This window comes from Mustela erminea, chromosome 3 (assembly GCF_009829155.1).
Source record: "Mustela erminea isolate mMusErm1 chromosome 3, mMusErm1.Pri, whole genome shotgun sequence".
Classification (NCBI taxonomy): domain Eukaryota; kingdom Metazoa; phylum Chordata; class Mammalia; order Carnivora; family Mustelidae; genus Mustela; species Mustela erminea.
This window is the reverse complement of record NC_045616.1, coordinates 100712008-100845024: the sequence shown is the minus strand read 5'-3', so window position 1 is coordinate 100845024 and position 133017 is coordinate 100712008. Positions and strand designations below refer to the sequence as shown.

The following is a 133017-nucleotide window of genomic DNA, read 5'->3' as shown; positions in this document are numbered from 1 at the left end:
ATCTCTTAGACATACCTTTTCTGGAGAAAAATCCTACATGAAGTGCAATGAGCTTATAAAGGTAAATGGAAACCCGGTTTCTATCAACATCCTGAGGAATTACAATCGTGCGTATTTACTGACCGCTAGTTTTTATTTCAGTATTAGCACAGCGTCTCGCCAGTGTTGGAATCAATGTATTATTTCAGTTCAACTGGATGAAATGTTAAATAAACTCAGAATGAAAATAAATTCTCTCTTTTATTTGTATGTAAAGGGTAATACAGTTTTATGGTGCAGCTGATGGTCCCTTTCGTTCATACTTAACATCTGGGTACCGGCAGTAACTCCCGACGAATGAGATTTTGTATTATGCGTTCAGCAGGAAATACTTTCCTGTCTTTGGCTCCCAGCCTTCCACCTTCAGGAACTCCGGAACCCCGTATGCGCCAAGCACATGCCCCCTCCCAGCCCCAAACAGTGTAATTACAGGAATATTTGTTATTATGAGCACAGGGAGGGACGTGTGATTCTGCTGTAGGTCCAGATAACAAACACCACTGCACCCAGTGGGGAGGTAAATTTGCTCTCGGGTTGTTTGTCAGATTCTAAGGTGGAAGTAGCCTAGGACATAGTTCACAAAGAAAAATCTAAATGAGTTCAACTGGGGAATGCGTACTTTATGACCAGACTAATAAAGGATTGAGCGTTTTAACCTTGTTCCAGTCTCTGCATCTGTTTTGCTATTGTAACTGTTCATCGCTTCAGTGAGTTAAGTATAGACAAGAGCTTGGGTCTGGAGGTCAGAGCTGATGTAATCTTGGTTGTACCCACTCTTAAAATACATGTGTTTGGGCGACTGACATTCTCCGTGACCTTCAGTTTTGTTCGTGTGCTCTGGTTTTGGAGAAAATCACTGAATGTACCTGAGAGAGTCGTTGTGAATGGACAAGAGCGCCCCTGTACAGCGGCAGTTAGCATGTTGCCTGGCACATAGTGAACTCAACGAATGCTTGCCCGGCGCAAATTTATTTGTTCTAGAGACACTGCTTGTCCATTCAGCATACCAGCTTATCGGTGTTCTTAGTAAGGTTTCAGAACCCCAGCAACTTCCCCACAGTTAACCCACAACCTCGCTAGAAATATACCAGTTTAAAATGGTGAAATGGAGACACTTGAATCCATCCCGTTAAAAGGTCCAACAACTAAGGTTTTGCCCAGATGCAACAAGGTAGGGAAAGTTTCTGCTCGCAGATGAGCAAACCGGGACTTCCAGTGGTGAAGTGCAAGCTCAAGACCACTCCCGGCTGCTTGAAAACTACAGTGGGAGCCAACATCTGACCCCCAGACCTTCGGCCCTCTCCAAAAATGTAAGCGACTGGAATACTCGAATAAAATTAATTTTTCCTTCATGTATGCAGAATTTCACGGAAAGCTGGAGAATAAGCTTATGTTTGGTAGTGATAACTATATGGTGTCCCTTCAAACATAGATACTCCAAGTGTGGTCCATAGACCGGAACAGCCAAGTCTGTTAGAATGCAAGTTCTGGGGCCTCACCCCCAGACCTCTACTGAACCAGAACCCGCAGGAGCCTTAGGAGCCCTGTTGCCGTCACAGTGTGAGAAGTTCTGGCTGTAGCCACATCTCGGGTGTGCCCAGAGATCTGAGCGTCATTGGGCTCATCTCAAGACCCACTTACAATTATCTAGGAATTTGCATATTTTGCCCCTCACAGGATTCTAAGGAAGTATCAAGGCTCAATGTTGACACACTTAGGGACACAGTATCAATAAGCTTACTAGGGCAGGGACGTCTGTTTTGTCCACTGAACTATCTCCAGCACCTAGAGCAGTTGGTGCCAGCCATGGGTCCACGTGTTACGGGGTTCACACTGGACCCTTTCCAGGAGTCTAAAAAAGCATCCTCTCGTTTCCTTGCAGAAAAGAATCCATTTTGTGTCACGAAGAGGAGGTCATCACCAGGATGTGGAAAGAACAAGGAAGGTGAGCTTTTCTGGGAACAGAGGCCGAAACAAACACTGTCCCTGGAAAGTGAGCAGGGAAATGGCAGCAAGCAAGCTGCAACCATCGTTACGGGGGCGCCCCTCCGTCCCTGCCCCTAAGGCCTCTGGAGCAGACAGGGCACTTGGGATGATACACGTGTAATCCTCAAGAAACCTGTTGTATCCCCAACTCTGAAGAGAGAAGGAATTTGAGGCTCAGGGAAGTGCACTAACTTGTCTCGTGCTGCACAGCAGCCCAACCACCATCTCAGTCCTGGCCTGTCAGACTCAAACTATTTCCCACTGCGTTTCATGGATCCAACGTGGCCTTCTTCTCCTCCCTCCTTCTTCCTCCTTCTTCTTTTTCCATAGGTCACTCCTTATAATTCCCCCAAGGGTTTTCTCTCCATTCAAAAGTCAGGAAACAGACTCGAAGAAGTGGAATCACTTGCCACAAACCTAACTTGGTTCATTCAAAAGGACTACGGGAGACGACTCACATTCCCACATACACACCCACACATACACAAGGTGTGTGGAACCTATAGGTCGGCAAGATCATTTCCGGGTGGAGCCCCGAATTAAAGTAAGAGTGGGGAGCCGTGGTTCTCAAAACGTGGTCCCTGGACCAGCAGCAGCTTGAAAACTAGAAATGCATATTCTCAGGCCCTTCCCATAAGTACTGAATCCGAAGCTCTGAAGTTGGTGGTTGGGGCGGGGGGCGGACCGGCCAACATTTAACAAGCCCTCTCTGAGTGATTCTGATCCATCCAAGGTTGGGCCGCTAGGCGGATGCTTGGATGCTCGCTGCAGCTGAATTTCATTCAGCTCCATGCACGGAGGCAGCAATCTCAATTTCCCCATCTGCACAATGGAAATAACCCTCCTTCCCTCACTGGGTACTTGCGAGGATTCGGGGAGTATTAATAAATAGGCAGCAGCCAGGCTGGTGCCTGGCACAGTGCACACTCGCCCAGCACATTGTAACTAAAATTCAAATGTGTGATCCCTGGGGCTGAAAGTTTGGCAACACTCTGGGGGTGATCTTGCTGGGAAACAGGCACTCTCATGGCTGCGGGGTGGGTGTGTGAGTTGCTAGGATTTCTCTGCAAGACAGTTTGGCAGTATCTATCAAAACTTACAAAAGCACATGCCCTCTTTTAAGCAATTCCACTGCTAAGAATTAATCCCACAGATAAACACAGTCGGGTTCATGGAAGGCCTGGCTACTTGCATGGGAGCCATATGGATGCAATGTGTCAGGCAGAAGTTGTAGGAAGGGGGAGGTTGGAGGGTGTTTCCAGAGAAATTGCTAGGCAGAAAAAAAAAAAAGGATGCTCAACTGTGGGATAATCTAAAATACAAGAACACATTTTCCCTTGGGAACTTTTAAAAATGTTTCTGATTTGGATTCTTCCAAGATGGATAGAAAAATGGATTAGTAAGAGCTGATTGTCACAAATAGAAACAAACTAAGTTGAGAAGAAAGACTATCTTACTATTTTCTGGGTGGTGGGATTATAAGTGATTTTTGAATTCTTTTAGGTTTTACTGATTTTTCAGACTTTCTTCTGCTTCAGAATTCAGGACATAATGAAAGCATTTTTAAAGCTTTTGTGTATGACAATCCCAATTGTCTAATAAACGCACGGATATGTATAAAAGACAGAAGGGTATAGACCAGAATGGTTAACCGTTGTCTCTGGGTTTACAGGTAATCTGTATTTTCTTTACGGTTTCCTGTGTTTTAGATTTTCTGGAATACATCTGTATTCATTTTATCATCAGATAAGCGTCAAGTTCAGGCTGAAGAGTAATGCCATGGCTTGACGCCTCCTGGGATCCTCTCCAGCTCCAAGCAGGTGCTCCCTGGTTTCCCAGCTCGCATTGGGGAGGGAGCTGCAGCTCTGGAGAGACGCCGCTAGGGTGCAGCATTGCCCGCAAGGTAGCGCGGCTGAGCCCCGTGCCCCCCCCCCCCCAGGGCAGCTGACCACAGGTGGTCCCGAGGCAACCGACCACAACTGGAGTGGATCTCTGAATTTCCGAGGCCACCCTCAGGTAGAGGGTAGAGGATAGAGGAAGCTAGGGAAAGATGAAGCGATGGCCGAGTTTGACATGCGACGGGCAGTAATGGATTTAACCAGGGAACCCCCTGATCCGGGCCGGCGGGGGTGGAGCGGGACACGGAACAAGGTGAGGCCGAAGCAGTCCGCATCCTCAGGCTCCTGAGTGCTGTGATCCAGGACAGTGACACCAGGGAGATGAACCCCGAACCCGGCTCGGAGAGGGGATCTGGGAATCAGGGAGGGCTTTGGGAGTGGCGTATCAGCAAGATGAGTAGGAATGACTGAAAGGGAGGAGAGAGGGGGCCCGAAGATCGCCAGGGCTTCTGGTTAGAAAAACAGTCCATGGGAAGATCTGGAAACCAGAGAAAGTGTGGCTAAGTATTGAGTGTGTGAGGGAAGGAGCTTTCAGAAAGATGTCGCCAGCTCCCAGAGGGGGTGGGGGGTGCAGGTAGCGAGAGCCTTTCAGTGCTCAGAGAAGAAGCAAGAGTTTTGTGCAAGGAGGAAGGGCAGTCAAATCCTAGCTCTGCCACTTATTTTCAGGATCTGGGAAAAGCCACTTCCCCTCCCTGAGCCTCAGTTTTCTCCTCTGTAAAATGGAGACAGTAATGCTCACTTTGGGGTCTTGTGAAGCTTAAAAGGGGTAAGCGGAGAAGCCTAAGTCACGACTTTACTTCCATTGTCTTTTTATTTGACTGCTATTTCTGCAGTAGCGTCCAAATGGAAAAGCCAGACAAGCAGGCCATTTCTAGATTTCTCATGGTGTCAGCTTTGCAAACATTAGTAGTCCGGAGCAGTCATCCCTGCTAGCTTCCAGGGTCAGGAAATCATTTCATCATGTGTGATTGCAATCAAGAACCCGTTCTGCCCTCTTATTCCCGTTTATAATGAGAATGTATTTTAATCATCTGCAATCTCCAGGAAAGAGGGTAACACAGGGAAGAGTTTTTTTTTTTTTTTAACATAATAAAAAGCTAAAAATAGAGATAAAACCATCCACTCTGTTGAAATGCTAAAGGCCGCCACCTCCTGGCACAGACTGAATAATAATGCTGGTTCAAAATGCAGGGGCAGGATGGGCCTGCCCACCCCCATCCCCTCCCTGCAGAGCTAGAGGCTGCCAGGTGAACTTTCCAGGGCAGATGCGGGCTTGGACAAGTGCAGGAAACACAGGAGCCCAGCGGACCACGTCTTCTTCTAGCCAGGGCTCCTCACCAGAAGAATGAATCCCATCGGAAAGTCCAGTGATGACCGCCCGAAAAGGAGAAAGAGAAACTGGAACCGGGTCCCACTCCCCCCCTACCGGGGAATTTTCAGCTTTGCGAGGGCAAAATCTGGGCAGTGAAAGAAAAAAAAACAAAGGTGTCACAAGCTGCTAGGTAAAGCCTGACAATAAAAAGTGGTGGGAAGAAGAGGAGGCAGAGGACAGAAAAATATGGATGGCCCCTCTAAGTCCGAGAGTGGAGAGTCAGTGAGAGAGGGTTTGGGGCACAGGGCACAGAGAGGGGTCGCTAGGCGGAAATGCATCCTTACAAGTCCACTGGGTATTAAGAGGGCATCCCACTTGAGCTGGGTTTCTCACGCTGGGTTTCACTCCAGAATCAGCTGAGGAGCAGTTCCCAATTCTTATCACTCAGGCATCATCCAAACCAATTACATCAGTACCTTGGAGTGACCTGGGGACTGGCATTTTAAGCTCCCTCTGTCATTGTGAGGTGCAGCCAGGATTGAGAACTACTGTTCTGAAGATCGATGAGTACTTTCATATAACTCAGTGACTCTAGGGGTGCTGGGTGGGGTTCTCAGTGCACTACAGGGCATGAATGCCCTGCACTGAGCTCACACTATGGACATGTGCAGTCATCAGAATCCAATTAACTGCAAGCCAGCTCCCATTTTCGGAGATGGCTACCATTCACTGAGCAGGTATTTTGCCTTTCACTTCAATCTCACAACACCTGGTGAAGTAACCACTTCCCGGATGAAACTGACATTTCAGGCACCGGCCGGAAGGAGCAGCCGGCCAAGATGCAAGGCAGGGGCAGACTGAGCTCCGGCATCTGGCTCTAGCCCCTCCTGGCTGGTACACCAGCTGCCGCTCGCGTCCTACCCAGGCCCACCCTCCCTTAAGCCTCTGCCCCCCACCTCACCCCCACTCCCAACACCAAGACCAAGACTCCCTGCGGGCGGCCTGGGCTCAGGAACCTGGGACAGCGCTGAACCTCGACAGCGCTGAACCTGAATGCCAACAGTAGATGGCCCCAAGACCGCAGCTTACCGGTTCTAGAGAGCAAGACTCTGCATAGACTCCAGCAGAAATGGAAGCTTAACTGAAACTAAAGGGAGATAAATATCCATGGTTGATTTTTTTGAGGGGAAAGAATGAGGTTACAGACAAAGCCAAGCCATATCCATTTACAGGGGGACATGGGGATTCGCATAAACTCTTAGAAGGTCTGGATAAACGCAGACCAAATCATTCCACAGTTGTCCCCAGCAGGGCACTGGTGTTGGGCGCCTCCCAGTTCTGGGCATGGACCTGTTTCTCTGTTCATTCACCTCCCAGCAGCTGCCCTGCCTCCAACTTGCTCCCCCCTCCTCACCCTGCTTTCTTTCAAGCCTCAGTGTCTCTGGCTTAACAAGCTCTTTACTTCTAAAAAAATTCTACATGCTTAGAAGAAGAAACCAAGAGAACAGAGAAGCCAGTAAAGTGATAGCTCCCTTCGTGTTTCCTAATCCCAGCCCCAACACCAGCACCTCCCAGGGACAACTGCGGAATAATTTGGTCTGCATTTATCCAGACCTTCTAAGTGTTTATGCGAACACCCACGTTCCCCTGTAAATGGATATGGCTTGGCTTTGTCTGTAACCTCATTCTTTCCCCTCAAAAAATCCACTATGGATATTTATCTCCCTTTAGTTTCAGTTAGTATTTATTTAAGTAATCTCTACACCCAATGTGGGTTTCAAACTCACAACCCCAAGATAAGAGTCACAGGCTCTCCCGACTGAGCCAGGCAGGTACCCCTACTGTGGATATTTTTCAAGGCACCATAGATCTTCCTCATTCTTGTTGAGAGCTGTACAGAATTTCAAAACATTAATTCCCATCATTCCCCTATCAGTGGACATTTCCATTATTTCCACGGTTTTGCTATTACAAAAAAAAAAAAAAAAAAAAGCTGTTGGGAATAAAAGAAGTTCCTCGAAGTGAGATCAGCTAGATCATCAGATGTGACCTTTTCAAAGTTTGATAACAATGGTGATGATGGTGACAATGAAAGCTGACTATATTTAACAATGATTTTAAGGCATTATAAATGCATTCTACTATTTCATTTAAGACTTTCATCAATTCTAGGGGCGCCTGGGTGGCTCAGTGGGTTAAGCCGCTGCCTTCGGCTCAGGTCATGATCTCAGGGTCCTGGGATCGAGTCCCGCATCGGGCTCTCTGCTCAGCAGGGAGCCTGCTTCCTTCTCTCTCTCTCTGCCTGCCTCTCAGTGTACTTGTAATTTCTCTCTGTCAAATAAATAAATAAAATCTTTAAAAAAAAAAATCTTTAAAAAAAAAAAAGACTTTCATCAATTCTATAAGATAAATTCTATCTTATCTTCATTTTTCATGCAATGACTTTGCAAGCCACAGAGATTGACTCCCTTGCCCCAAATTATACAGCTAGTAATCAGACTGTCCTCCAAAAAGGGAGTGCCAGTTTCCACTTTAGCAACGGGGCCCATTTCCTTGACTCTTCCCCAACAGAGGATATAATGGTCTTTATAAGAACTAACAATCGGTCGATTGAGAGCTCCTTCTCCAGGCTTGCTTCTAGCGCCTTCACTGGTACCACCCTGTTTCAGGCCATTGTGTCCTCCACTTCACTGGCTCCTGATGCCAAGCTTCCCCCTTCCAGTTCATCCTTCACACTATTGGAACAGGCATACCTTCTCCTGGAGCCCCCTGATGAAGTTCTGATTCCTCAATCTGACAGTTGAGACCTCATCAGCCTGTTCACATCGACATTCCTTCTCTGTCCCTCCTGTTCCTGTCCCATCCGCTTTCACAAACCATGTCCACGTACTGCCACATCTCTGGGCCTGTGTATGAGCCATTCCCTCTTTCTGGAAGGTTTTTTCCATCTTTGATATGCCTGGAAAACTCCTACTCATCCTTCAAAGCCCAGTAAAAAATGGCCCCCTCTTAAAACCAGGTGAAACCAAGAAAAAGAATACCAAAAAGTTAATAATGACAGTGGAGGTGGCAAATGATATTTCTTTCTCTTTTACTCTGTTTTCTAAATGCTTTGCAATGAGTAACTACTACTTTCAAAATTAGAAAAACAATTTTAATTTTTGAATATTTCACAGTTGAAATGTGTTTAGTCTGTGCTTTATAAAGTAGTGTTTGGGGGCCCAGATCCAATTTATTCTAAATTATTCCCTGAGATAAAGAGAGGAGCTTTGACCTTGACTCTCGTTATATTTGGGTCAAAGTCAGTCCTTTTCCTCTGAGAAAACTTCTAGCATGGCTATCATATAGTTGAACCCCAGGAAGTGGTTACTCAATGCATTAATGAAGCAACAAAGTCAGGCACATACACCTTGGCTGACTTCTAAAGTGTCAGCTCCTCAGGCATCCAGAACTCCTCCCTCATCTCCCCTTCCACAGAGAGCAGGGGTGCGCCTGACCTGCACCAGCCCTGACATGTGATCCTTTCAGGGCTCCTCAGAGGCTCGGCTGGCAGCGAGAGCAGACGTCACACATGTGACTCAGCAATGGGCCGGTGTCCCGCTCCCAAGTATGGGAGGCACAGTTCGAGAGCAAAGAGACAGAAGAGAGGCATCAACTCCGTTCTGCGCTGTGGCTGAAATTCTGACCCCTCCGGTCCCTGGTGGGACTCCTGGTGGAACCCCTGGTGGAACCGCTGGTGTGAGGGGCAGACTTACAAACTACGCAGCAGCTCAACCCTATCTGGTCCTCCTTGGGAGGAATGTTAGGGTTCCAGAGAATTCGCTTTTCTCCTTGGGAGGTGTTTGTATGGGTCCGTGGGTATCAACTCTTTATTGTTGCATAGTAAACCACTCTGAGCACTGTCTTTAAACAATGAGGATTTGTGACTTTGCCTGATTCTGTGGCCTGGCAGGTGATTTTCTGCGGGTTCATCTGGCCTCACTCCCGTAGCCGCGTTGGTTGCCGGAAGGTCTGAGATGCCCTCTGTCGCTGCCTGGTAGTTCATGCTGGCCATTGACTGGGACACCTTATGGCCTCTCCTCTTCCAGCAGGCTAGACTGGCTTCCTTGCACGGCCTCCGAATGGTGTTCCCAGAGAGAAAAGCCCCAGGGCACAAGCACTCATGAAGACTCTGTTTACACCGCGTCTGCTTGGTGTTCCACCGGCCAAAGCAAGTCACCTGGCCAAGACCAGCATCAGCTGCGAGAAGGCTTAGCACCTGTCTCTCGACGGGAGCTGGGCAGAACTAGACCCTCACTTGGCTGCTGGACCCGAGAACTCACATAGCTGGGGGATGTCCGACAGTGCGGATGAGGATGGTACCCGTGCCCGCTCCAGAAGCTGGAGAGAGACCAGGAGAAAGACCAACCACCTCCCTCAGGAAGCTGCAGACCAGAGCGCCGTGAGGGCCCGGGTGTGCTTGGGAGGAGATCGCCAGTGGCAGCCACAGAATTGCGTGCTCCCGGCGTTCCCTCCAAAAACTTGCCTTTCAGTCACAAATAGGGCATTCTGCTGCTGGTGTCTTGCCGCGACAGCTCTCGGGACCCAGCTCTATCTGAGGCCGCACTCTTCCTGGGAAGTCCCTGCCAGGAACAGCACATGGCAGGGCACTCGGGCCTGTCCGGCGTGAATCTTCTAAAAAATGATCTCGGCTCTACAACTCCCCAGTGCTCTGGCCACACGTCAGGTCCGTACCAGTGGCTGAGGGTTTCCTGACTCCTCCCCATCTCCATTTTTCATGGGTGCTATCCCCCAGGGGCCCTTGGCTCTGCTACAATTATTGGAGCATTTCCCACGCCTCAGACACTGCTAAGTGATCTGTGTGTGTTGCCATTCACGGGGCAGGAGCCGGGAGCTTCTATGGCTGGCCTGGAGGCTATCTGCCAGCAAGAGGCGGAGCCCAGCTGGGACTCGGACTTTGGGTCTGGGTCTCTGGAGGGCAGGTTCATGAAGCAGTGAATCTTCCTTCTCCCTTCTATGGCCTCTCACTGGGAGGGTTTTCCAGACTTTCATTCCTTCCATATTAAAAACAAACAAACAAACAAACAGAAAAACCCCTACACATTTCTTCTTGGAATTTGTCTAATTTTGGAATGAAGTTTCCTGGTAGTCTAGTCACACATTTGTTAGCAAGAGCTAAAATTAAAGGCTTCTCCCCAGTCCCCTTGCCTCAGAAGTGCCATGGCAGACACTTGGGTCTGATCAGAAGGTAAGCACTCCGGGCACAGGGAGCACAGGGCTCCGCTTCCCCAAGCTCAGCAGGTCCTCAGAGGCCAAAGACCTGAGTTTGGTGGATGCTATAGCAGTGAGGAAGAGGAGGACTTGGGACCCCTCGCCCTAGAAATGTGTCCCGACCCACAAATGACCATTTCCTCCGCATCGTACCTGCCTCACCGCAGAGACACGGGGTAACCTGCCCCTCTCACCTGGGGGAGGGCTCCTGTTGCCATGAGAATGGCTCTGTTAGAGACCGGAGCCTTTATGTCTCCAGGAATAACATCACAGCACATTGGCCTCCTCCCCCTGAGGCCCCTCTAGACTCTTCTATGCAACAGAACCCTAATTTCCTCTGTAACTCCTTTCCCATCCATCTCTCTGATCTAGATAGCCGCCAACCCACTACCACCCCCAAGGAGTCAGTCTTCAAAATCCCCCAGAGATTTCCCACATCAAATGAATGAAATAGACATATCAGAACAGGATTAAAAGGGAGCAGACTGTGCCATCCCTCCAAGGTGCCACTTGGACATGGGGATGACTTTTGAGCTGACGGCAATCAAGACCCAGCAGACTCAGAGAAACCTTCACTTCTCCCTTAAATGCCTGCAAGAATGTAGATAGGGGTCCTATGCCGGAAAGAAAGCGGGTGCCAGAGGAACCTTCAGCTGAAAGACTTCTCTGCATGGAGGGCGAACGCCTGATCTCACACACCCGCTCTTCTCACCTGCCTGTGAATTGCTCTTCTCTGCTCTGAAGCCCCAGTCCCCTAAGTCACCTGAGTGTCCCCGCCCCGCGCCACCTCCGCTTGCCAGCCCACCCCAGCCCTCGACCTAGGTCCCGCCACAAGACCCCGCACCCACAGCCAACATGGATATCGAGCTGAGATGCCAGACTTTGCTGTGAAAGTGAAGCCGCAGCCAAAGACGCGGATTCTAAGGCCCCACCCAGAGCTAGGACCCTTCTCCCGGAAGGAAGTGCCTGCACCGGGGCGGTCTGAGTGAGATCCCCACTACTCCCTGCGCCATGCACGTTGGGGCCCCCCTCCATGCCCTCTGCCCATAGAACCAGCATGTGCTGTGGATGCCACTGACTCTTGATGCTCACGACTGCCCACCCTGGACAGACAAATACCTAGATCTGTGGACCCGCGGCTGCTGCCTGCTGGCCTTTCCATTGGAGGCCACCACTGCTTTTGTGGCCCACCAGAAGTTGGACTGCCAGCTTTTCAGAAGTCCCAGCTCCTGCCTGGGTGCAGAATGCAAAAACCCCAAGGCCTTGAGCTGCCTCCCTGGCGGGAGACAATCTGCAGGGGCCTGGAAACCCATGTGCCATGCCCAGTGGGACCGTGAACTGTCCATCTCCCAGACAGAACCTGAGGCCCCGGAGGACCCACTGGCAGAGGTGGCTGCTGCTGTGTCGGCAGTGGTGGGGTTGGAAACTGAGGCCAAGGGCCCCTGGGTGACCATCGGCCAGAAGCAGAGCGCCCTGTGCCCAGTCCATAGAAAACCCTTGGTTCCTTTAGTAATCTCGAAGTGCACATGGGCCGGCTTCCAGGATGGCAGCCTTCTGCCAGCGATCAGCATCCCTATACCTGGACCCGGAGCAGCAAGGAGGACCACAGGAAGACCCACCAGCAGATGTACCCTTGGAGCCCCCGCAGGGCCAAAGCCAGCAAAGTCCCTGCCACCAACTCTGACTCTCTGGAACCAGCTGCCCAGGCCACTGCCCCATCAGCAGCCTCCCTCCCGTGCAGCCGTGGGCGGGTGCTGGAGCTGCCGCCGAAGAGAGTGCGGGGCTCCGGCAACAGAGAAATGAACCTGCAAAGAGCCAGATGTCCACCAAGAAGATGCCAGAGCCCGTGGGCAAGAGTCGTGGGCCTGGGGGCATCTGTGAGTTCTGTGGGAAGCATTTCACCAGCAGCAGCGACCAGATGACGGGCCAGCAGCCTTACACCTGCCGAGCTCTGCTCCTACACCTGTGCCCAGAGCAGCAAGCTCGACCCCCACCACTGCCTGCATGGACTGGAGCCCATCAGCGCCTGCTTCTAAGGGCCCCATTGCTGTTTGTCCTTCCGCCCGTGGCCCGCCCAGGACAAACACCCACAGCAGAAACACCCCGAGGTGGGCAGGGACACCTGAGCTGCAGGAATGCCCTCTCTTCTGCCCTTGGTACCACTATTCCCACTTCTATCGACCTCCTTGTCCTCCCTCTGCTGTGAGTAAATCGGTCATGCCTGGTTACAAAACAAAACAAAACATAAAAACCAACAACAAAAAAAGTGGCCTATAAGCCTCCGTTGTCTGATTGCCTTTGGGTCTCCTATGTCTATGAGGCAGGCTCCTGTATGTACAAATTAAATTTGTTTTTCTCCTGTTAATCTGTCTATGTCAATTTAATTATTAGATCAGCCAAAGAACCTAGAAGGGAAGAGGGGAAAAATTTTCCACCCCTATAAATCAACCAGTGCTGACTTGGCTTCTGGCCCAGGTACTATGTCTTGGAAAATTCCCAAGCCACTGTGTGAACCTGGGGAAATCACTTATCTCTTTGAGCCTCAGTTTTCTCATCTGTAGAAGGTAATACCCATCTCCTAACATTTTGATGAGGATTTATTTTGCACAAAGTGGTGCTTGTACAGTGCTCGGCACAGCACCGGACACACAGCCAGCACTTACATGTCAGTTACTGACTTAGTCTATTGGGGCCGCTCTAACGATACTATAGACTATGCAGCTTGTAAACAATAGAAATTGATTTTTTATAGCTTTGGAGGCTAGGATCAAGGTACCTGTAGCTTTGGTGTCTGGAGACAGCGTGCTTCAGCACTGGTGGCCATCCTCACAGGGGCTTTCAGAAGTCTCCTTTATAACGGAGATTATCCCAATCAAGAGGGCTAAACCCTCAAGACAGGATCTGCATCCCAAAGGTCTCCCTCCTACCACCGTCACCTTGGGAGTTAGGGTTTCAGCATATGGATCTGGAGGGCGCACAAACACCCAGACTAACAGTCACCAGTTACCCTCTCACTTTCGGTTCTTCAAAGAATAAGACTTGGGTTTCTGGTTTATTTATAAGTGACCCCAGGAAGTACAGTGGGGAACTGGGAGAATGAAGGGAGAAAGGCCAGTACAAGGTATTGCCCGAGTGGGCTCCTGCTGTTAGCACCTGGAGATGAGGCCCTCAGGAGACCCTCTGAGAAATACTGTAGAAACACCAGGATCTTTCCCCCAGAGGCTGGGAGGCTGGGCCTTTATCCAGACTCTCCTCCCTGGCCCTCTAAGGGTTGCCCTGGGAGGCAGTGACCAGCCCCCCTGTACATCTGAGCACATCTGCCCGAGGAGAGAATCCTCAGCAGAGAAGAGAGAGGTGGGTGCTTGAGGAAGAGGTGAGCCCAAGGGCCGACTCTAGAGGGCCACAGGGCTGCAGAGCGCACCATGCCTCGTGTCTGCTCTGGTTCTGTGTTTTCACAGGACCGTGCAATCTAATTTCACTGTTCTCTACGCTGCTCAAATTTCAATACTCAAACTGGCCCCATGGTTCACTCAAAGGGAAGAACAGAAACTCTAGCTATCAAGGGCTTCTGTGTGCTAGGGACTGAGCTCAACACCCAATCCTTGAAGGACTCAAAAGCTTGGAGATTAATGTGCCCATTTTGCAGGGAACAAAACTGAGGCAAAAAGAGATTTTTGTAACTTATCCAAGATCATACAGCCTGTAAGAGGCATAAATGGGGCTCTGATACACAAAATAAGACCTAACGTCAATCATCTAGACTTCTGCCGAATTAAATTGAAACCGCATTAAAAAAAGAAAAAATAAATAAACTAAAAACCTGAAACAGCACGATTCTGTGAAGTGGCCCTGAGCCTGGTGAGTGGCTAGGACAGAGCCAGGTACTCAAAGTCAGGTGCCAAGAAGGCTAAGTTAATGACTTCACCGAACACTTCCCAAATCTCCTCCTCCAGAGACATCGCTCTTCTTAGGGAAGCCCAAGTAGCAATTTGCACATTTAGAAGGAGAATGGCTCTGGATTCATATGGACTAGATGTCATTTTTCATAACACCCTCTCTGGTTCCCAGAATCCCAGGTGTTTTGTTCAAAACGTGCTCAGAGACTGAGATTGTCTTTGCCAATATTTTATTTAACACGGGTTCATTGTGGGAATTATAGCTTATCATAATAACATTTCACAACCAGTAGCACGTGGGAAAACATCTCTTAATAAGCCAGGGGGAAATAATACACCGCCACGGTAGATCCATTACACTATTGTTCCAGGCAAAGGGGAGATGAAAGAAATAAAGTCCAAGTTGAGCTAGGTATAGCTTTCTAAGAGGTAGTTCTTGGAAGAGCAGGCTTAGCCAGCCAAGAGCTGATGTCCAGATACCAACACGAATTGGGAGCCCCTTGTGGCTAGAGCACGGTGCTTTCGTGAAACCCAGGCTCAGGTGTTGGCAGGCATGGTGATCTACTTCATGGGGCCACTGAATGGTCTTCACCACTGCCAGGAGAGTATCTTTGCTGTGGAGGCATCTAACATCCCAAGGTCTTCGGAGAGCTATGTAGATCAGCAGACTGAACACTCTCGGCACGTGCTCATGAATTCTCGGTATGTAAAGTTTAAATGTCTGTGATGTCCTAGTAGTTCCCCCATACTTTCATATGGTTAAGCACTCAGTAGGACAACAGTTGTGGTGATGTCGTCTTGCCACAGCTTCCCCAGTGTAACACACAAGTCCCACCTTCAGAACCAAACAGCTCCAATGAAGCCGTAAACAAGTTGATCTGAAATCACAGCCAGCCAATACACAATTCCTGGTTTGAATATTAAATTGTACGTCTCCCTCTACAAACTGTTATTAGTAACACAGCGCTTCCCTGCGGATTTTTAAATTTGATCCTCCTTACAACCTCAAGATAGGGCTGTTTCTGGCCCCATTTGACGGGTGAGCAGATTGAGACCCAAGGAGACTAGATAACTGTACAAAATCCCAGTGCAAGCCTAGGGCATGGCTGGGACTGGCACCTGTAGAGGCGGTGCTCCAAAGCCCCTGCTCTTTCCGCTCTTCTGCCCTGCGCCTGCGTGGTTCTCAGATGGGTTCCCATTCATGCGCTCATGCATCCACTCCTTCGTTCTTCCCCTTCCTTTTGACTACATGATGCCAGTCCACCTGTTTGGTTCTGTTTCTGCCAACTCGGGGTCCAGAATGACACCAAAACCCAAGCTGGGGCTCCCGTCCCTGTGCCTGTTGTGGAGTCCCCTGGCACTGGGGACTCCACCTGAGTAAGTCTTGGGCTGTCTGTGTGTGCACACCACGAGCTCATCAGGGGATGTGCCCACCTCACGCAGCTGTGGGGCGTGAACGGAGACAGGGGTTGGAGAAAGTGCTTGGCGCTGTGTCTAGCGCTCAGAAAGCACTCGGTGGAAATGTAAACCTGATGTCCTCTGTCACAGGCAGGAAGCACCACCCAGATCTGCACCTGGATGGTAAAGACAGCTCTGGGCCACAGGAGGATGGGGGTTGGGGGCTTGTGGTTAGCTCTGAGCCAGGAACAAATAATTCAACATTTATGTCCCCACCGGGAACAGGGGCCCCGGCTGGGACTGTGGGAGGAGACTCTTTCTTGAAAGGGGACTTGAGAAATGGGGAACCTTCATTTCTGCATCTGGGCCCCATTTATCCTGAGAGTCTCCACTGAATCCCACACGAAAGGCAGAATCCAAGGGGGCCGTATTTGCATCATAAAAGAGGTGATTGAATTCAAATGCAGAGTCTTTACCTTTCAGAGTCCCCAGTCCTTTTGTTCTCCTTTCTAATCATTTCAGGCAGTTTGTTAAAAGGCTAAAAAAATGTGGCCTGGGGAGATATCAATTCAGAAGGAAAAAAAATATGGTCAGAAGAAGGGTTAATTTGAATTGTGGGCAGAAAGCCTTTTTCTTTTTCTCTTCCTGTGAGCAGCCCTGACGGGTGGCGGGTGGAGGGGGAAGCAGAGACTGACTGACAGGGCAGAAGAAAAAAGATTCTGAATTCCTGGTTCCCTTCTTTTTCTTTTTCTTTTTTTTTTTTTCTTCCCAGCGGGGATCTTTCTTCAAAGAGAAATTTTAAAACATTCTGTATACACATCTGTTTTTAAAAACAAAACAAACTGTACAACTATTTGATACATGCAAGCAGGACACTTGGCAATGTGCAGGACACTTGGCTGCGTTCTGTCCTTTCTGAGACACAGACAAGCACGGGCCAACAAGGACCCACTTAACACATGGGCTTACCCTCCTCGAGATCTCTGATGTGCATATATTGTTTCCATTTCACAGATGAGGAAGCAGATTCTGGAGAGTTCAAGAAAGTGCCTGGAAAGGGCCTGAGAGAGAGACGGAATCTCATCCTTTTTAATACAAAGCAAACAGTGTAGAAAAAGACAAAAAGAGATGAAAGAAAGGGAAAATAAAAAGGAAGAAAGAAGAAAAAAAGGCACAGAGAAAAGAACGACTCCTTCGATATTATAAAGAAAAAAATGTAAAATATTTTTAAAAATGTATAAACAGCTAGGTTCTGGGAGAATGCACTGAGCCAGATGCCTCGGTATGGGAAGTAGGCCCAGAGCAGATAGACTCTGTGGAAACAGACCTCTGGGGCCACTCTGGGGCTGTATATCCTGAGTAAGAAAGTGAAGCCACCTGCTAGGGACCCTCCCTGGCACTGGGGACAGTACCTGTCCTGCCTAGAAGGTGCGACCATAGCCGGTGGTCGAGACAGTGACAGTGTCATGTCTTAGCATCCCCATGTCCTCCTACAGCCATGGACAGAATCAGTAGGGGAGCAAAAGGAAAGAAGCTGCAGAGGACACTTTCATACACCCTGGTGACCACATACCCCAGGAGATGGGAGGCTGGAGCCAAGCCACTGATGGTGACAGAGGAGCCTGGGTCCCAGCTCTGTGGGAGTGGACGGAGGAAGACGAGACTTCTAGAAGTCCCAAGAGCTGGAACTGCAGCGATTGTCTATAGTCAGTCACCTGGAGAAGGTGGTCTGGAGGACCCGGGAGTAAATACGAATGCAGGACTGGTGGGGGCCTAGACGCTGTGATTGGAGAGTGAGTGCAAGGGGACAGAGGGGGCCTGGGCCCTTGGGGTTCTCCAGAATGCAGGGGTGTGGGGGAGGATGGGGAATAGACGGAGCTGCAGTGGGGAAACCTGCTGAGAACAGCATGTAGAATGACCTGTCCCCGCACAGGAAGGCTGTGGGCAAAGGTGGGAAAAGGTCTAGCTGCTTGTGGGGGAGGGGCCCGAGGAGCTAGGGCTCTACAGGGCGCCAGTCACACTGAGAGATTACCGTTTTCAGTGCTTTGTGGGAACAGCAGAAGAGAGCCCTGGAACAGTACTGGACCCATGTCGGAGGCAGCGAGACAGAGTTTACTGAGACCAGGGCCGTGGGGCAGGTCGTTTTGGGCAGAAATGGAGCCCAGCTTTGATAGGGAGCCAAGGTGACATAGGATCCTGAAGGAAGAACAAAGGGGGAATTAAAAGGAGCCAGGAGGAAAGGGGAGGAAGGTGGTGAAAAGAGAATGGAATGGTTTGGCAGTGTGGGCCCTGTGGGTGGGGGCAACGGACATTTTGTGGTTTGGCCATATCGTGTTTTCTTGAGCCAAGACTCAGCCCAGAGCCTGGGGTCACATTCAGAGACCTGGCCTAATTTAGGTGGACGCCTGGCAACAGCTAGTTTAAGTCTTGTAGCACAGTGAGGGCAAGTCCTCTGTGCCAGGCTGGAGTCCACCGTTCGGTGCAGCAGCTTGGAGCACTGCCCCCCCGACCCCCCAACCTTCTGCCCAGGGAAGCTGTAAGGGCCTATTTAGCCAGAGCAGCCCCACCCCGGTTGAACTGCCATTTTGTTGTAAAACTTAAATTGATTCTGCCTGCCCCCCGCCCCAAGGGGAACTTACTTAAAAACAAGTCCCGGAAACCAGCCCTAGGTAACAAAGTCCAAACATGAGGGTGGGTCAGGCCAGGTGGAGGTATTCAATCGGGGAGGGGGGGGCACACTGTCTCCCTAGTTACCAAGGAGTATGGGCCCCACCCTTTGGGCACCTTTTGGGTGCCAGTTCTGACCAAGGTGATAGGCTGGTTCAAATGTCTACTAGGGTAAATTGTAATTCAGTTGGTCACCTAGCATGACTGTGCAGCTTTCTCTGTGAGTTACAATTTCATTGGCCACCTGTGTGTGGCCAGGCCCAACCACATGGCCTTTGCTCTATTAAAGTTTGTGAAACAGAGAGAGGTCGCCCTCTCTGTAAGAGTTGCGTCCCCGAACATTCAGTCTGATTCTTGATGATTGGCGCGGAATAAAGCTTTGCTTTACCTTCTTTTTATATCAGTCTTGCTCCTTTAATCACGGACTCATTTTTGGGGGGACCTAGCAAAGCCACCATCCTGTACTTCCCTGGAAAACTGCATTATCTGTAGCTCACCCTAGGCCTTATTAGACTCTGAGTCTGTGGGGGCTCTTTTCCAGCTCTTTTCCAACTAGCATATAACTGGCAGATATGCAGGTTGTAACTAGTATGTAACTGACAGACATGTAACTTGTAACTAGCATGTAACTAACAGACGGTAAGTTCTGTCCTGTCTTGCCCCCTCCCTGCCCACACAGTTTGCCTTCATTCACAATTATTTGGACATGCCTTTACTCCATATAAATGTGTGCTTTTCTGGCTTTTTCTCGGAGCTAGTTAAAACATCTGCCTGGTTCCCCTGGTGATTAACAACCAGAATACAGTTTTTAACGTGTGTTCGTATTTGTATCTGTATGAGACCTGTGATCTTACCTATTTCCAAAAATTATCTCTTAGCCACAGGTATTTCCTCCAGAAAGTTCGGGGAAACCCACTGAGCTTAAATATAACTAAACATAGAAAGATAGTGATCATAGAATTTTTTTTTTAAGATTTTATTTGTTTATTTGACAGATAGAGATCACAAGTAGGCAGAGAGGCAGGCAGAGCGAGACGGGGAAGCAGGCTCCCTGCTGAGTAGAGAGCCAGATGGAAGGCTTGATTCCAGGACCCTGAGATCATGACCTGAGCCAAAGGCAGATGCCCAACACACTGAGCTACCCAGGTGCCCCGATCAAATAGTTTTTTTAAAAAACAGGATAATTATCATAGTAATAGATCTGTGAAGGATAAAAAAGACATTAAAAACCTATCACTCCAAGCAAAGGAAAACTCTAACCTATTATTTCAAAATGATCTAGAAGAAAAAAAGGATAAAAAGATTGCGGCTAGCGGTTAAGAATAACATAAAACAGAATCAGAAAAGCTCGGGAACAAATTAGAGATAAAATTAATAAACACCATAGAAAAATCACTGTGAGAGAATGACAGGGCCAAAAAGGGAAAAGCGCCACAGACATGAACACGCCCCTAAGGAAAGATTTTGCAGAGAATGATAGACACAAAAGATAAACTATCCAATGTGTATAATAGTTCCCAAGGAGGGGAAAATGCAACATAAGGAAGTAAATAGCAAAATCTATAACCTGAGAAATTTTCTAGAAAAAAGAATCACTTGAATTTGAATTATACAATCTGAGAAAAGCAACCCCAAATGGCCAACCCCAAGACATATTTTAGTAGAAATTCAAACCTTAAAAGAAAACAGTACATTGGATATCTACATAAAATGAACAAGTTATTTGAGCGGGAAAGAGAATCAGTTTCATCAGATATCAAACTAGCCATCAGACATACTTTATGTCAGAACTCTAAAGAGTGACATATTTAAGAAGTTCAAGGAAAGGAAATAAGAGTCAAGGGTTTCATCTCCAGTCAAAGAGATCAAGTTAAAAAGGCACAGCACAAACTGCTACAGGCTTCAAAGAACTGTGGAGAATATTGTTCCCCTGATCATTTTCTGAGAAACTTACTAACGAGCAAGCTTCAGATGGAAAACAAAAAAGACCCAATGCAAGGGCTTGGGGGAGCCCTGAGTATGTCTAACGAGAGAAGCAGCCCTGGGTGATGGGGACAGGAGTGACAGACTAGTATGTAACCGTTCTGTGTTCTGACAACTACATCTGAGCCAAGTTTCAACACATGGGGAGAGAAGAGAGTGTATAATGTGTCCAATAACCTCATTGATGACCTTGTTGGTATTCACTGGAAGTAAAAAGATGTTACTTTAAAATAGATGCTGAGGAAGGAGGGGAGCATTTGAAAAGGTCTTGGGTAATTTCAGTATTTCTCATGGTCGGAAACCAATAGACAAACTAATAAAGAAAGGGCTACAAATATCACACAGAGCTATTACTATAAAGGTAGCCATTAGAACGAAAGTAAAAATGTTGTACTACGGTTCCTTTCCCGCACCCCCATTCCCACAGTTTTGCCTTGGCGGTTTGGGTTGCCTGTGGTCAACCATGACCCAAAGGCAGATGACCCTCCTTCTGCTTTATCGTCCGATCATTAGTAGTAACCCAATGTCCTGTCACAACACCTGTGTCATCCACTTCACTTTCTTTCATCCCTTACGCATTGTATCATCTCATAGTCTCACAAGAAGGCTGAGTATAGGGCAGTAAGATATTTTGAGAAAGAGAGAGACCGCATTCAAATAACTTTCGTGCCTTACAGCATTATAATTGTTCTGTTTTATTATTAGTGTTGTTGCTCTCTTATGTGCCTAATTTATAAATTAAGCTTTATCATAGGTATGCTTGTACAGGAAAAGCAGTATATATGGTGTCCAGTTCTAATTGTGATTGTAGACACCCACCGAGGGTCTTGGAACATGTTCCTTGCAGATGAGGGGGGCTATTGCACCAAAAGAAAGGCAGGGGCCGAAGTTTTGCCTCTCAGAATGTACATGTGTTATAGCTTTTATTTCCGAAGGACATCTATGTTTTACATGATTTTTAAAAATCAAAGCAAAAAGAGGACGTGAGGTCGATCTGGCTGTAATATCTGCCACCCCACCCCACTGATCACCGGGGTTGCATAGGCAGATCTGGCTGGCTAGGCAGGTGGACCCTTCCTCCCTCATGGCCCTGTGGGCTTCCCTCCTGAGGCTGTGTGCTCAGTTAAGAGGACAGATCAGTAGTCAAGCTTCCAAGAGCCAGACATATTAAAAAAAAAAAAAAAAAAAAATCAAAGCAATAAGGAAAAAACAAAACCCAGCTGCATAGGAAGATAGTGGCACAACTACTCACAGAAGAATTATTTCAAGTTACTTTTTAAAAGTCACACACACACACAAAAAGATATTTTAAACTGCTTTCAGCTGTCAAATATTTAGTAAACAATTAGTGCAGTTATGTTAAGCCTCTGTATGTATTTATATATATATAAGCACACATATTTATATCTTATATATGTATATACAGTCAGATAAAGCAAATAATTATATTAACTTCATTAGAAACCAAGATAATGAACCTAATTTAAGGAATGAAAATATATCAAAACAATTCAGTACAAACGCTGATCTTTCATTTGAATTGGAAATCGTTCTATGAACTTACTATTTTTCCCCTTCCTAAAAATACTTATTACTTCTGTCTACTCTAGCTAGAAACACCCTTAACACTCACACTGCGCTCTCTGCATACCACTCCCTTCCCCTCTGAAAGGAACCAGTGCTCCTTAGAGAAACGGGTATTTGAAGATCCGGAGAAGTCATGTGCAAGATCAATCCAGGATATCTTGTCATGACTGAAAAGCAAGAATACAGACTTGGGAACACATTGATGGACACAGGCACCTATCTGAAGGGGTTCTATTGGTCAGAGCAAGATTAATTTGAGCATCGAGAAAAGTATTCACTAAAATGGATTGAAAAATCACACCCAACATATGAAATCTGTAAGTTCAAAATGATACCAAGGAATCTCATTGGTTCTTTTGCAAGTTGCTAGGCACCAACTCATGCTGAAAACTGATAAGCAAAAGATAAGCATTTATCTTGCCTTTCCTGTATGAATTAGATTTCAAGAAAAAAAAAAACAAATTTTTGAGGAGAAGTTCTTCTTTATAAAAGAATCATAGGCAAGGACTGATAGCATTGGGAAATTACCAATTTGCAATCCCTAATGAAATAAAACATCCATGCCAGTATTCCTCAGCCTCCTTTTCATTATCATTCCCCTAAGGAGCCCTTTGAGACATTTTTTTCTTCCTAATCACACCCCCTCCCATGAAATTTTAATGCCACAGATACACTGTCTTTCCATTTCCATTTCCATGTACATCTTTGCTTTCTACGTTAGAAGAATAAGATTTTTTCCTACCCCCCACCCCACCCCCCAAAAAACTAACTCTGGTCTCTTTGGAGGCATTATCACCCAAGTTGGGAATGTGCGAACCAGAACAATGGTCACCCATGCTCTGAGGGTGAATGTTATCGTGGCAAGAACTGCTCATCTTTCTTAAAAATGTGGAACTAGATGGGCACCTGGCTGGCTCAGTCAGTTAAGCTTCTGACTCTTGCCTTTGGCTCAGGTCATGCTCTCAGGGTCCTGAGATCAGGCCCGGTCTCAGAGGCTCCGCACTCAGCACAAGTCTGCTTAAGACTCCCTCTCCCAGTGTGCCTGGGTGACTCAGTCATCAAGAGTCTGCCTTCAGCTCAGGTCATGATCCCAGGGTCCTGGGACCGAGCCCCGCACTGGGCTCCCTGCTCTGCAGGAAGCCTGCTTCTCTCTCTCCCACTCCCCCTGCTTGTGTTCCCTCTCTCCCTGTGCCTCCCTCTGTCAAATAAATAAATAAAATCTTAAAGAAAAAAAGGTCTCCCTCTCCCTCTACACCTCCCTACCATGCTCACTCTCTGTCTCTTTCTCTAAAATAAAAAAAAAAAAATCTTTAAAAATTTTTTAAAAATAAAAAAATTATAAGCCTTTAGCAGTACTGAGTAATACTTTAAAAAAAAAAAAAAAGGCGATGATTTGGATCTAATCTCCCCTGGGTTTAGAAGGAGAGACAAGCATGTAAAATACAATCCAGCAGGAGGAAACAAGCAGTTAAACCCAGAATATGTGAAGTTCTACAGAGTAAATGACCCACTTTCCTCAACAAAGAAAGGGGGAAAAGGAGCAGGAAAGGAACTAATTATAGATTAAAACAAATTTAAGAGACCTGGCAACCAAATGTAGTGTGAGGGGTCCTATTGAACAGAGTTTGGATATCAGATGATATTAAGGAATTACCAGTAATTGTGTTGAATATGATAATAGTATTGCAGAGTCTTTGTCTCTCTCCTTATCTCTACTTCTCAGTCTGTTTGAAATTTCTCATGTCCAAAAGGTTTTCTAATACTCTCTGCTTATCCAAAATATCCTAAACTAAACCTAAAATAAAGAAAGCGGCTCTTTGGAATTAGGGGCTAGCATGCCCAAATATTCCAATTGTTCAAAGAAGCTTGAAATTAGGTTTTTATGCAAAATCTCCCAGTTTTTCAATGTGAGTGGCAAGTTCTGTATTTTTTTAAAGATCTGCTTGGCTCCACGGTGGACTCCTTGGAACTGGTGAGCTCCCAGTCTGGGACCTTAGGAGAAAATGCCAAACTCCGTTGCTTTGATTAAAAACAGTCCTTTCTGTACTGGGAATAACTCGTCTGCTTTTAGCTTTAAACTTTGTGGTTATTTTTGAAATGCCAGTTTATTTTGCTAAGGATGACTAAAGCAACAATTGATTCGAGAAATGTATTTCCAGGTCTCATTTTCTCGCGGTGCCTGAAAGCACGGCTGCTGGCCAGGTCTCCTCTTCCTCAACGTGTCTGTGACATTTAACTGTCACCACACCCCCCACTCCTTCCCCGTGTCCCATCTTGGTGTTCTTCCCCCCCCCTTTTCCCACAGGACAGACCCCCATTTCTTCCCACACTCCCCAACCCCCTGCGGGGAGGCTCCTATGATTTGTTACCATCACCACCGCCCATGACTCTAAGTACCCGCTCCAGCCTGCCCTCCTGCTGATTCTCCAAGATGCCTTGAAGACGTCTTAATTCCACAGCTCGCCCACCAGGAACATTATCTTTTCCCCCTGCCACTCCCCTCTCTTGAAGTCACTGTGAACAGTGCTACCACGCTCAGAAGTTTTAAGCTGGGATATCTAATAGCTGTATGATCTCAAACTTGGGTCTGTGTTCTTTCATTTATTCATTTAACAAGTATTCATTGGCTGCCCGCTCTGTGCCAGGCACTCTCTGGGTGCTGGGGACGCAAGAACACGGCAAAGGCTTTGCTCTGATAAGGCTGAAAAGATACAGACAAGTTCATGATAGAGCAGCACGAGGCAACAGAGTCACTCTGAGGACGGGACGTTGGAGCAGAGATCTGGATGAAGTGAGGGAGTGAGCCTTGCTGATTATCTGGGGAGGAGGATTCCAGGCAAAGGAAGGGAATATGAAAAGGCCCTGAGGCCCCGAGGCTGATTCCAAGAATAGAAAGTAAGCCAGAAAGTTTGGAAACCAATGAGTGAGAGGAGGGTAGGAAGAGAAGGAATTAAAGAAATAGCAAGGACGTGGGTGCTATAGAGTCTTATCAGTCAGGGGACCCAATTAAAAAGTGGACAAAGGTTTTGAATAGACATTTCTCCAAAGAAGAAAAGCCCATGAAAAGATGCCCAACATCATTAGCCATCAGAGAGACTCAAATCAAAACTATGGTGAGATACGACTTCCCACCAACTAGAATGTCTGTCCTGAAAAGGATAGCCAATGAGTGCTGGCTCGGGAGGATGTGGATGGAAGCTTGGAACTCTCATCCATTGCTGGAGAAAAAGCAAAATGGTTCAGCTTTGGAAAACGGGCCCGCATTTCCTGATAAGTTAAATATAAAGTCACCATATGACCCAGCAATTCTGCTCCTAGAAATATACTCAAGGAGAACTGAAAACATGTCCACACGAAAACCTGAATGGGAATATTTATAGCAGTATTATTTGTAAGAGTCAAGATATGGAAACAACCCAAATGCCCACCGACTGGCGAATGAATAAACAAAAGGCGATCGGTCTGTACGATGTATATTATTTGGCAATAAAAAGAAATGAAGTTCCAATTGATGGGACAATACAGATGAATTGCAAACACGCTCAGTGAAAGAAAGCAGACACAGAAGAGTTGTCTGACTGCATCTGTATGAAATGTCCCAAATAGTCCAATCCCTAGAAATTAGTGATGACAAGGAATAGGAGAAGAGTGAGATGGGGAGTGACCCTTAATTGGGTATGGGGTTTCTTTGAGGGATGGTGGAAAGGTTCTGGAATTAGATAGTGGTCATGGTTACACAACCTTGTGGATATCCTAAAAATCACTGAATTGTGTACTTGGGAATGGTAAATTTTGTGAGATGTGAATTACATCTCAACTAAAAAAAAAAAAACAAAAACCCTGGGAGATTCAGGGACTCTGTCTCCCTGGCCTGTCTGTGCCTCCACTGCCCCATCCCAGTCCCAGCTGCCACTCCTGAATTGAGGCCATTACCATCGGACCAGCCTGGCTGTTCCCTCTCTTGCCCCAGAGTGCTCCCTTTAAAACTGGAAATCATATCACACCCCTCCGCTAGGTAAAGCCCTCCTCCAGCAGCTTCTCATGGCCCGTGGAATCAAATCCGACCTTCCTGTAGCCAACAGGACCCTTGTGTGATATTGCTTCTGCCTGCCTTGCCTTCACCCTCATTCCACTTGACCCTCATCATTTTGGTCCAGATTATCCAGATTCGATCAGATTAGAATCATTTTGGTCTCTCTGTTCCTCAAACACTTATGCTTATTCCCACGTTGGCGCCTTTTCCTTGCTGTTCCCTCTGCATGGGCAGCCCCTCTTCATCCAGGCTTCTGCTCCCAACTCACCTCCTCCGGGAAGTCACCCTGAGCAGGCTGTCTGAGCAGCCTTCTCTGCCTCCATCCACCTCCTTCCTGGCACTTCCTCAACCTACTAACCTTGTTCACTTGTGTGATTGCTTGTCCTGTGTCCCCCTCCTTGAGATGAGAGTTCCCTGAGAGCAGGGAACGGAGGTGGGGTCAGGCACATGGTGGGATCTCAACAGTACGTGTCAAACGAATAAACGAATCATCACGCGTCTGCCACCGAAGCCGCACAACTGGATGGCATGTACGTTTCTGAACATGGTTTATTTGTCACACGCAAGAGAACGTTTTTGAAAATATGAAAAGTTCTGATGTGGATTCTCATATCCCAGGGTATTTTCTTGCAGGCTGTTCCAGGGACAGATCTCCGTGGGGACCTGTCTGGAGCACAGAGGAGAGCTCGCTGGACAAGAAAGCACAGGGGGAAATGGTCGCTGAAGCCCTGAGGAAATTGCCCAGGGGACTCTGCGCTGTGCAGAGGGGTGGGGGGACGAGCAAGAAGTTCATGTCCGAGACCATATCTCCGTCCAGGGAGAAGGCCTAGGTTAAAGCCAAAATCGAGCACCTGAGCCAGAACTGGGAAGATAAATGGCACCTACCCTCCAATCTGCTCCTACGGGAGCCTCTTTGGGTTATTTTAACACTGAGCTGGGGGTGGCAGGCTTTTGAAGGGCTGTTTCCCTGGTTACAAAGACCCACTCTTCCCAGCCCCAGGGGTGACTCATGACAGATGCTAAACACACGTGTGCACTTCTGCACACACAGCTACGTACATGCCAAGCATTTGAAATAGGCCTGACAGGTATCTGTAAGATCACATGGTGCTAAAACTATCTTGAAAGTCACACTGGTGGGACATCTGGGTGGCTCAGTGGCTTAAGCATCTGCCTTCGACTCAGGTCATGATCCCAGGCTCCTGGGATCCGGTCTCACATCAGGCTCCTTGCTCGATGGGGAGCCTACTGTTCCCTCTGTCTGTTGCTCCCCTTGCTTGTGCTCTCTCTCTCTCTCTGACAAGTAAATAAATAATAGAAAAAAAATTTTTGTAAAAAAAAGAAAAAAAATAAAAGACACACTGGCAATAGGAACTAAAAACATGTCCCAACTCTTGTCCCAATATTTCTACATCCAAGATTGCTTCCTCATGATGTTATCTGAAATACAAAATCGGTTTCTACAGGAAATTGTTCATCCCTCTGTTCTCAACTCCAGTAAAAACTTGGAAACTAGTGAGTGTTCAAAAATAGAACATGATTAAGTGAACCACTTCTAGACACATGATGAACTATATTACGGTCATTAAAATTCTATTTGGGGAGAGCTGGTAATAACCGGGAGGGAGGCAGGATACAAAATTGGAATTATAGATGATTTCTACTGTGACAACAACAAAACCTTCTACACAGAAAAAAATACCAGAGAGAGAAATCCAATCCAGTAGTAAAGAGTTATCTTCAGGGGGTGAGAATCACATAGGAGGCTCTCTACCTTTTAATTTTCTAGAAGGAATTTTCCTAAATTATCCAAACAATTGGATCATTTTTAAAAAAATTGTAGGAAAGTAAGTGAATACAAATACACATAAGGAAGGCAAAAACTGTGATGTTTGGTGGCATGAGACAGGAGAATGAAAAGGGAAACTGAGGTACAGAGGGGGCAAGGAGAGGGAGCTATGCGATGATCCCTTTTTTTTATGGTTCATGCATCTTAACCTCAGGCAGCCATGGGTGTCCAAACCAGGATTTATGTGCAACTGTGTCTACTCCAAGTTTGTGCTCTTACCTTTTACCCACTGATCAACTGCCCCAGTCCCCACCACCACCAGCGTCATCATCACTGTCCGTTTCCTCAACCCAAAGACACTTTTTCTCACATTTTAACGTTTCTGAAATACAATTCGCAGAGCAGCTTTTTTTTCTCTCTGTTACTAAACCAATGATTCATCTATAATCAATGCTGGCATACGATCAAGGAAATGTTGTAATTGCTGCTTTATGGAGTAGTTACGATATGCCGGGAACTACCTAGTTCATCAGGTCCTGACAGCAACTCTCTAAAAGACACAGTTCGTGCACTGCTTTAGAGATGAAGAATAAGGCTCAGAGGAATGAGGGACATGCCCAAGGCCATCCAGGAAGTAAAAGGCCAACCCAGACCTCAACCTGCAAAACACTGGGCAATCTAGTTTGTCTCCTCCAAAACATTCAGCCTGTGCCACTCCATGGTCTCCACCTCACACTCTCCCGTTCCCTGGCCCCAGTTCTCTGCAGATATTGAATAAATCATTTTACAATGACTCATCAAATCTCCTTCTGGGGGACCACCCATCCTCCACAAGCAGTCCCTTTGTTTCCAGCAGAGTTGACTCTAACCTTTCCATAGATGTGTGCCTCAAGCCTGGCCAACCCGATTATTACATTCCCTGTGTCATGGTGATTGGTTCAGAGATGGACACCCTGAACGGAGTCACAGCCAATGAGATGCCCTCAATACTTTCTGTAAATTTCAGAAATACACCGTGGCTCTCTTTGCCTAGAGAGGAATTAGAATGGCTGGAACTACTGCAGCCATCTTGTGACATGAGGTCTGGTAATAGAGTCAACACTGAGGTAGCAGAGTCAGGGAAGGTGAGAGAAAGAAACTGGGTCTTTTGGGATCAATCCATGCCAAACAGAAATCATACCCCAGCTGGGCTAGTTTAAGTAAGATATTCCTTCCAGAAAACTCTTCAACAAGTCCCCAGTGTCTGGTAACAAGTCCCCAGTGTCTGGTAATTTGACCAAACTTCACCATTTGGCATCCAAGGACTCCCTGATCTGGCTTCAATCTGCAGTTTCCACTTTCAGGCTCTGTATATCTTCCTGTAATCCAGTGCTCCAGCTGTCTTCCGTCACTCGAACTTTGGCAACAAACCAGCATTTTTTCTTCTTAGCAGGTTTTATAAATCCTGTGCATTCCCCCTCAAATGGCATTCCTCTCCCCACCCTGCCCCCTAGCAATAAAACCTCCTAATAGTCTTAGATGTCGAAAGACAGGCAGCTCCCATCACTATGAGGATCGCAGGTAGGATGAAAGGCCTTCGGAACAGATGTTACAGAGAGAATTCAAGGCATCAAATAACCTTTGGTTCAGCTCAGGCTTTCTCTGGCCTGCGGAGTCAATACCGCTTGTGTCAGAACCAGGGGGTAATTGCAAAAATATAGACACAGATGGGAGGAAACTTCAGCCCAGACCTATAGAATCAGAATCTCTGGGAATGGACCCCACAAATCTGCCCCTTTATCAAAATCTCCAGGTGATTCTAATGTTTGCTAGCATTTGACAACTTCTGGCCTAGAAAAATGTTAAGTCCCTGTTAACTCTGCAGTCTTATAAAGTCTGGGCGTTTATCAAAGTCTCAACTTCCCCTCCCACCACTTCTCCTCTTATGGAAATGCCTGACTTCCATCGTTTCCCCCTCTGGACCCTGATCCTTGGAAATCATTTCACAGCATGGCACGGGAAGGGAGGCTTCACTGTGAAGATTTTATCAGCGGGAACTTGGTTGCCTCATCTCTCCCCAGCAACTGTGTGTGGGCACGCAGGCACTTCTAGTTATGCTCAATGTTGAGTGTTTCTCCAAGAGTGTGAATCTGTGTAACGCGAATCCACCCTCCACGCTTTCCCCTCTGCCCTTCCCTCTACCCCAAATGTCGTTGGCTTCAGTATTGTTTTTTGGTAAAATTTTATTTATTTATTTGAGAGAGAGATCACGAGCAGTGGGGAGGGGTAGAAGGAGAAGCAGACTCCCCACTGAGCAGAAGGAGAAGCAGACTCCCCACTGAGCAGAGATTCCCAATGGTGCAGGTCTCCTGTTCCAGGACCCAGGAATCATGACCTGAGCTGAAGGCAGATGCTTAACTGACTGAGCCACCCAGGCACCCACTTCTGTATTCTTTTAACACACGTTCGAGGAACATCCACCATGTGCCAGCTATCTGCTGGGTCTTGGAGATAATTGAGATTAAAAACAGAGGCAGTCCCTGTCCTTGAGGAACTCGGTCTACTGGGAGAGATGGTTCCATAATATAATCTGACAAATGCAGGACACCGAGCATACATGCTCTTGAATCATTCGTCCGTTCACTCACCTGTTTGCTTGCACAATGGAAATGTTTGAGAACAGCCTGCACAGGGCGATGGGGATAACAGCAGTGGACAAATGGACAAGACCCTGCTCTGCGAGAGCCCTCATTGCAGTGGGGAAGACGAATGAATGGACCCGGCCAGATCTGACAGTAATATGTGCAAGGAGAAAAATAAAACTAGATCCTGTGAGAGAGGTGCTGGGTATGGGGGAGAAAGGGGCCCGGTGTGATCAAGGGGGGCTTCACTGAGAACATGACCTTTGAGCTGAGACTGATCCAGAATGCTAAGGAGCCACCAGGAAGCAATAGAGAAGCAAATCCTAGGCAAAGGCATGGCCAGAACAAATCTGGTGAGATACACCATGGGTTCTAGGAACCGGAAGGCCAGTTGCCTGAGGGAAGAAGGTAGGAAGTGAAGACAGGGAGAGGAAAGGGGCGTAATGGAGCAGAATGTACCAGATCCTAGAAATCTGAATTTCACCTCAAGTGCAATGGGGTGCCATGGAAGGATTTTTTTTTTAATCTTTTTTAAAAGATTTTATTTATTTGACAGCCAAAGATCACAAGTAGGCAGAGAGGCAGGCAGAGAGAGAGAGAGGAAGGGAAAGCAGGCTCCCTTCTGAGCAGAGAGCCTGATGCGGGGCTCCATCCCAGACACTGGGATCATGACCCAAACCCAAGGCAAAGGCTTAACCCACTGAGCCACCCAGGCACCCTCCCCAAGCACCCTGCCATGGAAGGATTTTAAGCAGAGGCGTATACCAGGTTGTGGAATCTGAGATTGGATATAAGACACTATATTATAGGATGCCCAGATCTAGGTTGGTGAAGTCAGTGTAGAAAGAAAATGGGTACAAAATGGAAGTCAGGGGCAGAACCAACAGGACTGGCAGATGAATGGGATTGGGATAGGGCAGGCGGAGAGAGAGCCCAGTTAGATGACAACTAGCTTGAGTTCAGGGGTGGGTGATAATGTCATTTACTGGGAGGAAGACAGGGCAATGGGGACCGGTACATGTTTTGGAAGTGTATTAGCCATCCAAGTGGCTGTGTTAGTGAGGCAGTCGGATGTACAAGTTCTGAGCTCACTGGAGAACTCAAAGATGGAGATATAAATGGCGGGTTGTGGCCACAGGGCCCTAGCAGAGGCATGACCCTAGGACTGTGGTCTTGCTAAGGAGGAAGGATCAATTTCTTCCATTGGGGGAGTGGAGAGAAAGAGTCTCCGTATTTATAGGTAACTTGGCGACTTGATCACGTGACAGAAACCACCACTGGTTGCTGAACAGCTCATAGACTGAGAGTTGAGAAGGAAAGAGCCCAGGTAGGGCCTGAATCTTAGCAGCAGAAACCCAAGAACCATCTTGGGATGGTTGAGCCCCAGCTGTCTTCTGTCCCTGTGAGAGGCCACTGCAGGGGGAGAGTTCCGGGAGCAAAGTCTGAAGGACCCACATCTTGGTCATGGGGTGTGGCTGGGGGCACACCTGCTTCCACCAGGACCTCATGACATGCAGGATGGGGGAGGGGAGCTCTCAAAGAAAACGTGGGTACGATTCTCAAAGAAGGGAAGAGGAAGCTGGGCAGACAAGAGCATCAGACACCTGCTGTACCTACCCTGCCTGGAACCTCTGGCACATTTTTTTACCACCCAGCTAGAAGGTCAAATTCTCTCTGAAAATTCCTTTGACCTTCGAAAATGAATTTATATGCTCCTCCTGCATGCTTCTATTCTCTCCATTATAAACTCTGTGGACCTGTCTACCCATCTCTGCAACAGACTGTGATCCTGCCAACATCAGAAACACACTCCTATTCATCAGTGAAACCCCAGCAGCTCACATGGGGCCTGGCACATAATTGGAATTCAGTCCAAAATTTGCTGCCTTGAATGTGGTCCCATCCATTGAAGATAATCTGGATCACGACCCTGAAACTTTTTTTTTAATGTATCATTCTGTATTCATTCTAAAGTCCAGGGTGAGTTGAGTGACAAATTACAGAGATCTCTCCCAAATGCCTTTCAAGTCACACAGCCAAATCAGTTCAGCAAATTATATGTAATCAACAAGGAAATCAATAAGTACTTCAAGTGCATTAAAGAGTTTAGCAGATTCATTATGTATTTAGCACATTCAGTCCAATTTGCAAGAAGTTCAGAGAAAAACAGGCTCTAGCATGTAAACAGTGCCTCTGATTGCCTCTTTGGAGAGCCCCTGGCCTCTCAGCCTTCGGAGGTAAGGGCCGATCAGGAGCCCCAGTGCCTCCCCACCCCCTGGAGCCCAGCCAGCCCAGGCCAGTAGCATGACTCAGGAGTTTCACCTCCAAAGGCAGTAATGAGGATCTTACATCTCATGGGCTTTTCAGCTTGGAAATTCCACAGGGGATGAGAGGAGGGAGGGAAGGAGGAAGAGGAGGGAGAAGAAATATCGAAAGCATTAATTTCCCTGGGATGTTGGCCTTTCCCTCAATATCTCCACAACTTCCTGGCCCCGAAGGGGGATGATTCACTAATTTATTCAACAAACCTTGTCTGAGCACTTGCTCTGTGCCAGGTCCCAGGTGCCAAGCTCAATCAGACCTGGACCTGCCTTTCAAGCAACTCACAGTTGGGGCGACAGAAGACAACATTGGCCCAAGTGGAGGAATTGACCCTCTCTGCCCAAGGGGCGGGGAATAAGGGACATTTGATCAGGGTGCCCGTTATATTATGCCCTCTATCACTCCCTCAGTGAGAGAAGGCCAACGCAAGTGAATTGTAGCAAAGAAAGGAAACCCATGGACGCCTGGGTGGCTCAGTTATTAAGCACCTGCCTTTGGCTCAGGGTCCTGGGATCGAGCCTTGCATTGGGCTCCCTGCTCAGTGGGGAAACTGCTTCTCCCTCTCCTACTCCCCCTGCTTGTGTTCCCTCTCTTGCTGTCTCTCTCTGTCAAATAAATACATTAAAAAATCTTTAAAAAAAAAAAAAAAAAGAAACCCACTGGCAAATTAACCCTGAGTACACCCGACTTTCAAGGCTGTCCTGGATCCAGGGGCTTCTGGGACATCACCTGATATTCTTGTGACTTCTTTTCTTTCTACCTTGCTCAGTCCCAAATTGCTGTCCTTCCCAGGCGGAATTACCTTTTGTGGGTAAGAAGCTGGCCACCAGCCTCTGTCCCCACAGCTCCCAGCCCAGGAGAAGAATGTCCTCCCCTGTGGGTTCAACCCAAATCCTGGTTCTGTCCCCACCGGCCTCCTCTCTCTCGCCGGCTCTGATACCCATCCTGGTGCAGGGCTGGGAGGATGGCCCACCCGCATGCCAGGCACTCCACATGGGGAAGGCTCCCCCCAGGAAAGGGGAAGCGAAGCCAGCAGGGGCGGAAACAGATAACGTCAAAACTGATAACATTTAAATAACATAAAACTAGCTATTCCCTCTACTAATGCCTGCCCCCTTTCTAGGGAGGAAGCCGCGTGCCCAGGGCAGAGTGAGGAGTGGAACCTAGTGTGACTCGTTCTCTCCAGTGAGTGCGTGCTGTCTTCCTCTCCACGCCCCCAACCCCCAACCTAAATCTGAAATAGAAATCAAGAGAAGAACCCGCCCACTGCAGCCCGGGTGTTAGCCTAGCGGGCAGGAGATGCTGCCTGTTGCTCCAACTCCCTCTCAGGGCAGAGCTCTGCAGGGGCCAGTGTCCTCCTTATGAAGAAGCGTCTGCTGATTCCCGCCGCCCCAGAGGTGTCCCCTGGGCACCTCTGGGGGCAGATCCCTAGCCCATGCTCCTACCTATAAGGCTGGAGAGTCCTTGGCCCCTCCCTGGAGAGTTCTGGAACAGGCCAAAGGACTCAACGGTTGGAATAAGGAAGTGATAGCTGGAGCTTCAGCAATCATATTAGACACTGAGGTGGCTTTGAGGTTGGAAGCATGCTAAAGATGATACAGTAGAAAAATAGGAGTTTGAGTATACGACGTTGAAACACTGTCACACTAGCCCTGAGCTTTGGACTTCCATACTTCTTTTATAGAAGACAAACTTCTTAATTTTGTTACATGCAGCCAAACTTAATCTCCCACCTACCTGCTAGTTTTTTCAAGACAGATTTTATTTATTTCTTTATTTTTAGAGTACGAGTGGTGGGAGGAGCAGAAGGACAGGGAGAGGGTGGGGGAAAGAATCTCAAGCAGACTCCATGTTGAGTGTGGGGCCATGAGTGCAGGGCCCGGCGAGTGTGGGCCTGATCTCGTGACCCTGAAATTATGCTGAGGTCATGACCTGAGCCAAAACCAAGAGTCAACTCTTAACGGACTAAGTCACCCAGGTGCCCCATCCACTTGCTAGTTTCGATGAGACCCGGCCTTTCTCTCTACCCTTGGGTTTCATAAGAGGACCCTGGATCTTTCCAGCAGAACTCTCTTTAACGGCACTGGTTTGGATGGTGGGATTTTATCCCTTTCCAAATCAAACATAATCTGGTTTTTTCCCTCTCCATCTCCACCCCTCCTTTACTCATCACAAACTACACTCGCCATCGTCTTCAAATTAAACAACTGTTAAAGGATATTTTTTTTAAAAAAGCAAAATCACGACTGTTATACAAACATAAAATGAGCAAGTGTCAAAGATATGATTTAGCTCATTAATAATGAGGGAAGAAGGAAGATCATATAACAACTCCAAGGAGAATGCGAGGTCTCAGTCTTTGGTCTGCTTCTTCGCTTATCGACACTCCCTGGACCACGGAGCTGGTCTCAGCTGGACCCACAGCTTCAAATGTCATCTATGTCTTTTAACTCTCCAGTTCACCTCTTCAGAGCACAGTCCTGAACTCCATCGTAGCACGTCTAATCCCTACTCAGCCTCTCTGCTTGATCATCTACGAGAGACAGTCTGTCTGAACCTAACTCGGATCTTCCCTCAAAACAGTCCCAGCCCCAGCCTTCCAGGCTCCCTGCCGCTGTGTCCTCCTCCCATCAGCTCAGCCAGAATCTTGGAGTCATTCCGGGCTTTCCCAAGCCTTTCACATTCCACGTTCCATCCACAGACAATCCCATTGCCTCTACGGAATTTATCTAAGAGCCCAGGACTTGCTGCCCTTGCTTCTGGACACCATTATTTCTAACTTGGATCTACAGCCGCCCCTCAGAGGCCCGAAGGCTACTACCCCCCTTATTCCTGCACAGCTTTTCCCAATGTAGCCCCCACGGCAAGCCCTCCCAAGTGTAAGTCTGATCCATGACATTTTTCTGCTTAAAAATTCCCAGGGGTTTCCACTGTACTCCTAGGGAAAGCCTTGGCTCAATGTTAGAGTCAACCAGGCCTTCAAGGTCCAGCCCACTGCTCTTCTGTCCTCTTCTGTGCCACAGTCCTGTCACCCACTTGACTCCAGCCCCCTGGACCACTGGCCATTGCTCCAACAAGCCAGGAGCCCCCTTGGGGGGTAGGCCTCGCTCTGGTGCTCTCTCTTTTGTCCCGGACACCCTTCCTTGATATCTCCTGGCTAATGCCTCACCTTTCCGTCCCTGCTAGAATGTCTCTTTCCAACTACCTGTTTATGGGCAGATCCCCGCAGCCACGCTTGCCCCTCACCCTCCTGATCAGCCCACCCTGCTCTTTGTGTGCTCTTACCCCCTCAGCTTTATCATCTTCTACAATCCTGGATCATGTACTGATTTACTGTGGGGTTTCCTTGGTTTGTGGTCTGTATTCCCGAAGTAGAATATTAGCACCTTGGGGTGATTTTTATTTTTATCTGTTTTGTTCATAGATTTATCCCAAATACCTGTAGCAGTGCCTGCCGCATCGTAGCTGCTCAACAGACAGTCGTCTTAGAATTGTTCCACGCACCGCAGGCCACCTTACAACAGCCTTTTCTTTTACAGTCTCAACACTCCCATGAGTAATGGCACAGGCACAAAGGCAGGGCAGCGTCGGGGCAGAGGGACTGCACAAGGACACAGAGTGAGCGCCAGGGCAGCATTGAACCTGAGTCTTGGTGAAGTCCAGGTTGGGGATGTCACTACCTCAGTCCCGATGTCCCACTGATAAGGCTGAACGTCACCAGGGACCCTGGTTCTCACACTCCAGAGAGCATCAAGACCACCTGGGAGGCTGTGGAACACAGATTTCTGGGTACCACCCCCGAGACTCTGAGTCAATAGCGCTGGAAGGGGGCCAAGGATCTGCTTTGCTGACAGGTTCCCAGCTGCCACCAGCGTTGGACTGGAACCCTACTCGGAGAAGCCACAGGGTGGGCAAGGGGGCAAGCCTGATGGGCTTTCATCGGGAAGGGCAGAGTTCTCTTTCCTTTGGAAGGGGCTGCTGGCAGGCTGGATGGCAGATGAGGAACCCCGGTAGGGGTGAGACCAGGCTGCGGTCTGGGGACTGGAGCATAGAGCAGCGGGCTCACAAGCAGGTCAGGGGCATCTCCGTGTCTCCCTGGGCCCTCTTCCCCACAACCCATCTGCCGCCCTCTCTTCCAGCTGATAAGCACATCTCCTCGGCAGGACATGTGGGCCTCCTGACTCCTCACGCACTTGCAATTTTAATTATCTGCCAGAGCGTGATTTCCACAGCCACCCCCACTAGGGGCGGATAAGAGGCGAGCCAAATAGCTCCAAAAGGTATGATGTCAGCAAAAAAAAAAAAAAAAGAATCACAGTCTCCTCGGCAACGCCTTGGGGATGGGAGCTATGGTGGTGAATCCAGGGACGTCCCTGTCCCTTGGATAGGCGAGCTGCAAGCAGTGGAGGGGGCTTTTGGCAGGGTCCTTGGACAAACTCCCCCCACACCATTCACTTTCCTCAATGGTCAGATCAGTTACTGGAGAATTATCCAACAGCACCTGCTTGGCCCCAGGCCCTGGATGCTGGGGACTGAGAGGGACCTTCCCCGCTGGGATGGGAAGGCCAGGCTTCTACCTCTGCCCCAGTTGTGCAGTGTACGCTGACAGCCTGCTTTTAACAGTCGTGCATTTATCAAAAATGAATGAGAAAAATGTATAACTAAGATATCAAATCTATGCTGTTCTGAGGAATTATTTTGTAGAAAGGAGCTAATCTTTAGTCTTTTTATTTTTTGAAAGATTTTATTTATTTATTTGACAGACATAGATCACAAGCAGGCAGAGAGGCAGGCAGAGAGAGAGGGGGAAGCAGGCTCCCTGCTGAGCAGAGAGCCCGATGCGGGGCTTGATCTCAGGGCCCTGAGATCATGACCTGAGCCAAAGGCAGAGGCTTAACCCCAATATTTAGTCTTTTTAAAGTGAATGGATTTGGGGGCACCTGGGTGGCTCAGCTGGTTAAGTGTCTGCCTTCGGTTCAGGTCATGAGCTCAGAGTCCTGGGATCAAACCCCGCCTGGGGCTCTCTGCTCATCATGGAGCCTGGTTCTCCCTCTCACTCACCTTCTCAGCTCTCTCTCTCAAATAAGTAAATAAAGACTTTAAATAAATAAATAAATAAAGTGAGTAGATCTCAAGAAAATATTCACTAAACAGAATGTATCCAGCAAGTGTATAATGCTTACTTGCTGTTCATGGATTAATTCATTAGCACCTCATAATAATCCTATTAGGCAGGTGTCACTATCATACCCATTTTGCAGATGGAGAAAGAGAGGTACAGCATTGTGAAGTAATTTTTCCATAGTCACACAATGGGTGGCAGAGGGAGATGTGACCCTGGGCAGCCTGGATCTAGAGTCTGTGCTCTCAACAGCTTCCTTGTGATGTGGACAGCACCCTGGTCCTCCAAACAATGAGGCTGGGAAAACGTAGAGCCAGCCAGCCCTTGGGTCTCAGCCATTCTAAGTTGGTTCAAAGCACTACTGCAGGAGGCAGGGCGTACCAAGTTTCTGAATCCTTCCCGCCCCTGTGTCTTCCAACAGGACATAGAAGGGAACTGCTGCCCAGATCTGTCTTCTCAAAATAGTGTCTATCTTGACACTGTGATAGACAGTGTGGTCTATCTTGAATGACCCTCCTTGACGGGTGGTAAGCAGGGCCAGGAGCAGAGAGGGTGGATGGAGTGAAGCAGGAGAGGTCAGCAGTGAGGACAGGTGTCCTCAGGGACATGCCCTGGCCACAAGGAGTTTTCAGTCATACAAAGACTGACATAATTAGGGCTCCTCCATACCCGTGGTTCCCAATCCTCCCACACACATGCCCCCTTTTTCATAATAAATATTTCAGAGTGAATCAGAAAAAATGTATAATTGCCACATCCAATCTGTGCTGTTACAAAGAAATATCTATTGAGGTGAAGCCAATTTTTATTTTTTAAAACTATTCTTTACTATCCTGAAATTTTAGATAATACAATATATGTACACACATGCTTAATATAGATATATGAAATCTCCCACCCATAGTATAAAAGAAAATAATTCATCTTAAAAACAACACAGTAATGTACTCTGACCAGACTATATTAGAAGACACAGTGAAATAATCCAGTAATCCAAATAATCCAGTAACCCTGCCAGCCCCCACCTGAGATCAGACACTGGTTCCTATGTAAAATAGATGAATTTGGAGTAAAAAGAGCAAGATGCTCAGATGTCCTCCAGGGGGCGTAAGAAGGGCTGGGAAATGAAGGGGCTGAGTCAGAGTGGACCTTCTATTAAAAACCAGTGTTAGGGGGCACCTGAGTGGCTCAGTGTGTTAAAGCCTCTGCCTTTGGCTCAGGTCATGATCCCAGGGTCCTGGGCTCGAGTCCCACATTGGGCTCTCTGCTCAGCAGGGAGCCTGCTTCCTCCTCTATCTCTGCCTGCCTCTCTACCTGCTTGTGCTGTCAAATAAAAAAATAAAATCTTTTTAAAAATTTGAAACAAAAAACAAAACAAAACAAAAACATTTAGGATTAGTATAAACAAATCAGGCATATTCATAGGTGATAAGAGGAGAGGCAATAGCCTTAATTGAAGATTGGTTTACATGCCCAGACAACGGGAGAAAATAAGGACGTGACAGTCTCGAGAAGAAGCTGGGCCTTCTGTACTAGAATGTCCAGATAATACTCTGTGCTGACAGGAGACAAGGCAGTGAGGAAGAATCCCAGAAAGCATACCGAGGCATGTCGCCAATCTCAAGGTCTTGGGAATCTGTGTCCTTGGAGAGGACACAGAACATGGAGGTATGGCACGGAAACAAATAATAATAAATAAAACAAGATATCTTTGAAGAGTTGTGTCATTCACCGAAAACCCTATCAGAGGAAAACTGAAAAATAACAAGCAATTCCCAAAAAATGATTTTAATGTATAATTCCAGAACAGAGATCTCTTATAGTCAGGTTATGTGAAAATATAAAATTACATTGAAGAGCAATGATTTTGAGTATTTTTTAAAAACATTTAGGAAACTTAGATTTCTGCATTTTGTGTATCTCTACTGACTTAAGGCAATTTGGTTCTAAGTTTGCTACAAAAAACGGCTCTTGCAGTAACTGTGTGGGAGGCTGGAAGTCCTTTTCAACTAACTGAGGTTGGAAACACTATGGTAGATGATGAGTGAGATAAATTAGACCAAAAGAAATTAATCAATAATTTTAAGACAGGATTTGTCTTCCATTGAAACCTCTCTCCTCATCCCCCAAATTACTGAGATGTCACATAATGTCTTGTAAAAGCTTTTCCTTATGGAACTATTGATGTATTACTGATTTTATTGGTACTGAGTTGCCTGGTGGGAACTTTCAAAAGATGCAGACAAGGCTTCCTATGTCTTGCTGTGTAAGCCATGCCCATGGCAGGATTCAAGCATCCTTGTCCCCTCCCCCAAAAGCCACCAGCCACCACAGTCCTTGTGACAACAAAAACACTGCCTCCCATTTCCAGAGAGAGAGAGGTATCAGCCCTCTAAGCATCCTGGATCAACACAGTAAAGGGAAACTCAGGTTGGGTTGTCCTGACCTGCTGCTTTATTGAGTCCCTGCTCCACGCAAGGTTCTCAGCCAATCCTCAGGGCAGACCAGAAAGCCATTCTATTATCCTCGTTTTCCTTATAAAGGAACGAAAGTCCAGAGTGGTGAAGCAACTGGCTCAAGGTCAACCAGCTGGTGAGCCGTTGGCTCTGTGACTCCAGTATCCTCATTTGTAAAATGGCTGGGAAGCAAGCACTCTATACATATTTATGAAATGAGTGAATAGGAAATGAACTGACTAGGAGAATTGTCTGGAAGGCTTTCTTCATTCTAGCACCCAATCCAGTATGTTTCTGGAATATATAAAATCAAAAATGAACTTCTGGAGTCTGACAAATCATGGAGTAAGAATTCCTGCTTCATATAAGAAATAGAGGAATTAAACAAGATCCATGTTTTGAAAGTACTAAGCGTATAATATTCCCATCCCTCCCCATATCCTTCACCCCGCCCTCATTTTCCAAGGTCAAGATAAAAATTCCCCTTAATAAAGATAATCCTTCACTCAACTATAGCACTTTACAGTTTGTGAAAGCACTTCTATATGCCTATTCTCATTTGATTTTCATATATTTAAAGAGTGGGTTTTGAGCACCAACTAGATACCCAGAAACATCAGCTGAGGGGCGGAAGGCAGACCCCAGTTCTTGGCCCCACTCAGAGTCTCACATTTCTTCCCTCTGCTCTTCCAAGATACTGCCTAATTAGCATTTGAAGCAGAAGCCCTGCCCTGCACAATCTGGCTTTATGTTAAAGGTCATACTTGAACCAGCTTGGCTGGGCTTACTTCCCTTCCAAGCTTGCATTTGGCTCTTAAAGGAGCTTTTCCTCTTCCGCTCTGAAAATACCCTAGAGATACTTCATGTTTGTCCCTCAAGGGGTTGACTTAGCAGATCCTCATTCAGCCTCCTCCCTTCATGGGGACAGGTGGGAGCTGGGGTTCTATTTTAAGAAGAAAGCAGGCAAAAACAGAGCATGGTAGCTGGAGATACCAGGACCAGGATGAAAGCTGATCAAAGTTATCCTTGGGGCACCTGGATGGCGCAGTCAGTTGAGCATCCAACTCTTGGGTTTCTGGTTCAGGTCATGATCTCAGGGTCATGAGATGGAGCCCCGTGTCAGGCTCCGTGCTCCATACTGAGTCTGCTAGAGATTCTGTCTTTCTCTCCCTCTGCCCCTCTTGCTCATTCTCTTTCTCTCTCAGATAAATACATAAATCTTAAAAAAGAAAAAAAATAAAAGCTATCCTTGTTTGGAGCTGAGCATGGGGTCTTGACCCCACCCCCTCCCACCTGACTCCCAGCATCTTCAAGTAGGAAGGAACAAAAGTTAGAAGTGGTGCAAATATTCCTGGGAGGACATTTACATGTGAGATGATAAGCCAAGGACTGCCAGTCCTCCTCACAATAAACCACTGTCACTAATTCCTACTTGCCTCAGTTGTGGTGGGGGCAGGAGAGGGGACAGTGAGATGATGTCCATGGACCAGTCCCTACAGAATAAGCAAGGGTGGGGCTTGTTTCTGGCAGCAGAGGAGACCCCTGTCTTCTTCCAGAGTTCCTGGCTTGGACTTTTCCCAAAGTGTGCCTCTGGGTCCCTGGCCAAGTCAAGGGTACGTGTTTGTCGTCATTGCTCAAGGCACCAAAAACTCAGAGCAAGAAAAAAGGCAACACACGGCGGAGTTGCAGGGAAGGGGTGGGTGCAATTCTGTGCACGTTACCCCCCCCATTCTGTCCCACTTACCCCAGTGCCTCAGATGGGGTCGAACACACACAAGAGGTGCTTCAAAAGTACTTGTTAATGGAAGAAAGGAGAGGAAGAAGGCAGAAAGACAGGTGTGTGTGTGTGGGGGGGGTGCTGGTCATCCTTTTCCCTCACATTTGTAGAGGGCTATGAAATGTGTGAATTTCACCTATGTTATCTAACTGCTTTACAGAAGCTACCAGAACTGAACTTTTAACTAGAGCCTTTGTGTTTTAGATTAAGCAGGTCTAAAATATTCTTTGCAGAAAGCACACTGGATAAACTCTTAAGAAATGCTACAATTTTCAACCCTTTGAAGAATTAACTCTTGGAAACTGATGGTGCTTAGCGTAGGCTGCCCTAAAATATGCCACTTTTGCATGTTGATTATTTTGAATTAAAGTTTCTTAAGAAACATCTGGTACCAGAAGGTTACTCTGCCTGCCTTTGTCTCCCTAAAAGGAGGAAATATGTGCAGTCTACTCTCCCTGCTAGAGGTTAGAAGGCATTCTTACCACCAGAGATAGGGAATTCGGGACTGAGAAAGCTGGAAGAACAACAAACTGTTATTTCTTCATTCCTTTGCTAGCACAAACCCAAATCCCTTGGCCAACTCTTACAAATGATAATCTCTCTTTGTTTGAAAGATCTAAAAGCTACCTGCTTTTGTCATTTTGGAGAGTACATATTTTTAAGTGCTCCCACAGTATAAAATCACATTTGTTTTTTCCTCGTTGATGTGTCTGACATCAATTATTAGACCAGCCAAAGTATCTAAAAGGGAAGAAATAAAAAATTGTCCTCCCTTCTAGAATCATTTTCTCAAAAGAGAGAGAGACTCCTAATAAATTAATGGATCCAGACTCTGATATTCCATGCTTTCTCCCATTTAAAAAGGAGTCACAGTCTTGAAAAACAAAACAAAACAAAAAACGAAGAAGAAGAAGTAGGGGCCCATCCTCCTACTGATTCAGGCTCCAGTGAATCCAGTCAGCAAGGACCAGGAAGTACAGGGGACAGCGGAACATGTAAAGCACACCTAGAGGCTGCAGTCAGCAAAAGCAGACGAGGAGAGATGTAATCAGACACATGAGCACATTTCTTCAACAACAAAATTGCTTTTAAAAATTGAGAGAGAGAGAGAGAGGGAGACCCTTATAAGGGGTCTAGGAGAACACACCAATCCATTGTTAAGGTATGAGCCATTGTTACGGTACAAGCCATGCCATATTGGGATCCCATTACAACATCCATTTTCAAGGGGAATTCACCCTAGGGGAGCAAAAATGGTTTCTCGAGGGGTGGAAAAACTTCGTTGTTTTAATGGCTTGTAGCCCTCCAAAGGGTCCCAGTACATAAGGAAATATATAGCATATTTATGCGGTATGAAAATTTCACAGAGCAGAGCAAGGAGGGGTGTGATTGGGGGAAAATGTTTTAAGTAGCTCCTTAGAGGGTCATAATGGAAAAATTTTTGAAAACATTCAGAACACTCAAATTATAAAATATGAAGCAGCAGGGGAAATGTTAACTCTTTACTGAGTAGCTGATAAAGTGTTAATTTTTTTCAGTATGATAATGGTATTGGAATTACATTTTTAAAAAGTCCTTATCTTCCAGAGATAACTACTGACATATTTGTAGATAACAGAGTATGGGAGAGACAAATATACAGACCGAGAGCCAGAGATAAAAGGAAAGAGAGATTTTGTTGATGTTTCTCCAAGCAATAGACTCCCTTCCTGTTGTGTTTGGGGGTCCATCTTTTCTTAGACTGTGGTTGCCAGCCGGTGGCCTGTGGATCACACTCAGCCCACAGTCGTTTTGTTAAATCCTCACAGTGTTTTAAAACTAGTTGAGCCAATATTTTCAATAATTTCAACATTTAAGCAATTATACTTAAAACTCCCTAGTTCCAGCTTGTCTTACAAAATTCGACTCACCAAACTTGGACAGGAACCCCCATAAGGTGCCTTTGCTCTTTGGGTCACCACAGTCACCCCAGGTCATATGGGAAATGCCCACCCTCACATTCTCTTCTATCTCCTGTCTTTTCCTTCCCTACCAGCCCTTGGTATATGGAAATTAAATTGTTAACAGTGGCCACCCAGGGGCGCCTGGGTGGCTCAGTGGGTTAAGCCTCTGCCTTCGGCTCAGGTCATGATCCCATGGTCCTGGGATGGAACCCCGCATTGGGCTCTCTGCTCAGCAGGGAGCCTGCTTCCCCCTCCTCTCTCTCTCTCTCTCTGCCTGCTTCTCTGCCTACTTGTGATCTCTCTGTCAAATAAATAAATCTTTAAAAAAAAAAAAACAGTGGCCACCCATCTTTGCCCACCAACGGTGAGCTAGGCAGAGTTTGGCCACATCATCTCCCTGAACCTCCTTATCAAACCAGGAGGTAGGTCTTACCATTATTTCTCTTTATTTGACACCCAGGGTAGATCATTTTATTAGCATCCTCTCCTCTCTTTAAGGTGGGTAATTACCTATAATTATCTGAAGTAAAATAATAATCAAAAGTGAAATGGATCTATTTCATGTACAAATGAAAATTTGCAGTAGCAAACAAAAAATGCCACACCTCACAGTTTTGTGTCATTTGTTCCTCTGTTTTAAGTTTGTTTTTGTTTTTGTTTTTAAGATTTTACTTAGAGAGAGTAGAGTGAGAGAGAGAGAGCACGAGCAGGGGTGAGGATCAGAAGGAGAGGGAGAAGAAGACTCTCCCGTGGGCAGGGAACCTGACGTGGTACTCGATCCCGGGATCCCAGGATCATGACCTGAGCCAAAGGTAGACGCTCAGCTGAGTCACCCGGGCGCCCCCACTGTTTTAAATTTCAAACGCAAATACGAGCTCCTTGTAGTCATGTAGAATGACAGGATTGAAGAAATGCAAGTTCAGTTTTTTCATCTTTGCAATCACCGTGCTTTCATTTCTCTTAAATCGGTTATTCACACACAGGAGCAGACAGTATCAGAAACCTCTCCTCAAGCAAACTTGAACGAGGCTACACTGTTACACCCTCCTCTCAAGCTCCAGCTCACAGCTGAGTCTGAGAGTGTCACCGTCAACTGTGTAGCACAGAGGTCTCAAAATTCATTTCCATGTAGACAAATATATATATATATATATAGTTTATTTATTTGATCAACAGAGATCACAAGTAGGCAGAGAGTGAGAGGGAAGCAGGCTCCCCGCTGAGCAGAGCCTGATGCAGGGCTTCATCCCAGGACCCTGAGGTCATGACTGGAGCTGAAGGCAGAGGCTTTAATCCACTGAGCCACTCAGGCGTCCCTATTTTTTTAAAAGAATAAGTAACAAAAATGTGCTAATCTGAAGCTGACATATATTATTAAAACTCCCAATGATAACCACAGCAATCTTTAAGAAGTTATACCAACACAAAGTTTTTTCAGGGAGGAAGATTCTCTAACGTTATTTAAAAGCACCGGCATACAGTGATAGTCAAAAAGCAAATTGACTTTTTAGTTCTTCTTATTTTTGCAGTTAAATCCTCAGATGATGCAACCCTGTTGCTTCCCTGGCCACCCAGGCATGCTCAGTCCCTCCAGAAATCCTTCCCTGAGCCCAGAAGGGCCCTTGAGGAGGGCTGCCCACTGGAGCAATAGAGTGGGAGAAAGACCCAAATTTGGAATCAGAAGAGAGGGCTGGGGCCCCAGCTCTGCACTTCATTTCTTTAAGCCTCCATGTCTTGCTCTGCCAGAAAAGCCCAAGCCAGCAGAACAGGGGTGTTGGGAGTGAACGTTCTTGATAAATCACTAAGCAGTGTTTGAAACCCAGTCAGCATTCCCAGTAGATGAGCATTGCAGAAGGTTCTCGCCCAGTCTGTAGTGCATAGCACTGCTCACTGATGACTCACCGCATCTGTGAGCTGCTTTTCCAACACCAGTGACCAGTTCTGATCCCAGCTCTTTGGACACCAAGTGGTTCACTTTGGTCTGGACACGGACTGCCTGGAATTCGTGCAGACCCCACTGGTAGAGGGCTCTGTCCCACGTACTCCCTGCTAGAGACACCAGTCATAAGTCCCGAGTTGCTGCCTATGCTTCTGACCAACTAGATATAAATTCAAGGGGTTCACACAACCTCCTCTTCAGGCTTGATCATTTGCTAGAATGGTTCGCAGAATACTTACTGCTATAGTTTGTCATAAAGGCTACAACTCAGGATCAGTTAGATGGGAGAAATGCCTAGGGCAAGGTATGGGGGCGGAGTTGGGGACTCCTGCACCCTCTCCTGGTGGGTGATCTTCCCAGCACCTTGATATGTGTTCACCAGCCTAGAAGCTCTCTGAACTGTCATCTTCCGGGGTATTATGGGAGTTCCAGTGCATAGGCATGACTGAGCAAGTCACTGGCCATTGGTGACTGAGTCAACCTCTAGACCCTCAGCTCTCCCCAGAGGGTGGGCATTGGGCTGAAAGTTCCAACCTTCTAATTATCAATCTACCTTTCTAGCAACCAGCTCCCATCCTGAAGCTATCTGGGAGCCCCCACCCACAAGTCCCCTCATTAGCATACTAAGACACTCGTTAATCCTGCATATACCAAGGGTTTTAGGAGCTCTGTGCCAAGAACTGGAGACAAAACTCAAACATACAGTTGTCATAATCTGCCATTTTGCATATGCTATCTCATTTTATGTCCTCCTGATCATAATTCTGTGAGGTCACTACTGTCATCCCCACCTAAATGATTAGGAAAAGGTCACTCAGAGAGGATTGCAGACTTATCCAAGGCATCACAGGTTCCAGCTTAGGTTCCAAACATTCCAGAATCTGCCAGAAGGGATGGCTTCACCTTGCTCAGCATGGACTGAAAAGAAGACATGTCTCCTCTGGGGATCACCAGGAAGGCAGAGGCACAGGAATCCAGCCTCATCGATGGAACTGGTGTTATAATTTGGGGTGAGAAGTTACCGGGAAGCTGACTTGAGCACAGGGGAGGGAAGATGGGTATGCTTGCTAATTCTCATTTATTTTAAGGATATTTGAGCAACCGAGTGAAAGAGGGATCAAAGTGATCTTGTGTTTTGGCCCAGGCAGCCAGAGAGTTTCTAGATCAAGTAAAAAGGTGCCTTGGGAGTCCAGTTGGCTAACTCCCAGGTTGAAAGCCTTGGTGCTCAAGCCTGAAGAAGACAAAGCAACAGGAGGACAGGTCTGCATCCCTATTTTAGATTTTGGAGACTTAAAACTGAGAGAGGCGAGATGACTTGCCCAAGGTCACACAGCCCCCAGTCCAGAGCACCAGTCTCGGGCACCAAACTCCAGTCAGTGTGACCACAGAGTCTGTGACGTATCCACAGTGTGTGGCTGTCCAACAAGTGGCATAAGGCACCAGGGGCTGGGTATTTCCATAGAAGCCATAGACTCATCTCTCACAGCAAGAAGCTCCCACAGGAGTGATGATTCTGCAGCCTCTGCCTACGACTTTTTCTATTCTGGGTGCAGGGCGTGCAATTAGCATAAATCTGAATAAATTTCTCATTTTTAACAGAAAATAGAAATACATGAAAAAAAGCTTAAAAAGCTCATGTTAACTAGTGAAATTGTGTATCATCGTCCTTCTTCAGATTCTACCTCCCAGACTTCCTTCTGCCAAGAAGCCCATCCTCATCTTCACTGTCTAATGAAATCTTCTTCACGCTTAAGGCCCAGCTGGAAGGCCACGTCTTCCACAGAGCTTTCCCAGAGACATCCGGAGCAGAACTGATGGCTTTTCTCCCCCACCCCCACCCCCGGCCATCTATATCCTTTGCATGCCGTCACACTATTCTAGCATACTCCAGAAGTGAGCCACCTGAGGTTGTCCTGTCTCCAGGCCATATGTCTCAGGGATTTGTTTGACTGAAAGGCTCTAGAAAGTTCTCTCAATGCTGCAAGTGCCTTGACATGCTGCAAGCCCCAGCCTCAAACTTAGGGACTCCACACCCCAGATTTGTTTGCATAATTTCCTTCTGACTCTGTTCTGAGGGTCTGCCCAGCCTGGGACTCTTCTCTTCAGTGCTGTGCAGACACCATTCTGCGTCAACACAAGGTTAGTGGTTAGTTAGCCCAAGCTGCAAAGTGTCTTTCAAACAGGCCAGAATTATCCTAAATAAGCCCCCAGATATAAGTCAGATGACAGCCCCCTGAAGGCCCTATAGGCCCTCTAGCCTATTGAGAGAAGCCTGCTCTTTGATATTTAAGTAACAATAGTTGGCCCTCCAATCTAGATATCTACATTTCTCCTAGCCAGCCTTTGTTCTTTGACTTCCTCTGAGGGCTCCTCCTCCAGCTACCTTTGCTCCCCACGTGTCCCCCACACCTCTTTCTTGCCACAGCCACCCACTGCCCCAATCCCACACTGGACACCAGCCTGGTGATTTCTCTGCCTCAGATCATCCTGCACAAAAGGTTCTGTATGTAACAGACTCTGACGGAAAGTTTGTGGAGTGATGACGGGTGGTTATCACACCTCACACAGGGCAGACAACAGCCTCAACTTGAATATTATCCCCAAATCCAGTATAATCCTAAAATCCTGCCAGGAAGAATTTCCGGCTGGCCATATTCCGCTTAGATGCTAGCTTGTTGACCCCTTGTCCTGATTTTTTCCTTCCATGACAGCCTCTCCAGCCCCTTTCAGTCCCGTCTTATCATTCTAAATTCCTTCTCCATTCAGAGATTTTCTCCATTCCTGGGCACCATCCTTGATGGAGCAAGGCATTGATTTTACCATTTTCCTTCATGGGACCAAATTTTAGGTCAGGAATCCCTCCCTAGGAACAAAGGAAATCCCAGGGATTGAGTGTTGTTTTTCTTTCTAAGCTCTTCGGATTAGAGGCTGTAAGGAAGTCAAGGTCAGAAATTGTTTGACTCATCTCACCAATCCCATTTCTGCCTCGAACTAGGGAAGGGAGATAAAAAAAAGTGAAGAAATGGTGGATGGATGACAACAGTACACAAACATAGTACATAGTACTATAGTATGTACACAGTACACTAAACACGAACAACATAGTCCACAAACCAAGAGGAAGGCTGGAGGGAGCAAGGAGATACTTGGGAGTTGGCGTTGGCCACATGTTTACTCATTACCATGCATTCCTGGAAGGATACAAAAAACCACATATCGATTTCTTCGGTATGAAGCGGATCATCTGAAAGGTTGTTGTGGTAGACTGCCTCAGTCCTCAGTAAATATTTGCTCTCGCTACTCTGTGCACAGACTACACATCCCACACCCTGGGACTTGGAATTGGCCCCATGACATGCTTTGACCAACGGAAGCTGAATGGAATTGACAGTGTGGCCATACCGAGCAGAGAATATAAGATGCATTGCCTGTTTCTGTTCCTGCTTTTACGCTCTCAACGTAGGCCATGAGAAGAGCTCACTTCAGGAACTACAAGAATTGAAGATATACAGAACAGAGAAAAACCCAAGCCTGGCTGAGCCACAGCTGACCCGCGGACCAGTGAATCTGAAGTAACCATTTGTTATTGTAAGCCAGGGAGTTCGGGGAGTTATTTGTTATCTAACATACAGGGACTAATAAAGTCATTGAGGACAACCTCCGCCCAATGCGTAAAGCCACTTCTCACCATTTCTGCCCATTTAAAATCAAGCCTCAGCTTGTGTACTTCCAGTGATAGGAGGTCACGACCTGCTAAGACTGAAATAGTTAGATCCAACTTACCCCTTACCTGAGTTTGGTCATTGGTCCCAGCTCCTCGGGTCCCTCTTTCCTGGCCTCACAGAGTAAGACCACCCACACACACCTGGCTGACACTGAGGTGGCATGGTGTTGTGACACTACCCACCCCCCCAACCCCTAGCTGCTCCTACACAACATGGTCCCCTGTGTCTTCGCCTCTCCATGGACTCTCCTTGCCTACTGTCCTCCACCAGTGCCGAGTCTCCAAGTGACGGTCGCAGCCCATCAGTGTGACACGTGGCCAGACTCTTGTCTCTGTTGGTCTAGACAGTATGTCTCCCTGAGAAACCCTGGTTAGAAGCAGAGTGCGGAGCTGGACAGACCTGAGGAGAAACGCCAGCCCTGCCACCACCTGCCGTGTCATCTTGTACGCACCACTTCGTTTCTCAGAACCTCAATTCACTCCTCCACACAAGACGGCTGTCATTGCCTCCGCCTCACAGAGCCGGTGTGACGACGAGAAGCAGTCCTACCCAGCATGCACTGCGCACAGCTGCCCGCATGCGCAAAGCACCCTGTCTTAGCTGAACCCTTACAAGAGCAGTTGTTTACTCTTGATGCCTGTTGAACGAACTACACCCACGTTTCTTGAATAATGTTTTCTTTCAAAAAGGGATTTAACATTTTTTGTATTAAAATACTCACATAACTTCCAGTTATACGATAAATAAGTCCTGGGGATATAATGGACTGCCTGGTGATTATAATTAGCAATGCTGTATCACATCATTGAAAGTTGCTAAGAGGGTAGCTCCTAAAAGCTCTCATCCTGAGAAGAAAAATTCTGTAACTCTGTATGGTGACAGTGTTAAACTAGACTTACTGCAGTAATCGTTTTATAATATATGCAAATAACAAATCATTATGCTGCACATCTAAATCTAATATAATATGGTATGTCCATTATGCCTCAAGAAAGAAAGAGAAAGAAGAAAGATAGATAGATAGATAGATACTGGTTCAGTACCAGAGAGAAGGAAGATAGAAAATTTGATCACCCACAGGCAACTCTGTTAAAATATAGCTAAGATCCGTTTGGGTAGAGACTTAATTTTTAGCAAGGTAAAGGCTCCATCTCTCCACCTCAGGCTATCCCGGGCGAGGTGCTGAGTGCAGATGAACATGACAGCCTTGGGGTCACACAGCCTCGTCTTCCAGTCCTGCTTTGCCCTGCTAGCCTGTGGCCCTAGGTAGGCAAATTTACCTTATTGGATCCCAGCTGCATTTTTTTTTAAAGATTTTATTTATTTATTTGACAGAAAGAGAGAGAGGATGAGCATGGTGAAGGGCAGAGGGAGAAGCAGGCTCTCTGCTGATCAGGGAACCCAGTGCGGGTCTCAATCCCAGAACACTGAGATCCTGACCTGAGCTGAAGGCAGACGCTCAACAGACTGAGGAACCTAGGCACCCCCTCAGCTGCATTTTTGATATGTGAAAGGGTTTTGTTAAACAGCTTTATTGGAGATATGAGTCACATATCATATAATTCACCCTTCAGGTGTACAATTCGATGGCTTTTGGTGTAGAGCCTGAGCAAGACTGCCGGCTTCCTCAGAAAGGCCCTCTCATCATTTGTCCCCCTGGGCCTTCACTCTCCTCTCCCAGAAAGTGATGATGTGTGTGGATGTCACTCATTCAGTCCCATAGCTGGTATTCCTGACAACGTCCTACCCCCAAGGCACTGCCTGGGGCCTGTCAGTGCGACAGCGATCTGACCGACAAGGCCCTCGGTTTCGAGCTTCCCGGATCTCATAGACAATGAACAGAGAAACAGGACATTCGCAAAGTAAAGTGACCCAAAGGACCAATCAGGGGTACCTGGGGAAGACTGCCTTAAGGGGCAACTAGGGTAGGCCTCCAAGAAGAAAGCATGAAAAGGATCCAGCCATTAAAAGAGCAGCCAGACCATTCCAGGCAGAGATAACAGCCAAAGTGATGGGAATAAACCTGGCTTCTCAGGAAAACAGACAGGAAGCCAGTGGGGCTGAAGGGTGATGAGCAAGGCATGGTTCAAGTAGGAGACCTGTCGGAAAGCCAGGCAGAGGGCAAGTGGGAGGCCTAGAAGCAGGGGAGCAGGGTTCGGGGTTTTCTCCAATTAAGCAGTGTTTTTAGAGGCAATGACAAAAAGGAGGAAGCTTCCTGACTGTGAACGTGCTTCGTAAGATATACGAGAGGTGATACACTTGCTTTCCCAAGGGAAGACTTAATCCACAGTGGTCTCTGTTGGAGCCTCTCTCTATACTCTCAGCAAATGGGCACACCTTAGAGCTAAGTAAGCAACAAATTATTCTTCTCATTTCCTTTCCTGTTTATCTTTCCAGGCCCTGGTAGGCTCCGTCCCTGGATTCTGACCTTTCCCAGGACCTCCCTATTTGAATCACTGGCCGGCAAGCAGTGGTGCCACGGGCACCACCCTGGGAAGGCCCTGGCAGAATCCAGAGCTAGAAGGGAAGAAGCAGCGAAAACGTTCCAGAAAAGGGGGAAATTAATGCCAGGTGGGACCCTGGAGATAACCTGGGGAAAACCAGGGCCAGAGAGAGAAAGTGGCTTGTCTCAGGTCATACAGCAAGTCAGAAACAGTCTGGGAGAGATCTGAATGAGGTTCTCTCATCACGCCCTGGGGCACAACTATAGTGGCAGCTAATAACCACGAAGCTTTTCCTGGGTGCCAGGCCCTGTCCTGAAGCATTTTTAAAAAAGATTTTATGTATTTATTTGAGAGAGAAAGCATGTGAGAGAGAGCAAGAGCGAGCATGAGCCGTGGGGAGGAGTAGAGGGAAAGGGAGAAGCAGACTCCCCATGGAGCAGGGAGCCTGATGCAGGACTTGATCCCATGACCCTGGGATCATGACCTGAACCAAAGGCAGACACTTAACCCACTGAGCCACCCAGGCATCACCAAGGTGTTTATTTACATGTTTAACTTTGCATCTCACAACAACCCTATGAGGTAGGAACCATTAGATGCCCAAGGTCATAGTCAAGGACACAGGACAATACGTTTAGCTACTGGAAAAGATTCAAACTCAGATCGTCTGCCTACAGAGCCACACTCTTAACTACACTACTGCCCCGAGCCTCAGAGAGGGGCCTTGCTTGGTCAGGGTTGCCACAGCTCACCCCCACTCCCACTGGAGTTACTGTCCTGATGCTTTCCTTCAAAGAATGAGTCAGGCACATCTTTACGCCGCTGGCACCGAGCATGGGGAAGGCTTGGCACAGCAAACCCTGGTTGAATTGAACCTAATTGTGGTAACAAGTTTTGCTCTAATGTTGCAGATTCATTTGGTAAGTGTAGGGGGAACAGAGGGAAATTGCAGGAAGGAAGCAGATCGAACATCCCAGCTGGCGGCGGTTGTAACAGAATGTGGGCTCTCTGTGAAGTCACGGGATGCTCGTTGGAAATCTATGGGATCTCCAGCAAGTTGCTGAGGCACTCAGCCTCAGTTTCCTTATCTAGAAAATAGTTGGATTAACTCAACTGACGGTCATAAAGTGGGAGTTGGCCAACTGTTTACGCACAGGGCCAGATAATAAATGTTCTGAGCTTCATGAACCGTATGGTCTCTGTCGCATCATCTGAACTGCTTTCATAGCTCGTGTAACCAGAGACCATCTGTATTTACAAACACAGCACGTTGATTTGGTCCATGGGCCATGGTTGGCTGACCCCAGTCTGACTTGAGATACCTAGCCAGAGCCAGGCATGCTGTGCTGGGTAGGACTTTCATGGGCCCCAGGTACTCTTGCCTTTGTAGGTCCCTTTCAGCATCATAGAATTTTGTGGCCCTAGAAATTTCTTCTTTTTTTATGTGAAGAAAAGTTTTTATTTTTTAAATCTTATGATTTTAAAAGAAATTATGTTCATGAGACCCTAAAAGTACCGTGGGCTCCAGAAGCAGTGTGTATGTGCCTGAGGGATGGGTCAGCATTGGCACCCAGCAAGGCTCTCCGTAAATGGGACTCCTGTCTTCACCCCCTCCTCTGCCAGGTAGGCCTGTGTCTTAATTGGCTCAGGCTGCCATAACACAATACCAGAGACAAAGTGACTTAAATCACAGAAAGTCTGTATTTTCACAGTTATGGTCGCTTATAGGACAGTGCCTATGAACTCGGGCTATGCGGTGAGGCTGTCTGGGCTTGAGGTCCTGCTAGACCCTCTCTCAAATTTAGCAGAGAAGTCCCTTCACTTTTCCTGCCCCTAGGTTCCTCTTCTATAAACTGGGGTAATTACAGTTTCTACATCACTGAGCTGCCATGGGATGTGTAACAAGCATTCAGCAGAAGATCTGGCCCAGGCTAAGCACTAGAGCAATGTTAGTAATGGTGATGGTGGTGATAATGACGGTGATGACGGTGAGGATGATGGTACTGCTATTGTGTTGATGGTGATGGTGATGATGGTGGTGACGGTGGTGATGGTGGTGATAGAGATGGTTATGGTGGTGATGGTGCTGCTGATGGTGGTGATGGTGATGATGGTGGTGATGATGGTGATGATGGTGGTAGTGGTGGTAGATATGATGGTGATGATGGTGGTGGTGATGGTGGTGATGGTGATATGATGATAGTGATGGTGATGATGATGATGGTGATGACAATAGTGGTGATAATGATGGTGATGATGGTGGTGGTGATGGTGGTGATGGTGAAATGATGATGATAGTGATGGTGATAATGGTGATGGTGCTGCTGATGGTGATGATAGTGATGGTGGTGGTAGTGATGATGATGATGGTATTGATGGTGGTGGTGGTGATGATTATAATGATGTTGATAGTGATGGTGATGGTGATGGTGATGATGCTGGTGGTAAAGATGATTTTATAAGAAAAGTACAGAGAGTGATTGGATGGCTCCAGTGGCTAGAATCCTTCACCTGAGCATAAGTCCTTTCCATTATCAATGCAAAGACAAACCACCAAAAGCAGTGGATACTGACATCTCTGGGTGCAGACACTGACACACTGAAACAGTTTCTCTATCTAGGATCCCTGCACACTACCCTTTTGTTCACAATTTTCCTCCAGGAGACTAACCGTTGTAGCCACATTTATCTCCAGTGCTCTAGTATCAACCGGGTGTCCTGGAGTTAGCATCAGTTTCCACAAGTAACAGCTCTGTCTTCCATAAGACTGCCCCAACTTCAGTCGCCAACCACAAATCTTAGGAACCACCACACATCTGACCGGCTGACTATAAATATACAGGTTCCCGTGATTCCCTCAGGTGTGATAATTCTCTAGAATAACTCACAGAACTCACTGAAAGTGCTAGGCTTGTGATTACAGTTGTACTATAAAGGATACCAATCAGCAGCACCCAGATGAGGAGAAACAGGACAAGCAAGGTCTGAAGAGGGAGACACAGTGCTTCCGGGCTTTCTGTTTGTGGAATCCAGACTCGTCACCTCATCAGCACATCAGTGTGTTCAACCAGGAAGCTCCACCATTCTGTGATGTCAGTGCTTTTATTGGGGTTCCATTATGTAAGCAGGATTAAAGAAATCACTAGTCACATAATTGGGGTCAATCTCTGATCCCTCCCACCCCCCACCCCTAGATGTCAGGCAATTTTCTTTTTTTTTTTTTAAGATTTTAAAAAATTTATTTATTAGACAGACAGAGATCACAAATAGGCAGAGAGGCAGGCAGAGAGAAGGGAAGCAGGCTCCCTACTGAGCAGAGAGCCCGATGCGATGCAGGGCTCAATCCCAGGACCCTGGGATCATGACCTGAGTTGAAGGCAGAGGCTTTAACCCACTGAGCCACCCAGGCACCCCTGCCGGGCAATTTTCTAATAACAAAGGTGGACTTTCTGGTGACTAAGCCCCACCGGAAAGATAGCTAGGGACCCACCTAGAGTCACCTCATTAGCATGACAAGGACACTCCCTTCACTCAGGAAATTCTAAAAGTTTTTGGAACTCTGTGCCAGGACAAAACCCAGATATATTCTTTATTTAACACAGTGCCCTGAGTAAGCCTCTCTTCTCTCTTCTCTCTCCTCTCTCCTCTCTCCTCCCCAAAGCCTTGATTGATTGAATTTTCCAGGCTCTGAATTTGTTGTTTCCAACTGGGAAGACACCTTGTTCCTGAAAATGACCTCTCCGGGGGCTGAGCTCATCATTCAGCTATATGTGGATTCATTCTTTTTGCCTTGAGGTACTCTCAGACCTTCCCTAAATCCCTTTCTGACCTAGATCCTGAGCTTCAGACCCAAACTCCACTTCCTAGGCTAAGGCTGAGGCTCTTCACTGCTAACATCATCTCTTGGGTATGCCCAGAGTTCCCATCTCACACAGTCACTGCCCAAGACCACTTACTGTGCTTTCTTGGCTCATGCCAACTTCAGATCCTGAGCCTGCCAAGCATAGAATCTGGCTTGAACAGAGTCCTAAAAAGATGTAAGTCCAATAGCCAATGGTACATCTCCAGCCCCTCCATTTCCTAGTTGGATGGCTTTGAGCACGTCACCTCAAGTCGAGAAGGTTATGTTTTCTCATCTGGAAAACAGAAACATATCCTGCATTAGTCAGGATTCAGCTAAGCTTTGCCACAGTAACAAATACCTCCCAACATAACAGAGTTCGTTCTGGCTCACACCCTCACTCACAGCACTGCTCAGTCCTATAACTATGTCCTCTAGAGCACATGGTCACCATGGTCACTAGGGCAGTGGGACTAGAAGAGAGGGAGGAGGTATACTGGCTGTCAGTTGCCTTGGCCTGGAAGTGACCCCCTCACCTCCACTCACGAGCTGCTGGACCATAGTCATCACACAACTACCGCATATTTGCAAGGATTGCTGGGGTACATCTATGTGTTATTTGGCAAGTGCCAAAAGTCTTCTCCACAGGTTCTATGGTTCACCGGGAAGTTGGGATCATCAAGAAAGCTTGTGTATGGGAAAACTCCAGCCACAGAGCAGCTGATGGCTAAACAGTTTTCTGATTTCACAAAGGGACACTGTTTTGCTTTGTGAGCCCTTTGGTCTTGATAAGAGAGGTGGGTCCTGTTGGCACTGTTTCATAGTGAGGCCTCTTTGCTGAATGGCTACCAAGGTTAGGCAGATCAAGTGATCTGGCCTCTGGGGTGGTTCAGACTGGGCCAAGATCAGAGTCACAGAGACGAAGTCTCCAGATCGCTCCCAGCTATCCCTACCCCCACCGCCCTAGGCTGGAGATCCTGACTTCCTAGCCCTCAAACCAAAGGCTCAGACAGAGCTTATGCCTCTGACCTTTACCTCTGCAGCCAAGAGCAAAACCAATCTGACTTAGTGCTTTCACTTTCTATTTTTCTGCCAGAGTTTACTCCAGGTAGCTGTAACTGAGTTAGTGGGATGGAATGGAGTACAGGACATGGAGTCAAGGTAACGACAACAATAGTAACCTCAGTGGACATTTACTGAGCACTTACTGTATGCCAGGCTCTCTGCCCAGGGTTTTATGAGGATTGTCCTGTTGAACTCTTTCAGCCTCCCTGTGAAGATTCTATTATTATCCCCATTTACGAGTGGAAAATTGAAGCACAGAGTATTGGGAGACCTGTCCTTGTGGGCACGTAGCAAGGCCAAGATTCCCACACTCAGATCTGTCAGACTCCACGGCCTAAGACTAAGAGCTGGAGCACCTATCCCATACCTGGGATCTAGCAGCATCTCTGCTGCTCACTGTCAGAAAGCACATCTCCAAACACGAAGGATCTCTAACTCAGGTGTGTGTACATTAAGTCAGTCCACCTTTCAGAAAGCATTTACTAAATGTCTGCTCTGTCCAAGGCTAGCTAGGTTTTGGTGTTCAAGAAATGAATCAGACATGGCCTCCTTAAGGAGCTCACGATCCAGGGTGTCATTGATTCCCAAAGCAGTAAGAAAGAGGCTATGGAAGAATGGAGGGGAGGCACCTGATGGGTGAAGACACAGTGAGGAGGCAAGGGCAGGAAAGAGCTGAGATCTGGTGGATGAACAGGACAGTCAGGAAGCCAAGAAAGGAGGGTGTTCTGGATGGAAAACAGTTACGTGCAAAGGCACAGAGGCACGGAAAGACTTTTTTTGGAACTTGGAGGGACTTGGGATAGTTGGAAGATAAAAATCCAAGATAGGGACGGGGTGGGGACACCATTAGGAGATGTGGCTCGAGAGGTGGCTGAGGCCACACTGTTCATTCATCCATTGAGCAGCAGAAGACTCCAGGCGCTGTGCTAGGCTCTGGTTACAAAAGCCAACAAGCCTCAGAGCTTTAAGTGTGGAGCAAGGAGATGGGCAAGCCATGAGTAGACACATAAAGACAGAGCTTCAGAGCAAAACTCAAATGCCAGGCCCAGGAATCTGGGGTGGTAGAGAGCCCCAGAAGAGCTTTGGACAGAGGATACATGAGGTTAGATCTCTCTTTAGAAGCTCACCCCGTGTAGAAGGAGCCACAGCCCAGGTAGGCACTCTGAGTACAGGGCCAGGCCCCTGGTGGGTGCTCAGAAAATGCTGGGGACCTGGATATGAGTGTGGTGTGCTCCCCAGTCTGGGGCCTGCTCCCCTCCCCCTCCACACCTCTCTGTCCCCAAGGACATCTGCAGCTGGGCCAGATGCCTTCTAATCACTCAGCTGGCTTTATGCCCGGTGAGGACATCTTGATAAGGGTTAGACCTCTAGCCTTGACCCCACAGGAGGAGATTGCTCAAATCTCTTACACTCTACTGCTGACCGGGGGAGGACTGCGCCAGTTTTCCCCAGGTCCTCATCCTCTGTATATGTGATGGTCAGAGATCTGACGGGGAGCCAAGCCTTGAGAACAACATCTCCAACTGCTCCTGACTTGCCGTGAGCCCCGGGCAGGGTGGTCCCCGGCTCTGGGCCTCATTTTCCTTCCCGGCAGAACAAAAACAATCATCCCACCTTCCCGCCTGACAGGGCTATGATGGGGGGCAAGGGAGATTATCCATTTGCTCTCAGCCTGCACGTTCTGACTGAGCACTTACCAGGAGACCCTCCACGTTGGGTATGAGGTCAGGTACAGCAAGCCTGATGCCCAGGCTTTGCCCTAATAATATCACATAGAATTGTTTCATTTAACTTTCATAGCAACCCAGGGAGGAGGACACTCTTACCACCACCTCTTTGCAGACTGGGCAAACAAGGCAGAAAGAAACTGTGAAAGGCCCACAGATGAAGCAAATGGAGATATGAACTTGGACTGAGTCCAGGGCCGTCCCTCTGACCACGAGTCCATGGTGCCTTGCTGCCCACGGTCTCTATGGAAACAAGGGCTGAGTAGGAGTCATTACAGAACACCTGAGTGGAGGCGTTTTTGCCAGACTCTGACTCTGTCAGACCTGGAAACTCTGGCTCTGCCCTTGACCCGCCAAGTGAACTCTGTTGAGTCTTCCTGACCTTTCTTTTCTTTCTCTCAAAAATGGACGTCAGCAATTTCCTCAGAAACCTCCAGTAAACCTTAACTCTCTTTGGCCAGAAATGGATCACCTGACCAACCCTAGACCAACCAGTGGCAAAGGAGTGAGGATGACATGATGCCAGCCATTTCCCAGCCTATCTGCATATTCTTGTCACTCTTCTTCCCGAGGGGCAAGTCCCTGTGAATTTCAGCCAAACTTAAAACCATGGGAGATAATAAGGTGGTGGTCATTGTTTCTGCATTTTGAGGTCATTTGTGAGGCAGCATTTGATGACCAGTTCACGTGATTGGCTTGCACCAGACTTGCTTCAGCCCCCGAGGTTAGGCATGTTGCCAGCTGGGTAAAGGTGGGCCTTTGGTAGCTAGGAAGGGGGCAATGATTGCGGGACAGGCAACTCCCAACGTCTACCACACCGCAAGAACTGGGGCACCCGACCACCAAACTCAGAGCCACCAGAGTAATACTAGGAACTTTCTCGGAAGCCTGATACATGTAGCCTAACATGATACTCAGATCGCTTGGTACAAGATTTACATAAGAGTGAGAAACGTTGGTGCTTCTTGACACAGGTTCCCACAGTACTCACACGATCTGCCTCGGTGGCAGCTGATTCAGTCATTCCGCAATCCTAAGACCGTTCCTGTGACAAGCTGTCTCTGGGTCCTGAGACCCAGAAATGAAAATATAACGCTGTTATATAACCTTCTGGGGCTCTCAGAGTCAGGCATGCCTGTAAATAACGGCCAGATCTGACGGAAAGTATGTGATCGTGAGATGCCACTCAGATGTGGAGGAAATTCAGAGCCAAGCAATCTCTACTGAACTTGGGGAGACAGGGGGTCAGGGAGGAGGGACTTTGGGGCAGTGGCAGTGTCGCAAAGCAGGGCGGCTCCCCTGCCCATCTGTCTTGCTGGTTTCTCCCTCACTTGCTGTTCTCTTGCCACAGGGTCTGCTTTTCATTCCTGAACACATCAAGCCCACTCCTGCCCCAGAGACTTTACACTTGCTGTTTTTTTGTCTGGGAAGGCCCATTCCCCTCATTTTTGCATGACTGGTTCTTTATCATTGAGACCTCAAATCAGATGTCCCCTCTTCAGATGCTTACCATTTCTTGGCTACCAGGCAACAGATAGCCTTCACATCAAAGGAAGTCAAAGAAGAGTGGATGCCTACGTGCTCATTCTTTCTCTTTTATCTCTCTCTCTCTCTCTCTCTCTCTTTCCTGCCCCCTGGGAACTGTGGAGCAAGCACATGATCTAGCCTCCAATGGGACAACCAGAAATTATTCCCCGGGGTGCCAGGCGGTTTCCTAGGCTGACTGTGCTATAGTTGGAATGGCTGAGATCTCACTTGGGTCCTGCCCCCTCACCAAGTCTTGCTCTCTAATGCACGTAAATCCATCCAGCGCCCCGGAGCCCCACTCAGTTCCTGATGAGCACTCCCTAGCCAGAGCTGGTTTCTGCACTGTGCACTCATCCTTCCCCTCCCTTCCCATGGCGGCCAGCCCCGACCCCACTCCCCCAGACACATCATCGAATTACTGTATCAGACAGTGTGGTTACAGTTACCTGTTTGGAGGTCTTCCCTTCTCTCCCAACTAAAACTCAAGCCACATGAAACAAAGGCCTGGGCTGTTTGGTTCACAGTTATGTCCTCAGGGCCTAGAACAGTGCCTGACACAGAATCGGGGTCAGAAAATCAATACGTAGCTGTTGAAAGGACATGTGAATAAATGAGGAGAGGAGGATGTCCTGGTGGGAAGAACAGCATAAGCCAAGGCTAGGATGTGGGAACTCTTTGGGGAAGGAGAAATCCCCACCGAAGGAATAGAAAAGGGAGAGAGGGGAGCCCTCCCAGGGGGCCAAGGGGCTTCCTAACCCCCCACCCCAGGTAGTTCAGTTCAGATCTCATGGCCGGCTCTGGCACAAGGCAGCGGGCCTACCTGTGGCCCAAATGGCAGAGGAACAAGTGCCATGCGTGTACCTGGCACTGCACCGGGTGACTCTCAGACCTCCTCATTTCCTCTGCACAACCATTCCCGCTGTACAGATGAGAAGATGGAGGCCCAGGGAGATCAAGGAAAGGCTTTCACATGATCACATGGCTTCTAAAGAAAGGGGGGCCCATTCAAGGACCCACACGGTTCCCTCTGCAGGGCTTATCAGAAATAAGGGGACTCCAATCAGGGAGATTCAAACTAAAACCACATTGAGATACCACCTTACACCAGTTAGAATGGCCAAAATTAGCAAGACAGTAAACAACGTGTGTTGGAGAAGATGTGGAAAAAGGGGAAACCTCTTACACTGTTGGTGGGAATGTAAGTTGGTGCAGCCACTTTGGAGAACAGTGTGGCGATTCCTCAAGAAATTAAAAATAGAGCTTCCCTATGACCCTGCCATTGCACTACTGGGTATTTACCCCAAAGATACAGATGTAGTGAAAAGAAGGGCCATCTGTACCCCAATGCTCATAGCAGCAATGGCTATGGTCACCAAACTGTGGAAAGAACCAAGATGTCCTTCAACGGACGAATGGATAAGGAAGATGTTGTCCATATACACTATGGAGTATTATGCCTACATCAGAAAGGATGAATACCCAACTTTTGTATCAACATGGACGGGACTGGAAGAGATTATGCTGAGTGAAATAAGTCAAGCAGAGAGATCAATTATCATATGGTTTCACTTATTTGTGGAGCATAACAAATAACATGGAGGACACGGGGAGATGGTGAGGAGAAGGGAGTTGAGGGAAACTGGAAGGGGAGATGAACCATGAGAGACTATGGACTCTGAAAAACAATCTGAGGGTTTTGAAGGGGCGGGGGCTGGGAGGTTGGGGGAGCCAGGTGGTGGGTATTATGGAGGGCACGTATTGCATGGAGCACTGGGTGTGGTGTATAAACAATGAATTCTGTTACGCTGAATAGAAATAAATTTAAAAAGAAAGAAAGAAAGAAAGAAAGAAGTGGACTCCTAGAATTGCAGGCCCCAGAGACACCAAGAACCCTCTCCCCACTGCCACCAACCTTTGCTTGCATATCTGCAATGATGGGGAACTCAGCGCATGCTATTGCCGAAAGCTTCCCCCTGGCAGGCTGGGGGAAGAGAGAAAGAAGGTGGAGCCAGGAAAAAGAGCCTGTCAAAAGGCTGAAAGCCTTGGGGGACATACCAGATTGGATCTGAGTTTTCAGAACATCCCCAGGGGTGAGATGAAAGGCTGCCGGGGAGACCAGGAAGCCTTGGGGGAGGGGCTGATGCCAGGTCTGGGACACTGCTGGGAAATGATGGTGTGCTTGCTCATCAAAGTCTGGGGTTTCTCCTGACTGTACTGGACCCCCAACACTGCATTTTCCGAGAGTCAAGGAGGGAATGCCACTGTGCAACTGACACCCTGCTATAGGCAGATGAGGTCAGCGGGCAAGGTCACAGGGAGGTCTATTGCCTGTTAGCCTGGTCCATGGTAGTGATGTCAGCCATTAGCTGGCCATTAGGGGCCTCCGGACCAGGGCCCCTGTCAGAAGAGCCTGCACCCTCTGCCTTCCCAGCAGTCTGCCCACACACCACCTCACTGCCCCATTGAGAACCTTGGATCCAATAGGCACCCCGCTGAGGGCTCAGGACAGCTTTCTCCCTGCACACATGGGAGCAGGGCAGATCATTCAAGCCTGCTGTCACTGAATTACAGGGGATTCGTTTTTGCCTCTCTGGTGGCCTAAGGTAGTCCAAAGTGTCTGGCTCTGGCCTCTCCTGGACCTGGGTTCTAATCATGACTCCCCCACCACCTGGAGCTTGAGCTGCTGCCTTTATGGATCAGAGACAGGACAGTGGTGGGGGTTGCGTGAGCTACTACCCAGGGAGTAGCTGGGAGAGCCTGGCAGGTGACAGTCTTCCGTATCATCCTTCTGTTGACTCTTACTGCCTGAAAGAAAGGAGGCAAGTTCTTCCAGAGAGACCACTGCGCCCCCTGCCTTCCTGGCTGCGAGTCCCGTGAGTCCTTCTAACCTAAGGTTATACAGGGCCATGTCGGGCACGGAGCAATAACCGTGATCAGGCATGGGGGCACATGGGGTTGGGCATTCCCCAGGCAGTTCTTATGCTTCTTATTTCATTTGGCAAACTATTGTTGAATGTCTATTCTAGGGGCTAAGTCTGGGGACACAAAGATGGAATTATATGACCCCTGCCCTCTAGTTCAGCCGAGAAGGACTCGTGTGAATAAACCATTCCAACTGACCTGATCATTGCCATCACTGACGTGTGTGCCATATTCGGGGGAGCACTGGAGAAGGAGTCCTGCCTCATGTTGCCTGGGGACATAGGTTGAAAACTTGTGGTTCCTCCAAGCCTAGCGTTTAGGCTTTAGAACAGAGGCAAACCCATGAATACATAATGTCCGTACAGCCCAATCAAGGCATTCGCAGATGTGTGAGCAAAATTTAATGGGAGCAGCAGAGAAGGAGCTGCTCATTCAGCCCAGAGGAGTTCAGCCAGGCTTTCCAGAACAGAGCAAGAACTAAAACTGGGGAAACCAGCAAGGGCTATGTCTTCTGGGCATCCAAAGCCTCCCTCTCACCCTCCAGGGTATTTTGCCCTTGGGAGCTCTTACTGCCAGCTCACAGTCTGGCTCAGCTTCCTGGCTCTCATCACACTGGCTCCTTACCCACTTCTGCTCATGGCACCATTAATGCTGGGTCCTCCCACCATTCCCCAAGGTGTCCACTGGCACCAAGCCCGCATAGGCTTCCAGGAAAGCGGGGGCCAGGACGAAGATACCTCTTAGTTCTGTCCCCATGAAGGTTTAGAAAAAATATATATGCCTTTTGGCTTTCTGTCTGTCTGCTTTTGGAAGCTACTAACTTATGTAACCCACCACCTCCAGATTCCATAAACACACACTTACCCTCCCCCTAGGTGGGGTGGTCAATATCTTGTATGGTTAACTCAGTACACATCTTTTAAAGAAGAGAAAACCAAGTCTTGAAACATTCAGATGAAAAATGGTAGAGAGAATTAACTGCAAGTTCAGGGCTCTGTTGGAATAACACAGTTACCGACCCTCCCACCCCAGGTCAAGCTGTGAGCTGGCCTTCAGTGAAAGGGTTAAAGTAATTACCTTTTATTCAACAAGTAGTTACAGAGTACCTACTATGTGCCAGGCATGATTCTATACACTGGCAGCTGGGCAATGAGCAAACCAGACAAACGTGGAGCTTGGATTCCAGTGAAAAGATATAAGCAATAAATGGAGGGTCAGTGGCAGTGTTATGCCAATGGGTGAACAAATAAATAAATAAGAACATGTCAGAGAAGAGTATACACTATGAAGAAAAGAAAGCAGGGTAATGGGAGAGAGTGACTGGAAGGGAGAGGGGCTGCTCATTTAGATAGAGCCGTCAGGGAGGGGCTAAATGCTGAGAAGCATCCAGCCATATGAAGACCACAGGGAAGAATATTTCAGGCCAAGAAAGCAGCAAGTGCAAAGGCCCTGAGGTAGGAATGAGCTTAGCACGTTCATGAAACAGCAAGACCAATGTGGCTGGAGCAGGGAGAGGAAGAGGTCAAATGCTATGAGACGGGACAGGAGTCCTGCTTCTAAACACCAAGGGGAGAGAGAAGTGGTATTTATCATTCATTAGTCTGCTGCTTCTGATACTTCACGGGGTGTCCCTGTTGAACATCGGTCTTGCACAGTCCTGTGGACACCTGTCTACTGTAGCAATTCTCCCCCGCTGGTCTGACCCTCCCAGTTGACACGACTGTAGTGTCCCATACGTAGCACCAAATTTCGCCCTCTAGGGTCACATACTACATGGTCAGCTCTTCGTTCTGAAGCACCAGCCCAAGCCAGGATGGCTGGATCCAGAGTGACCTTCAGCCCCATGAGCTCAGTTTTTCCCATAAACACAGATTTCCCTTCCCCTACTTATGAATTAATTCTTCTTTGGCTGTCACCAGCAGGTCCGGGTCAGGGGCCCTGCCATTGGGATTTCTTTCTTTTTTTTTTTTAAAGTTATCTCTACACCCAACATGGGGCTCGAAATTACAACCCTGATATCAAGAGCCCTACGCTCTCTGCACTGAGCCAGCTAGGCATCCCCATCCCACGGCGATTTCTTAACTTGAAATTTCAGAGTGCAGGGGTTGGGAGTTTCAACACCTTTCTTTCCAAAGTACCCTGACACATTTCACTTTAGAAAAGTGTTCAAGGGGCGCCTGTGTGGCTCAGTGGGTTAAGCCGCTGCCTTCGGCTCAGGTCATGGTCTCAGGGTCCTGGGATCGAGTCCCGCATCGGGCTCTCTGCTCAGCAGGGAGCCTGCTTCCCTCTCTCTCTCTCTCTGCCTGCCTCTCCATCTACTTGTGATTTCTCTCTGTCAAATAAATAAATAAAATCTTTAAAAAAAAAAAAGAAAAGTGTTCAAGCCCAATGTTGCCAAACTTTCCCATTATGTATCAGTAAAAGCCATAAATTCTTATTTTCATGTGAAATTTCCAGATCTTAAAAACACCACCAGGGCTGAAACCTGTCAAATACATAACAAAGCAAAACAAAACACTATTAATAAATCATTTATTTAATTTCTGTCATACAAACACTTACATATTATGTGTTTGTATGTACTTTCTTCACCTGTTTGGTGTTTTTTTTTTTTTTTTCCTAAAGATTGATTTATTTATTTTAGAGAGAGAGAGTGGAGAGAGGAGCAGAGGGAAAGGGAGAGATCCCCAAGTTGACTCTATGTGAAGTGCCAAGCCCAACCCGGGGCTCCACACAGGGCTTAATCTCACGACCCCGAGATCATGACCTGAGCCAAAACCAGGAGTCTGATGCTTAACCAGCTGCGCCACCTGGGCGTGCCCCTTTGCCTAACCTTTGAAACCAGTTTTTTTTTTTTTTTCCATTATCAACGAGAAATAAAAATTTGCTCTGCCCTCTGCCAGCCCATGATGTTCCCATCTGAACGCAAATGATGATCAGCGCTCACAGAATACAAACAGACCCTCGGTGGGTGTGGGGCTCAGACAGGGCCGTGTTGCATCTGTGTTTCAAATAAGACAGAGACAAAGCCATTCAGAGGCCACAAAAGTTATGAAATACCCCCTCCTTTGCCTAATGTGAATGACTGACGGTTTTGTATTGCCCCCAAAATAGAAGGCATTAAGATATCCAGCAATCGAATTGCCCCTGCTACCATCCAAACCAGAACCCCCTTGCTTAATACCCCTGGAGGCTCACCCTGATCAAGCCCCAATTCTCCAAGAAACTCTCCCAGCCCAAGTCTACCCTTGGGGTTCCCCCTGGGGTGCATTTCCCCTTGTTGCAGCAAGCCAAGGAAAGCTACCTTTTGGCTATAGGTATGTTCCTGGCGGTCTTCGCTGGGTGGCTTTTGACAACAGCCCATCTCGAGCACGCTTCTATCCTCAGTCCCTAGAGGTATCCACACACTCAGTATTGGACGCAGGATGGTGCATGGTTTGGCCAGTAAAATCTGTTACGTCCTTTTTTCCAATGTGAAACGTCATCTACTCCTTTATTGTGGTGTCTCATCACACTCCGCAACTAAGTTGCTTTGTTGTGTTTATTCGCATTATTCTGATTAAGAGCTCAGTGAAAGGCAGACGGAATCGGAAGGCGACCAGAAGGCTGTTGATTACCAAAGGAAATTGAACAAGAGCAACAGTGCAAGTTATAATTTGGAGCACTTCCCCATCACTGAGAAATCAATGATGCTGACTCTGGAAGGACGCTGCACCCCTGCAAGAGGGAAATGAACCCTGCAGGACTTAGCTGGCTGCCTGCGACCCGGGACTTCTTGGGATCTATGAATAGCCTTCATTTGAGGGCGTCCAGCTGTGTTTGAGGTCCTGGGACCAGAAGCAGGGAAAGACTAATAAAGACAGTCATGAGGTTGGGCCATGGGGCGACCCCCAGCCCTGGGACTGAGATTTTCCTCCATACTACCGTCAGCAACGCTAAAATAAATCAAGTAGGCGTTCCTTCTTGGAACTCAGGGATGGAAGGGAATTGAGAAATACTGGGCTCCCCACCTTCCGTTCTTGCCTAATGCAGCTACAGCATTAGACATTCCAGAAATCCAGAGACTCTCAGACTCTGCTAGTAAATAGAACTCAAAAGAAGAATGTCACCAACAGCTTAGCCAGGTTTTGTTCCCCCACCCATGAAGCTGAATCTGAGGACCTTCTGGGAAGAGGTGTCCTTTCTGCTGAGTTTGGAAGAGAAGACCCCACTCTTCAGAGCTGGGATGGGGTAGAAGCAGACAAGAGGGCTCATGCTTCTATTGTGGGCAAAACTCTAGCTGGAATTTGAATGTGGAAAAGAGGCTGTGAGGAAGGGGAGAAGACCAGCAGGGGGGGCTTGAGACTTTCTGCCTGCTGTTCTAGAAAACAAGGGTGGAAATACATGACCAGCAAGGGCTCTTTCTACTCAACAAACAGTCTGTGTTGTGTGCTCTGGGACAAGTGACTTGTCCTTTCTGATCCTCAGTTTTTGGCCTGTAGGGAGAAGAGGGGAAAGGGGAGGCAGATGGAATAAGGAAGAAGCATAGATGAGTGCTCCGTGACTCTGGGCCAGACATCATGCTGGGCACAGGGAATGCAGAGACCGGAAGACACCTTCTGGGGCCTCAGGAAGCCCATCACCTGGGGAGGGGACAAGTGAATAGCTCACTCTAATACTTGAAGGGCAATCAGAGGCTCATCAAGCCAAAGCTCAAGGAATGAGTAGGAGTTTCTCCTGAGAGAAAGGGATAGGGTATTCCTGAGGAGGAAGCCACATGAGCCACAGCAGGGAGGCATGTTTTGTTCGGTGAGCACCTAGAAGTTTCTGGTATGTATACTGGACATTTGTAGCAAAAATACTGGAGCCCGGTGACTGTGGGTCTGGCAGGTGATGCACATGTGTGTGGTAGACAAATGTCTAAGACCACAGGAAGTGTGGGGACTGGGGTGAAGTAGAGAGATCACACCCTGTCACGAGAGATACTCCTCAGTTCCGGTCTGATGCTGACTTCTGAGAATTAGACCAGTGTCTGATGTCTGAGGAGAAGGCAAAAGTCTGGATTTTTAGGTGAAATCTTCTAATTTGTGAACATCGACTTCAATGAGCCAGACAAATAAAAGAGGCTGGACATGACTCTTGGCTCCTGGGTTTGCAACCTATGGGCAAGGTGGTCTTTAAAGTCCCACAGCTCTTCTTCTCTTAAAAGGCACATAACATAGTGATTGAGAGCATGCACTGTGTAGCCAGATAACAAGTTCAAATCTTTTACTAGCTCTTACCAGCCTGTTCACATAGTTTATGAATGTCATGGCCTGGAGTTGTGCAGTTCACAGCCTGAGCAGCTGTATAAGGTTGTCTTATATGTAACTCTAAGCCAGGATCTTCTCCTTCCAAGCCCCAATTTCAGCCCTGTAAATCAGGGGTGATTACCTATGTAACTATGAGAGTGAAATGAACTTATTATATAGGTATATATACTTACCTCAATATTGGGTATGTAATAAATGTTTAAAATAGGACATCTCCCATCTAGTCTTTCTGAGGACTCTAACTGAATCTACAGGCCCTCTGGGGAGAGGTGTTTCTTTGTACGGAGAATTCTGCTGGGGGTCGGAAGGAAAGACCCCTCTCTCTGGAGCTGGACTGGAGTAGAATGAGATAGGAGTGCTCATGCGTTACCTGGCAAGACATCAGGCAGGATGGGAAAAAAAGATTTTGAGAAATCTGGGCACCAGGTTCAGGTTTTGAGAAAATTTAATAGGAATTTATTAAGAGAAGCAGTTGGGAATACATTTGGAAGTCTGTTATTTTCTTTAAGCCTCTTCACTCAAGAGAAAGGAAGTATCTACTTCAGAGGGTGATGGCGGGGATCAAATAAGTTAGGACAAATGGCGCCCTGCCAATTACCCTCTTGGAGACTGACTGCGGCTCCCCTGCTGTGGCAGATAGCCCTCCCTTCACCCCCAAAGACCTACTGTATCAAAGATCTCCCTTGCCTCTGACTTCTCATTGTGTCCTGTGCCGCCAGGAGGGCAGGGGAGGGTGGGGTTGGGTCCGTGTCCATGTGATTGGAGGGTTGGAACTTTTCGTCCCACCCCCTCACCCTTTCCTCCCCCACTTATGGGGAGAGGAGGGAGGCTGGAGGTAGAATCAATCCTGAGCGGCCAATGATCGATTCCGTCATGCTTAGTTAATGAAGCCTCTGTAAAAGGCCTCTTGTAAAAGGACAAAACTTGGGGAGCTTCAGGACTGGTGAACACACAGACACTTGGGGTGAGAGGCACACTTGGAGAGGGCATGGAAGCTCTGAGCTCTTCCCACGTAGCTCGCCTTTATGCATCTCTTCCATCTGTTCCTGAGTTACATCCTTTGATTAAAAAAAAAAAAAAAACCAACTGGTCATCTCTTAAGTAAAATATTTCTCTGAATTCGGTGAGTTTTGGCAGGTTAACAAACCCGAGGAGGGAGGGTGGGAACCTCTGGTCTACAGCCGGTCAGTTCAGAAGCATGGGTGGCGATTGGGGCTCGTGATTGGCATCTGAAGTGAGTAGGGGCAGTCATGTGGGACTGAGCCCTTCACTTGTGGTATCTGGTACTATTTCTAGAACATAGTGTCAGAACTGAGTTGAAATGAGGACACCCAGCTTGGTGGCATTGGAAAAAAAAAACATGGTTGGTAGCCATGAGAATGTGTAGGGGTGAAGGAGCTAGGAAGGGGTGGGATTTCCCACCCAAATCCTCATGACATTTGACATACTGGTTCTGCCCTCCTTTCCCATCACTTGGTATATCTCATGATCAGTCTATTCTCTTCCCTTCTCTCTCTCTCTCTCCCCAGAACCTTTCCTCCATACACTCCTTGTCCCACCCAAGATTTCTTATCTCCCCTCTCCAGTCTCCATAGGGTCTTAGGGCAATTTCATTCACCTCCAGCATCTCCACAGCCAACATCAGTATCACCTTCAAGAATCTGAAAAGTCCTTAGTACTCATACTTAGTGAACAGAAACGTACCCCAGCTGCCAAAGAGATAAGGCGGGGGGAGGGAGTTAGAAATATTTTTTTTGTATATACCAATAATAAACCACCCAGGATGGCAGGATATCACTTACAGTATCCCAGTGCAACAGACACTATTTCTACTCTGTCAAAGACCAGGAAACTGAGACTCATGGTGGTTGGATGATTTGTCAAGGTCACAGGCGTACTAAGTGGTTTAGCACCCATATCTGCTAGGCTCCAAAGCCAGTGCTCTGAACCACAGAAGCCAGCAAGAGGAAATCCAACTCAAGATTCTAAGCATTCAGTCACTCTAATAGACAAAAGCACCTTTTCCGAAGAGCGAGAATGAAAGGAAAATACCCAGGAATAAACCTTGGACAAGCTAGCAAGACCTATAGCGAGGACACGATGCAGCTCTGCATGGCCCAACAAAGCAGGAGGGCTGGGGGAAGGGACTGCGATCGCCTTCCTGGGGTTGTAGGGTTGACGCTCCTCACGTCGACCCATTCACTTACTGTAAAGTCAATAAAAATCCCATTTGTGCCTAGGAGAAGATCTTGGCAAATTAATGAAAATTAATTTGCAAGAACAAATGCTCAAGAGCAGCCAAGAAAATGGTAAAAAAAAAAAAAATGGAATAAGGAGGGGAGCTCACACTACTAACCCGTTCTTTCTGTGGATATTCATTGAGCACCTGCTATACACCAGGTGCTAAAGACCTAGACACCATCCCTGTCCTCAAGAGCTGAAGCCTCAAGTCAGACATTCTCGTGAGGAAGGTGGCAAAGGGACGAATTGGGAACAGCTTACTGCCCATCAGTAAGAGATGGGCTAAAAAAAAGGTCTAGTTCATCCATATAATGGAGTATTATTCAGGAATTTAAAAGAGTCAGGTAAATCTTTATATACAGAAAAAGATGCACAAAATTACTGGGTTTTATTTTATTAAAAAAACTTCTATTTTTAAATTTATGTTTCTAGTATTGTGTGTCTCTGTGTGTCAGATTCAAACCTCCTGGGTTTGAATCGTGGCTCTGCCATCTTAGCCATATAGCTTTGAGCAAATTACTTAACCTCAATTTCCTCATTTCTAAAGTGAGAAATAACCGTATCAGCTTCAAATGGTTGTTTTAATGAGGATGCAAACCTTATTGTAGAACCACAGTGGGAACATACCAAGTGCTCAGTAACCAGTAGCTTCTACCGTCATCATCCTCTGCAGAGCAAGGAAACTGGAAGGATGGACATCATACAGTTCCTTCCCAAGCGTCCGAGAGAAGGGATGGGAGTGGAGAAGGCAGTATGAACGTGACTTCCTCCCCAGTCCCATTAATTCACATTCTGGTCATAGATAGGTTTTCTTTTGGAAACTAGAAGAAAGCCATGAGGAAGCTTTCTTCCCTAAGTGGAGGAGCTGATAAGGAAAGAAGGAGAAGAGAGCGGAGCAGATGGGCAGAGAGAAGCAGCATCCCTTCCTGGGTCCCCAGGGAGTGAACAGTGAAAGAAGTGACCAGAGGGTGGGGACGGAGGGCGTCACTTTTCATCCAGCCGGTGGTGATTTCTTTCTGAAGTTGCTTTGTGTTCTTTCTGGGAAAAAAAAAAAAAAAACCACCACCTCTTCCATTTTTTTTTTCTTTACAAATCTATGACTAAAAAAAATATATTCTTATGCATAGATAAAAGTCTGGAATGTGTTATAGATCAAATTATTCATAGGCTTATCTCTGGAAGAATAAGATTTCAGGAAACTCACTTAACCCATATGGTTTGAAATTTTACTATAAGCTTTGTTACTCTTGGAATGGGTAAAAAAATAATAATAATACAAGTACTTCCATTTAGAAAAAAAAAGACAAATAATATACTTTCAAACGTCAAAAACTTAATAAAACGTCAAACGTCAAAAACTTAATAAAATATTTTGTCATTTGTGGCAGATGCTGCATCATGACCAACTCAGCACTTCCACTCCCAGACCTCTTCTGCTTGCCTGCCTCCCCCTGTGGAGGCTAGAAGGGCAACACCGTCAGGGTCACGTTGTAAGCCGCCCTTGTGGCTAGGGGTGCCATGTGGTAGGCTGGGGTGAATGGACAAAAGTGGAAGCCTGCTGAGGGATACAAGATTCACTGGCTCCCTCCCTCTCCTCATTCCTCCTACCCCCGCCAATACCCATCTTGTGTTCACCATCTTGTGAAAGTACACGGGGCTAAGAAGCCTCTGAAGAGGGGCGTCAGACCCAGCCTGGGAAATTAATTTTGAACTTGTGCAGAAGCTAATACCTAAGCCCTGCATAGGAGCTAATGGAGAATAGAGAGGGAAAATGTTCCAGCAGAAGAAAATTGCCCCACCATACTTTCAAAGGGCAACAAATTAGGGATGGGGTCATATAACTGTACTTCTGTACTTCCTCCCTGAATCAGAATGTGTTCAGCCGTGAATCACGGAAACCTTGACTTAAGGCGTAGGGGGCTTGTTCTCTCCCACGTGAAAAAGTTGCCCCAGGAGCCCTATAACATTAGGTTTTGAGTCCATTTCTTTGCAGTTCCCATAGTTTTTCCCTCATGGTCACAACATGGCTGCCTCTGCTGCAGGATCAAAAAAGGAAGTAGCTGAATAAGTAGGAGAAGGGGTGCCTGTCTCTCTCCTTATAGGAGAGAAATTTCCCCCCTTTCCCAAATTTCCTCTCATTGGCTGAACCAGGTCATGTGACAATCTCCACCTGTAATGGAGGCTGGGACAGCAGAGTGGAAATCACTGTTGTAGACAACAGCAGTGCCTGCTGCCCTCCACCTACCACACCCCACCCCCAGGAATCAGAAATGAGCTACCCAAGTCATCTTTGGCTGGACTTCCGGCTCATCTTCTGACCTTCACATCCAAACTCCTTGCCTCCCAGGACTCTGATTAATGATGTGGCCAGGCTCTCAGGGGGTCAGCCACACATGAGTCCAAAATCTAGCTTTTCCGTCATTCTGGGCCTTTGTGCTCTTACTTGAGTCCCAGTTCTGGACGGCCTGTATCAGCCAACACATCCTCCAGCTGCTCTTAGGAAATCCTTCCTTTAGGAAATGGCTAATAGCTCCTATTCTATGCACTAGTCAGGGTTCTGTGGATATAGAAAGATATATTTTAAGGACCTGGCGCATAAGCATTATGGAGGCTGGTAAGTCCAGAATCCTCAGGATGGGCCGGCTGGCTGGAGACCCAGGCTGAATGCATCCTTTCCAACTCTGGGTTCCCACAGAACATTCTCCTTCTTGCTAGTCAATGCAACAAGAGAGCAGACTGATTCAAAGTTGGGGCTTTGGAACCGGTCGAGTGAATTCCCCAGCTAGCTGTGGGATCTTGGAGAAAACTCTGACTTCCGGAGCTTCGGCATCCTCATCTATAAAGGGGTGATGGTGGCAGGTAATCCTAGTATCTACCTCACAGGGCTGTGATGAGAATTACTTGACATGACGTATGCAAAAACCCCAGCACAGTATACAGAAGATGGTGGGCATTCAACAAATTGTGTTCCTTCCTAGCTCATACACCAGAACTGGGGCATCTGTAATGTTGGAGACACTGGGGAAATAGCCAAGTCTGGGCTCTTTGGAGTAGCCGTGGTAAGGCAGGAACCAACATCATCCATCCGGGGACTCCCAGCCTTGCAACCTTTCCAAAGCCTCTCTCAAGACTCAGAGCACACAATGGCCAAGAAACTCTACACCCCACACATCCCAGTTGCGGTCCTGGGTGCCCTACCGCAAACCCAGAGCCACCCCAGAGCCCAGGACAGAGATGAGTAATAACTTATGACAAAACCCAGTGGGTTTCACCGGAATTTTCCGCAGACCACTCGAGTCAATGTTATCATCACTATGCCTTGTCACTTGTTATCTTAATTGTTGCAATTTTTTTTTTCAATTTTAAGCTGTCAGACTCGGCAGAGATTACTCATCCAAAAAAGGCACTTTTTTTTTTTTTTCTATTTTGGTCAAATAGTGGTTTGGGTTTCCTCAGAATAAGAAGCTTCTTCGGTCCCCTTTGAAAGATAGTTTTTATTAAGTATTCAGAGCAAGGAGAACATTTAGGCTATCAGATCCCAAACGCTTTTGCAAGGTGGGGAGCCTTTTAGTTATAATGATGACTCCTTCTATGATCATGTTTAGTAGTTTCCAAAGGTTTTTCTGAACTAATACAGAACTGGAAACTCTGAGAGCTGGAAAGGGTTGCAAATGTTATCCCAGCCTGTGGGGGAACCAACCAGAAATGGACTCCAGCAATAACTCCAGTACTAATTTGCTTGATAGAGCACAAGGGTATCACTTCCCTGTTGAAATCCTTTCTTGGCTCCATTTCATTTAGGATTAAATCCATTCACCTTACCATGGTCTTGCACCAACACCATCTCCAAACATCTTCCCTATCCCTCATGCACTCAGCCACTATGAACTTCTCCGTACCTTGGGGCATTTGCACTTACTGCTTCCCCTACATGGAACACTGCTCCCCGATATCATCATGTACGCCTTGGCTCAAACGTCACGGGCTAAGAAAATCCTTCCCCAACCGTCGTGAACAAAGCACTGCCCCCAGTCACTCTCAATTACGTTACCCTGCTTTGCTTTCCAGGCAACAATTATCTTTAGCTGAAATTATCTGCCTTGTTCGTTGTCTTTTTCCTCCTTACATTTCCGACCCTCGCCTATCTGGTTCATTGCAGTATCCCAGAGTTAACCCAGGGCCTGAAACATAGTAGGTCTGGTCGTGTGTTGAACGAATGAAAGAATGAATGCACTATCCATTTCTTTTTTCATCTGAGCCTCATCAAAACTCTTTGAGGCAGATATTGGTGTTATTCTTATTTAATGGTCAAGGAAATAGGCTCAGAAATAGGAACTGATACTCCCCAAGGCCCCTTATCCAATTCATTGCTTTGTTACGAACCATCCCAACATTTACTGACTTACAACAACAAAGATGCATTATCTCTCCCAGTTCAGTGGCTAAAGAGGTCACAGACATGGCGTCCTTTCTCTGGGAGGAGCACTGAATAGGAGAGGACCATAATCTCACCCACATAGAGCACATTTCCCTTTACAGATCCTTAAAAAAATTCTTTACAGAGTCCAAATCTGTCTCATTCTATTTCTACCATTGGTCCAAGTGCTAGAGTCTCATTCACTCCCTCAGAGAGCCCTTTCTAGAGACAGAGGTTGCTGGAGCCTTCTCTTCTCCAGAATATACACCCCAGACTTTGCAGCCCCCCAAACTTGCCACAGCTTCCATTGCTCACAAGATCAAGTCCTAACTGGCATCCCTGAGGTGTCCTAAAAGCCTCACCAGGGCTTTTTGCTGGGTTTCTGCGGGTGACCCACCAGGCAGCACTCCCCAAACTCCAGGTTAGCTAATACCCTGTACCTGTCTTCATGCTGTTTCCTCCAGGCCTGTGGCCCTCCCCACTTCTCCACTCTTATCTCAAGACAATCTTTTTTCCCCTGGCAGCGTCAGTCACATCTTTTCTTTTTTCTAAACACATACATTATAGTGTTTATTCATTCACTTATTCAACCAACATCTGTTGGACACTTAGTGATATATCCAGCTACAGTAACAGGCTCCAGGCTCCCGGGAGGCTCAGGGGAGGAGATGAACACTGGTTACATTGTGGAGCAGCAAAGCAGATAATAAGCATTAAAATGAAAAGTTCTAGACACTGGTAAGTGTTTTCATGATGTGAAAAGCACTGTGGCGAGGAGGTGACTGCTTTGGGTGAGACGACTAGGCCATGCAGCCTCATTGAGCACCCAGGAAGATGTGGGGGAAGAGCAATCTCAGAAAAAGGAACCGCCAGTGCAAACGGTCTGTGGTATGGTCCAGCGTGGCCCATTCCCGGCACAAGTAGGAAGCGGCTGTGGCTGAGGCACATGGAATGAGGCAGAATGTGGTGAGACACAAGATCAGATCATGTTGGCAGTGATAGAGTACTTGGATTTTATCCTAACTACAACAGGAAGTCATGGGAGGGTTTCAAGCAGGGAGTACAGAGAGGCGTGATCTGATTTACGCTTTTTTAGAGATGACCTATGAGGCTTTATAGATTGTAGGCGAGCAAGCACAGAGTGCCCCAGACCCGCCTGGAGGCTCCTGCGATCATTCCAAGATACTGGTGACCTGGATGCATGGCCTTCCACATCCTCCTCCAGAAACTGTGATCTCGGAGCTCCAGGGGACTGTGACCCTAGTCTGCATCTCAGCCCATAGGCACAGGGCCAGGCCCATAGTGCCAGAATGGCTTAGGGTGGCGTGTCAATCACCATGAGCACGCCTCTGAAATGTCTGCTCCCCTGAGCTGGCATCCTTCTGCTCTCCTTTGCCAAGCTCCTGTGCAAACTCCCTTCCTCGTGTCAGGCTCCCCAAGCAACGAAGGGCAGCCCGTCGGACCACTTGTCTCTCCTACCCTGGGCTGACTACCCCAGGTCTGGCACAATGCCCTTGGCCATCCTGCCCACCAGGCTCCCTCCACCCACGTCTGCACCCTTAGTACAGCAGCCTTGCCACCTTGATATTTAAGAGATAGGTTTCCCCATCTAAGCCTCCATTTTCCATCCCCAAAAACCCCTTTCCCAAGACCCTCCTCTTCTCTTTCTCCATCCCTTCCTCCAACTAGAACAAACCCTCCCTGGGGTTTTCGGAAGTTCCACAGATCACAGAATTATCCAGACTTTTCCCAGGCAACGAGTCCTTTTCCTCCTGTAGGCTGATTCCAGGTAGCAGGGTGCTGGGCAGGGGTGCCACCAGATCGCGAGGGGCCACAGCTGGGAGTCTCCTTCTACTCTTCTGGGTCCCAGACAGGGCTGGGGGTGGAGAGGAGTGGGTGGAAGTGAGGCGGGGAAAGGAGAGAAAGATGGTAGTGTGACAGAAAGAAAGAGGAAGGGGCCACGTCAGAGCCAGGGAGAAGGAAAGAAGGTCTAGGGGAAAGTGGGGGAGCGCGGGGGAGAGGGACTGTGGGGAGGGAGCAGAGCGAAGGAAGAGAGAGTGTGCTGTGCACGGAGGCGGGAGGAGAGAGGGAGAGAAAGAGAGGGGAACGGGAGAGCCCGGGAGAGGGAAGGGAGGGAGGGAGGGAGGGGCGGAGAGCGAGGAGGAGCGAGTTGGGGGCGGGGACGAGGAAGTGGGCGCGAGGCGCGGGGCGCGGGGCGCGGGCGGAGCACCCGCTCCATCCCTGCCCGGAGCCGAGCGGGCGCGAGTGCAGGACGCCGCCGAGCCCAGAGCCGAAGCCGGAGCCCCACGGCGCAGCAGCTCAAGGTAACGCGGCCGCCGCCTCCCCGCGGGGCCTCGGCTCGGGTGGGGTCCCTGCCGCCGTCGTGACCCTGACCCCGAGTGCGAGCTCCGGCCCCCCCGCGGCTTGCAGACTACGCCTGACCTTGAACGATTCTCTCCGCCTGCGAGCCTCAGTTTCCTTCTCTGTGACCCGCGGGGGTCGTACGCGCGCCAAGGGGGCGTTGCAAGGACGGGATGCAGCCCCGGTTCCGAAGCTGTGCTCCGGGCTTGGGGTCTGGCGTGTTGTCCCCTGTGCCCGCGTAGGGGTGGATTTGGAAAGTGCACTTGCACCGAAACAGCCGCTGTTTTGACCGAGCTCTGAGCGGTGGCATTTCTAGAGGCGTTGTGTCTGCGGGAGCATGGAGCGACATTCTGCTTTAGGAAAGCCAGTACAAGGTTGGGGGTGGGCGGGAAGGGGACGCGGAGTTCCTCAGGGAGCCCAGGTATCTGGCCTTCGCCCTCCTGGGCTGCCGCCCTATGTTCCCGTAGCAAGGACGGGCAGGGTTTGCCTCTGGGATGAGCTGGGCAAGTGGCCTCCGCTGGGAATCCCAGCTCGCTCACTTAAGTAATTGCAGTTGACCTTGACCATATGAACCTCAGTTTCCCATCCTGTGAATTGGGGTGGAGACTCTAATGGCCCTTTGAGAAGGCTCTAAGGATTGGAAGGTGGGTCAGTAAAGTACAGATTGTGGTGTCCCCCAATGGCAGCTGTCATACCCTAACTTCAATGGCCAGAGTCCTGGTTCTCCTTGCCTCCTGGAAACTCATTTGTGTGGGGCAGGTCCTCTCTGGTCTCCTCTGCCAGAGGTAGCCAGTGGCCCAGCTAGGCATAAAACAGGGCCCAGGGAATTGGGGTGGGGGGCACACCCCTTCCACTCCAGACACCGTCCTGATGGTTCTCTGAGACATGAAATCTGTGAGATAACAGTTTCTGCCCTGAAAACCTCCTGGTGAAATCTCTCTGAGCCTCGGTATCTTATTGGTAATGGGAAGTTACAAATTCATACTAATGAGTGCCCTGTCGCTGGCGGTTATAAAAGGCAATGAGACAGATTACATTTATTGACATCTTTGACCGAGAGATATGATGAGAGTTGAATGGAATGAGAAAATAACATTTCTCCTGCTCTTGCTCTGTGCAGGCCTGGTACTTGGGGTGCTGTGCATACAGTATGGGCTCTAGTCTCCACAAGGATCCTGGGAAGGTGGTGCCGTTAAACCCCAAAATTACAGACAAGGAAACCGAATCTCACAGGGGCAAATTGCTTACACACAGTCCCACTGATAGGACGTGCCTATGCTGGGATTGGTTCCAGATCTGTCTGCTTCCAAGCACCTTGGATGGTACCACACTGGCTCCAAAGTAGGAGTCTGGAAGGTGTCTAGCATGCGACCTGGCACCTGGCTGGGGCCCAGGCAGCACTGGTTTCTTGTTCTACATGTATTAGGAAGAGCTGCTGTTTATGTACACAGGAGAAAGTGGGTCTGAGTCTGGCAACGGGGTTGGTGTACCTTTGCCTGGTGATTTCTTTAGGGATCTAGAAGGAAATAAGGTCACTAGTCAACAGCATATAGGAAGCTGATGTGAGGCTGGCTAACCCCAGCCAGCCAACTTCTCTTCCTCTGCCACCTTGTCCCAGTTAACCTCGTCCCCATTAACCTTGGCCTTGGCTGCTTCTCCTTTTCATTATCCATCCACTGTTGACTAAATAAACTGACCCTCCCAGCTGATGCATCCAAGGAGAAGACAAGGCCAGCTGTGGTCCATCTCCACCAATGTCCACAGAAGGGGAAACAGGATTAAGTCACAATCCCAAGGATTTAGCTCAGCCTGCGGGAGGAAATCCCTGATGATGAGAAAATGGATGCCTAGCTATGGGAAAATGGGTGTCCCAGCAGGCTAGAGAGGTCTCTTTGCCAAAAATGTTTTAAAAGCAAGGAGAACATCCAAATGAAATGATGGGAGTATGAACGAAGTTCTTTCAAATGCAAGGTATTCCTCAACAATCAGAGAGTGCCTAAATGTCCAGTAGGGAATCAATTAAGTAAATTATGGGACAGCCATGTGACTACAGAAAATGGAGAGTTTTTAATGAATGAGGATATGCGTATGCATATGCATATATAGGGTATGGTCACAGATTCATGGCAAGCACTTAAAAAAAAGGGCGCCTGGGTGGCTCAGTGGGTTAAGCCACTGCCTTTGGCTCAGGTCATGATCTCAGGGTCCTGGGATCGAGTCCCGCATAGAGGTCTCTAATCCCTGGGGAGCCTGCTTCCCTCTCACTCTCTCTGCCTGCCTCTCTGCCTACTTGTGATCTCTGTCAAATAAATAAATAAAATCTTAAAAAAAAAAAGGCACTTAGAAAAAAGACTAGAAGGAAATAGACCAAAGAGTGTTGATTGTATATGCCTGTGGGTGGCAGAATTATGGGGGATTTTTTCCCTGACTCTTTATAATTTCTGAACTTTCCATACTTTTTGTAATATTCTCCTAGTGAACCCACCCCTACCTCCTCTTGGCCAGCATCCAGGACAGGGCTCACACAGCAACACCTACCAGTGACAAGGCCACCTCTGTGTTGAATCCTGGAAGGCCCCCCAGAAAAAAGAAAGAATAGTAAATTATTATCACCAAGAGTTTCTGACATTTGTTGTGTTTTTGCTATGTGTTTATGACAACCTACAGGGTGGGCATTATCAGGACCCCCATTTTACAGAGAAGAAACCAAGATTCAGAAAACTCAGTCACTTGCCCAGCGTCCCACAGCAAACCCAGGCCACCCAGGCCATCTGGATCTGGAACCTACCCTCCTACCCAGAGTCAGGAGGGGTGGACAGATCAGTTAACCCACATTTGAGCACTAATCACGGAAACCCTGGGGGAGGCAGGCAGTGCACCTCTGCACTTGGCAGGTGAGGCAATGGGATCATAGCAACCTCCAAAGGGCCAGGTTTTGTACTTGATGCTGGGGACCCAAAGTGCATAAGGTGTCATGTCTGCGCAGCTGTGGGGTGGAGCGTGCACGGTGCAATCAGGGCTGTGATGGGGCTTTGTTTAAGAAACTGGGCAACTTTTAGGGGCTCCTGGGTGGCTCAGTGGGTTAAAGCCTCTGCCCTTGGCTCAGGTCATGATCCCAGGGTCCTGGGATAGAGCCCTGCATCAGGCTCTCTGCTCAGCAGGAAGCCTGCTTCCTCCTCTCTCTGTCTGCCTGCCTCTGTGCCTACTTGGGATCTCTGTCTATCAAATAAATAAATAAAATCTTAAAAAAAAAGAAAAAAGAAAAGAAAAGAAACTGGGCGATTTTGGAGAATGAAGGATGAAGGCTCCCCAGAAGAGATGATAAGGGAAATGATCCTGGAAGGGTACTCAAGAATTCAGCAGCTAAGCAAAAGAGGTTAGAGCAGCAGTTCTCCGTTGGGGTCAGTTTAGTCCTCTAGGAGGTACTTTTGATTGTTGCAGCTGTGGTGGGGGGATGTGCTGACTGCTGGAGAGTGGCAACAGGGGTGCGGCTGTTCATCCCGTGATTCCCATCCCACGGTACCTCCGTACAGAAGAATGATCCTGCGCAAAATGTCAACAGTACAGGGTTTAAAAAGCCTGGCTAAGAAGAGAAGGACATTCCTGAACAGGAATCAGCCTGTGCGAGCCATGCACACAGTCACTGTGTCCCTCCTCTGCACTGGACACTCTAAGCCTATGATCGCATTGTTGGTGCCTGACCTCCTTGCTGCTACTCTGCCCCCAACAGCAACCAGAGTGGCCTTTCAAAACAGAATTAAGGCTTCATAGAGTCATAATTCACATGACCTAAAACTCGCCCGTTTAAAGTCTATGGGTCACTGTTTTTCAGTATGCTGTGCAACCATCACCACGATCTAAGTGCAGATCTCGTTTTCATCACCCCCAAAAGAAACTTTGTACCCATTAACTGTCATTCCCCCATCCATCCCCACTCCTACCCAAGGTTGGGAGCCGCTAATCTATTTTCTGTGTCTAGAGATGTACCTCTTCTGGACATTTCCTATCAATGGAATCATGTAATGTATGATTATATGGAATAATAGATGGCCTTTTGTGTCTGGCTTATTTCACTGAGCATGTTTTCAGGTTTCATCCATGTTGCATGTAACACGTATCAATACGTCATTCCTTGATGTGGCCAAAATAATATTCCATGTATGGATACACCACATTCTGTTGATGGGCATTTGGCTTGTTTCCACTTTTTTGGCTATTATAAATACTTCTGCTATGAACAATGTATGTACTGATTTTGAGTACGTATCTTTTCATTTCTCCTGGGGATGAACCTAGGAGTAGAATTACTAAACCGTGTAAGAATACAATGTTTAACCTTTTGAGGAACTACTAGTGTTTTCCAAAGCAGCTGACACTTTTTTTTTTTTTTAAGATTTTATTTATTTGTTTCTTTGACACACACACACACACACACACAGAGCACAACAGGGAGAGCAGCAGGCAGAGGGAGAGGGAGAAGCAGGCTAACCTGAAGCAGGGAGCCCAATGTGGGGCTCGATCCCAAGACCCTGGGATCATGACCAAGCTGAAGGCAGACGCTTAATGACCGAGCCACCCAGGCAGTCCGAAAGAGGCTGAAACTTAAAAAAAAAAAAAAAAAAAAAAAAAAAGACTTACCTATTTATTTGAGAGAGAGAGAAAAAGAGCGCACACATGAATAGAGGGGTAGAGGGGCAGAGGGAGAAGCAGAATCTTACCCAGACTGTGTGCTGAGCTTGGAGCCCCGTGCAGGGCTAGATCTCATGACACGAGATCACAATCTGAGCCGATCAAGAGTGGGACGCTTAACCGAGGGCACCTCCCAGGTCCCCAGCAGCCAAACCTTTGACATCCTCACTGGCAGTGTATGAGGACTCAAGTTTTTTCTCATCCTCACCAACCCTAAGTACCCAACTTTTGGATTGTGTGAGTACGACATGGTATCGCTATGATTTTGATTTGCATTCCCCCAATGGCTGATGAATTTGAACATCTTTTCAGGTGCCTGTTGGCCATCTGTATGTGTTTGCAGAACTGTCTGCTCAGATCAGAGCCAAAACTCCATTGTGTTGTTCCCTTATATGGACTAAAATGAGAACCCTCCCGGGGTCTCTGCGGCCTCACGTGATCATGAGCAGGCTCTGCCTTTGACTGCATCTCTGCTCACTCACCTTGCTCAGACCAAAATGGCAAGCTGGTCCCCACTAAAGTCCTCTGCCTCACCCCCTGGGGTCAGCCTCAGGGAGGCCTGCCCTGTCTGGTCAATTTCAAGGCACTCCTCCCGAGGCCCTTGCTAGCACATCTCAAGGTTTCCTTTGTTTTTTTTTTTTTTTTTTTTTAAACTATCTGATACGATCTGGAAGAGCTGGGCTCCAGGCATGACTACACCTTTCATCACTGTGTGACCCTGGGCAAGCCACTGTCTCTCTCTGGGCCCCAACTTCTCCATCTGCAATCCAGGCAGGGGCACACTGGCTGATCTTGTAGAGCCTTTCTGACTCTGTCCGTCTTTGATGCCAGCTTCCGTGTGGCAGCACTGCCAGGAGGGTGCGGGCCTGGCGCCGGGGCAGTGAGGGAAAGGTGGCTGGAGCCAAGTTGGTCACAGATTGGAGCAGGCCGCATGGCTGATTATCGCCAGCCCCGTGGGGACAGTCTCCAGGAACATGTGGCGGCCTTGACCTCGCGCCCAACCTACAGGAGCAGCAGGTAGCATTGTCAACAGCTCCAGCTGGGACTGGACACCCCAGCCACTTTCAGCTTGGGAATCATCCACCTTTGCTGCGAGAATAATCTAACTTCCCAACCCGCTGCTCTGGGGGAATCAGGACAGGATTCACAGAGCTGGAGGCAGAGGTGAATGGGGAGGGTTGCAGGTAGACAAAGAGTGTTCCAGGTGGAGAAAGAGGTGTACAAAGACACAGAGCTGCTAAATCTCCAGATGTGCTCAGAGCACACAGGACAACTAGGTTTTGCCAGAGGCGCAAGGGGCATCGGAAAGAGGTAATAGAGGAGTCGATAGGGCTGGACCCCGCAATGCCAAACTGAGGAGTCTGAACTCTGTCCTGTAGGCTGGGGAGCGACACAAGGATTTCAAGCAGAGGGTAGAGGTGACCAGGTCGTGTTTTCGAAAATGTCCTTTCCCCAGATAATGTGGAGTCAGGTGGCGCTGACAGGAGAGCCGAGATCTGGAACAGTCAGGACAGCCCGACTGGGACAGAAGCTGGAACACTGCAGCGGGAGAGAAGGGGACAGATTTAAAAGCTGTTTGGAAGGTGAAAGCATGTGAGAAGGGCGTGGGTCACAGGAGAAAGGGGAGACTAAATAATAACCAACGCAGGAACAGTGGATGCCAGCCTCCTGGGGTGCTGGTTACAACAGAGAGGGCACAAGGAGCTGCCATTTGGGTATGTCACTGTCCAGCTGCCTGAGGGTTGGATTGTAGAAGCAGTAGCAGGAGAGGGTGAGCCCAACCCAGGGATCGGGATGTGCAAAGGCACTGAGGTGCGAGAATATGGAGAGTTGAAGGATGAGACTTTCTGGCAGGCTGGTGCACAGAGGGCATGATGGCAGGAGAGGAAGGGAAACTAAGGCTGAAGAGGGCAGGAGGGATGGAGACATCAAAGGGCTGTTAGAGCCCAGAGCAGGAGTCCAGCAACAGTGCCAAAGACTGTCTCTGCCTGATGAAGAGCATTCACTCCCCCCGAGAAGGCTGGTTGCTAGGGTTAGTCACCCTCTCCCAGGCTCCTTCCCATACTCCCGGGGCAGAGACAGATGGATGTCAGCCCAATTTTCAAGCAGGAGGAAAGCAAACTCCCCTGAGCAATGGGCCCATGAGTTTGATGCTGATCTGGGGAAGAATTCTCAAAGCAATCATGAAAGAGGGTGGGTGGCTAGAAAAGGAAATAAATCCTCAGGGCTGACCTGGCTTTCTGAGAACATCAACGACACACTGAGCTCCTAGCCCACAGCTGGTGGAGGACTTTTGCAGAGAACCATAAGATATTAGAAAGAGAGAGAGAGAGATTGCATTGAAAAGCTTGGATCTTTTATTTTAAAGCCAGAAAATTTCATTTAAAATCCAGATTTCCAGGTTCTCTTGAAGAATGTGTCCATCTGGTGGTGCTAGGCCCAGAGTGACCACAGTGACCACCCCTCTGGCCAGTGCAGGCATCTTCTTTCTGGGTCACCATGCCCATACCCCACAGTCCCACAGTGGGTATAGACTGTTCACACACACCTGCCTGGCTCAAGGAGACATGACCATCCTCCTAGCTTTCCCTTTCCCTGCGCTCCCTAAACTGGTCCTGGGAGCATCACTCTTTGGGTAGGCTCCGTGGGAAAAAGAGGGCAGGGTGGGAGTGGCCTCTGGGACCTTATGTGGCTTGTTGAGAGCCCTCCAATCCCCAGTCTCTCTCAGTTCCAGCGCTTGCTGAGTTAAGTGCACCATTAAGATCCTGTACTTCAGGCACAAATTTGTGTTTTTTTGTTTTTTGTTTTAAGTAGCAACTTCAACAAATGTCCGCAGAGCCCATTTGGGAAAATACTGCTTTTGCTAAATGCTTATTAGGTAGTTATGTTTTCTTTTTCTTTTCACTTTCTGGTTAGAAAAAACATCCATATCATCAGAAGTACAATATACAAAGGTCTTCAGGGAGATCCTCACTCTACCCCGGTCCGCATCTGCCCAGTCCCCTCTCAAAAGAAGAGGTCGGTCACTTTTGTTTGTTATGATGTATCCTTCCAAATTTTCTTTGTGCAGAAATATACGCACTATAATATATGTGTGTGTGTGTGTGTGTATATATCTGAGTGTTTTAGACTTAAGTCAAGTACAGCATATACAATTCTGCATCTTTGTGTTCGTTTTAGTCACCGTAGAATTAATTCTCATTGTAGAAAAGTTGGAATAAGGACATTTGAAGGAAGACGTAATAAGTCATACCACCATCCAAAGAAAACCACTATTTCCAGCCAGTCTGCCCTTCTAGACATAAATGTTGACTGTTTTTCTCCCCTGTAGGTTGACAGGGTAGGAGTTCTTAGTTATAATCGTCTCTTAGATACAATTTCAATCTTGCTTTTTATTACTTAAAGATAAACATTTTTTTTTTTTTACTATTTCATAGTTTCCAAAGTGTGATAGTAATAGCTATCAGGATTCCATTACGACAAAATTTCTCCACCAGTCTTCTAGTTTTAAACACATCAAGGTCATTTCCAGTATTCGGCTGTCATAAAGAACACAGTGAAGCCTGCAGTTTGTTCTGTAACTGGATTGGGCGTCTCCGGGATGCCTGGGACTTAGGTCACATACTGAAGAGTCATGGCTTGGCCCCCCAGGGCAGAGGATAAGAGCTCGGGGTGCTGCCAGGGGATGTAGCTAAGAAAGGGGACATGCTGAGGTCACGGAAGGAGAAGGGACAGGGCAGGCCAGAGCCCAGTGGGGAGCTAGAGGGAGACAGGCTCTGGGTCAAGCACTGTGCTGTGTATAAGCATGTAGAGGGCTCACACCCACTGAACCCCAACTACCGGGACTTTGCCCACTTTTGCCCGTTGCTTCCTGATGACAGTCAGACAATGTAGAAACTCTTGTCATTTCCATTCTGCCCCTTGAGGCATCTGAGGCAGGGAGACGACACCACACCACTGCTTGCCTTGGCCATGGAGAGAAACAGTGGGGAAAGTTCTAGACGTGCCTTGCTCTGAAGCCTGCAAGCCTCTTGGCAAGGCTTGTGTGGTTGAGGTTATTGTCCCCATTTCATGGGAAGGGAAATTGGGGCTCCAAGCCAGGTCTCCTGGCCAGAATTGCCTCACTGGTAAGTAGCAGAGCTGGAATTAGAACGCACTACAACTGCTGCGGAGGACCCTTTGTTTCACTGGGGCGGGGAGGCCAAGAGGAAGGGGTGCTGAGGGCCGGGCCAGGGGGAGAAGCCTGCTAACTGACACAGCGTCCCCCCTGGCCTGGCAGGCTGTCTTGGGCTCACTGGGAGCTGCCCGGCACTCAGACTGTCCCCGCGGAGACCCATAGTGCTCATTCCTTCTCCCCATCTGGCGTGCCTTCTCTCCCAGAAAAGGCAGGACTCCAAGACAGGGTTTCTGAGAGAAGAGCAGAGAACGGCCATGGGGAAGGGAGGGACGCTTGCTAAGGCCGCCACCTCACCTCCAGCCTTGTCTTTATGTCACAGCTCCTCTTCCCAGCACTGCACATTGCAGTACCATGCCCTTGCCCAGATGGAAAACTGAGCCTCGCAGAGGTCCCTGGCTCCTTTCCATGGCACAATGGGGGCTTCCTGCATGAGCCAGATGTTTCCTCGAGGATGGGGCAGGCAGCCCTGGGGTCCGGGCATGGACAGGAGTGGTCAGCCACACAGATGTCAACATGCTGCCCGACCAGCGGAGAGAAGGTTCCCTTTTCAGTCCTCCAAGCCTTCCTGTCTGTGTCCAAGGGAAGGTATCAGTTTGGTGGTGAGCCCACTTAAACACCTCTCCTGCCAGGCCAGTCTGCCTAGAGGCTGGCTCTTGGTGCAGCAGTGGCCACGTGGAGTGCAACGTTTGTTAATTGCCACGTTAAGTTTCAGGGTGACCTATTTGAAGGAAAGTGATCCTGTTGGTGATTGCAATGATGAAACAATCCTTTTTGCAATCAATTCAATCACTTTGAAGAAAAATATTGCATTAAAAAACAGGACTGGTATTTTGTGGGTTTGGAAAGGGTCCTGGAGGTGGTGCGTGAGGGAATGAGGTTTGAGAAACAGGAGGTAGGGTGCCTGGGTAGGTCAGTCAGTTAAGCATCTGCCTTCGGCTCAGGTCATGATCCCAGGGTCCTGGGATCGAACCCTGCCTCAGGCTCCCTGCTTAGTGGGGAACCTGCTTTTCTCTCTCCTTCCTGCTTGTGTGTTCTCTCCTATCTCTCTCTCTGTCAAATAATATGTTAAAAAAGAAAGAAAGAAAGAAAGAAAGAGAAACACAGGAAGTGTGGGACAGGGTAAGCTGTGGGGAATAAGCAACAGACAGCTCTACCCACCTCTGACCAGCTTTGTCACCTCGCCTAGGCAGCTGGCCTCTCTGTGCCACATTTGCAAAACGGGGTAATAGCGACTGCCCTACCTGCTCCACAGTGTAATCCTACAGGACCCCAAAGGAGGCCATGGGCACATGGAGGGGCCGTGAAAAGTGGGAGAGGACAGAGAGCATTATGTAAGACAGCCCATGTATGTGAACATTTGCGGCCAATGCTGGCTGTTTGCTGCCGCCATCGTTAAGGTGACCCTGCCAGCTGCGGGACTGTCACTGTAGGAGCAAGTTGTACCTTGTCAGAAGGGCCAAACCTGGAGTGAGGCTGGGGAGAGAAGAATGGAGAGGGAGGAGAGCCCATGTTGGCGCGGGCAGCTTCTGCGGCCCAGCTCCTGTGACGGTGGGAGCTGAAGGTAGAGGGAGGCGATTTGGCGATGGGGATGAGGATACGAGGACACTGACGGCAGCAGTATGGGCAGCGGTGGCAGTGATGCCAGCCACGATGGCAGTGATGACGGTGAGGAGTCCAGTCGGAGGGCCAGAGGACTGTTGGATCATAAAGAAGCAAAAACTCAGGAGAACGAGGAGCTCTGTCGAGCTGCCTGGAAGTGGGGACTTTGTTCTGTAGGGCTTCAGAGCTTTAAGCAACCTACAAAAGTGTCTGCAAACTCATACAGGCACGTGTGCATGTGTGTGTGTGTGCGCGCGCGTGCACATGCACACACACACACATCCCCCTCCCAGATCTAAAATACAAAAAGAAAACCACAAAATTGCAAGTAATAAATGTTTAATTGGCTATCTACAATTGTGCCACTATGACAGCTGGTCAGTGGCAGCTCATTATACTAAATAGCTAAGTACACATTCTCTTTCCTTTGGAATATGCATTTATTACAATGTGTTTATTATGCAGTGGGCTATGCCTCCAAAACAAAGAGTGTGTAGGGCTCTATAATATCTGTAAATGGCTGTAACTTGCTGGCAAATAATTTCTGAGATAGTGAGTCCCCCGTCATTAGAGGTATGCAAGGCAATTGGGGATGACTACCTTTCAGGGATGCCATAGAAGGGTTCTTGACCCCAGGGTGACCACTGAATGTGTTTCTACCCAGAACACTCCTATGTTGTTCTTTAGGGAGCTCATGATTCCATCTTTTCCGCCCCCTGTACACATAACACACATACATAATGTCATTGGAAGAAATCTTTGAGATATTCTAAGCCCATCTCCACACTTGTCTGCTGAGGAACCTGAGGGTATGGACCTTGTTTGAGGTGACACAGACAGTCAGAGTCATACCAGGGACTCAAACTCAAGGTCCAAATTCCCAACCCAGTGCCCTCTCCACCTTATCCCTGCCCCCTGGATGGCAGAGATTTGGGACCCCCTGCAAACCCTGTCAGTTTTGGTCTCACCTCCCTCAGAAGAACCAAGGCAGAATTTTCATTTGACCAAGTCCAACGCCTGCCCTGAAAAGACCTTCCCCAGGCCTTTCCCACACTTGTCAAGCCTCTGCTGGCCGTGGACTTTGGCCAAGTCACAAAAACACCATAAACCTCAATTTTCTTATCTAGAAGATGGAAGTGAATAATGGAATCCACATAATAGAGTTATTGCGGAGATTAAATGGGATAAAGTATATGAGGCGCTCAGAACATCACTTGACACCTTCAAAGTACCCAGTAAATGGGATGTTATATTGTTAGGATGGTCGTTTTCAACATGCATTTAGTCAGTCCAGGTAGTATTAATGGAGCCCTCATTAACTGCCTGTCAGGGAGCAAGACAGAGAGGATCCTGGCCCTCACGGCACGCACATTCCAGTGGGGAGAGAAACGTGGTGAGCAAGTAGGGGAGGCAAGAAATATGCCAGGGGTGATGCCTAAGGATTTAGCTGAGCATCTATGTGGATGAAAGGGGGGCAGGGGCAGGAAAAGAGAATCAGAGGTCTCTCCCCGCCCTGTACTTCCCAATTTTACACATATTCTGAGGCCACGACATCTGGAATAGGCAAATTCAAAGAGCCAGAAAGCAGGTGGGTAGTTGGAAGGGACCAGGACAAGAGGGGAAGGTGAGTGACCGCTTACTGAGCATGGAGTTTCTTTTCGGAGCGATGAACAACTTTTGGAAACACAACACTGTGAATGTACTGAATGCTGCTGAATGATACACTTGGAAACAGTTCATTCTCTGTTATGTGAACTTCACCTTAATTGAAGCAAAAAATGAAGGCGAAATAAAGACTTTCCCAGACACAGGGTTATGGACATTGGGGAGGGTATGTGCTATGGTGAGTTCTGTGAAGTGTGTAAACCTGGCAATTCACAGACCTGTACCCCTGGGGCTAATAATACATTACATTTTTATAAAAAGAAAAAATTTAAAAAAAAAAAGACTTTCCCAGACAAACCATAACTAAGGGACTTTGTTGTCACTAGATGTGGCTTCAGTTTCTAACATCAACCTTTAGCAGAGGCCAGGCAAACAGCGTGGGCTCTCTCACCGATCAGAAAACACCTCAACGGGGACTGTTCGCACAAATAGAGAATGAGCTGGACCAGGTGCATGTCTTGGAGGCTCGGAGACTATGGGACCAGGCCTGCTTCCAAGCCCTGCTTGCCTCTTTACTAGCTGTGTGAACTTGACAAGTGACCTTAGCCTCCTGCACTTGAGTTTCACCGTCTGTCAAACATGAATAATAATCATATTGGCCTCACAGAGAGAGTAAACTGTCTGTAGGTGCTCAGAAAATGGAAGTGATCAGTGTCCCAGCTTGTGGTCCCATGTGTGGACCTTTTGTCCCCCTCATTGCCATGCCAGGGTGATAGCAATCTTCCCAATAGAATCTCCACTTTGATCCCACCGCCTGTCTCTCCGGCTGGGAGCGGGTGGGGCTCTCCCCAACCTGTGCCGAACAGCCCCAGATTTCATACAACCTTCAGATCTGTTCATCTCTCAGCCTGTACAGAGGGGGTGCCAAAGGGGGTGCCAGGGGGGTGCGAAGCTTGAAATAAGACACATCTGAGGAAGAAGGAACACACTCCCTGGCTTTGGGCCCCTGAAGGAATGGAAGGTGGAACCAAAGCCCAGATGACTGGTATCCAGGACGTTTCTCTCCAAAGAACAGTCTCGACCAGAAGCCCAGAAGCCTTTTCCTGCCTACGGGGCTTTGACTGCACGTCCTGCCCACTGCCGGGAAGGGGTTAGAAGTCTGCAACCACAAAGACGAAAGACTAACATTAATGTTATTGCAAAGAAGGAAGTGAGCATCTCATGTTGTAGATGCCCAGGCTATCTATCACACCATCTCTTTGAAAAGCCCAAATGGTCATTTCTTTCTCCACTGGAGAAGATAAACAGGCAGTGGCCCTGTACAGGGACCCCAGAGTCCCACAGACCCGGATTCAAATCCTGACTTTTCCACTGAACTGTGTTGAGACTTTGGGCCAGTTCCTGAACTTGTCTGAGCTGAGCCTTGGTTCCTGCATTTGTAAAATGCAGAAGAGATTTTTTGCCTCAAGATGTTGTGGTGAAGTGTAAAGGACCTGATGCTTATAGAGAGAGCCCCAGGCCTGCTGCAAAATAGGAGCTGTGTCCATGCTAACAAGGAAGGAGCGTGTCCTCACCGAGGGTTCACTGACTCGGGTCAGGAGAGCCTGTTTCCAGATGGGCTACCAGTTTCCTGGGTAATCTTAGGCCTGATGATTAAAGCTTCAGTGGCTATCCATTGCCTTCAGAACTAAGTCCAAACTCTTTTTTTTTTTTTTTTTTTAGTTTTTTATGTAAATTCAATTTAACTAACATATACTGCCTTATTGGTTTCAGGGGTGGAATTCAATGATTTATCAGTTGCATGAAACACCCAGTGCTTATTACATCACGTGCCCTCCTTAATGGCCATCACCCAGTGACTCTCTCCCTACCCCACCTCCCCCTACAGCAGCCCTCACTTTGTTCCCTAGAGTTAAGAGTCTCTTATGGTTTGCCTCCTTCTCTGTTTTCATCTTATTGTATCTTTCCCTCCCTTCCCCTATGTTCCCGTGTTACGTATCTTAATTCCACGCATAGCGAAATCATATATTTGTCTTTCTCTGACTGCTACATCCAAACTCTTTAGAGCTCCATCCCCGGCTCCAACTTCCCCTGAAAAAACAGCCAGAGAGGTTGGCGGAGGCCAGATCCTACAGGGTGTGACGGGCATCGTCCTCTTTATGCGAAGAGCCGGGAAGCATTGGAGGGGCACGGCATGACCAGTCTGACTCCCAGACTTGGCCATGATTGTGGGGAGAGGATGGTCCCTGAGCACAATGAGCTTCATGTGGAGGATTTCTTGCAAGGGGGCTCCTGGACTGAGCGGACCGAGAGCCAGCCCTGGCCTGGAGCCCTTGACCAGCCACACGGCTAGTCCTGCTCCTCAGCGTGGTCTGACCACCCAGCTTCCATCCCGCTGTGTGCTGTTCCCTCTGCCGAGCATCCTCTGCCCCTTCCTTTCCCTTCTCCACCTGTCAAGCCGCGCAGCTGCTAGGTTTCGAATCGGTCATACATACACGGGGTGAAAAGATTCCAAAGGTCCCAAAGGGCATATAGTGAAAGAAGTTTCATGGGGCACCTGGGTGGCTCTGTTGCTTGAGCATCCCGCTCTTGGTTTCAGCTCAGGTCATGATCTCTGGGTCCCAAGATCAAGCCCCACATTGGGCTCTGCGCCCAGCGTGGAATCTGCATGAGATTCTTTCTCCCTCTCTCTCTCTCAGTCTCTCCCCCTCGGGCTCGTGCTCATGCTCTCTTTTTCTCTCTGAATAAATAAATAAATCTTAAAAAAAAAAAAAAAAACAACTTTCTCCCACCCATGGTTCAACCCCCAGGTCCCCAGAGGAAACAGCTCCCTTTTGGCAAGTCCCAGTACCCTTCCTGAGCAGTCACGCGGAATGCGTGGGTACACACACACATTCCCCCTTCCCCATCCTACTCGGCACGTGTTTGGAGACCATCTGACGTGGGCCCAGACAGCCTACTCAGTCTTTTGATGGCTTCACTGCTTTGTGTCCTCGGCACTTTCACGCCATTTCCAGATTTGGCTAACCCAGTCAATGCTGTGGGGAGTCACCGGACGAGGTCCTAGAAACACAATGGCTGGGTCAGGAGTCTGAGTGTTCTTAACATGAACAGGGGTTTCCAGGCTCCGTAAAGAGTCATGTGCACACACACAGCTCTCACCTGCCACCAGCCGCAGAGTCCAACTTTGTTCTTCCGAGTTCCCACAGTCCCTTGTTGTCTCCACCACGGCCTCTATTAGCCATGCTTGGGCTGTGTCTGAAGTGCGGGCCTGGGACCTGCCATGTCCCCAGGGGGGAGATCTCCTACCCCAGCCTCACAGTGTGCACCAGGCCCCTGGGGGATGGTAACAAGGAGACCCAGAGCTCCTGGAGTGTAACAGGCATCAGCCATTCTTAAATGGAGCTGCACCTTGGCCGGCATCTGTAAGTGGGAAGAAAGGATCCCCAGGGAAGACCGAGGTCATTTCAGTGCTGATGGACCAGCTGGGCCTCAGTCCCATTTGCTCTGCACCCCATGTGGTGTATGTGCACATGGCCACTCTGGAGATTTAAAGGCTTGTCTTCCCTCCTTAAGGGGTGGAAGTTGCCCCACTGACAGAAATCCTGCTTCTCGGGCCCCTTTGGGACTCCTGACAGGGACAGGGTTCTGGAGGGTCTGCTGCTGGGACTACTTTCCAAAGCCCTCAACACCAGCACCTAGGACATTTGGAATGGCCAATTATAGGGGGAAAGTTTGAAGAAATTAGGGCTCATAAAGGCAAGGAACTGCCTTTCCAGGACCCAGTGACTTCTGTCTCATAACCTGTGGGGATTACAGGGGTGTGGACAGCAGGGCCCAGCTCAGACCCACCCCCACTGCCACAGCTCACCTCCTGGTATAGACAGCAGGACGGCAGGGAAGGGCGCCCCTTCCTTCCTCCCGTCATATCGCCTTGCTCACCACTCCCCCTCTACCTCTGAGGCTTCCCATGGCTCTGGGGTTAAAATCCACCTTCTCCCTCCTGGAGCTTTTGTGTGAGCTCTTCCCTCTGTCTGTTTGTCCCCCATTTTCTTCGAGTTTCCATCTGTTCTGGTGTCTCAACTCACATATCCTTCCTTGAGAAGCCTTCAGTAACCCCTGGACCAGGCCAGCCCCCACCCCCATTATATAATCTTTTATCTCCCTATACTTCCCATTTATACATAGAACTGTAATTAAATGCGACTGTAATTAAGTGAACAGTTCTACAGTGAGTTACTAATGTTTGTCTCCCCCACTGTACTAGAAGCTTCTAGATGTGTCTGTCATGCTCACTGCTGTGTTCCCAGAGCCCAGCATATTGTCTGCACCTGGAAGGCACTCAGTAAATACATGGAGTGCTCATGGAATACTTAATTCCTGGCTGTACAGCTTTAGACAATAATACAGATAACATCTGGGGAGAACCTGCCACGTGCCGGGTGATAGGTTCTACATTTTCCCATCCACCAAGTGAGGGAGGGCGTATTATCTTAAAGATTTTACAAATGAGGACACTGAGGCTCAGGAAAGTGCCCAACTTCAGGAAGCTACGAAATGGCAGCACTGGTCTTAGAACCCAGATCTGTCCAGAGTCCTTGCTTTCGGCCGCTGGGGCTCCCCTTCGCTTATCATGCCTATGTTTGCAGAATAAGGACCCAGTCTCCCCCTTCGCAGTGTTGCCTGCCTGGATCACCCAGGAGGGATCTGGCAGATGGGAGTTGTCTGATGAATCCTGTTTTCTTTTCCTAGTGTAAATTATTGCTTGGGAGACCAGACTCATTGTCAGGCCCTGAGAGGAACCCCATCAGATAAGGCTTAACTGATCCCGGCTTGCACAATGCCAGCCCCCTGTGTCTGGAGCTTAGATATTTAAACATGGAAAGGGGAACTTCATTTCGCTTCCCAGGGAAAAGGGAAAAGAAAGTGCTGGACTCGGTTTGATACAATTTGAAAGGGAAGATCCCCAAGCCCCTAGATTAGCGGCTTTTCTAGAAGGCCTCACTCTTCTAGTTAGCAAACAGAATCTACCACCGTTGGCATTTCTTCTGGGATTTTGTCTGCGAGGAACAGTGAGAGGGAAGTAGAGGCACGAGGCAGGCCTGGGTTTGCCTCTGGGCTGCACCAGTGCCGGTGGGGCTATGCTCAACCCTCCAAGCCCCCGTGTTCTTTGTGCTGCGTGGGAGGAGTGAGGAGGGAAATGATAATCTGGACCCCAGGTACTACAACTCAGTTCCTGGGGAGACATATTCTGATGGACCCCCCCCCACCCCCTCAGGAAGAGAGTTTTCTTGGGGACACTAAACACCCAGGGTTCTACCCAGCACACCCTAGAAAGCCCAAGCCTGGGCTAGAAGTGGGTGCAAGTTGGGGGGCAGAAGTGAGAGAATAGAGCGAGTACCTCTAGGAGCTTTCCTGGCTGAGATAGCAGAGGAGAAGGGGAGAGGGGCATTCCAGGCGGGTGGAACAGCATAGGCAAAGGCACAGAGTCAGAATGGGCCTGGCACTTCCAAAACCAAAGGAATGAAATGTCCCCAGTGCCATGTTTCCCAAAGCGTTGTCCCAGGACACGGACGTGCACATGGTAGGCAGGAGCTGAGACAAAAGAGAGGAGACAGAACCGGGTCATGAAGAACCTTGAATGCCACATCAAGGATCTAAACTTAGAGGCCAGCCGAAGCTGGTAACGAAGCTGGTAACGGAAAGCGGATCAGCCCTCCCCCGCACAGAGCCCAGCATGGCGGGTTTCAAGCACATCAGAGAGTGCAGTGAGTGCACTTATCACGCTGGGCTGGGGCTGCTCCTGAGGGCTAATTGGCCAGCATGGCCTCCCCATGAGGCAGACTCTGAACTGGGCCCCACTCTTTGTTCTGGCTGCATCTGCGAGGGGCTGATGGCAGGTAAAGGTCAGAAGCCTCCCCAGGGGGCAGCGGGGAGTACTGCAGCCCTGAGCCAGTTCTCCAGAAGGTGCATTTTGAAAGGCTCTTAAGACAGAGATGAGAAGAGGAAGCAGTGGGACACGGGCAGCTGTGAGACACATCAGCCTACGAGATGGGGGAGGAAGGGGCTGAAGACTGTCTTAATGAATTTCATGTGATTTTTCATACAGAATGAGAGGTGAACAGTCAATTATCTAATCTTCATGGACAGTTGGATAAGATCTATTGTATATTGTATTGTTTTTTCAACTTTTGTGTGTGAAAGTGTTCACCATAAGATGCTGGGGGAAATAGGCCCATTTTCACTTATCCATTCAGATACTAACCAGACCCTTTGAATCCCAAGGTGGATACCCACATATTTCCAAGGTGGGGAAACCACATGCACACACACACACACACACGCACACACACTCGCACTTCATGTACTCTGTATTTCTCTGTGTTATATAGACAACAGAAAATGTTGGCTGGGTGGATTGATGGATGGGTGTGTGGATGGGTGGATGAGTGGGTGGATGGATGGAGGGATGGATGGCTGGGTGGTTGGACAGATGGGTGGGTGGGTAGATGGGTGGATGGACAGATGGATGGACAGATGGATGGATGGATGGGTGAGTGGATGGATGGGTAGATGGACAGATGGATGGTTGGATGGGTGGGTGGATGGATGGATGGATGGATGGACAGACAGATAGATGGGTGGAGGATGTGTAGATGGGTAGATGGGGGGATGGAGTGAGGTGGGCAAGATCCAGGCCTTGCAGGTAGGCAAATTAACCCTGGGAGCCATATTAACACTGCAAGGCAGCAGGTGCCAAAGCATAACTCGATACAAAGCACAGGGGAGAATACTTCTGCCTCCAGGCATTTGGGAAGGCTCTAGGGAGATTGAGGTGCTTGAGCAGGGCCTTGAAAGGAGAGTAGTTGAAGTGAACACAGGGAAGAGCAGGGCTGCAGGTGAGGGAGACAGCAAAGGCAGGAGTAAGAAGGTGTGATAGGTTTGGGGAAAGGCTGGGTTAACTGAATGGGGAAGTTAGGGGACAAGTACAGGGATGTTTGATGAGATCCAGCTGGAAGGTTGGAGTGATGTCTGATTGAGCATAGGCATTAAGGCAGGCTGACGGGATGTGAGCTGAATTTGAATCCAGGCTTTCTGGCCACTTTACTAGTCCTGTGACATCACTTGGCCCCTCTGAGCTTCACTCTTTCAGACTTAAATGGGGCAATGATTTCTCTCACTCATGGGTTATTGTGAGGATAAAATGATATTTCTTTTAATATGTGATCTCACCATGCCCAGGGGGATCCCACAGTAAGGATGAACCATGATCTCTCAAGCCATCCCCTGCTGCTGGACACTCTGGTGGTTTCTTGCTTTTTGTTGCTTGCACACCTGCTGTCACAGATGTCCTTCATACATTTAGCCTGGTAGAGGCTGTATGGCCACAGCACAGGTTCTCAAAAGAAGGAGTGAGGTCTAAGTGACCCAGAGGGGTGTCTTTAAACAATAAAGGAATTAGGGAAACAGAGTTGCTCGGTAATGTGGAGAGCATGTGTACCTGTGTACACAGAGAAGCCCAGAGCAAGAAGGGAAGGCCTCCATCACACAAAACTGTCAGCAACAATAACCTCCTGAGCGTGTGTGATAGCCCAAACAGTCGGCCTTTCCCATTTCCCTCAGGATATTGGGTTTACTGCAATAAGCATGTCATGGCTCTGGAATTTTGAAAGGAAAGTTCGAGAAGGTGTTTTTGTGTTATCTGTGATGATGAAACAGTGACCGTGATCTTGTAGGGCTGTGGCCTCTGGGGCGGTCCCTCTACCCACAAGGTACAGGGTGGAATGAGGCTCCATTCGAAAATTCCTGCCTTTACAAAAGGTCACCGGAAGCTCCAGGACCTGGGCTATAAAATAGAAACACGACAGAAGTGATTCTTTGAGATCCCATGAAAAAGGGACCGCCGCTGCTCTGTTCATCCCTGTGCCCCCAGCACCTAGAACAGCATTTGCCATGTGTTAAGTTCTGAAAGAAATACTGGCCAAAAAGAACAGAGGGAAGGAAGAGAAAGAAAGAAGGGAGGGGAGGATGGATTTTGAATTATGCGAGCGGCCGCTTCCTTCAGATTTGAAAATCCCAAACATTAACTAAAATATTGGTCCAGGGCCAAAATACCTACACCTGGCTGTTAAGAAACTCGGGGAAAAATTTGTTATCAGAAATAGGGATTCTCAAAAAAGATAGCCTCGCTGCTATCTCCTCCACAGTTAATTAAATGTACCAGGGAGAGCCATGCTGCTTGCGTTATTTATGTAATGAAAAGATCTTCTAAAAATAATACCCAGAGGCCCGGCTTGCAAAGCCTGGTGGCTGAACCAGCTGGAGCGGCAGAAGGTGACCAGGAGCCGTGATCCTTGCCCCAACGCTGTGGTTATGATTAAATGATTTCTCGTATTCAGGTTGCAAAACCGCTCCAGGCCAGAGCCTCAGAGAGGTTTAATTCATGTCACATGGCGATTAGCTTGCTTCCGAGAGGGATTCCACTGCCATCCTGATTTCTGCAGGCTCCCAGATCCCAGTAGATGGCCTGCGAGCTGCTCTCTGGAAAACCAGGATCAGCTTGCATGAAAGGGAGTCAGCAGGGCCTCTGTTTTTCATCCACTGGAATCATAGAATTTCTCCAGGAGAAGGGGATCTTCTGGGACTTGACAAGAAGTATTGTGTGTGGGCAGCCTTTCTGTTGAAGTGAGGTTTGCGCTGGGACAGGTGGAAGGAGAGCAGGGAGGGCTGAGAGGATGGGAAGGAGGCAAGAAGAGAAGAAGGAGCCAGAAAACGCCAAAATACTTGTGAGAGAGGCAAAATGGGATCAACGGTGGCCAGCCACCCCGTGGGCTGCCGGGCAGCCACTGGAGAGATCAAGTCAGTTCTGTGCGGGCTGACCGGCCACACACGCTGCTAAATAAGAAAAGGAAGATTGAGAGCGATGTTTGGAGCAGGTGTGGGCAGGGGGTGCCGTTGGCATACGATGACAGCAGACTAAATCTGGCCCTCTGCCTGGTTTTGGGCAGCTCATGAGCTAAGAATGGCTTTTACATTTTTAAAGAGTTTGCAAATGGTTTTAAAGAGTTGGAAAAAATCAAAAGACGAATCCTATTTTGCGACACGTGAAAACTATGTGAAATTCAAATTTTAGGGTCCATAGTAAAGTCTCCTGGGAGCACAGACACACTCATTCATTGGCACGTTGTCTCTCCATGGTAGGTGCTTTCGGGCGATGATGACAGAGCTGAGTAATTCCAGCCGAGACCTTGGGGGATGCAAAGCCGAAAACGTTTGCTACCTGGCTCTCTCCTGGGAAAGTTGGCCGGCTCCTGCTTTATGGTATGATGACGTTTTTGTGAAAACCAACAGCATCAGACACTGTTCTCAGTGCCTTATCAGAGAAAATTCATTGCATTTGCTTATTTATTCACTCCTTTGATCATTTATCCATCAGATTCTTAATGCCTGCCTATAGGGTCAGGCACTGGGAACCAGCAGTGAGCAAGCAGACACAGCCCCTATTCTTGTGTTTAAATTTGTGTCTAGTTCTTTCTTTCTCCTGTATGAATAGTCCCACCCCTCCAACCGTATCTCGCAGAGTGACACAGTGGTCCAGACCCTTGCATCCTGGCTCCCTCTCTCCTCCCTCATGTATCCTGGTTGCCTCAGTCCCTCCTAAGGAGAGGTATCCAGATTGGCCCTGTGCCTCCTGGTGTTTCATAGCAAGGTCAGGGTCTAGCAGGATCCCTCTCCAATTGGTCATGCTGTTGGTCTGGTTTCAAAGTGTTCAACGCTTGATGCTTGCATTTTCAGCTCCTGTTCACCAGTGGTCCTAAGAGGCAGATGCGGCTCCCCTTAACCCCTGGCTCTTGGGTGGGAACGTCCACCAGCTATGGAGAAGGATGCGGCCACACCTCAACCTGATCCCTCCCGCATAAAACCAAAGCCACCTCCAGATACAGGCTCCAGTGCCTCCACCTCTATGCAGAACCTGGAGAGTAGAGACGTGCTCCAGTCCCTGGAGGAAGCTGGGTCTGCAGGCAGTGATTTGAGGACTGGAATTTGAACCAGAAACTTTCTCCTTTTGCTCTTCTTCGTCCATACTCATGCCCAATACCTCCCAGGAGACTGCTTTATTTATTTCTAGAAGAACAGTATTGGGGCAGTCATTGTCACCTCCCCACATCTGGACATTTTCTTTGGGCTCCATTGGGAGCCTAGAGCCCAGCGGTTGATGTAATTGACACACTGGGAAGCTGGGCGAGAAGTGGCCAGGGGCCGTGGGTGGAGGACGGAGCCGGAGGGTCCCAGGATGGTACCTAACGGCACAGCCTCCTCCTTTTGTCTGGACTCTCCCCCGTGCAGGATCACTGTCAGCGTGGTCCTCACCATCCTCATCCTCATCACCATTGCCGGCAACGTGGTGGTCTGCCTGGCTGTGGGCCTGACCCGCCGGCTCCGCAGTCTGACCAACTGCTTCATTGTGTCTTTGGCTATCACCGATCTGCTCCTCGGCCTCCTGGTGCTGCCCTTCTCGGCCTTCTACCAGCTCTCCTGCCAGTGGAGCTTCGGCAAGGTCTTCTGCAATATCTACACCAGCTTGGACGTGATGCTCTGCACGGCCTCCATCCTCAACCTCTTCATGATCAGCCTCGACCGGTACTGCGCAGTCACGGACCCCCTGCGCTACCCCGTGCTGGTCACCCCTGTCCGGGTTGCTGTCTCTCTTGTCTTAATTTGGGTCATCTCCATCACCCTGTCCTTCCTGTCCATCCATCTGGGGTGGAACAGCGAGAATAAGAACAGCAGTTTCAATCACACCATCCCCAAGTGCAAAGTGCAGGTCAACTTGGTGTACGGCTTGGTGGATGGGCTGGTCACCTTCTACCTGCCGCTGCTGGTCATGTGCGTCACCTACTACCGCATCTTCAAGATTGCCCGGGATCAGGCCAAGCGGATCCATCACATGGGCTCCTGGAAGGTGGCCACCGTCGGGGAGCACAAAGCCACAGTGACACTGGCTGCCGTGATGGGAGCCTTCATCATCTGCTGGTTCCCCTACTTTACCGTGTTTGTTTACCGGGGGCTGATAGGGGATGATGCCATCAACGAGGCCATTGAAGCCGTTGTTCTGTGGCTGGGCTATGCCAACTCGGCGCTGAACCCTATCCTGTATGCCACGCTGAACAGAGACTTCCGCACGGCATACCAGCAGCTGTTCCGCTGCAGGCCTGCGGGCCACGGGGTCCCGGAGACCAGCCGGAGGTTTGGCAGCTCTCAGCTGGCCAGGAGTCAAAGCCAAGAAGTCGTGCGGCAGGAAGAGAAGCCCCTGAGGCTCCAGGTGTGGAGTGGGACAGAGGTCACAGCCCCTCGGGGAGCCACAGACAGGTAACTGCCCTGAAGGTGTGTGGGTGCGGGACAAGTACCCGGGGCGGGGCTCCCCAGCGATGACAACCATGAAGGTGGTGGTTGTTCCGCAGATGCTGGTCAAACATTTTGTGCTGGAAAGTCTTTGTGAGCGCTCTGCAAACCTCATGTTGTTCCATCCTCCCAATGGCCTTCCCATCCCAAGGTAGAAGCTTTGACTTCTGTTTTTTAAGGGACCACATTAAATCTCAGAGCATGTGGCCAGGGTCACATAGCAGGGACCTGGACAGAGAGCCCTGACTCCAGAACTTGTGGGCCCTTTATTCCTAGTGACGTTACCTTTACAGTCGGGAGTCCTGAGTTCGAGGCCCAGCTCTGCCACTTGGTTAGTTGGCTGAGGTGTTCACCCAAGCTCTCTGGGACAGCCCTGAAATGGCAAGGCACTAATGTCGCCACCTGGGGAGTGACCACAAACCCAGCCTGGTCCATGTTCACTGAGCACTTATGAGGCACCTGCTCTTTCGCCAGAGCTGCTCGGGTCAGAGGAGAAAGGGGGCTGGCCTGACCGGGAAAGCAGGGCCTTGCAGGTGAGGCTAGGGTCTTGGACCTTGTACCATTGGTCTTAGGGGAAGATAGAAGGATTAGAAGCAAGGGTGGGGGTTAAGCCAGGCAGCTATGTGCTTTGGAAAGAGAGCTCTGGTTCCCCTGTAAAGACATGGACCAGAAGGAGGAGACGGAGCCATCGGTGAAGGGGAATGTGCCCTGACCCATGAGAGAGAGAAGGGACTAGAGCAAAATCTAGGAGACTGTTAAGAAAAACAGGCTTGGCGATCCTTGGATGTTTGCGGTACAGGAGATGCAAGAGAGAGGAAGCCCCAGGATTCCTGGCTACCCAAGAGGTAGCCAGGCTGAAAAGAGAAATAGGATGGGAATGAGATGTAGATGCATGCATTAGTGGCAAAGCCAACACCGGGCATTAAGGGTGCCACTCAGAGACCTGAGTGGCTCCGAGGAAGGTCGCCCACAGCCTGGAGAGGACACTGCCCAGTCTGCAGGCACTCTAGCTGCAGAGATGGCTGAGCGAAAGAGTGCTGGTGGAATGCCTGGCATGCAGAAGTGCTCAGCAATTGTTGCTTTCCTTACTCTTCCCACAGACCATGCCTTTGCCTCCCCAAATGCAGGTAGTGTGCCCCCTTCCACCCACCCATCCATCCATCCATCCATCCATCTGTCCCGTCCATCCGTCCATCTATTCATTTGCAAACATTTCTCAACTTCCCACCACATGCTGGGAACTGTGCTGAGCCCCGGGGATGCAGAAATGACATTTTGGGTGATTTGTTCTGATGCACCGGCGTGGAAAGTCAGCTGCATAACCCTACTCTCAGCTCTCAGTTCTCCCACTCCCCGTGGTGTGAGCCAGTCCCCGCCTGTCCATGGGGCTTCTGTTTCCTCATCTCATAGAGTGTGGGGTCTGTCCTCATCAGCCTGCCCTGCTCGCCTCCCAGGGTTGCCTGTTGCGCAGGCTCTACAGCCCCAGTGGGACACTTGTCTCCTCTTAGTAACTGAGCATCAGCCGTGAGAAAAGCTTGGACGGATGCCGCAGCCCCACACCCTCTGGGTTCTGGTCCCTGTGGAGCATTGTGGGAGCAAAACTGTCCAGCCAGACCCCTGGGCCTCATGTCCACTCTGGTCCTTGCAGCAGCCAGGTGTGGAGTGTCCTGCCATAGACTTGGGTCCCGGGGCCTCCACCCCTCCACTGCCAGCCTTCTGGAACAAGCCTCATTGCTCCTGCCTCCAGCCTCCTAACCTTGAGACTCTCCCTCTCAAATCCATCTTCCAAACCACCCAGCAATGTCTCTCCAAAATGGAGATCTGGAGCCTTCCACATCCGGCCCTGATGGGTAAGGCCCCCTCTGACCATGTCGTTCCCTATTCCCTCCCTCATTCAGGAAGCAGCCTCGAGCACGAAGCTAAGTTAGATCACGAAGCAAATAAAGAACAAAGCACAGGGAGTAGACCCCGCTGAAGGCCGTTGACACGATTCATCCTAGTCATGTGTGGCGCTTCCCCACTGCTCTCACCTGTGCGACCCATGGTAGAGAGGCCGCCTTCACCCCTCCCTAGGGAACTCTATTCAATAAGCACTTAGCAATGCCAGCCAGCGCTCCTCGGACACCCACTAGGGGCCCGCTGTACACGTTTGCCATTGTTTCCATGTACAGTCCCTCTGTGGGGCTCCCCTCCCCACCCTTGTGCTGGGGGCTAAGGGTGCAAAGGGAAACAAAGCAAGCTCCTCCCCACCCCACCCCACGCATAGGTCTCGCCACCTAGCTGCAGCCCGGTGCAGCACATCCCAAAGATTGAAGCCCCGTGTGCTGGGTGCCCAGAGGAGGCTGTGTGGGACCCAAGGAGTCCAGCTCTGGGAGCAGACCTCCCAGCCGAGCCTTAAAGGCAGATGGGAAAGACCTTTGTCATCCAGGGTATCTCTGGACCCTTTGGACTTGTGATCTCATTTCACTTTCCCTACAACCCTATGCTTGTTTAATCTCCACTTCACAGCTGGGGAAACTGAGGCTCAGAAAAGAGAAGTAAATTACCCAAGTGACGCAAGCTAGGGAGTCAGCTGAAGCCATGTTCTGAGCAACAATAGAAAGAGCAGCCCCTCCCCCCGACTGGCTGTCCCCTGGGTGCTGGGCACACTGTGGACCCAGAGTGAACACCTCTTCTTCCGGTCTTCACAGCCACCCTGGGAGGAGGCTGTGAGGCTGAGGTCTGCCGAGAGGCTGTGCCTGCCTGGGTCACACACAGCAGCCACAGAACCAGGACACGCATGCTCTGGGTGGCCGTGCTCTGCCCTCCAGGCCCTGGAGACAGTGAGCAGAGGGGTTGGGCAGACCAGGGTGGTGAATCAGTTGGACGGGTGGGGGCCTGAGGGCTGAAGGAGGCCACAAAAGCCAGAGATTGATTTTCACACTGAGACTGCCAGGGCATCAAGTGGCCCTCTGTAAGGTTGTCTCCCCGCTTCCCTGATGACCGATAGCTATGTCCTTTCTGCTTTCCGGCTGGGGACAAAACTCAGCCTTGACCTGACCGCAGGCCCTTATCACTGCTGGGGTCAGGGGAGGACAGGGGCGGGGGATGGTGGAGGTGTGCTCTGAGTACAGAAATCTGAAGGGCCTAACTGGGCTTGCCCTTGGGGCAGGGTGGGGCCCAGTCAGGGGCAAGGTGGCGCCAGCCAAGGGGAGACTCCAGGAGAGAGTGTGGCCCTTGGCACATGTCCGGCAGTGCACCCGCCTGGGCCCCGCTCAGTGACCTCCACTGCTCCTGCTGGATATCGGTCTGCGTTCATTTCCTAGGGCTACTGTAATCCTTGGTGGCTGAAAAGAAGGCAGACAGATTCTCTCACAGTCTGGGAGGTCAGTAGTCTGAGATCAAGGTGCTGGCAGCTCTGGTCGCTCCTGGGGCCTCAGGGAAGACTCCATTTCCGTGCCTTTCCCAGTTCCCAGGGCCACCTGCTCCCCTTGGCTCGTGAGCTCTCTCTCACATCTTGCCCCTCTTTTTTCCTTTGTCACAACTCCTCCCATCCATAGTCAAATCTCCATCCACTCTCTTAGAAGGGCTCTTATCACTATATTTAGGGACCACCAGGATGATCCAGGATCGCCTCCCCATCCCACTTTCCTGAACATAACCAGATCTACTGACTCCTTTTTATGCTGAAGAAGAAAATGTGCTCAGGTTCTAGCAATGAGAATGTGGACATCCCTGGGGACCGTGTTCAGCGACCCCAAGTCCCAGCGCCTCTTGTTGTTAGAAGCCCTACCCTCCTCCTGATCTGTTTCTTGCCAACATCCCCCGTCCCACACCCACCCTCCACCCACTTCTGTCACAACCAGAACAGATCACCCAGATCCCAGGATCCTCAAGCATTCAGTAAGGATTTACTATATGCCCAGCCCTGCTGGGGGCATAGCGGTGAGCGGATCAGAGGCTCTCCTCCCTGAGGGATGATAGTCTAGGACAATGGTTCCCAAAGTGTGGGCCCAAAGTCAGCTGCAGGCTTCCAGAAGCAAAGTTTGGCCAGCCTTGGACCACATAGCCTCAAACGTGGCAAAGCAAGGATTCCAGCCCAAGCCTGTCTGACCCCAAAGCTTGGGGTCTTTCTATAGTAAAACACAGTCTGGACTCCACTGTTTGGACTTAAATGGAGTCCAGACTCGGTGGTAGTCCCATCGACACCAGGTGAGGGAACTAAGATCACTGGGAAGCAGGTGATCTATCCGAGGCCCAACATAAGCTCAGGAGGGGCTGGAGATAGACCCAGTACTTAGACCCATGCCCAGGGCCCTTGGGTCCTTTCCCCACCCGCTGGCTTGCTCTGGGTTATCTCCCAGGGCAGGGAGATAATATTCATAAGCGCCTAAAGTATCAGCAGCCTCTCGTGGGCATGGCACTTCCTCATTCCTTCAGAGTGTGTGGAGGCTGGAGCCGGAGTTCTGGAAAGACCCTGGGAGAAGAGGCAAGGTGCTCCCACCCCTCCAGCCAGCGTTCCCCCCAGAGGTCCCATGGCAGGGGTCCACCCGACCCCTCCTATCTGCTCTCCTGCCTTCTGCAGCTAGAAAGCGGGTTTCCACATGAAGTGGGACCATGTGCTGTCCCTCCTGATGCTCTCGGAATAAAACACCAAGTTCTAATCCTGACCTCCCAGGAGGGAGGTCCTCTTGCCTCAGCCCAGACTGTCTAATTCCCCTTGATGCATTCTCTGTATTTCAGGCCTGCACCCTCCCCCAGAGGGGCACGCTCCCCAAGGGCAGGCCCATGCCTGTGGCTGTTAACAGGATAGGCACACTAACACTGTTGAATGAATGCATAAGTGAATATCTAGTTTTAGTTCCCCAAAAGCCCTAAGAAGTACATAATACTGCCTCTACTTGAGATCAGGAAATCAAAACCCAGTGAGGGAAGTTCCAGCAACTAGCAGGAGCTCAGAAATCCCTGGTTCCCTTTCCTAATTCAGATGTCACAGTGGGCTTCCCTCCAGATAGTGGTGTTGGGGCAGGGCTCAGGACAGAATGCAACCGCAGGCTCTGAATCGGTCTTGGAGAGGGAAGAGGCCCCTTCCCAGAACAGGACTGCAGCCCCTTCTCCTGGCTATGTTTCCCACCAGCCCAGATAGGGGAGGTGACTTGGGCAAGGACACAGAAATTAAGCTTCCGTGGGGTAGGGGTCCACAGTTCTGATAACCTGATGCTGGCCTTTAGGGCTCCACAGTTGGTCTGGCCAGAGGTTGGGGGCATAAGGGAGTGTGGGGCTGACGTCACTGGCTGCTCCAAGCCCAGGCTCTGCAGATGAGCCCCGGAGCCCAGCACACACATTTCCTAAGAAGGAGTGCTGCTCAGGCGGGAAGTTCCCCATAGCTTACGCCGCTAAGAGCCCAGATTTGCTCTCCTGTATCATCCGGGTTCTAAAGTAGTCTAACCTTTTGCCACACTAGTTCCAACCTCTCTTAATGGCCTTCATGGTGCTCTTTGCAAAGGTGGCTGGAGCAGCTCACACCCAACAAAGGGTCTTGGCAGCCCCACTGCACTCTAGAATCCCACTGGCTGCTTTGTCACCTCTTCCCTCTGTGCCCGGCCATCACAGCATAAAGGCTCTTGGGGTGTTCTCCTGTTTCCGGGGTGGAACTAGGGAGCCCCAGTATGAGTCCTGCCCCACCACTGCTTAGGGGTTGGTCTGGGTTTATTTCTGGGCTCTCTATTCTGGATCCATTGATCTGTGTGTCTATTTTTATGCCAATGTCATACTATTTTGATCGCTATAGCTTAGCAGTGTAGTTTGAAATCAAAGGAGTGTCATACCTCCAGCCTTGTTTTCTTCCTCAAGGTGGCTTTGGTTAGAGAAAGTCTTGTGGTTCCACACAAATTTGAGGATTCTTTCTTCTAGTTCTGTTAAAAAAGCCATTGGAATTCCGTTACAGATTGCATTACATCTGTACCTTGTCTAGGATAATATGGACATTTTTACAAAATTAATTCTATCTATCCATGAGCATGGACTATCTTTCCATTTATTTGTGTCTTCTTTACTTTCTTTTGTCAATGTTTTATAGTTTTCAGGGTGCAGATCTTTCATCATCTTGCTTAAATTTATTCCTAGGTATTTTATTCTTTTTGAGGCAGTTGTTAGATTGTTTTGTTTACTTTTTTAGAAGATTTTATTTATTTATTTAAGAGAGAGAGGAGAGAGAGTGCATGCAAGTACAGGGAGGGGAAGAGGGAGAGGCAGAGAATCCCAAGCAGACACCACACTGAGCATGGAGCCCAGCTCAGGGATCCATCTCACCACCCATGAGATCATGACCTGAGCTGAAACCAAGAGTGGGACACGTAACTGACGGAGCCACCCAGGCGCCCCTAAAGAGGCTGTTTTCTTAATTTTTCTTTCTGTTACTTCATTATTACTGTATAGAAATGTGACACATTTTTGTATATTTATTTTCTATCCTGTGACTTTACTGAATTCATTTTTATCAGGTTTTTGGTGGAGTCTTAAAAGTTTTCTGTATAGTGTATCTCTGCAAGAAGTGACAGTTTTACTCTTCCCTTCCAATTTGTATGCCTTTAATTTCTTCTATTCTTGCCAACTCCTCAGCTAGGACTTCCAATATGATGTTGAATAAAAATAGCAAGAGTGGGCATCCTTGTCTTGTTCCTGATCTTAAAGGAACAGCTTTCAGCTTTTTACTGTTGGGTAGGATGTAAGCTGTGGGTTTGTCATATATGGCCTTTAATATGTTGAGGTACGTTCTTAATATTCCCACTTTGTTGAGAGTTTTGGGTTTTTTTTTTTTTAAGTCATAAATGGATATTGAATTTTGTCACATGCTTTTTCTGCATCTATTGAGATGATCATATGATTTTTCTACCTTTTCCTGTTAAAGTGATGTACCCTCATTGATGATGATGAATCATGCTTCTTCTCTGGAATGAATAAATCCCACTTGATCATAGTGTACGGTTTTTTTAATGTATTATTGAATTGGATTTGCTAATATTTTGTTGGCAGTTTTTGCATCTATGTTTATCAAAGATATTGGCCTGTAATTGTGTGTGTGTGTGCGTGCGCGCATGTGCGCATGCACTTTCAGTGTCCTGGTCTGGTTTTGGATCAGGGTAATGTTGGGCTTAACATGGGTCTGGAAGCATTCCCACCTTTTCACTTTTTTGGAAGCATTTGGGAGGGATAAGTATTAAATCTTTGAATGTTTGGTAGAATTCACCAGTGAAGCTGTGTAGTTTTGGACTTTTGTTTGTTGGGAGGTTTTGGGGGGTAGGGGGTAGTTTTTGATTACTGATTCAATCTCTTTAATAATTGGTAAAGTAATTGGTCTATTCAGATTTTCTGTTTCTTCAGGGTTTTTATTTTATTTAATTTTATTTACTTATTTGACAGAAAGAGGGAGCACACAAGGGGGAGAGCAGCAGGCAGAGGGAGAGGGGGAAGCAGGCTTCTCGCTGAGGAGGAGAGCCCGATGCGGGGCTCAATCCTGAGACCCCAGGATCATGACCTGAGCTAAAGGCAGATGCTTAACTAACTGAGCCATCCAGGCGCCCCCATGATTCAGTTTTGGAAGATTGTATGTTCCTAGGAATTTATCCATTTCTTCCAGTTTGTCCAATTTGTTGGTATATAATTATTCTTGGCAATCTCTTACAATCCTTTGTATTTCTATGCTATCAGTTGTAACTTCTCTTCTTCCATTTTTTATTTCACTTATTTGAGCCTTTTCCCTTCTTCTCTTAATTATCTAGCAAAAGTTTGTCCATTTTGTTTCTTTTCAAAGAACCAGCTCTTATTTTATCTCTATTTTCTACTTTTTTTTAAAGTCTATTTCATTTATTTCTGTTCTGATCTTTATATTTCCTTCCTTCTACTAACTTTGGGCTTCATTTGTTCTTTTTCTAATTTCTTAAGTGTAAGTTTAGATTATTTATTTGGGATTTTTCTTGTTTTGGGGGGTAGGCCTGTATCCCTATTAATTTCCCTCATAGAACTGTTTTTGCTGCATCTCCTAGATTTTGGATTGTTGTGTTTCCATTTTCATTTGTCTCAAGGTTTTTTTTTTTTTTTAATTTCGCCTTTGATTTCATTGACCCACTGGCTGTTTTGTTTAATCTTCACATATTTATAATTTTTTCCAGTTTTCTTCTTTGTAATTAATTTCTAATTTCACACCACTGTGGTCAGAAAAGATGCTTGATGTGATTTTTGGTCTTTCTCTTCCCCTCCCCCTTCAAATTTTTGTTTAAATTCTAGTTAGTTAACATATAGTATAATATTCGTCAGGAGTAGAATTTAGTGATTTAGTAGAATTTAGTAGAATATTCGTCAGGAGTAGAATTTAGTGATTTGTCACTTAAATGCAGCACCCAGCTCATCACCACAAGCACCCTCCTTAATACCCATCACTCATTTAGTCCATACCCCTGCGCACCTCCCCTCCAATCTTCAGTTTATTCTCTATCGTTAAGAGTAATTTCAATCTCCATAAATTTATTGAGACTTATTTTGTGGCTTAACATGTAATCTAACCTGGACAATGTTCCATATGTACTTGAAGAGTATGTGTGTTCTGCTGTTTGAAGATAGAATTTTCCATATATATCTTTTAAATCCATCTGGTCTAATGTGTCATTTAAGGCCAATGTTTCCCTAATGGTTTTGTGTCTGGACGTTCTATCCATTGAAGAAAGGGGGGTATTAATGTCCCCTGCTATTACTGTATTACTGTCCATTTCTCCCTGTGGGTCTGTTAGTATTTGCTTTATATATTTAGGTGCTCCCGTGTTAGCACACAAATATTTACAAATATTATCATCTTTTGGGGTTGACCCCTTTATCATGATGTAATACTCTTCTTTGTCTTCTCTTATCATCTTTGCTTTAAAGTCTATTTTGTCTGGGGCACCTGACTGGCTCAGTTGGTTAAGTGTCCAACTCTTGTTGTTGGCTCAGGTCATGATACCAGAGTCTTGAGATCAAGCTCCATATCAGGCTCCATGCTGGCTCTGTGACCTGCTTAAGATTTTCTCTCTCTCCATTTGCCCCTTCACACTCCCCACTCATGCATATGTGCTCTCTCTCTCTAAAATAAAAATAAAATAAAATAAAATAAAATCTATTTTGTTTGATATAGTTAAACCAGATTTCTTTCCATTCCCATGGAATATCTTTGTTCATTCCTTCACTTTCCATCTGTGCGTGTCCTTATATCTGAAGTGAGTCTCTTGTAGACAGTGGATATATTTTTCTTATTTTTATCCTTTCAGTCACTCTGTGTTTTTTGATTGGAAAATTTAGTCCACTTACTCTTAATTAGTGTTAAATATGTACTTACTGCCATTTTGTCAGATGTTTTCTGGAACATAGTTCCTCTTTGTTTTTTGTTTTTTTCTCCTTGCTCTCTTCCTTCGTGGTTTGATGGCTTTATTTAGGGTTAATTTTAGATTCCTTTCTCGTTATGTTTTGTGTATCTATTATAAGCTTTTTGCTTTGTGGTTACCATGAAGTTCATGTAGAGCAGTGTGTGTGTGTGTGTGTGTGTGTGTGTGTGTGTGTGTGTGTAGATACATATATATCTTACTTAAGGTGATAACTTAAATTTGAATGCAGTGTAAAAACTCTATATTCCCCCCATGTTTTGTGATTTTCATGTTATATTTACATTCTTTTATTTTGGTATCCCTCAGGTAATCATTAAGAGATTTAGTTAATTTTATTGCTTTTATCTTTTAACCTTTATACTAGCTTTATAAGTGGTTAATCTACTACCTTTACCGGTGAAATTTTTACTGTCATATATTTTCTTGTTATTAGTTAGTGGCATTTCTTTTCAGCTTGAAGAAATCCCTTTAATATTTCATGTACGGCCACTTTAGTGATGATGAATTCCTTTAGATTTTGCTTGTCTGGAAAACTCTTTATCTCTCTTGCAATTCCAAATGATAACCTTGCCGAGTAGAGTATTCTTGGTTAGAAGTATTTTTCCTTTCAACACTTTAAATATATGATGCCACTCTCTTCTGGCCTGCAAAGTTTCTGCTGAAAAGTCCGCTTATGGTCTTAGAGGGGTTCCCTGTATGCAAGAAGTTTTTTGGTTTTGTTTTTTTTTCTCTCTTACTGCCTTTAAAATTCTCTGTTTAACTTTTGACATTTTAATTATAATGTGTCTTAATGTGATTCTCTTTGGTTTCATCTTATTTAGAACTCTTTGGACAGGGGTGCCTGGGTGGCTCAGTCAGTGAAGCATCTACTTTTTCAGCTCAGGTCATGACCCCAGGGTTCTGGGATCGAGACCCACATTGGGCTCCCTGCTCCTCGGGGAGCCTACTTCTCACTCTCCTTCTTTCTGCCACTCCACCTGCTTGTACTCTCTCTCTCTCTCTCTCTCTCTCTCCCTCTCTGATAAATATAAAATAGTGTATTTTAAAATAAAAATTTTATTTAAAAAAGAAGAAGAAGAAGAAGAAGAAGAACTCTTTGGACTTCCTGGACTAGATGTTTGCTTCTGTCCCCAGGAATGAGAAGTTTTCAGCCATTATTTCTTCAAATAGGTTTTTTTCCCCTTTTTGCTTTTCCTTCTGGGACCCCTATAAAGCAAATGTTATACTGCTTGATGTTCTTCCCTAAGTCCCTTAAGCTATCTTCACTTTTTAAAATTCTTTTTTCTTTTTGCTGCTCTGGGTGAGTTCCACTGCTCTGTGTTCCATGTCATTGATCCATTCAACTGCTTCATCTGATCTGCTGTTGGGGCCCTCTCATGTATTTTTCAGTTCCATTATTGTATTCTTGAGCTCTGTGACTTCTGTTTGGTACCCTCTTACATTTTCTGTTTCCTTGTTGAAGTTCTCAGTGTTCATCCACGCTTCTAAGATGAGTGAGAAACTTCATGACCATTACCTTGAACTCTTGAATAGGTTACTATTTCTGTTTCATTAAGATCTTTTTCTGAGATTTTGTCTTGTTCTTTTATTTGGAACATATTCCTCTCTTTCCTCATTTTGCTTGCTTCTCTGTGTTGGTTTCTAGGTATTAGTCAAAAGAACTACCTCCTTAGTCCTGAAAAAGTGGCCTTGTGCAGGAGATGAACCTTATCATTCAACTTCGCCCTAGCTCTTATTGTCCCTCAAGCCTTTGTGACTGAGTAGTCTGATTTATTCTTGAGCGACCACTGTGGTTGTGTGTGCCAAGACCTGCCAGTGTTCCAAAGAGAGAAATCACAGGCAGCACCTACTTTTGGTCCAATTGGAAGCCAGAGCCTCAGGTAGCAACTTTCTAAGTATGCAAATGTATATAGTCTTGTAGGACTGCAGTTGTTGACCTTGCTGGCATCCAGACTGGGAAATCTGGAGGTGTCCTGTGGGCAACTGTTGGAAAAATCAGGGCTTCTGGCAAATGTATAAGCGCTTTCCTAAGAGATACCAGTGAGCTTTGTGAAGGCCAAGGGAAGGCTCAAAGACGCTATTTCCCTGGCTGTATTCTCTCCAAGTGCCTCTGTAGCCTCTGGATATCCAGCAAACCTGAAACCTGTCCCTCAGGTTGAAGTTCCCGGACAAGTAGAGGAGTCTTTTTCAGAGGCAGACTGGAGTTGTGTTTCAGTCTGCTGTCTGTGCAGTGCGCTGAGTGTGACAGCCTTCCTAGAACTTTCTAATTGCTATGATCACAGGGGACCCATAAACACAAGCACCTCTAGCCACAAGGGCCAGGTGATCAGCGCTGTCCCCTGTGTGGACTGCCCTCGCCAACCATCTTCAGTGAGACTATTGGAGAGTGCTGAGGCCCGGGCATGCCCATGGCTCTAGGGAGGCCGAGAAAGAGGGCTGGGGGATAGGTACACACAAGGCTTTAGCAAAGCTGTGTCTGTGCATACTGACCCATACTTGCAAGGTAGAGGGAAAGTGCAAAAGTGCTGCCCACCAGCACCTCCGTCCCCAGAGAAAGTCCCAACTGACCTCTGCCCTTCTGGTAAATGTACCTTCTCCACGTATAATCCAGTCACCTCTCAAACTGCTGACTTCCCGCTGGTCCCAGGATGGGCAAGTCTACACATGAGCCCCTCGGAAGGAATACCTCAAATCCCCACAGACCCTCCCCTCTCTTCAGTGCGGATACCAAGGGTTGGGGGGCGCAGTGTGGGACACAAACCTGTCTCTCCTCAGAGAGAGATTACAGACCCAGAAGATCTCTCTTTACTGTGAATTATCCCACCAGGATTATGGTTTTTGGCAAGATTGTGTCTCCATCTTTCCTACCTGTCTTGATGTGACCCTTTTATCCCTTGTTGTGGAGGGAAACGTTCCACTACTTTTCCATTCTTTTTCGGCAAGAACTGTTCCATGTGTAACTATAGGCTGGGTGTGTCCAGGGGCGGTGATTTCAGGGGCTTCCTATGCTGCCATCTTGGACTGTCTTCAATCTTTCTTCCTTCTATGGAACAGTTTTATTGAGATATGCTCCACATACCATGCAATTCAGCCATTTCAGCGTACAATTCACTGGTTTTTGGTATATTCACAAAGTTGTGCCACCATCACCACAACCAATTTTAGATCATTTTCATCACCCCCAAAAGAAACCCTGTAGCCTTCTGTGATCACCTCCCCAACCCTGATTCCTGCCTGACCTCCACCAAGCAAACACTAATCTATCTTCTCTCTCTACAGATTTGCCTATTCTGGACATTCCATATAATATGTGGTCTTTGGACCTGCTTTTTCACTTAGAGTAATGTTGCCTAAGTTCTTTATTTCTGCTTTTTCTTCCTTTCTTTCTTCCATTCGCTTTGTTTTCTTTTCTTCCCTGTTTCTTCTTTCCTCCCCTCCTCCATCCATGGTCGGATTTCTCCTTCACAGAACCCTTGGGCTTTATGGAAGCTTTTGGCCCTGGTGGGGAGCCCTAGGCATGAGACTATGTCATGGACTCCTCAGGTGCCCCTGTCCCTGCCTCCTGCCCAAGGGAGGCCCAGAACACTTTGCTCACGCCTGCACAGCTCACACGTGTGTACAACTGCCAGGCAGAGCAGACAGGCTACAGCAAAGAGTTAATCCTTTTCATTTTCTGTCTCTGTGGAGAGTTTCAGGAATGAGATTCCCTTCCCACCCCTAGAGGGGAAGTCAGGGGAAGGAAAGCAGAGAGAGAGAGGAGGTGGGAAACCTTTTACAGCCTTAAAAGTCACAGAGAATAAATAGTGGCCCCCCGGAGTCACTTGAAAGGTAGAGAACTCCTCATTTAACTCCTTGGTGATTTTTGCCTTTGAACTCAGCTAGAGGATCCAGCTTCTGCCATCCCTCCTACCTCCCTCTGGCTTCATGCAGACCCCTGCCCCTGCTTGTTCCCCACCTTCATATCCACTTCTGCTGCTGCAGATATGATGGACATACTTTGCCTTCTTAGAGGCTGTGATGGGAATGGAAGGGGAACTGTGCGTTTGGGGCCACTGCTATTAGTTTTGTACCCATAGAAAAAAGGGGGAGGTGAACACTCCAGGTGAATAAATTAGAGGAGGGCCCTTCTCCAGGGGATCCAGTCCCAGGGCACAGGACTTGCCAAGCAGAAGGAGACCTAGGTTTAAGCCCTGGTGTCCTTGGGCAGGGACAGTGGACACCCTGCAGACTTTCCAGGCCCTCTGGGAAATTGCATGGCCTCGGGCAGGAATCAGCCAATCTTATCTGCAAAAAACCAGATAGTAAATAGTCTGGGCTTTGCAACCCATCTGTTCTCTCTTGCAGATCTACTCAGTTCTGCCCTTAGAGTGCGAAAGCAGCCTCAGACAGTACGTAAATGAATGGGGGTGGCTGTGTTCTAATAAGACTTTATTACAGATGCTGAAATGGGAATTCCATATCATTTTCATCTGTTGTGAAATGTTATTCTTCTATTTATTTTCCCCTCACCATTTCAACAGAAATGGGTGGTAGGTTGGTTTTGGCCTGCAGGCTATAGTTTGCCAGCCCTTGATGTAGGGGAAAGAAATGGGTGTCAATTTCAGCCCCAGCACTCTCTGGCTCTGTGACTTTGGGAAGGTGGCTTGCGCTCTCTGAGCCTCAGCTTGCTCATCTGCAAAATGGGGATAGAAATGCCTCCCCATGTGGACAAGCAGTAAGGCTTAGCATCAGTTTATACAGAGCACTGAGCACAGAGTAGATGCTTAGAAAGTGGTAGCCTGCCTGCCTGCCTGCCTTCCTTCCCCCCTTCGCTACAGGAGCAACTGGGAAGTTAAAGGCAGGCACTGGGGACTCATGTCGCAGCTGTGCCCCCAAATTGTTCAAGTCAGGCCCTGACCCCCGAGTCTCACATCTATCTGTCTTCTGAAAATGAGGGACTTGGATCAGGCCCAAGGAACAGTTTCAACCCAAATTATATATAAATGCTTAACAAGAGAGAGAATTTATGCCAAACCCCCAATGTGTTTGTGTCAAGAATCTTCTGGCAAGGGCAGCAAAGAACATGTTTTTCATATTAATAAATTGTTCTGAGTGCGGAGGCAAATTCAGTAAAATGTGTCCTTGTCACGCCCCAAGCTGTGAGTACACATGGGGAGCCCAAGCCAAGCAGGTGTGCCACAGGACTGCCGAGGGACCCCCGCCCTGGTGGATGAGGGAACTGGATTCCTTGCTGCCTGTGTATCACGATCTCTCTCCGAGTCCCAGTTTCCTCATCTGTCAGAGAGCTAAGACTTCTGGAGGCTGCCACGGCTCCTGAAGAGACAGCAGTGAGTCACAGAGATCTCCGCTCTGGGGGCAGTTCGTGAAACCCATAGGGGCTGTTTGTGGTGGGGTCGGGGACAGGGATGGGGTACACCTGAGACCCACTGTGCACTGAAGGGTGTCCATAGCCCCTGAGGCTCTCCTGGGATTCATGGATGACTTACTCTCCACTCAGAGATAGGAAGGAGGGAGTCTGGGGAGTTTGTCCCAGCTGGCGGAAGGGGTGGGTAGTTCTGGGGCGCACTGGCAGGTCTGCGGCTGCAGACTGATCAATGCAGAAGGTTGCAGCATGCAGGGAGGGCTGAAGGCTTGGGCAGGTCCTGCCCATGGATGGGACTCCAGCCTTCCTCCTTCCAGGACTGAACGACATGCCATTGTCACCCAGGGACAGGCATTTGGGGTGGATGGCGAGGCAGTCCCAATGCCCAGAGGATTCAGGGAACTTCCACAATGGAAGTGGAAGTGGAAGGAAAGTGGGAACTTCCCTTTCCACAATGACTTTGGAAACACTGTATTTATAAATACTGAAATTATTGTGGAAGGGGAACCAGAAGATTGAAAGTCAAGGAGAAACACCATTCCTGTTGCCATCTTATGCAATCCCTGAGATCATGGCTCTGTTCCCCCTTCGTGTTCTTCATGAGCAGATGTGGCCTCAATATCATGGCCAAAAAGAGGTTCCACACTTGGGAGTTCTTCAGCAGGGCCACATGTCTCCTGTTTTAGGGGCTGCAAAGTCTTACTGAGTGACTGAGTCACTCGTCCTTTACCAAGGGCACACTCCCTTGCAGGGGTTTAGATGGGAGAGAAAGGGACACTCCTGGAGACCCTAGAAGAGCAAGGAGGAGTACAGACACATGTGATGGGTGCTCAGACCCCGTTGCTGTGGGGACTGGGTTGGGAGGGCAGAGAAAGCCTCCTGGAAGGGGCGACATCTCAGCTGACCCCCGAAGGCCAGTAGGTAGTTTCTAAGCTGAGGAGCAGAGGGGCCATTCTGGACAAAGGAACATGGGGAGAGGGGTGCCCTCAAAGGGAATGAGATGCCATTCAGTGCTGTGGTCTGTCGAGAAAGCGCTGAGCCGACCTCCCCAATTTTGTTGGCTGGTTGACCTTGAGCAAGTCCTTCCCTCTCTAAAACTCTGTTCCCATCTGAAAAGTGGGGCTCGTCCTTACAGCACCTCCACCGCAGGCTGGAGAAGAAGCAAGGCTGTTAATGCATGTGGCTGGGACAGCAGCCTATGGAGCAGCCCTGAGCCTGCACAGGTGGAAGATTCTTTGTTTTGTTCTGCTCAGGGTGCCCGTGGACCACCATTTCACGATGGTGGAGAGAAGCGTATACTTTCCAGGTCAGGGAGCTCGGTCACATCCCGCTGGAAACACAGTGACTTTGGAAGTTGAACCAACTCAAAACAAGATTCTCTCCACTCCCTGCCCATCTCCTTCCCTCTCGGGTAAGCCTTCCCAGAGGCTGTCTGACTCCCATGGCGTCCTCTGGACCACAATAGACCTGTCACGGCAGTTTCTCCATCCCTGGTGTTTGTGGCATGGTTGGGCCCAGGGACACATCACCTGCTCCTGGGCTCTCCCTGGCACTGATGAGGACCAACCACATCCTCTCAGGGGCTTTGGCCTCTGCTGCAGGCCCCCAGACTCGTTAGACTCCCCCAGCAGGCAGGCCTCAATGCCCAGCCACATGCTGGGGCTCCCTGTAGATCCATGAGATTTGGGGGACCTTCTTCACTCCCTGTGAAGCAGAGGAATTGGGGTATAGGATTAGGCTGAAGCCTCCTCTCTGCCTTGTCTGCAGAGGCCCCTTCTTGTCCTGGCTTCCACTAAGGATAGGGCACAAGCCCCTGTGCTTTCAGCCCCCCGACACTCATCCTCCAGTGACCCCCCCACTTCAATTCCAATCTGAGTTATGACCCCAAAGGAGAGTGACTGGGGGGCCCACTCTACTACCTTGCCAAGCAAGCCCTTGACATCTCAAAATAGTATCTCAGGTGAGACGTCACACACCTGGCACACTGACCTGCCTTTAACAACCAATTACCTGGTGACAGTGACTAGTCACTACCACGGCTCTGGGAGCATTTGAGTTTGCTGGAGTCAGACAGACCTTGGGCACATTACCTAACCTCTCCATGCCTCAGTTTCTTGGTCTGTAAAATGCGGGTGTTGCCAGGACCCACTTCAGAAGGTTGCAAGGATTAAAGGAGACAATAAATGTAAAGTCCGGAGAACCGTGCCTGGCACATGGGGGGGGTCCCCAGTGAACACCAGGCCATCGCAGTTTGCTTGGTGGGGCCGGGGGGAATGCATGAGGAGCCACCTGGTTGACTGAAATGTTGCCCAATTGCACTTTGCTGTGGTCTCCAGATTTTTTTTGCTATTATAAGCAACCCTGTAATGAACATCTCCATGCAGAGAACACTTTGTTTCTTTCAGATTATTTCCCTAGAAACTGAATTTTTGGGAACAGAATTACTGGTAGAAGGGGAGGGACACTTTAAGCTTTTTTTTTTGTCACCCTTTGCCTAGTTGTTTTCTAGACAGGCTGCCAGGCTTCCCTGCCACCGACCACACTGGAAGGTATCTCTTCCTCGAAACCAAGTCGGGAGAGCATCCTGGAAGGGTTGTAAGAGACGCTGCTGGCTAGGGCAGGGCATAGATGCACGGCTTTTTCAGATGGGCAGAGGGGACAGGGAAGAGCTAAGAATCTTTGAAAGGACTGAGAAGGACATCAAAGAGGGGACAGCCTGACACACATCCACGTCCTCAGCCATTCAGATCAAATAAGTCAGCCTGAAGAGACCAGCATGTTGGTACAGGGAGCTGAGCCCAGGATGCTGCACCTGATAGCACCCAAACATGGGCATGTGGCAGGCCTGCCTGAGCCTCAGTTTCCCCATCTGTAAAGTGGGCATGACATTTCACCTGCCTCACAGAAGTGGGACAGAATGGGTGATCGGAAATGACTTTGAGGATTGACTCGGGTGCCATGGTTCCTTTTTGGTAAGCACCCCCTGGGCTACGTAAGCAGGGGCTTTGGGGTTTTCTTAGGTTTACCAAACGTTCTATACTTTCAAGGAGAGGATTGGGCAAGCCATCCAGTCACATGGGGATCACTGGAGGGTTTGAGCTGCAGGGCAGGGGAGCACAAGCCTGGGACTGGGGCGAACTGAGTGTGACCCAAATTGCGTGGGTGACACCTGGGCTCCCCAAGCTGCTTTGCATACAGGAAGGGATCAGGGTGGGTAGGACATCTCCAGCTTCGCAGCTGGGCCACATGGGGCTCCTTCAAGGCTCTACCACTTACCCACTGTGGGTCTCTAGGCAAGTGACCCAAGTTCTCTGGGCCCAAACTTCATCTTTTAGTGCTAAGAACTCAATTGTGTGTGTCATACGCGTGCTGTGTAGTTCAGTATTGAGTGCCTGACGCGTGAGTACTGTCCTCACTTTTTTATTTGGCAATTCCAGTGCAGCCCCAGGAACCGGATGATGTGGAGGCAGGGGAGGGGTTGAATGGAAGTAGGGCCCCCCACGCCCTCACGCAACAAGCCCAGTGCACTGTAACATACCCAGCTCCCCTTATTGGCTGTGTGACCTCAGGCAGATCTCTCCCCTTTCCGTGCCTCAGTGTTCTCCTCCATCAAATGGGGAAAATCCTAGCTCTTCCCCCATGGGGTTTGCATGTGGCTTAACTGAGCTCAGACTCACAAAATGCTGAGAACCAGAACGAGAAGGCACTATCATTTGGTTGCCCTCTGGGCTCAGGGCACAGGCTTTGGACCAAAGAGACGTGGCGAGAACCCCATTCCTCTACCCACCAACTCTGCGACTTTGGTCAGGTCACTTAATTCCACGAAGGTCTCCTCCCCTCATCCGTCAAGATGTGAGCAGTGTCCATGTGGCAGGCCAAGACCTGAAGCCTGAAATGCTCAACATGACTGGAGATCGAGGGCCTTCAAGAGAACACCCATGAAAATGGCCCGGACCCGCACCCTGCAGCCTTGGCCGTCCCCATCTGCGTGAGCACCTGTGACAAAGGGTCACACTCCCTCCCCACCAGCCATCCTATCCCTGGCAGTCACTCAGGTACAATCTCACTGACCCACGTAGGTGTGAGATCACAGAGAAGGGCCAGTCCAGGCCACAAGCTGAGACTGTTCCTCGGCTGATTACTGACACTCCCAGGCTCCGTAGCCTCCAGCATCACTCCAGGGCCTGCCAGGTTGCTGGCAAACCCGTCCAGCAGGCCTTTCCCGTTCCAGCTATAGGACCCCTTTCCGTCTCCTCTCCCACTGCATCCTCAGGCCCCTTTTGCTCCAGATGAACTAGACAGCCCAGGCTGCCCTCTCTGCCTGAAGAGACACCCACCCCTTACTGACATCCCCATTCGATTTCCACTCATTGCCCCAGGCCCAACTCAAAGGCCACCTGCTCTGCGGAACTTCCCCTGATCCCCGGGGCCAGAAATGGTTCTGTGCCCACCATCTTGCCCAGGCACACCCACACACACTCGGGCCCTAGCACACACTCACTTGCCCATCCGTATACGTGTGTTCACGTTCATAGCTACTCACACCTGTAAGTTACCGGAGACCAGCGACCTTTCCCTGACCATCGCCACGTCTCTCATTTTAACCTCGGTCCTGCTCTGTCCAATTCATTTCGCCTGGTCCTCAGAAAGAAGCAGGCCACAGTGGCAAGGTGTGTACGTGGGAGCCAAGAGCTGTTGTTTCCTATTTGAGTTTTGTTATTGAGTGACCTAGGCACATCACTGAACCCCCAGAGCCTCAGTTTCTTGGTCTGTGGAATGGGACTCATCTTATAGCACCACCGGGAGGGTTAACTAGAAAAAGGATGCCACACAGCCCACTCAGGACCTAGCACGTGAGCACTCAGTAAACACCAGTTCCTGTCAATCATGTACTCATTCACCAGTACAGTGTAGGATGCCTGCTCTGTGCCAGGCCCCTCACGACTGCCAGAGTCATAGCCGACCCCTCCCTCACTGAGCTCCCAGAGCGGTCCCAGGCATTCAGCATTCAGGGACGGGTGTCCCGAGATGTCCCTAATCATTAAGATCCCTTTGATGAGCCCAAAGCTTTCGGACCCTCACCATCTGGTTCCTTTGTCATGAGGGAAAAGTTAAAAGGGGTCAATGGCTTATGACTGTCACCTCCAGATCTCAACTACATCCCAGGGAGTTCCAGGATGCCTTTCTTAGATAAATTTCACCTTCTCTGGAAATGAGCACAGTGTGTGTACAAAACTCCAGGAGGAAGCCTCCGCCCAGTTCGCCGTGATACCTGCTGCTGAAGGACAAAAGACCTCGCCACTAGCCCTTGGAAACAGATGCTGCTGTAGGCAAACCCTCTGTATCTGCTTCCAGAAGATTCTGAGTAGGGCTGAAAAATTAATTTCTTTCATGAGCGGAGGCCTGAAGTTGGGTCATCCCCGCGTATCGGGCGGTATCAGTTTGTGATAGAAAACAAGGATATGTGGAAATGACGCTCTGATTGGCGTCTGGGTAGTCCAGTGTCCTGAAATGTCCACCTCGTAGCTTATTCCAGAACAACCAGAAAATAAGCCTGGCCCTGAGAAGAGGGTCACCCCTGACTTTGACAAAAGCTTAAGGCAGGGGAAAGAGCGCTGGTGGGTTACAGCTGGCTCCCCGCGAACGAGAGAGCCTCTTCTCCTTTCTCTTCTCTTCTACTTCCTTTTCCCCATAAAGGAGTTTCGGTGACCCAGTTCCCAGGATGTAGGCAAAGCTGACACATGGCAGTAGCGGTTCTGCTGTGTGGTTGAGCACAGAAATGGGTTCAGAGATCAGCCCAGACCCTCAACACACAGTCCCTCAACTTCCAGCTCTTAGGGAGCCTGAGGAACAAAACAGCCAGTGGCCACGCCTATTGCAGGAAACAAGGGAGGAGGAGGAGGAACCTTCCTCTGCCAGCCCTTTCACTGGGATCATCCCCATTTTACAGATGAAGACAGGGACTTGAGAAAGAGATGGAGTTGTCCTGAGACCCAACAGCGGGGGAATGAGGAAGGCTCAAACCACACTCAGGACTCCTGGTCCCAACGCTCATGCTTTCTCCATCCCCCCAGCACATGGTGAGTCTCAGAGTTGCTGGCTAAAATGGTCAGCATCCCTCACTGCCCCTCCCGGGGTTCCTGTCCACAAGGCTTTTCCCAGCCAGCAGCAGGGAGGTAGATATAGAAATAAAGGCAGCATCAGTCACCACACACAGTTTCTGATGATCTGTGAATTGGGGAAGTCAGAACATGGGAGAATCACTATTGAAGCTGGGATTGGTTGAGCTTTTCATGTTCACACACATGACTGAACACCTACTAGAAACTTGGACAGTGGGGCTGAAGATGAAAGGTCCAGCACCTGCCTTTAGTCTGGGAGACAGACAAGTCAACTGAGAGTTAACCCCTGGAGGTCAGGGCCTCGGAGCTGTAGGAGCTGGGAGGGGCTCCACGATCCTGGGAAGCCTCAGAGACAGCTTCCCACAGAAGGTGATGCTCGAGCAGAACCTTGAAACAGAAGTAGAAGTTGATCGTCAGCAAAGAACATAAAGACATCTCTAGCAATGGGACACGGGCAAAAGCACTCATGGAAGTGATGGCAGGTTTGTGTGTGTGTGGTCGTTGGTACTCTATGCAGGAGACAGAAGTGGTGAAGAGCACTGTCACTCATTACCTGTAGTCCTCACAGCAGTCCTGTGAGGATGCTGTTACAGACTTGTTTCACAGAGGAGAAAACCGAGGTTCAGAGAGGGTCTGAGCAAGGCTTCCTATAGAGAGAGTAGTGCTGAAACTGGATCTGGACCATGGGTGGCTGAATATATTCTAACACCCTCAATGTGAAAAGATGAGATTCAGATTCAAATTCAGATTCTAGGCGTATTATAATCAGAATACTGTTGACTGCCAGGATCAGAAACCCAGTGGAAAGAGGCTGGAAGGGGGAGGTGCCTGGGTGACTCAGTTGGTTAGGCATTCAGCTCTTTATTTTGGCTCAGATCATGATCTCTGGGTCATGAGATTGAGCCCCGCATCAGGCTCTGCACTGGACGTAGAGCCTGCTTAAGATTCTTGCTCTCGGGGTGCCTGAGTGGCTCAGTGGTTAAGCCTCTGCCTCTGGCTCAGTCATGATCCCCGGGTCCTGGGATCAAGCCCCGCATCAGGCTCTCTGCTCAGCAGGGAACCTGCTTCCCCTTTTCTCTGCCTGCCTCTCTGCCTACTTTTGATCTCTGTCTGTCAAATAAATAAAATCTTTAAAAAAAAAAAAAAAGATTCTCTCTCTCTCCCTCTACCCCTTCCGCCACACTCATGCACATGTGAACTTGCTCTTGCTCTCAAAAAATAAATAAATAAAATAAAGAGGCTGGGATTGGTGGAGGTGGGGAACTGGCTCATAAAACTGAAGAAAACAAGGGTGCCTGGGTGGCTCAGTGGGTTAAGCCTCTGCCTTCAGCCCAGATCCTGATCTCAGGGTCCTGGGATCGAGTCCCACATTGGGCTCTCTGCTCAGCAGGGAGCTTGCTTTCTGCCCCCCCTCTGCCTGCCTCTCTGCCTACTTGTAATCTCTCTCTCTGTCAAATAAATAAATAAAATCTTAAAAAAAAAAAAAAAAAAACTGAAGAAAACAAGGGGAGCTTCAAGCATGGCTGGATCCAAATGTGCAAATGTCATCAGAAATATGCCTTTCTCCAGCTTTCAACTCAGTTTTGCACAGTATTCACCTCATTCTCAGAGTCTCCCAGTGGTGCCACCAGCAGCTCCAAGCTTATATCTTACCGTCTTAGCAACTCCAGTGAAAAATGTATCTCTTTCCTACTGTTCCAACAAAAAAGTTTCAGACTTTCATTGGCTGGGTGGGTCCTATGTCTGACTCTGTGAACGCACCTGGAGCCAGGGCAAAGAATAAGAGGTCAACCCCACCTCGCTCACCTGGGCAACGAGCGAGGAAGGCTGGCTTCCAAAGAATCAAAGTGCTGTTACCAAGAGAAGGGGAATAGATAATGGGAAGGTGAAAATGACAGTTGTTTACCATAAGCACTTACTGTGTGGCAAAACCCATATTATGTGCTCTTGAGAACCCCCATTAACATCCCCCAGCTTCCAGATTTAGGGCTCAGCAGGATGCACCATAGGGCTATGAAAGGGGCCAAAGAATATTAAACCTATAAAAATATTGGTATCTCTAGACTCTATAATGTAATAGAGTCTACACAGTATTGGAATTTAGCTTATTAGTGTCTCGTCCAAAATTACATTTGACAAGAATGGCAAACTAAGTAAAGGGGGCAGGCTCCACGCCACTAGACTTTATTATGTTGAATATGCATGCTAAAATTATTTTATAAGAGGCCAGAAATTCCACAAAGTGAGAAGGAAAGAGAATGAGGGGAGAAGGGGCAACTTAAAGCAAAGCAAGAAAAGATAGGAAAAGTTAGAAAAGGTGGGGCAAATATAAAACACAAAACCACACTGAAGAAATTAGTGAAAATTATCAGTAATCACAATACATGGTGTAAATGGAATAAACTATCCAAGTAAGAAAAACAAAGCTTGTCAGATTTTTTTTAAACCAAAACAAATGTTTTTAGAAGAAATAGACTTAAGGAAACAAAAATATTGAAAGTATAAGGAAAGTAAAGTACAATATGCTAGTCAAATATTAACCAAAGGAAATGTGGGTAGCTATATTAATATCAGACAAAGTGAATGTTAAACAAAAAATTTTACTAAAGATAGAGATGGTCACAATATTTTGAAAAAAGACTCTATTTACTGGGATAATAATAATTCTAAACACATAGGTACCTAATAAACTAGCCTCAAAAATACATAAAGTAAAATTGACAGAACTACAAAGAGAAATCAATCACAATCATCATAAATAAGCAATATTAAGAGTTTAGAAAGGATATTATTTTAGATGTCACAGAGATTAGGAAAGGGAATATGAATGCTGTAATCAATTCTATGCCCCAAACAAGGGAAAACTCAGAAAAGGGGGAAATTTTCTAGCAGAACAGAACTTGCCAAAACTGACTTGCAATGAGATAGAAAACTGGAATGGTCCTGTAACCATTAAAAATAAATAAAGTGAATGAAACACCAGTATGACATGGTTTTGCAAAGGAGTTCTATCAAATACTCTAGGAATAGATCATTCCAATTCTGCTCAAACTCTATCAGGGTTTTGATGAGGCCATTATCATGTAAATTCAAAAACAAGTATGAGAAGGGAAATGATTTAAAAAATGGAAAACAACTCAGATGTCTATCAACAGGTGAATGGATAAATAAATTGGAGTATTTTCACATAATAGAATACAGCAGTGAAAATGAACTATAGGAACATAAACAATTTAATCTCAAAAATAGAGTGTTCAACAACAATAAAAGGTAGCTAGAGGAAAAAAATCATAAAACATGATTTCATTTATATAAAAGGAAATCTGAATTTTAAATACTTTTGATTTATAGTTTTAATCCTTCTTTGGATTTTTCTGGGTTGTTTGTTTGTTTGTTTGTTTTTTACAAGTGGTGAATTTTTTTTAAATTCCAGAGTAAATTATATAAATTAATGCTTATTACCTAGGTGAAAATGATTGAGATGTATGTTGAGAGATTATGTATCCCAAAACCCACTAACGGCATTAAGTAATCAAAATTTTAGTATCTGAAACTGTGTATTAACTGATAAATAAGCCAATATTTTTCTCTTTTTTCTTTAAGATTTATTTATTTATTTTGGAGAGAGCATGCGGGACCGTGCTTGAGTGGGAGGAGGGACAGAGGCAGAGAGAATCCTCAAGGGGACTCCCCTCTGAGTGCAGAGCCTGTCTGGGGTCTGGGCTGGATCCCAGGACCCTGAGATCAGGACCTGAGCCCAAACCAAGAGTCAGACGCTTAACTGAGTGAGCCTCCCAGGTGCCCCACTAAGCCAGTATTTTTCAAGCCTTTGTATGCACTCAAAATGTCAAATAAGTGGTGAGCCCTTCCAGTCATGTTAAACTTGTGTTTGCAGTTATAAAATATTGTAAAAGTTGTTTTGTTTACAGGTATCAAGTGTTGAAGAGGGTTGTTACCGTCATAAAGTATAGCCAGTTGGTTGTGTTTACAAACTGTCATAGAAGGTTGTTTTGCTGACTATATTATTACCAGAAATAGTCTACCTCAAATAATACTCTGTGTTGGTATATTAGACAAAAATCTTTTTTTTTCTTTTTTTTCTTTTTTTTTAAAGATTTTATTTATTTATTTGACAGAGAGAAATTACAAGTACACTGAGAGGCAGGCAGAGAGAGAGAAGGAAGCAGGCTCCCTGCCGAGCAGAGAGCCCGACGTGGGACTCGATCCCAGGACCCTGAGATCATGACCCGAGCCGAAGGCAGCGGCTTAACCCACTGAGCCACCCAGGCGCCCCCTTTTTTTTTTTCTTTTTAAAGAGAGAGAGAGAGAGTGAGCCTGAGCAGTGGGGGAGGGGCAGAGGGAGAAGGAGAGAGAGAGAATCCCAAGACTGAAATCATGACCCTGAGATCATGACCTGACTAGAAACCAAGAGTCAGATGCTTAACCCACTGCACCACCCAGGCGCCCCTGGGCAAAAGTCTTTTGGTCGCAAGTGGTAGTAATTCAGTAGGAGAACCACTGACTGCCTTATTTCATGGGCTCCCAGCTTCTCTGTCTCATAAGAAAGGTGCAGCAGTCACGGGAGGGACCCTCTTTCTCCCTGGCTGTGTTCTGAACTCACCCCTCAAGCAGTCGCAGGTGCCACATGGAGAGGCATCTGGGAGGTGGGGCCCGATGATCGCCCTCCCACCCGGACCACATGCTGTGGGGAGTCGATGTTTGCCAAAGGAAGGCGTGTGAGGCAGAGAAAAGATTCATCTCGAGACAATTGTCATCCATGAACAGCCTTATTCCAGACAGACCATCCAGATTTAGCCCCAATTTAGAAAATGCCAATGCTGCTGAATCAATCGTTATTTTATAAAAAGAATGAAGCTATAATTTGCCACCCCCCTCTCTGCCAATAAATAAATAAATAAATAAAGTGTAGGCGGATCAACCCAGTAGGCTGTTTCGATACCTAAGTACTTGCTGGGACAAATCAGGTACTGGTAAATTCTGTCTCTTAACCTGAAAGGTGGTATCCATTTTAGTATTCTTTAAGAGTCTTTAAACCATGCACATTTGTTTTTTTATATAGTCTTTTGGGATGTATGATGTACTTCATTTAAAAATACTTAATGACATGGGGCGCCTGGGTGGCTCAGTGGATTAAGCCGCTGCCTTCGGCTCAGGTCATGATCTCAGTGTCCTGGGATCAAGCCCCGCATCAGGCTCTTTGCTCAGTGGGGAGCCTGCTTCTCTCTCTCTCTCTCTCTCTCTCTCTCTCTCTGCCTACTTGTGATCTCTCTCTGTCAAATAAATAAAAATCTTAAAAAATAAATAAATAAATAAATAAATAAATAAAAATACTTAATGACAGATCCAACATGTAACAAAGATATGCCTCAGAAGAGGAGTTATTTGTTTTGTTCATCTGTCTGTCCCAAAGTTTTTACAAGGAGCATGTGATATTTCCATAGTAATATTATTTTAAGGGATCTGTGAGCTCTTTAGAAGGGAGCCGGTTATTTCCTAGCCAAAGCTAGCTTTTCTTTGGTAATTTCAGGGAAAGTCGCTTGATCAGAGCTGCGTCTGGAATGTTAATCCAAGAGTAGATAACCTGCCTGGCAGCACGAAGGATGGGGTCTCTGAGGTGCCAGGGGTATAACCTTGAGGTCCAGGTGAGGGCCTGTGTTCCGGGGAGGGAAGGGCTGGCCATACCTCCAGGGAGTGCTTGGGCCACTGGCGGCCTTCAGCAGTGGCCAGGCTGGAGCCTACCTATGCACTGAGGGGATCTGGGGTGTCGGGGGCAGCTGTCATCTGTATCTTACAAAGTCAGGCATCCCAATCCATAACCCCTATCCATCTATCTAACAGATGCCAAAGGAAAGCTCGATGCTCTTCCCTCTCTCTATGTAGAAGGGAGGAGGAGCAGGGACATAGATTCTTCTGGCAGCCAGATGATTCTTCTGGCAGCCACCTTCACAGATGATCATGGGAGCTGAGGCCAGGTGTGATCTTCATGGACATCCTAGGAAGCACAGTGTCTCAGGACCAAGCAGTGGCTGGCTCCCAGCTTGAAGCTGACGAGGAAAGCTACCACTCCAGCCTAGGCAGGGAAGCCAGAAAGGAGGTAGCGGTCCTGGCTTTAGACAGAGCTGAAGCCAGATTTTTGTCTTGGGATGGCAGAGACCCCAGAAACAGTCTCTAGGGACACCACACAGTACTCAGCTTCTCCTGTGTTTGAGCTAAGTGGAAGCTGGGATGTGTCGGGGACTCAGAATGACACTCCCCAAACCACGGTTGCTTGCGCATTCCCTTCCCCATCCAGTCCAGCCCCTAGTCTTGTCCCACCTATATTATATGCTCTTAAATCTCTACACCAACTTGCTGTTTTCACTAAAATATATGAGGAAACTTTATACTGTCACTATTAATGGAAACAGTATCATTGGTGGAAAATAGAAAGAGCTCATGAGCATAGATACAATCGCACGAAACAATGTCATCAAAGTTGGACCAGGCCCAGTTGCCTGCTTACATCTCTGAGCCTGCCTCCTGTTCTCTGTTCTAAAGGGAGATCTGCAGGTGTTGGGTGCGGAAGACACAGGAGCGCCACACTGAGCCTTTCCTTCTGACTTGAAATAAAGATGATAAAGGAATTCTTACTGGCTGAAAGCAGCTAAAGAGAAAAGCTGGTCTGCTATCTGTACCTTAGCAGGCAATAGCTCCAAGGAACTTTGTATGCCCCGAAGGGAAGGAAATCTCTTCTTCATAAAAATGTCTGCCAAATAGCCTGTTTAAAAGCTTTCCTACCAAGCTTTTGGCTAACTCACTGTTCGAGATCTATTGTTTGATCAGATTGACTCCGTGGACATTAACTGAGTAACTATTATCTGCCAGCTGTAATTGCCGGGGGGCTAGTGCCTTGCCTTTGGGGGAGCACACATTCTAATGGAGACGGATGTGCTCACAACTGATTGTAAGGCAAGGCTGAGTAAATCTGGGCGTCTTTTCTCAGCCTCCCTTCAAGCCATGCAAGGAATCATTTCACTGAGAGTGAGAAACAGCAAACACTAATTGGGCTCCTGGTGTGAGCCAGGCAAGGTGTGGCATACTTTCGTATATATCTTATAACACTTAGTCCTTCCAAGAATTGGAAAGGTGGCTGTTTTTTCCCCCACCTAGGGTTCGGAGGAGTTAAGGGGCGCACGGCATGCTGGAAGCAGGCGTGAGATCTGAGAGCAGGTCTCCTGAATGCAGCCCTCGATGTCCTTGCGGCACGTGGGCTGCCCTGGTGGCCAAGGAAGGGTTCCCCCACCCCACCCTTCCCCGGGCTGGCTCAGAGGAAGCAAAGGCCAGAGGGTGGGCCCTGGGCCCGCTGGCCTTGCTCCATGGTCCTGTCAGCCCTGACCTATGCTTGTGTCTCCTCAGGAAGCCCGCGCTCTCCAGTACGCTGTGCTCCGGCAACCTTCTAAGCTGCTGCAAGAGTCTGTGGGGGCGTAGGTTCCTCCAGAGACACATGAGAGGCCCCTCAGAGGAGCAGCCAGGAGAGACGCTGTCCAAAGAGCCACTGAGGACACCACCCCAGGAAGCGGGGAGGACTCTGCCCTCCGAGGCTGTGTAGACCCGGCCCAGGACACACAAGATACTGCTTCTGGTCACCAAGATTGGACTCCTGGAGCCATTAAGGACCCAGAAACCCCCAGAGCCACCAAGGAGGCACCCTAGCCTGAGTCTAGGGACTCCTGGAGCACACAGTGGGGTGCTGGGGTCCTCAGGTCTATGCAGAGCAGCCCGGCCGGTGCTCAGCATTCTCAGCAGATGTTCAGAACTCTCCTGGGCATGGGTCCACTGAATCCCATGGGTTCAAAGCTCACGTTGGGGCTGGCCCCAAGTCTCAAGCCGAGATGGCTGGTACGGGGGGTGTGTGCACAGGTGTGTGCGTGGATTTGGCCACGCAGGAACACGCAGGCCCTCTGAGCGCAGCAGGGGTGTCACCATAAAGAGTTAGCCTGTCACTCCCTCACAGGTTGTATGGGATGAAGGCAAGGCAGGGAAAGGAAGAGAAGGGAAGAAAAGAAGGAAATTTGCCTTCACTGAGCACCTGCCGTGTGCTAAGCACTTGAACTGCAGGAGCTCACATAATCCTTTGAACCTGTGGCAAGAATCACCAACCTACTTTACAGAGGTAGAAACTGAGTGTCCAGGAAGACTGGGGTCCGCCCCAGGTCGAGCTCAGCTAGCACGCATGCCTGGCTCCTCGGAGGCCCTCAAAAGATAGTTGTTGAAGGAACAAAGGAATGGGAGTGTGGGCAAAAAGCCAGGCCTCAAGCCCGCATCCTTGACCTGACATTGCACTGCTGCTGAGGAGAGAGCAAGGTGTTGTCTTGACTCAGCCCACCCTTCTCTTAGCGGGGCTCCGACCTGGGGCCTGAGGGGTCCCTTCATGCTGCAGCACTGGCCCTCTCTGGTGCTTTCCATCAACAAGAAGGGGTGTGGAGTAGAGCCAACAGCAGGGGCAGGTTTGGGGGGGGTGGTGGGTAGTGAGCCAGAGGGAGAGCTTGCCCTGGGGGGTGGGGAGTTGACCACACAGTGTCCTCTGCTGGATGTGTGACCTTGGGTGGATCAGTAGTGATCTCTCTGAGCAGCTCTTGACTCCCACCCAAGAGGGTAAGATCCTCTTTGCTATTCACAGGGTTGTTGAAGAGACCCAAGGCGATGGGGGTGGTGCCACCCAGAGGAACGGGGTGTGCTTGGACTCTCCCCGATAACCACGGCCCCTCCCCGATCCCACTCCTCCCTTGGTTCCACGAACCCCCGGTGGTGTCCCCCTTCATGCGCACCCAGGCCTTCTGGGCCGGCTGGCGGCCGTCTTCTCTCCCGCTGTCCGGAGTGCCTGTCCCACGAGCCCTCTCTCCTCACTCTTCTCATTCACTTCTGTCCCACTGTGGCCTCGTGTGTACCCTCGTAACCCAAGTCACCAGGAGATTTACCTGTGACGAAATAACTCACAGGTTTGTGCCCGGAGCCCAGGCTTCTCCTGGGAGCTTTCCACTCCCAGCCGCATGCCCGACCCCTCTGCCTGGTGTTCCGAAGGGGCCTCTCTTCTAGCCTGTCCGCAACCGCACTCGGACCTTCTCCCTGCCCTGGTTCCTCTACCAGCTTCCCTGTCTCACACACAAGGCTGCCGCCGGCTTTGCAGCCTGAGGGTCAGCTCCTCATGGTCCATTTTCTCCCGTCCCAGCTGCACAGGTCCCAACTGTCTGCTTGATTCTCTCTTCCTGCCCTGTCCACACGCAGCCCCACTGCCATCCCTTGGGCAGGACAACTGAGATAGCTTCCTGACAGCTCTCGGCGTTCCCCACTGGCCTCTGCCCAGCCCACCCCCCGCCCCCACCCAACAGCCACAGCAGGCTAAGCAAAATGCTGCTGTGGTCACATGTGGCATGCAGGTGACCACCTTTCTCCTGGGCCACCAGCTCTGCGTGCTCAGGCCTGACATGGCCCTCTGGCCTCCTCCAGCCACACTGCCCTCTGTCTCTCTGCCCTGATCCTCCTGGCTTCTCCTTTCTGTTTGTTTATCCTCCCGCTCCTACCCGATGTAGGGCCATGCACAGAGCTGTTTCCATGACGTGGAATGCTTTTCCCACCCATCTAGCCATGAGAGCTTAACTGAAATACCACTTCTTAAGGAAGTCTTCCTTGACCCACCCCATTAGGTCAGGCCTCCCCCCCGACACACACACACACCACAACAGGCCTCAGAAGCCACTGCGTGTTTGTGATTTACAGTCATCTGTGTGGTTCCCTCCCCTTTGTCTGTCTCCCCCACTCAGGAGGCCATGGGCCCTGCCTATTTCTGCTGACCTTTGTATATCCAGCCCCTAGAAGGGTGTTTGGCACATAGCAAGGGCTTTAAGCAAGGGCTTTGGCAGTTTATCTGCCAAAACACCTGAAGGCATGATTTGCCCCATGACCCTCAGAGGTGCTCAATCTCTTGGCTGGGTTCCTTCTAGAAGCCCCAGAATCCCTTCCCTGAGGCAGGTGGGTCTCTAAGTCACAGCCAAGGAATTGGAGGCTTAAGATGTGGTCTGGCTAGTGGCAGCCTCATCTGGTTGGGGCTCCGGCCCAGCGTGTGCCCAAGAACCTTGCCCCCGGCATGGCAGGGGCCTCCTTTAGGTCTGGGCTGAGCTGCCCCCACCCTTCTGGAGGTTCTGTGGAGCCTCTGCTGGCTGCAGAAGTGGGGTACATGCTGTATAGAGGAGGGCAGCTTCTGCTGTGGGCCCCCAAACCCATGTTCTGCGTTACCATCATGTTCCAATAAAGCAATCAAAACAGATGCTGCCTTGCAGTTTTATTTTTTCACTTCCTGGTGAGGAACACTCCCCAAACTTCATCACATGGTGTGTCTTGATTTAGAAATGGAGTTATGGTAAAAGACTGGAGTAAAGGCCAACTCGGCAATTGCCTTAAAAAGTCAAGGAGCTCTCAAAGGGACTGGAGAAACCCCACACCAGCAATGAAGGACGGGTTGTCAGAAGGATCAGGCCCTTGTCCCGCTGGCCCCGCGGGCCAGGTACATGGTGGACTCTCGGTGCGGGTTTGCGGAAGGCCACGCTTCCGCAGTCATCAGCTGCACAGATGCCCGTGTTAGGGAAGAGAAAAAGATAGCTTTCAAATGGAAAACTTGGTGGTTGAGGGAGTCTGCAGCTGGGTAGATGGTTGAGGAGCAAGTAAGAGGCCACCAGACCAAGAAGAGGTTCATGGATTTGGGGCCAGGAAGGAATCCCAAAGTCACCAATGAAAGGGTTTGAAAGTTGAAGAGAGGGAGCTGGCCAGATTCGAGATCAGCAGTGACAGTGTCCCCTCAAGAGGGAAGGGAGGAGACCAGAGGAGGCTGCAGAGTCCTGAACTTTGGGCCTTGCAGCAAATACAAAAAGGCATACCTCAATGACAGAGAAGTGATTATGAGTTATCTCAGTCAAAGCTTATAGGAACTGACTGGCTCAAAGTGTTTTTTTTTTGAAGACTTTATTTATTTATTTGAGAGAGAAGATGAGCAGGGTGAAGGGCAGAGGGGGAA

General features: G+C 48.3%; 1 protein-coding gene and 1 pseudogene across 4 annotated transcripts; both read left to right on the top strand.

Annotated features, from left to right (window-relative positions):
* Positions 1-10807: 10807 nt before the first annotated feature.
* LOC116585626 lies at positions 10808-12853 on the top strand (annotated as a pseudogene).
* A 64555-nt stretch (positions 12854-77408) lies between these two features.
* Positions 77409-132273, top strand: HRH2 (histamine receptor H2). 4 transcript variants are annotated; one of them, XM_032336977.1, is made up of 5 exons: positions 77409-77563; positions 85206-85307; positions 98872-98991; positions 99466-101040; positions 129366-132273. In XM_032336977.1, the coding sequence occupies exons 4-5, from the start codon at positions 99965-99967 to the stop codon at positions 129556-129558; spliced, it is 1269 nt and encodes a 422-aa protein (XP_032192868.1). In that variant the 5' UTR covers positions 77409-77563; positions 85206-85307; positions 98872-98991; positions 99466-99964; the 3' UTR covers positions 129559-132273. The 4 variants fall into 4 exon arrangements, with proteins under 4 accessions (XP_032192868.1, XP_032192871.1, XP_032192870.1 ...); XM_032336980.1 differs by having other exon boundaries at positions 99466-101055; positions 129366-129420; XM_032336979.1 differs by lacking the exon at positions 129366-132273 and adding an exon at positions 102722-102850.
* Positions 132274-133017: the final 744 nt, after the last annotated feature.

Excerpts from the sequence above, each read along its gene's own strand:
- HRH2 (XM_032336978.1), top strand. The coding sequence starts at position 99,965 with ATGGTACCTAACGGCACAGCCTCCTCCTTTTGTCTGGACTCTCCCCCG. Across the intron at positions 101,041-129,365 it reads CCTCGGGGAGCCACAGACAG|GAAGCCCGCGCTCTCCAGTA; the intron begins GTAACTGCCCTG and ends GTGTCTCCTCAG.